Source organism: Pholcus phalangioides, unplaced genomic scaffold (assembly GCF_987345545.1).
Source record: "Pholcus phalangioides strain wild (caught in Gottingen) unplaced genomic scaffold, Ppha-v1.0 ptg000019l_1, whole genome shotgun sequence".
Lineage (NCBI taxonomy): Eukaryota > Metazoa > Arthropoda > Arachnida > Araneae > Pholcidae > Pholcus > Pholcus phalangioides.
The window spans coordinates 4,235,442-4,337,354 of record NW_028301612.1 but is presented as its reverse complement, the minus strand read 5'-3'; the positions used below and the strand labels follow the sequence as shown (position 1 = coordinate 4,337,354).

At 38.9% G+C, this 101,913-nt stretch overlaps 1 protein-coding gene across 1 annotated transcript; it reads left to right on the top strand.

Annotated features, from left to right (window-relative positions):
- Positions 1 to 17,596: 17,596 nt before the first annotated feature.
- Positions 17,597 to 99,665, top strand: LOC149071131 (uncharacterized). The gene is made up of 6 exons (XM_089248188.1): positions 17,597 to 18,096; positions 43,963 to 44,211; positions 75,875 to 75,969; positions 79,647 to 80,257; positions 90,244 to 91,086; positions 94,066 to 99,665. The coding sequence occupies exons 1-6, from the start codon at positions 18,049 to 18,051 to the stop codon at positions 94,212 to 94,214; spliced, it is 1,995 nt and encodes a 664-aa protein (XP_089104314.1). The 5' UTR covers positions 17,597 to 18,048; the 3' UTR covers positions 94,215 to 99,665.
- Positions 99,666 to 101,913: the final 2,248 nt, after the last annotated feature.

Genomic DNA, 101,913 nt, shown 5'->3' with positions numbered 1-101,913 from the left:
GAAGCAGACGGGTCCGTTGCCCGGACGCTGGACTAGAGGAGGGCGAAATTTTAAAATTTAACCCTTTAACCCCTCCTTCAAAACAATATGAGGGGACACCAAAATGCGTACTTTCCCCGACTGACCAACAAGCATCTAGTTGAGGCCGTAACTATTACACTATTCCGAGAAAGGCTATGGATAAGTTCTGTCAGCGCCATCTTTTGCTAGATGCCATCTCTAGCTAGAGATACCGTTGGTTATGTTCATTTTCAGAAACGCACGAATGAAAAAGGGGATCGGCATGATCTGTTTCGTTATTTCAGCGTTTTCTTTTTGTGAATCTCGACTCCAGAACCCCACAACAGTCTCAGAATCACTTCACATCACTGAGCTCATCAATATCAACTGCTTGCCTCTGACAAAGACCCCAGGAGCAGCGGCACAAACTTTAGGAACTACTGACTCACAGTATATGGATCTAACATTTTATTCAAACCGAATATCGTTTCGAATATCGTTAACATTTGTGACGTACGTGAATAATTTTCATTTTAATCATAATTCCTTTTTCAAGTCCGTCTGAGGACCCCCCCCCCCCCCCGCGTCCTATCTCTATGAATTACCTCTGGTCCACGGACCATAGGTAAAAGAGTGAGCTTTAAATGAATTCCACTCATTAAACTTGAGTATTTATCGCATATCGCTTTTAACGAATGTCGGATATTGCGAATGTTTTCACGTTCCCGTGAGACTTCTTTATATCCAGGTTCGACTTTATATAAATTGGTAGCCAGATACTTCCAACCAGGTAGAGGGAGCCTAGAGCATCAATTTACCTGGAGGGGGCAATGATGCTGTAGATGATGCCCTGGGCAGTAGACTAGGCCGTAAGCAATACAACACCATAGATCTCTTGCACGGTGTCGGTTACATCAGCCAACGGGTGCATGCAATTTTTTAAGAGGGTAATGAGCACAAATTTCCAGATTCATTGCCAGCAACGGCCGCTTCATTAAACTGTAGCATTGTAATTTGTAGGTCGTTTTCGAGTTGAAAAGTGCACGTTCTCCCCCAAAAGCTTAGGAACCATTGTCCTAAAGACATCTTTCCCCTTCCGTTTTTTTGTAAAAATTAATTTTCCTCGTATATATATACATTACATATTCGAGACAGTGTTAATAAATTCGCGAAAAACTCTACGACTGCCGAAAGTAAGTTCTTTTTCCATCATTCAAAAGCATTTATGGAAATCACAGGTGATGAAGACAAAAAAAGACGAGACAAGGGTCCTCGATCTTCCAGAGATCTACATCTACTCTTCCCTTTTCTTCTAATTCTACCTCCCTTGGCTTCTTTCAACTGAAACCATCATCTCCTCTTTCGAAGAATTCGTGGCACAATCAGTACATACCTATAATATTTTTGGGATGCCCTGATGGAGTAGGAAAGAAAGACAAGGTCTCCAACAGCGTAGGTTCGCCCTCCCAGCGAAACCTCCTGCTGGACGCCGGCGACTGCTTGGCGTCGCTCCGATTCCTCGCATTCCCATGTAATACATCGAGGAATGAATGCCCTCGCAACATACCACCCGGAATTTCTTTTTTACTTTTCGGAGTAAAACAAACCTAAAACCTATTTCCTACACATCCACATTTACTACCACACAGCAGTCTTTGGAAAGTTGTTTTTTTTTTTGTACCGTAGGCGCCATTCACAACAGCGTTTCATCATGAGATCTTGTTACCGAAGAGGGTCCTTGGCTTTTACACTACTTTTCTTTTTGCCATATTTTTCTCGTATTTGTGGGTAGGGGCATGTGGCACTTGTCGGACGCAACATCTTGCTCCCGTGACAGTGACCTAAGATGAGACCTATGTAAGTGCGACGGAAAAAGTCCCGGATGAAGTTTCTTCATCCTCCGGAAGCTTTCACACTCCGACACCTCTGTGCTTCCCACTCCTATTATCCAGATAAAGAAGATCTTTGTGGAACGAACTGAGTAACGCTAATCAGAGTTCTGTCCATTTTGCTACAAATAAAGCACGAGCAACCTCTATTCACCGTTTTTCTCCATTTTCGTATGTTTTGGAGACGTTTATGTCCAATTGAAATAAAAAGTGGGAAAATATATTGTCCCCATGCGAGAAGCATGAATATGCAAATTTCCATAACGTAGAAAATGACGTTTACTGAATGTGTTATTAATGAATAGTGAATGCTTATTCTGCCCCGTCACCATGCTGCTCTAGAATAGGTACCGTTTTAGCCGTTCCCGATTCATCCTGAAGTCAACATAGTGTATCGTTTTATCTCCAGGTTGATAAAAAATGTCTTGTCCTGATCCTCTCTTTTCTTCAACGTCTTTTCTTTCTGTTCTACCCCGTTTAAGTCAAAGAGTATAGGATAATATATATATAGGAGTAATATATACAAATTTAGATATTTCTGAGGCAGAGTCAGGTCCGAAATTGCGTGCCGATATGATAATATTTCACGTACTAAGATTACTAAGAGTGTGTGTGTGTTTTCAATATGCCTGGCTCTATACTTGCGAGATCGATACCCGTTTTAAATATTCTTCATTTATGTTGGTCATAGTTTAATATCAATACGTAGGTCACATCGTGCTCAACCCATGGCCCGCGAAGTCATCTGATGTAGCCGCTGTCTCTGGAACCGCGGCACAGTTCGAGAGAACTAAAGTGGCCCGCGACACGTTCACAAACTGATGAAGTGACCCACGCTCTCATACTGGTTCAGCACCCTTGACATAGGTGCTCCTCTTCTAATGACGGGCAAGCACAAGTGCTCTTGATTCAAAAACTATCGAAGTCCACTTAGTAACCCGTTTTTAACATGTCAACATACGAACGAGAAGAGAATGGAGTGGATGAAACTGAGCGGCACTATCTCAGTAAGAGGATGGATGAATCGGGACATCACCTTACTCTTATCAGTACCATTTCCTTAAAAATACTTTGTAACATGCATTTAAATAGGGGGGTCAAACATTCACATTTCTGGCAAAACTTGGATAGCAAAATAAGGGATTTAACCACCCTGATAAACCCAAAAGAGTGAAAATTTTCATATTCATGCTTCTGACACGAGGGGACGATATATTCATCAAATACAAACACGAAAACTAAAAATACTACACGTAAATCTCCCAACAAGTTGGTTGAGGAGGGAAAGAAAAATGAAAATTTTTGAAAAATATACAGGGCGCCGCGTAGCAGGACCGTAACTAGGACTTTTGCAGCCCTTGTCAAATATGATTTTGCCATCCCTACATTTTTAAAATTCTATAATTTTAGAACAGTGCTCTTTGTTTCCAGCTAAAACTGCCGCCCGGGAACCACCATACCCTCCCTCCAATTCCGGCACTGGGTGCATAGCTAAGTTCACTTGATGCAAATTTCCAAATGCAATATTCGTTGAGATATTTGAATTCAAAAACCGGAGAAAAGTATTGGGAAGGAACAGCAAATGGCTTCCAGGTGGGAGAAACTGTAGAGAGAGATAGACAGATATATATAGGGTCCCCCATTTTTTTTCTAAAGTTAACAGAGGCTACTACTGACTTTACTTGAGCGCCTCATGCCACAAAATAAGCATGAAATAAGGAAGGTTGGTTCGTGTCTCCAGTGGTGTCTCGACGGAGACCGGATAACTTTTTTCCCCGAGTTCCCCTCGGCATAATATTTCCTTGATCCCAGTTACGGGTTTCACACACACACACACACACACACACACACACACACACACACACACACACACACACACACACACACACACACACACACACCAGAAATTCCAGGCACCGCAGAACATTCCTATTAGTACATTTAATATAATGAAATTGCATTACATTGATTACATTTTTCAGCTTCGTGCAATACAACGTTTTAAAACCATCAGTTTCTGGTGCCACGTAAAAAGAAGCGAAGGTTTTTTAACAACTGGCTGTTGCGAAGATATATCTTGGAAAGAAAGAAAATTCAACTACCCCTGTGGGGAATCGAACCCACGTCCTTTCACTTTCCGGGTGAACGCACTATACCAACAGCCAGTTGTTAAAAAAACCTTCGTATGGTAGCGGAGAGTGACGTCATCCTTGTGTAAAAAGAAGCGTTTTATGCCAGTGTTCTTAAACCTTTTTACTGCTGCGGATCGTTGAAAGTAGTTCAAGAATTTCGCAATTTGGTAGAAATTTCAGGAATAATTTGCGGATCTACAAAAAAATGAATAAATATGAGAAGTAATTTGCAAACCAGCAGAAAATGAATGCAATTTTCACAGCTGACGGCCAGTGGCGTATTAAAGTCGGTTGATGCCCAAAAGAATGAGCTCAAAAGAAAATATTGAGCCCCTTAAATATTAGAAAAAAGCGTAAAGTTTGGTTTTTTTCGGGTCCTTCAGAAGTCGGAGGCCTCAGGCGAGCTTTTGGTGCGCCCGTCGTTAAATCCGCTTCTGCTGACAGCAAGCTAAGACAGAAATAAAAACCAATATATATACAGGGTGAGCAAAAAGTCCGTAGAAACTTTAAAAATGAATAAAAACCGGAAAAATAACCGAAATAAAAAATGGTTTGCAGAGTTAGAATCTCTAGGTCAGGGGATTTTTTTTAAGACAGTAAAAAACAAAAAGCTAAAAATCAGCCGATAGGTGGCACTGGTACGAGCGACTTCGGTGGAGATATGGAAATGCGACGGTTATAAGAACTTGCGCTCCTAATCCACAAGCAGTAAACCATGTATGTGGACCTGCTGCCTTTCGCTGGATTTCTGACTCGCCTGCAATGTGTTATCCCGTGGTGGTGGTCATGTGGAACATTTACTGCTGTAATAAACGATTCGGAGGCATTCTGTTCGTTATTTCCGTATCTTTTCTTTGACTTGTGTACATCAGTGCAACCCTATCGGCTGTTTTTTAAGTTATTTTTTTTCCTTGTTTTAAAAGAATTCCCGTGACCTACTGATGCTAACCATGCGAACAGTTTTTTATTTCTGTTATTTGCCCGCTATATGCACATAAGCCATTTCGTATTGGTCGACATGATAATTTGGTACAATTTTGCAATAGTAAGATTTATTATTTAGATGACGTATTTGGGAGTTAGAGTCTGAACCGGAAATGAATTCTGATTTCACGAATTTTTCCGAACATCCCCAGAATAACTCTTATTTGACGAATTCTGAAAATAACGAGCTCCTATTTAGCAAGTTTTTTACGACCATACTCCGATATAACAAACCCTCATTTAACAAATTTTATCATCGCACTTTTTTTTTGATATATTCATCCCCTCATTCAACAAATTTTACGATGGGTACCCCGATATAACGAACTCCTATCCAATTTTTTTATTTAAGGAATTCGTGCAAACTTTAGCCTGTATTCAGTCAGACCCATATACAACGAACCCTTATGTAACGAATTCTACAACCGGACCTCGATATAACGAACTTCTATTTATTAAATTTTGGGCCTAATTGAAGGTAAAAATTACCATTTTTTTATACAGTCGGATCCCGTTTTAACGGATACCGTTATAGCGAAAATCTCGTTTTAACGAACAATTTTCTAATCCCCCAGATAAGTTTACGTAAGAACAACGTAAAATCTTGGAATTCCTTTATGACGAAATTTCGTTATAACGAAGTGATTTCACCGGTCTCTTGGAGTTCGTTATAACGGGATTCGGCTGTATGTAACAAATTTACCAACGTTACCACGACGCTTGGATGTTATGCATGATCACAGGTGAAAGTGATAGATTTATCAAACTTACCAAGATGATTGACGACCATGCATAATAATAGGCTATTATGCATAATAACCGATTCATCACATTTACCGTAACAGTTATATGAATTGTGCAAAAGGTTTCGCGGACTAATGGCTGAAGAACACTGTGTTAGAGGAAATTCAGACACATTTTGTTCGAAGATATCTCAATATTATGGGAACTATTTTTAATCGCCGCAGCACAATATCATCGTCATAGCGGGATAGAATATTATACATCAAGTGACGATGATTCATGGCAAAGGGTTAATAAATAATAAACGCAGTTACTATAACAAGAATCCATGAGACACTGACCATGATTTACATGAATCGTTGAAAATGAATCAAAATTAGTTACTCGGGTGCTCAGTTAAGGTATTTTTTTCGACTTTTTAGCTCTAGGGATTAGAATTTTACGTATGAGCATGGACCGTTTTCCCCCCATCGAGGAGGGATCACGTGCCATTCTATTGCTCGTTTCACTGCGCTTTCCCCTCGTTTTAACCCTGCAAGCGTTTAGGGTGTTCTCCTCTCTTTTACCGACCCGTAACCTTTTTAATTCCTGTCAAAATAGCGTTGATCTTTCCCAGTTCATCCTTTTCGTATCAATCTATTAGTGACGGTGGAATGAATAAGTTGCGCGAGGGATGCCGGCATCAAATCATTATCCGATTTACTAGCAGTCTCTTCACCCGGCACGGAACTGTCTCTCTATCTGTGGCATCAAAGTTGATGAAGATCCAGCCTAACCGAGCACCCTTCTGACGAGCCATCACGATAGAATTATCTAGTTTTAATTTACTTTTTTGCCAGGGGTCTTTAGTCTCTCAGACGTTGTGGGTCGAATCAAAATTTTCCATGGAGCCAGTAGACCACCAAGTTATACTTGCGGTATCTAGAACTACTATTTCGTCACATACCAACTCCGGCCATATCGCTATACCGCAATTTACTGCCATTAACAGAATTGGGTGGAAATGAAAGCGCCATCTATCGGTGGTCGTCTCAAGCTCGTTAAGGAAAAAATATCTTGTTTTCTGTATTCTTTCCCCCGGTTCGAAGCTGGGACTTGACGGCCACCTTCACGGGGGTAAACGAGCATCTTACCACCACGACAATCGGGCTAATATCTAGAGTTGTAATATGGTACCCAGGTTTACAATGACTCGATGCACAATAATACAATCAATGTACAATGACGTCTAGATGGGTGGACCAGTATATCAATGGGCAGAGGTGTACACAAGGACCCATGGAGGCACAGGAGACCCATGACCCCTCAAGACGAGAAAAAATTAAAAGAAAATTTAAATAATTTTTTAAAAGAATATATCGGAAGAAAACACCTTTATATGCTACCTTATGAACCTTTATTACACCTTTATATGTACCTTAATGAATTTCTATTAGTTCAAAATGCTTTTTGAAGGTTAAAAACTCAAAAAAAAATCTCTGCGATAAATTCCCTATGGGCCTCCCCCCCCCGCCCGTAAAGGTCAATCTTGTGTAAGCCCCTGCCAATGGGGCCCAGGTTGCAGAAGAATTTTATTCATTCATAAATTTCTTTAATTAAATATGGGCTCTCTTTCTTCAATTCTGAAACCATATTTTTCATTAAATAGTTATTTCCCTTTACTCTGAAATAGTTTCTTTCGTTAAATGCAATTTTTCATACATTCTGAAAAAAATTTATTCTGGAATTGTTTCTTTTCCGTTGTAGGTGTAGCTTCAGGATTTATCAATTTTGCCCACCGTTTAATCGTCTTTCAGCGTTAAGCAGCTATTTTCCGCGGACTACAACATAAAGCACCAAGGGCCCATATGTACTCCGCGGGTCACGCGTTGAAGACTCCCCTGCTTTATGCACCCTCAAACTTTTGCTATCGAGTTTTATTCTTAGGGATAAAACTTAGTATCAAAATTATTGAAATAACATAATAATCGATGTACAAAATCGTTTCGTTGTGATCTAAATTCTGAATATTCTCTTTATAGTGTTTACCTCTAATATCTAGCAATGAAGGTTTATCAAGCCGTTTTAACCCTTTAACCGGCATAACATAAATCACTAAACCGTCGGTATAAAACTGAGAACTTGACCCTTTTGCAAGTTGCGAGCACACCATGTAGACTCATAATCTGGAATTACATGGCAACATAGACGTATCATCAAACTCAGTCAAATTTGGGATGAAACTTTAATGGTGCATTGAATGTAAGAGTCCATCTTGAATTTTCTCACGAGGACGAATTCAAGCATACTTGAGTATTTCAATGAGCACTACAGTGTTCCCGACAACCGACAAAAGGGTAGAGGATGCCTGCTATAAAGGGTGGATTTACCATAGGTAAGATTTATTTATTATTATTAGACAGCGATAAATTTTTTTCCCATGTTCTCGTTTCAGGACGAGCCTTTTAATGCAGGACTACTTCTGGTCTTGGTAACCCACCCTTAGGAGTGCGCGACCGGTGCACTCATACCGGACCCAGCCGTTTGGAGGGCTCGCAATTACGGTAGTAAATGTAAAAAAAATGTACACAGAACACACGTACAGTCGAATCCCGTTATAATGAATTCCAAAAGACCAGAGAAATCACTTAGTTATAACGAAATTTCGTTATAAAAGAATTCCAGATTTTTACATTGTTCCTGTGTAAACTGTTTTGGGGGATTAAAAAAGTTTTCGTTAAAACGAGATTTTCGCTATAGCGGGATTCGACTGTATATCACATATATTTGCAACTCTGGGAATTTTGTCTCTCATTAATCTCGAATTTTCATCAATTTTGGGATATTTTCTATCATTAGTTCTGAATTTCATCAATTCTTTGATTCTTCTCTCCTTTATTTTGAACTTTCAAGAATTAGGAGTTTTTTTTTTGTCTTATCAGTTCTGAATTTTCAGCAATTCTGGGATTTGTCCTCTCAATAATTCTGAATTTTCATTGGTGAGTGGATATTTTTCATCATTTCTGTGTATTCTGTTATAATATACAAGGTGATTATAATTAAAATTCCCTTGTATACTCTGAGTATTTCTTCTCAAAAACTGCTTATCCGAATAAAGCGCAATTTTTAGGATATCTTAATCAGACCATGCAGTAAAAAATATTAAATTTTCGACCACCAGGTGGAAAAGTAGCGATTTTTTTATTTCATTTTACGTTTTCCCCATGGACCATGTAGCGTATATACGAACTACTTTCAATGGAATACGTCCACCAGAACGGGTGCTGCATAAGTCGGAGTAGTGTCAGTATACTGAAAAAACTACTCGGGTCATATTATAATCACCTTGTACATGAATCGTTGAATGCCCGATTCCCCTCCCCATAAAATATATAAAATGGACTAAGGAGCCCCGAAATTATTTTCGGGCCGGACCCCGCGCTTGATAAGTGCGGTCCTGGGTCTTGGACTCGATGTATGATCGAATGCACAGTGAAAGCTATAACACATGTTGTGTAAGAGATGGCTAGTATTTCAGCAACTACTGTACTAGCAACAAATACTTGGTATTACCAGGATTTGCTTCATACTTAGAGCATTGAAAAGCAGCATCAAAGAAGTAGCAAATCGTAAAAATTTCTACACGGTGTTGAAAAAAATGCATTGTGTCAAAAAATCGTGGTCATTCTCCAAGTAGTTCTAATTGTTGTAGCTTAGAAACACAGTTGCCGTGAACGCCATTTCTCCTCATCACAATATTTAAACTTCTGAAATTGCATAGACAAGAATTATTCTCATTGTAACCACATATAAAGAAAACTTTCTTCGCTTTTAGTCAACTCATTCTTACCACTTTTTTTCACGTACATGATTGAACTTCGTGCTCCACGACTTAGTTTATACTGAATGTCACCCAGACAGCAAAACATAGATGTAAATATCATTCCCACGCCTCAATTATCCAATGAAACTAGAACTTTTTTTCTTTTTGTAATGTAGAAGTATTTGTTAGTTACTCCCACTTTCTTTGTACTGCGTGTAGGGTTCGCGTATTAAATATTTGTTTCCCTGAGGGTGCACAATTCTTGATCAGGAGACCCCCTCTTAAAATATATAGAAAATGCAGTAAAGTATTCAGTATCTGTTGGCCACTTTTGTCCGCAAGGAGTATGATAATGACCAGCCTTTCGAAAGTCCATTTATTTTTATGTGCGTGGAATTTGGAAAATATATGCTTTAGTTATTTTGTGAACCATGTTATTAATTAATTGAATTTAAATACGTCTATATTTTTTTTCGAAATCGCAATTGAACATTTGTTTAAAATGTTTGAATAATTATCTTGTACATTTTTGAAATGCTAAGAATTTAAATTAGAACCTATACTGCGATACACAACGTTAATGTTCCTGTGTATTTTCAATGCGTTATTTGGTTTCATTTAATTTAGAAATATGTCGCTATTCAGCTCGCGACACAATTGCTGGTAGAGTTCTTTTTATTTTATTTAAATTTGTTGGGCTCTTATAAAGGGTCTAAAGTAGTCTGTCGTTGAAATCTGATACTCTTTGGTATATATACAAAACTGGGAGGAGATAGTGAAGATTTGCATTTAAAATATAGATTTTGATTTGTATTGAAAGCAAAATGTTGTTGTCCTTTTTTTTAATTACCATTGTTGTTTTCTGCAGTGTTGTGGTGATGCTCATGTAATATTTCGTTACTCCAAAAATAAGGGGAATGAGTGCTCTTTTGAGCGCGGTGCTCTGTATTACGTTCAATGGTCACATAATTTGTATTGAAAATCTTGATGGCTTTGTAATTAAAAAAAATAATGATTATCTGTACTGAAAATAAGGATTTTATACATAAGTAAAGAAAAATTTTGATTATTTGTATTTGGAAATATTTTGGCTTATTAAAGTTACAAATATTGATTGATATGTGTTGAAAATATTTCTTGATTAGAGTTTAAAGTATTGTTTAATTAGTATTGAATATATTCACTGAATTTAACTGAAAATTTTGATTATTGAAAATAAAAATTATAATTGGCATTGAAAGCATTGACTGATTTGTATTATGCTTACTTAGAAATATTCATTACGAGAGAGACTGAAGAATCTCTGTTTGATGATTGTGCCCCATGTTTTACTCATGATTTTCTTGAAAAATCAAACATGTCATTCAAGAATTAGCATTAATTCCGGCATTACACTATAAAAGTTTTAGAAATGTTATTTTCTGTAAAACTTGGAAAATTCAACCAATAAGCGCATTGATTACATTGGAGCGAATGTAGCCGATGCTCTTATTGATTGTTTTTATCAAGTTTTATAAAAGGTATTTTATCAAACTTTTATACATTAATCCCGGTCTAAATCTGGTTCGATTTGATGACATGTCAGATTCATCCTGTGGGTGTTTTTCTTATGGTGACGAGGCATAAACAGTGGTGATGATTAAAAAAAACGATTGAAGACCTACGCAGTACGAAGATACATCGCTTTATTAAAAAAAAGGAGTATATTTCTTTTTGGTAAACGTCAATTTAACTGTAACTCATCGTTTCTCAAAATGTGCGTATCGACGAGTTGAAGGTATTGATTTGTGTGATTTTATGTACGCTTTGAAGCGATTCTTTTATTGGGTAAAACATCTAATAAACTATATTGGGGACCTGCATATGAGTGATAAATCGGGCAAGAACGCCGCGGGTGACGAAAGTTTGAGAACCACTGCTGTAACTCATCTCCACCAAACATGCATATCGGGCAAGCGCAAGAGGTCCTGGGTTCGATTCTCGGTGGAGAGAAACAAAACTCTTTTTTTCCAGTTCACCTCGGCATAATATCCAGAAAGCCTATTGCTTTCATGTATTTTAGCCGAGCAGAAAAATCTTCATCCATTTCCAATTAGAAAGTTGTTGACCTGTCTTTTCTGAGCCCAACAAAAAAATACCAAGTTTCTAAGTGCAATATTCACTGAGATATTTTAATTCAAATAGTTGGAGAAAAGTGGTGGGAAATAACAGCAAAAACTCACGGAAAACGCTCCTTTCCCTCATTTATGCTCTCCTTTCAAAACTTTCCAACTCTCCTCCAATTTTTGAATTCGAATATCTCAGTGAATATTGCAGTTAAAATATAGGATCACTTTTATTGGACAAAAAAGACAGGGCAACTACTTTTTAATTGAAAGTTAGAGGCCAGGGGGACTGTATGAAAATTGAATTTTTTTTTATTTTGTGACACACTGTATTTTCATTCTCAAAACTGGTGCAATGTAATTTCTGAATACATTTTGAATATTTTTTAAATTGAAACTTTTCTTTGTTTGAAATCGAGCACAACTCTGGTCTATCGCCAAGGGCGATTTACTGCCAAGTGAGTTGTGCCGGAAGTGTGAGTGTGTGTGTGTGTGTGCTAAACAGTTCAAACAGTTGAGTACTTATATAGTGTTGTGTCTCATTTTTCAGTGCTGCCACCTATATTTCAGAAGTGAAGTGTGTAGTGATTGATTATTTGTACCATTGTAGGTAAATTGAAATCATACCTCTACGACATACGGTTTATGAGATAAAGGCTTCATTAGTACTTACCGGACACCCTGTGTATCACGGTTGGCCAATAGCTTGCCCTTGGGTAACATGCGGCCCGCAAGGTGATTTTGTACTGCGCCCGACAAGGAAAAAAATAAATTATCGAATTATAATGAATAATTTAAGAGGTGTTAAATTCAGCAATTTTGTGGTCAATATCTGAGCTATTCTCGTTCCCAGCGGAGAATTACTTACATTCACTACTAGTTCACTTTATTGTTTCATTTTGTTACTTAAAATACAAGATGAGACAAAAAAATCAGTCAAGGGGTCTAGAGACCCATACTAAGTTTATACATTGTAAGTTTATAATGAATACCATATAATGAATACCACATAATGAATACCACATAATGAATACCATATAATGAATTCTACATAATGAATTCTACATAATGAATACCATATAATGAATTCTACATAATGAATACCATATAATGAATACCACATAATGAATACCACATAATGAATACCACATAATGAATACCATATAATGAACACTTACTTACTAGTGAATAATATCAACAAACTAAAATGGAAAAAATAAAATAAAAACGTAAAGGGGGGGGGGGGTTTGAAAATTAAAATTTCCTTTTTTTTGTAGTGGTTAATAGGAGGGAAAAAAAATCAAATATCAAAACAATCTTTCGCATGATTTTTGTAGTATTTTTGGCAACAGCAAGAAGCGCACGGTTTTCAGATAAGTACAAATAACAAGAATCATGTAATGTTGCATGTGTAAGATCGAATACATTCGTAATTTAACTGAGTAAGGAGGAGCATATGACAGTTCAAAAGAAATTCTCAATGTCACTGATTGAAAAAAGATATTGCTTCATGTGTCTTTTGAAAGGTAATAAATTAGAAGGATATCAGGTGGCAAAGAGTTGCAAAATTTTGGGGATGAGGTAAGTAAAATTCTTCTTAGAAAAGTTTTGTGAATAAGGGGCCATTCAAGTATTATGTAAGCAGATTTTCAGCCACTTTTGACCCCCCCACCCCTTGTCAGCAAAATTTCGTCAGCAGCTTAGAATATTTCATATCTTCAAAAAGGGTGGTTGATGACGTAAACAATCTTCAACCTCCCCCCCCACCCTTGTCATCAAAAGTCAACAAATCCGAAACCCCCCCCCCCCTCGATGCTGACGTAATACTTGAATGACCCCTAAGTGGTAGCGAGTATATATATTGTTCAATGTATTTGAGAAACGAGAACTGTTTAAAAGCAAAGCAAATTGTCGTTAAAAATAATTATAGTCGATTTGTAGAAGTAAAGCTGACGCAAGGGAAGGATTCCAAGACTGTGAAAAAGTTGTTTTGAAGGGGTTAAAAGGCACTTGTGTGATGAGTCTTATTGCTCTTTATTTGGAGTTTCATTATAGGAGTAAGATTCGAAACGAAGTCGCCACTCCAGATAGCCAAACCATATAATAGTAAGGAATGAAATAATGAGTAATAAAGCGTTAACATGAACGAGTGATCTATATATGGTTTAAGGTAATATAGTTTGTAAATTACATAACGAAGTTTATTTTGCAAATATTTTACGTTAGTTTTCCATCTAAGGTTATAACGATATGAATACCTAGGTATTTAATCGTGGAAATCTGTTCGAGACCCTGGTAGTTATAAGTAGAAATATATTGGCAATTATTATTGTGGATATCAGATTATGGCTGAAGTTTATATTAGCTATAGAAGAGAAGTACATAAACTTAGTTTTTGTTACATTTATTTGTAAGTCATTACTGATAAACGAATTATCAATAAATCAGTGTTTATCAGACTTGTTAGGGCAAGGATTCATCAGACTTGTTAGGGCAAGGATTGCCCAGTTACAGAGATGGACAAGAGTAGAGAAATACAAAAACACAAATACAAAAGGTGAATACAACAAAGTACAAAAAAAAAAGACAAAAACGAGTGGAACAATGTTTAGAAATACATACGGAAAAACATAATAACATGAAGATTCAATACTCACATATAACTTTTAAGAAATTCTCTTATAATGAATTGAACATATCGGGTTTCACATAGCACTGATTATATATATATATATATATATATATATCACATCTCAAAAATAGGGGACCGTCGTAAAATATTTGTTCGGGGTTTAGGGAGGCGAAAAGTCCACCGAACAATTGGCACAGAAAAATCAACAAGTTGAAGAAGATAGCAATCATCAATTATATTCTTGGCAATTTTACACAAAAAGCGAAGGTAACTTCTTCTCCTTCCGCATTCCAACGGTTGGAAATGAAAAGAAACGTCGCAATTCAGTTGTACTTACGTCATTGATGTAGACGTGAAATTGTCTGCAAATGTGATGATTTTACCAGTTAATTCAATATTAAGCAATTTACTATATGTTAACACTTCTCAAATATACAAACTGCTAATAAAGCTTCTTATGTGGGCAATTTTTTCCCCTATTTTTTCTGCCGCCTCGTTTGCAAATTGCCTATTTTGCAAAATAATAATTGAAGAAAAATTGGAACAAGTGTTTCATTTGTAAAGTTCAAACTATGAATCGATTAGATCATAGTTTCCCAAACTTTTTGTTCCATCGCTCCCTTCATTGGAAGTTTCTTCTCTCATTGCCCCAAAACTCAAATGAATCCATAGGATCCTATGTTAAATCAGTAGCTTCTATCGCCCACCGGGGGTGATATTGCCCGCTTTGGGAAACACTGGATTAGATGGAATAGTTTGCAGAGGAATCTATAATTTTTATTGTATTACATCTGGCTGGAAAAGCAACCAGATAAATAAACAATGAATATATGTTTATGTTTATGAAGATGAAAAGTAATACTTAAAGCCCAGGGTAAAAGTTTAGCGACTAAATTGCCCGTGTATTTAATTGTCCATATTACTTGTGGCATATACAAATGTAAGAGTTTTCCTGGTAATTTTAATTGTGCGGCTTATACACCCGTGATGCTTCCCGTGACGCTGAACTTGACTGTTATGCTGGCCCGTGAACAGAAAGAAGTTGGCCGTTCCTAATATACAGGGTCCCTCCCTGTCTTACAGCAGTTAAACTCAGTTATAGAGAAATTTCATGCAGTCAAAAAAATATCGATAAATATAATTTTTATATTTTATTTTGGTCAGTGCACAAATTATGTTTCATTTCGGGTCAGTTCAAGTTTCGATTTTGTGCCCGCCTGAATTAGTTTTGTTTTTTAGCGTCATCTGTCTTTGACTCTGAATATTACTTTCTAGTTTAACGAATATAAATTTGGTCCTATTTTTTCGGATTCATCGTTTTTAATTTTTTTTCATCCGAGAAATCAATTTCCCAATAGTTTCCAAAATAATGGATTATCTAGAAAAATGTGCCCACTCTTATAACCGAATTCATTAGGCCTATTTGTATTGAAAATATTGATTAGAAAATCATGATTGAGTTTTATCGAAAATATTGATTGTGATTTGTATTTAAAAGTGGGGGGGGGGGGGGAGTAAAACAGTGGGGGAAAGCAATTGACTGGGATTTTGTTCCTGTTGCTCATTGAAGCACTAATTCCCGTTTCACGCTTGCTCCTTTTATGCTTTTATGACTTTTTACTCACGATTATTATTACACTAATCAAACATGTCATTCAAGAATTAGCATTATGTTGATTACAGTTAGTTGAGCATATAATCAGACTTGACCTGTGGGTGCTTTTCTCCTGATGATGAGACATAGACGGTAGTGACGTCCCAAAAAAGGTTTAATATGCCTATACACAGTAGAAGGATAAATAATCGCTTCATTGAAAAAAGGATAGGCTACATTTCTTTGGGCCATGCGTCGATTTAACCTGTAACTCATCTCTACCAACCATTGACCACCTCCTTCTTCGTGTGTTTAGTTATGTCTCACGTGTATTGAAAATCTTGATTGCTTTGTATTGAGAATCTTGATAGATTTGTATTGAGAATTTTGATTATGATTTGTATTTAAAAGGAAGAAAACGGTGTGTAAAACGTATTGCCTACAATGGTAATTGACAGGGATTGTACTCGGGTTAAAGGAAGTAGCCTGCTACTCACTAAAACACTAATCTTTGATGCTAGTGCCCAGTTTTTTACCGAAGTCTGGCACACCAATCAAACATATCCAGGCCAGACCTGAATTAAGACGACTAATTACGTTCAAGTGACGAATTTTTTGTGTATATAATTTTTTGAGAATATACTGTGTACCTTAGAATATTCCGCTCATTGCACAGATAACAGTCCCAACTCTAATTTTCATTAATAATTCCCGTTTAAAGCATTTTCACCGTTTACAACGTTTTTTCACGGCGGTTTCTCGCAAATGTTACAAACGGGATCCACTGTATATGCTGTTATTGTCAGTGTGCAATGCGTGTCTGGTACAAGTGCTGAAAATGAGGTAATTTTGAAAATATAATATAAAGTATCTCAGAAAGTTACAGACATATTGCAGAAATTTAACTGGATTTCCTGGTTCAAACTTTTATAGTATAATCCCGGCCTAAGGCCGGTATTACACTATAAAAGTTTTCCAAAAGTCCCTTTATAAAACTTGAAAAATTCAACCAATAAGATTATCGGTTGCATTTGCTCGAATGTAACTTATGAGCTTCATTGGTTGGATTTTTCAAGTTTTATAAAAGGGATTTTACCCAACTTTTATAGTGTAATACCGGCCAAAGAATTGGTAAAAGACAATCAAACATGCGTTTCAGATGATATTCAAGGATTAGGCTGAATCGATTTGATAACATGTCAGAGTTGGGTGCTCTTTGAGCCATAGACGGTAGTGGTGACTCAAAGAAAGGTTGAAGACCTACGCAGTAGAAGGATACATCGCTTCATTGAAAAAAAAAGGATACATTTCTTTTTGGGCTAAACGTCAATTTAACCTGTAACTCATCTCCACCAACCATTGACGGCCTCCTTCGCGCGTGTTTACTCGTGTGTTGTGTGTGTGTATATTTCGCGTCTTCTTTCCCGTTGTTTTCGTCGCATCATCATCATCTTCTTTCCCCACTCCAAAGAAAAACTTGTCTTTTGTTTTAGTTGCACAGCTGAGCAGCGGCTCTCGATCCCGAAGGGAGGAGGGAGGAAGAGCTCGGGGCGAGAGTCACTCAAACGTATCCCCGGGACGCGATTGGTCGGCGCGCGATGCCAATCAAGACCTTAGCCCCGCCTCCCGTGTCTCGTAGGCGTGTACCTGAATTGGATGTTCGCGTGGCCCCTTGTGTTGTTGGAGTATTTTGTTAAGCCGAGTTGGACGCGGGGGAAACCCTCGAACCTGTGGCGGGTTTTAAGCGTGTTGTCATTTTATATATCGTTAAGCCGATTTTTACGATACCCCCCCCTGCACCCTCCTCCAGAATTTTTCCCCCTCTACTTGCTACCCCTTTATGTACCTTTCCTCACCCCTCCCCCCTCTCCTCGTCCTTGGAAGAACCGAAGAAGCAACTTGAAGAAGAATATCATTTGCTGTTCGGGATCTTTATCAGTACTTACTTTTAGTGTGGTCGAATGTTAGACATGTAGGAAACTTTCTTTCGGTGGGAGGGGGAAAGAGACGGTCGAACTCACACCTGTCGGAGAAAAAAGAAGCTCAGCTATGATTGTACATCGGACAATTGTCAACAAAATGAAATATTCGCCGTAATTAGGACTTGTAGTCTGTGTCTACGAATGCAGACTTGAAGAAGAGGAAGCTGGACATTCTTCGTGAAGCATGTCATATCCGCAATTTGGATACTCACCCTTTCCACCTACTACTCAGGTAACAAAAAATCTCTCTCTCTCTCTATATACATATATATACTTTTATCATGTCGTCCCCTCTACGCCAGAAACATAAATGAGTAAATTTCAATACATGGGAAATGTTTGAGTATTTACTCTACCCATGTGTAGAGTAAATACAGGTGTATTACACATTATTGTGGCATGTATATTTTAATCTACCAATGGATGTCATTTTCCTAAAATGTTTTGCAACATGTTTTTCAAGAAGGCGGATACGTATTCGCGTTCCTGAAAACACACAGCAAAAAATAAGGTATCCAATCAGCTGATAAATCCAAAAAAATGTGGAAATTTGTGCATTGGCATAAAGGGGATGATTTGTGGTTCATAAAATTGCGTGATAAAATTAATCTAATTAGTTATTAAGAAAAAAAGTCGCATAGGAGCCTATCCGATTCTAAAATCTACATAACGTTCTATAAATCTATAACGTTCCCACATAGAACGTTTTCCCGCTTTATAGTGCGACTCATTTTCCTGGTATGAACTCTTATTTGTCGTTAAGATTTCTTGTTGGAAGCGTTTTCCCGCTTACAACTTTTTTCATGGTTTTTTTCCCTGAGAAACGTTATAAGCGGGATCCACTGTCTATAAAACTGATTTTCTGTGTGTATGTTTTCTACACAAATCTAAAATTTTGGACCGATCGCCACCAAATTTTGTATTCGGTGTATTTGGTACCAAAAACCAAACGGGACCCGGCCAGAGTTCGTCAGAGCTGGGCCACAGCCCGAAATGGGCGAAAAAACTACCGGGTGACAATGGTTCATTGGCCTCAACAATGACTTTGGTAATGCTTACTTTGGCTACCCTGGTTCTCTAACAATGTGTTTCAGACGTATTTATTATCCCTTTACAATGGTTTGTCACATCTTTAATGCTGCCAGTATATGGAGGAAAACCAGGATAGCGCCAGGTATTTTTGCTAGTTTGTTATAAAAGAAGAAAAGATACACGTCAAACATATTATGAACATACATATCAAATTCAAAATGGTAAATATTTGATTAATTTGCAAGCCGATTAACAGTGAGGAGCAGGGACCATTCCGTGTCAAACCAATGGGTGTCCATGCATATCGCGTCTAATAAACTTTCTGTCGCGTAACTTACTTGGTGATCATGTTCAGCTGCGCTCAGTACTATTTCTATATCAAACTCATAGAACTCTTATTTAAAAAAAGACAAATATATAGATTATTGATCAATGAAATTAGACAGGTTTTCAGAGTCTAGCAATTGAATCACAACTGCCTCTGAAGTGACGAAAAATTAATACAACGCGATGAAATTCTTAAATTATGTAGTTGATTGGAGTGCTCATATTTTTGATTCATAGCAGGCATCTTCACCCCGTTGCTTGAGAGCACCGCTGCATTATCACTCAATGGCACAAGAGTGCTCGAAGATTGTGTCTGAATCCGTTCCCGCGCGATTTTGATTGACGACATTCCAATTGAACCATCCTATTCAAGTTGCGTTCAGAAATTTAGATTATGCTTGCATTTTCTGGGTTTAGAAAGGGTTTTCCGACCAGGTGTCCACGGTCCTGTTGGGGGGTCCTTGGGAATTTACATAAGAAAACTGATAAAAAAATTAACTGATTATTTTTATGAATAATTCTTTGGAAAAGGGGGATCCGAGGACTTCATTTTAATGGTAATAGGCAGTGGTTTTAAAAGTGTGCATCGCGTCAAGGTGAGCCGTTGATACTGTTATTGATGTGTGTCTGTTAAATGTTTTGAAGTAGTTCTTTGTGGAAAGTATTCTGAGGAGTAGGCAGATGAACGTTGACTGAGGCAAGGGAGTCGAAGGTGGCAATAGTTTGAGAACCACTGCTTATAAGGGATTTTGGTCTTTATTCTATTGGCACAAGGGGTTCGTGAAACGCAAAAGGTTCCACTAACCTTTGCGCTCGTGGGGCTAAATGATGGTTCGTGGAACCAGCATTTAGCCTGTTGTGGCCTTGTATTTGCAATAGTATCGAGGACGAACACAGAGAAAATCCATTCAGAGAAACCAGGATTCTTAACCTTTCGTGTCTCACGGATCATTTTGTGCTAATGAGATGAAGCCCACGGACAATAAAATCCACGAACCCCTAATGAAGGCCACGAACCTCCCTCTATAAAACAATATTCAGTATATAGCATTATAAAAACAATGAGCCATTTTTTTTTCTTATCAAAGCTCACTGACCCCTGAAATCTCTCCTAGAGAGCCTTCGCTAAGAGCCCTTGATTTATACCAGTTTTTTCCGAAGTGAGCAATATCCCCCCCTCCCTCCTAGGGGGAGGGCAATGCAATGACCCAGGAAGGCGGTGGAAGCTATGCATTTGTCATAGGATCCTATTGGTTGGCTTGAGTTGAGGGGCGATGAGGGGGAAAAAAATTGAAGAGGAGGACGATGGAACAAAAATTTTGGGAAACTATTAAGCGTTTCTTAATTTGGTCATAGGCTAAAAAGCCTATGGCCCTATAATTTAGCCTCCCCCTAGATATGCGGCACCGGCCCATGCCCATGTGGGCCCGTGGGTTAAGATGGCTCTGTTTCTTGGGAAAGCTCTGCTTCATTCTGAAAGTAGTCACAGTCACATTTAATCCCATCATGTTTTACTTGAAAGATTTATTTTTATCGACTCTCATTCCCCCTTCACCCCTTGTCGTGGCACTTTAACCTGATTATCACCCACGGTCCCATTAAAACATCCCAAGACCACAAGGAAGGGGGGAGGGGCATATGGCTCTAGGTTGAGAACCACTGATTTAGACAACCAACTTATAGCCATTAACGCATATGTATACTCCGGTTCACGTGTTAATGCGGTCAATCAGAGATTTACATCCTGCTTGCAAAGCAGGGTAAGTATTTGAAAAAAATAATGTCAGGAAAAATACTTACGCTTTCTTAGGGAACCACGGTAACCAAAGTAAATATTCAAAAAGTCATTGTTGAGACTGAGAAACCATTGTGTTGCCTGACAGTTTTTTTTTTTTTGCTCACTTCGGGCATTTGCCCAACGAACTTTTAAAGTAGCCTATCGTTCAAGTCGGGTCCAGTTTGGTATTTATGCCAAATTTGTGGCTACGATCAGTCTAAAATTGTAAATTTGTATAGACAACACACACAGGGAGAGAGAAAATCAATTTTATATACAAATAAATTCTCTACTTTGTTCCGAGAATCACGAATCCCTTCAAGATCTTAGAGAATACTGGCTCTTTTAGCAGCTCTCCAGCAATTTTAATTAAAAACTTGAAAACGGGAAATGATCCAGAGTGCCGTTTAGAGCATTTTTTTCCAATTGCCTCTTGGCTTCACAAATATTCTCTACGATTCTGAAGAAAGAGTAGTTCCTTGAATTTTCCACGTGTGTAATAGCCGCAACACACACATGGTTTTCTGAAAATATTCTGAAATTATAATGTCATTCGATAAATGCTTGCTAACGGATACCGATACCATCCATGACAAGTGTTTTTTCTTGTAGTTTCCCAGTGTTGCTGACACCACCCTAAATTTATTTTTTACGATGCATTAATATTCCCTACATATATTTTCTTTTAATTGCAAATTGACAAAGCAGTTTTAAGCATTGGGAATTCGCAAGCGATTCTTTAAAAAACGAGGAAATTGATTACCTTTAATGAAGTCATGCGTAGAAATTTGCATCGAGGGCCCCCAAGGCAACCAACCAACTGTAAAGAATATTTTTCTAATATTTTTGTAAACAAACATAAAATATCGAAATTACCATTATATGCTTGCTATCATAGTTAATTTCGAAAGTCGGATGAGTCGGAACTTCTCTAGAAAGAGATTCCTTATACAGTCTGTATTAACAAATGATTCCTTACCATTGTCCAATTGATAACGTTGGTACCCCCCGCGCACTCGGTGTGCCCTTGAAAGGTCAAGCCTACGTAAGCCCCTAGCAATTATGGAAAAACTGTGCATTTAAATCGGAAAAATGTGCAGATTCACATAAATTAGAGGAAGTACGAAATGGTCTTATTCCAAGGGTTTACCAGACATAGGGGGAAAAAATTGCGTCAATTCATGTTGACAGAAAATAACATTTTTTGAGCCACACTTGGAATACAAACTTCAAAGTCTTCCATAACAAGCCAATCAAAGCGACCGGGGTCTTTATCCTTATATTTGGTTACAAAGCAATTGAAATTTACTGGAAACAGTGATAAATGAGCAATTTGGGCAACAGGTGATCTGAATAAGACGGGGGCGGGGGAGGCACAAATCATCAATAATTTCCATTCATTCTAAATTATGATTTTTCCTTTTATTCAGCGTATTTTGAAGGACATTCTAATTGAATAAGGAGTTTATTTTCAAAAAGATAGCATTTCCACTTTTTTTTTGGAAATTCGCTTTTTAACGGTTTTTGAATCTTTGGGATGAGCTCTGTCGACGGGGTTTATTCAAATTACAATGTAAATTGGATCGTTTCTACCAAAAGGGAACATATCCACCATGTTCATTCACTTCGTAATTTTTCATTCAAAAGGTAGCATAACAAAGCGGTTATTCTGTTAGTGTTGAAGAAATTTTTTTCAAAACTGCACATTTTTCACATCGCAAGGACTTCGCATTCCACGGTAGAACTTTTCGATAACAGACACGCATGGAACCGAAAATTTTGTCCGCTATTGAGGAGTCTCCGTTGCTGCATATTAAAATACAGATTTCCGTCGACGTATTTCAATAAAAGTGCCCGTCGGTGGAGGTGTCCGCTACCGGGAGGTTCCACTGCAGACTGTTCGTGCTTATTATGTTATTCACGACAGAGAAGTAAGGGTACCTTACTTGGCTAGGTGAAGCCTTCTAGAATCAACGGATGGCGTAGAAATTTCCAATTTTTCAGAGTTAACCAGCTCCAAAAAGGTAACATTTCTATTAATTTCCTTGCAAAACGGAACAGTTCCAAAATTTGAATGTACATAAATGTTCCCTTGAATGTTCATCAAGCAACATAATGTTTAAATATTTCGATACCGCTCTCTTATGCTACCTGTTGGGCTATTTTCTACTTTTGTAAATTCCGGAGATAAAGGTTTTTTACACATATATTGCAAATTTAACGAAAGTATAAATGTTCCCTTTTTGATAATAAGCTTCTCAAATATAATCCTACTCAAATTGCATTCAAGAAATTCCCGTTATGCTTGTCTTGTCTGGGTCAAACTAAGCATATCACTGACTTGCTCTACGTGGGTGTTCCTTTTCATCTCATGATGCTGGGAATAGACAGTGCACGAGGCTCAGAAAAAGTTTGAAAACTGGTATGTGACAATTCTGTAGTGTTTGGTCAGAACATGATAATTCCAGAATCACATTTTTGAGATACAAGCATTTTCATTGCCATTTAAAAATCAAAAATAAAGCATACACACTAATACATAATAATATGAAAATATCATACATCAGCTTGTCGTTCAGCCGTGCGCACGTATTTGTGCATTTATCTCCCTTCTAATTACTTATAATTAGCAAGACTTACTTTTAAATCAAAAAATCATTTTTTGGTGATATCATGTTCTGACCAAACACCACGGAATTATTCCTCATCGAAAACGATTAGATGAAAGCTCGCTTAGTTTTCATCGATATGGATTTAGAATAAGGTGCCGTGCGAATGTAGAATATCGGCAAAAGTCACCTTGGATACAGATATGGAATAAGATGCAATACCTTTCAAGTCACCTAAACAAGCGCATTTGAATAACGAATGAAAAATTGAAAAATGTTCCCGTTGATAAACGCATTTTTAGGACCCATGGTAGATGGTACCAAATTGAAACCATTCTGAAAGCCACCGTTGAAGCCAAGAAACCATTGTTGGACCGTTTTTTTTTTTTTGGACATCGCTCACAATGTTTTTTTATCGCTAAAATCGGGTCTAGAAAATTCGGTGAAGTTTTTTCAGACTAACAAAATTCGATTTCGATTTTTTTTCAAACACTAAATACATTTTGCAAAAGCTGAAAAGGGCTTTTAAAAATGTTTTATGGTCCAGGTGCGTAAACTGTGCAAAAAAAAAAAAAAAATTTGATAAAAATATCTTGTCTTTATATGTAAAGTGAAACCTCGATATGAGGATACTTTGCAGACCAAGGAAAAATTATCGCCACTGAGGGATTATCGTTATAGCGAGAGGCAAGATTATCATCACGTGCCACCAAATTTACGATGCTGTTGACATCTTTTCTAAATCTGCGTTGTTAGTACAAAGATTGGTGCAAAACACTGATGTTATTTAGACGCTTTCATCGAAAGAAACGATAGAACGAAATCAAGTTACAAAGTTAAAATTAAATTCTAGACAATTTTGAGTGAAATATAAAAAAAATACTGTTGTAAAAAATGACAGGGCCTGCACTGGGGGGGGGGGGGGGAGAGGCTAGCCGGAAAGAGGGGTAACTGCCCCAGGAGGAAAATTTTAGGTGGAAACAAAAAAAAAACCGTTATAAAATTACCGAATTTTAAATTGGTTGGAGGGTGGCAAAAATCATGACAACGGCCCTGTGTAGCGGCAAAGAAGTATCAAAATCTCTTTAAAATATCGTAGTAGAGGATATCGTTATCTCGAGAGGAGATTAACATTAGGTCGGTAATACACTATAAAAGTTTTGTAAAAGTCCTTTTATAAAACTTGAAAAATGCTGCCAACAAGGTCACCGGTTGCATTTTCTAGAATGTAACCAATGATGGGAAGCGGGGTGTGTCCGGTCTTAAAAGGTCACAGAATGTAACCAATAACCTTATTGGTTAGATTTTGCAAGTTGTATAAAAGGAATTTTATCAAACTTTTACAGTGTAATACCGGCCTTAGACAAAACTCCATATATATATATATATATATATGTAACGGTAAATGGGATAAAATGGTTATTATACATAATAACCGGCTATTATGCATACGTACCAATTGACAAGTACTATTCGTTTTACTTTTTATTAAACTAGTATTTCGTTCCAATTGGTAAGTAATACTTAAGTTTTATAAATTTATCGCTTATACACCGGCGAGTATGCATAATACCCAAACGTCGCTGGTAAATATGATAAATATTGAAAATATTATCAAATATATTTTACCGGCGGTTATGCATAATAACCAAGTATCGTTGGCAAATTTGATAAATGATTACAATTTATCGCCTTTAACTGTGAATTATTAACATAATACCTTAGTGTAATTGGTGAATTTCATAAGTATGAGGAAAAGCTCCAAATGAGTCTATTATGTGTGATGAATATAATCGGACTCCGATATAATGATAACAAATTATACGATCGTACCCCGATATAATGATAATAAGTTATACGATCGTACCCCGATATAATGATAATAAGTTATACGATCGTACCCCGATATAATGATACAATACATGTATGAATTATTATGTACAGTAGGCCCATATCATATAAGTACGATATGTTTACCAACGACGCGACGCTTGGGTATCATGCATAATTGCCATTTTAGTACCCGCTTACTAAACTTACCAACGACACTTGAGTACTTATGCATAATCAAAGGTGAAAGTGATTTAATTTAGGGAAATTTGTCAAACTCGCCGAAACGCTCGGCGATTAAGCATACTAATCGGTTTAATAACCGGATTTATCACATTTGCCGTAACATATAGACAGTTCCACACATGATTTGATAAAATATCGTTGTAGAGGAATTTATCGTTGTAGCGTAACTTCACTACGATACGTTAGCAATCGTTCAGAGACACGGACATTTTGTTCCGTTTGACACACCGCCACGACGGAAAGCAATCGCGCACGGGTCAGAGGATCGCAAACGATGTCCGACATACCTTTCTCATTGTACCAAAAAGAGATTTAGTAGATGAGGGACACACACACATCGGAGAGAGCGCAAAAGCACAATCCTCACCGATCCAGATCCTGACAAATGGAAGAAAACAAAGAGAGAAATCAAAATCAATTAATTCTTTGTGTTCAGTGTGTGGGGGGTGGAGAGTGTTTCGTTCTATTTTTTTTTGTTTCTTCTCTCCTTCACTTGAACAACAACAAATCGACAAATTTCTACGACGAGCACCTCCTCCTCCCGGATGAATTACTCTCGGGGATGAGGAAACTGGAGCGGAGAGGAGGGTATTGTTCAATGATACGGTGCCGATGTCGAACCATGGAAAGTCGGTTCCGTGGTGGGGAGGGTTGGGGAATTTTCGGGCAAAAGGAGCGACCCATATTATCGCCACTCAGAGCGTTGACGTTGGTTGACTGTGTGTGTGTGGACTCAAACACTCTCTACCAACCCTCCATCTCTCTCTCTCTCTCTCCAAGGGTTTCCAATCTTTTCTATTCTTCTAAAATTTACCACCACCTTCTCCTCCCGATTCAATGATCGCAAGGGTCCGCTACGATATGGAGAGCTGCTGCTGCTGCTGCTGTAAAATAGTTTTCAAAAACTGCGAAAAGTGGAAGATAGACCACCACTGGAGGAGGGGGGAAAGTGTACAGCTTTTGTGACAGGATGGAGAGAGACCGTACCTTCAAAATGAATTACCCCTCAGACCCAGGCATTGAAACCGAGAAGGGGAGGGGTCGCCCCTATTATTACATCATAGGTGCCTGCTAGTGAATGGCTTCTTCCTCTCTCTCTATCTATCTCTTTTCTACGGCCCGAATTTAGTGTGTATTTTATTTTTTTACTCAGGTGGGGAATACCCAGCGGGATATTTTGCCACCTCGACGGGGTGGTTGGTAGTCACTATTCATTCATCTATCCATCTATTGAGCAAGGCAAAAATGGCCCCCGTATTGAATTCGCAGTTTTATAAAAGACACTGTGGAGAGATGGCGGGGGTGGGAATCTGTTGTTTCGGTGAATTACCGGGTATAAATATATTGATGTAGATTTTTGAGAGAATAATCTTCTCGGAGAAAGGCTTGATTTTTCTCTCTCTATTAGACTCTTTTATCTGCTGTCCGTGTCCGTCGGGTTCCCTCATACAATGCCGTGATTAATTGAACGATTAATTTTTGGTTCTATTGTCACGTGACCTCCTTTGGTTTTTGGTTCTTGTTTCGAACCGGGTTTGTTTGTAGAAGGGAGATATGAGTCCGAACTTATTTATATATGAAGCTGATATTATGTCGTGATCACCGTAATTTCATGGGTATAATCCGCGGAGAGGCGAGAATTTCTCTCTTTACTTTTTAAGAAGAAATATCTTATATCATCCACAAATATATATACTACGGTGAATGTGATAAATACGGTTGTTATGCAAACTTTTATCGAGCATTTTAGTAAGTTTGATAAATTTCCCTAAATTGATCACTTTTACCGGCGATTATGCATAATTACCCAGGTGTAGTGATTATGCATAATTACCCAGGTGTAGTGATTATGCATAACACCCAAGCATGTGGTTTGCGCCTGAAATACAAAAAGCAACTAATTTTGGGTCCCTGGGCACATGATCAGTTTGCCCAGCAACTGATATGAAGTAGCAACAGGTACTGTTCGCTACCTGTTTGCTACTTCATATACAAGTGGGTTTCCAAATAGCCATCCGGAAACGGAATGGCAAGTTTGAATCTTTCGACTCGATCAGCAGCTGAACATTTCCCCGGCTTCATTTGAATAATGGGGATCCCCGATATTCTTGATTTTGTAAATCAAATCAAAGCTTTCAACTTTCTTCCGAGCCGCGAGCACTGCTCAGGATCAGAAGAACACCCATATGGCAACACCGGTACAAAGCTAAGACCAAGACCATTGTATTGAATTATTGAATGAAGCTTAAATACGTGTTTGTAATTAGGGTGCGATCGAGATCTGTCGTCTAAAAAACAAAAAACAAACATCTAGCATTCTTAAATGTTCAAACATGGACCAGTAGAAGATGGCTGTTAAAATGATCATGTCTTGAAATCAAGTGACTCCCATATTTATAAGCCCTGGATCTTTCGCGGTCCTTCAGTTCAGATTTGTCTGCCCTCTAGTGTAGAATTTTAACCTCTATGCAGTGTTTACAGTGTAGAAAAACAAAGGAAATGATAAGATTCGTCCTAGGTCCCCCGCAGGGGCGTTGGAAGTGTTTCAGGGTTAGGCCTGTGGGTGCTTGACTTGAGCATTATGCATGAGATTGGGATTTCTGACTTTGTTATGACACTCGGCTAAAATGTAGGTGGGGATCCCCCAAAAATCAGAAATACAATGGGAAATGATGGTTCGTCCTGTATTTCACGGTTTTTTTTTCAATTTATTTAAAATTCACGTTTGTAATCTTGGGGGGTTTAGCGTCTGTAGATGGGAATCCACCCTTATTCACTCAAGAGCTCCTCGTCCTCAGGCTTCTCGACATATGAAACAACCGACCTGGAATTGGGAGGGGTGGGGGGGGGGGGACTTTCTTTCTTTCGAACTGAGAACAAATCCAGTCCATCGCCACGGGCAAATTTATTACTGAGTGAGTTGTGCTGGACGTGTGAGTGTGTGCACCTAACGATCTGAATGCGTATATAGGTAATGTTGTGCCTGGTTTTTCAGTGCTGCACTGTATATTTCAGAAGTGAAGTGTAATTGGTTAATGATTGAATATTTGCACCATTGTATGACTGTTGCTCTCAGTGGCGCAGTGGCGAGAATTTTTAACGGGGAGATCGGCTCGCGTTCGCTCCTCGAAGTTGGAAACGGCAAGAAAAACAATTTCAGCCGACCACCAGTGTGGTGACAGGGGGGTTTGTACCCGGGTTCTCGCGATGCGAGTCCGTGACTATGACCACTCGACCACCACAGCGGCAATCGGGGGGGGGGGGTATCCCAGGAAATGTGAGGAAAAATGACTGGAAAAAAGAGAAAAAGATGGCCAAATCTACTGTTCTATTACTTTGCCCCCCTCCCACCCCCGAATGAAATTTGTGGCTACGGGCCTGGTGGCTGTACAAGACGTGCCAATAAAGACAAACGAATAAATAAGATGATGCCATAGTACGGGATTTAGGTATGTTCAGTACAAGAAAATACAAAAATAAACTCGCAGTGTTGTTTCAATGTATTTATTGACAGTGGATGAAATAGAATGGACGAGGGAGGCCCCCTCGGAATCGGGTCGACAACACCAGCATGAGAGACGAGAGAAACAAGAACTGCCACTGGGCAACACCAAGCAGAAATACATACAGGGAGGGCCCTCTTCGAATATCTACCTCCATTTCTCAGTGTGGAAAGAGAAGAGAGATATTCGAGGCCTCCTCCTGGGATTAGTTCGGATTGATGTGTCTTCCCCCCTCGTGACTTTATCAGGCGGGGGTTCCCGTTTTCTATTTTCTACAGTTTTTTTTTTAGTATTCAGTGAAAAGCGCAATAAACAACCCCCGGTGGAAAAGGCTCTACTCCCATTTTTGTTGAATTTCTATTTATTGGTATAATTAAATTTTCGCTTCACGTAGATGTATGGGGGCAAACGAATCAATTCGGAATAAGTATGAATGATTACGTGAGAAATTCCGATTTTAGAGATTCTTCATTGGTTAAACCAGGGGGTCTTAGACCTTCAACACAAAAAAGAATTCGTATAATATCAAAATATCCGACATATTTTGATTAAATTCAAATGATAAGAATATAGTAGTGGTCCTTGAACTAGAAGTTTTTTCGCATGTCGATAAGAAGTTTTATTCACATGCTTTTATTCGTCCACACCAGAATAATAACCGTATAATAATTTCAGCAAATTTTGATTAAATTCAAATGATCAGAGTGATAGTCTTTTAATTGCAAGTTTTATTCTCATGTCGATGAGAATTTTCTTTCTAATGTCGATGAGACGTTTTATTCTGATGTCGATGAGAAGTTTTATTCTGATGTCGATGAGAAGTTTTATTCTGATGTCGATGAGAAGTTTTATTCTGATGTCGATGAGAAGTTTTATTGTGATGTCGATGAGAAGTTTTATTATAACGTCGATGAGAAGTTTTATTATAACGTCAATGAGAAGTTTTATTCTCATAAGGATGAGCAATTTTATTCGCATGTCGATGAGAATTTTCTTTCTAATGTCGATGAGACGTTTTATTCCGATGTCGATGAGAAGTTTTATTCTGATGTCGATGAGAAGTTTTATTCTGATGTCGATGAGAAGTTTTATTCTGATGTCGATGAGAAGTTTTATTCTGATGTCGATGAGAAGTTTTATTCTGATGTCGATGAGAAGTTTTATTATAACGTCGATGAGAAGTTTTATTATAACGTCGATGAGAAATTTTATTATAACGTCGATGAGAAATTTTATTATAACGTCGATGAGAAGTTTTATTATAACGTCGATGAGAAGTTTTATTATAACGTCGATGAGAAGTTTTATTCTCATAAGGATGAGCAATTTTATTCGCATGTCGATGAGAATTTTCTTTCTAATGTCGATGAGACGTTTTATTCCGATGTCGATGAGAAGTTTTATTCTAATGTCGATGAGACGTTTTATTCCGATGTCGATGAGCAATTTTATTCTCATCAGGATGAGCAATTTTATTCGCATGTCGATGAGAATTTTTATTATGATGTCGTGCATTCTGTAATAATGTTGTGCTCTTTTTTTAGATGCTGACACACCCCAAAAATGCATAAAATCAGGCTACAGTCGGGGGCTCAAAAAAACTTTCAGGGGTCGCAGCCTAGGACAACGGAATCGTTAGTTGAAACCACTATAGCAAAAGTGGATTTACTACCGAAATTCTGAGTGGAGTTTTACGACCCATTTCAGGAGCCCCCGCGACTTTACGAAAACCTCGTATGTACGAAATCTGCCATATGTTTTATGGAGCAGCATCTCGGTGCTCGCAAACAACAGGTCGAAGATGCTTTGGCTCAATTATGAAGTGAAAATGTTTTGCACTTTTCAATTAACAACGCTCGAATTGAGGAATGGGTAAATTTCGTTGCCTAATAATTAAGGCTGGTTCGATTAATCACAAATTTTAGTGGAGTTAATCAACTTGATCAATCCGATTAAACTTCTTCAAAATTTGATAAAAAAATTTTCTTGGTCGTTTGTAAATTAACACTTGATTTACCTGAAAAACCGATTAGTAGATCTTTTACATTGTTTTTACTCGAAACAATTTAGTTTAATTACCGTATTTATAAAAAAACGGGACATTTTTCTAATATCCGACTAGCGTTAAAAAAACGAAATCTCGATTTAAAAATACGATCGGGCCCGCTAAAAAAGAAGTCGGAAAAACAGAGAATAATATTCGTTATACGCAAACTGCGTTACATCCGTAGTTACGTTTGTGAAAATTCGTGTGAGTGCGACTGCATTCTAGTTGGTTTTTATTCTTTTCAGAAAAATTGACCCCCCATAAAACATGGGAAATATGGTCAACGCGATTTTTAGCAAAAAGTCTTGTTTTAAAAAATAAATTCATGATATATGAAATGATGAATACTTACGATTATATATTGAAATCTTTGACAAAAAACTGCTACGATTCAACCAAAAACGGCCAAGTTTTGTTATAAATAATTGCTATTAAAAAATAAGCGATTAAAATTCAATTAATCAATTGAAATTCAATCATTCGAATGACATTCACTTGAATGATTGAAGATGATTATAGTTTAACCAAAATTCAATTAATTGATTCATTAATTGAATCACTACCCCATCACTCAAAAATTTCTGAATCGCAACTTCCGTTGTTGTCATTATTTATTTTAATACTAATACTAATTATTTGCTTCATTTATAATTTATTTTATTTATATTAATAAAACAAATCACTAATCTTAATTTAAATCAATGTAATATTTTGTGTCTGCGTAAATGTGGATGTATGTACGTCATATTCATTAGATGATTTCTCTGTCTTGCGTTTTTTCATTGTTTTGTTTGTTACTTATTTATTTATTTTATTTTATTTTTTTTAATTATGATTAGTTTATTATTAATATTTACTATTCGTGTTTGAAAATTAACTCAATAATAATCGTGTCCACCAGTATGGATCGACAACGATCCCTTGGATGTATTTTCTTTCTTTTGCCAATGTAAGTTTTATGATGTGATGAATAAAATTGAATTGAATTGAATTAATCGATTGAAATTCAATTAAATTATTCATTAATCGATTGGAATCCAATCAATTGATTCATTAATCGATTGAAATTCAATTAATTGATCCAGTAATCGATTGAAACTCAAGCAATTGATTTAATTCATTAATCGATTAGAATTCATTAATCGGTTGAAATTCATTAATCGATTGAAATTCATCAATCAATTAATTGTAATTCATCAATCAATTGATTTCAATTCATTTACTAAATTACAATTCAATCACTTGATTAAAATTTAATTAATAGATTGAAATTCAATTAATGTATTAGAATGCATTAAAATTCTATTAGATTGATAGATTAAAATTCTATTTCAATTAATCGAATTGAAATTCAATTAATTACTAGAAATGCAATCAATCGATTGAAATTCAATTAATCGAATAAAATTTTTCGATAAACCAATTGAATTTCAATAATAAAACTAAAAATATATAATTTGCATAACTACGTTGCGAGACAATCGGATTTTTATGATAAAATTTCAGCCTATCAATTTCTTTGATGGAGAATAAAATGGCTTTGGTCAATGAATTTCACTTATCCGCAAACAATAACCGCGACAAACTCTAATTTGCGACGCGGTCTATTTCGTTTCCGATCGATTCCGAAATGCCAAAATCGCGTGTGTGTTTCATTATTTCAATTTCGAATGAATGCGTAGAAAAGGAACATTAATGGTTATTACGTAGATCAATCGCAAACACATGTCCTTTGTTACATTCTCAGGATTTTATTGTGTGTGTGGAATATATATCGTAGGGTTCTTTTATTTCATTTTTTTCTGGATTCTTACCAGCGTAACATCGATATCAATGTCAAGTGACGCGATTTCTGTTGGTCTACACACATATACATGAAAGCGAGCATGAACACATGATCTCTAACTTGGTTGGAGCCGCAGAAAAAAATACACTACGTTTTTTATGTTCTAATGACAAAGGGATATTAATGTGTATTATGTTTCGAATTCAAGCGTTTTGCGGTTAATGGTATCTTCTCGTTTCCTTTCTGTTATGATCGTTTCACCCCGATAAACCATAAAAGCTCTAGATATTTACATGATTGTCTTTTCTCTCGCTTTGTGTCTTCATGCTTTTGTTCAACGCAACTACAGAAATGGAGCTCCTTTTGTTCCTTTTTTCCTCCCATAAAGAATGAAAAAAGTAACAGAGATTGTATTGTATATTGTATATTATGATCATATCTCCATTAACGTAACGTTCACATTCGATCTCAAATATAAAGTTCTATTTTGTTCGATTTCTTCCCGAATTTATGAACTTATAAAGATATGAGGACTGTCCGCGAGGAACAGATTTTAATGATAAAGCAGGCAGAGAGAATCGGCTTGTGCACCTGGGCGGCGGAAGATTAGGGTATGAACATAGTGGGGTCGCTGGTTTCTGATTCTGCGAGTCGCACCACTGCGGATTGTTTAAGAAACTTTAAATTTCGCAGAATCGGAAACCAGCGTGCACTATGTGTTCGTGTACCCTAAGGCTTTAGTTACAAATCAATATTTTTGAAGTTTAAAACAGTAAAATTCACACACATGACAAAATGCTTTTGATGACGGGGATGGTGAAGGAACTACAGGGTGAAAGACAGGGCCTCAAACCGTAACACCAGACCAGAAATAAGAATTCACTCTGCCATAAAGGGCAAGTGTGCATTTTGGTGCTACCCCCCCCCCCCCGCACTCAGGCCGGTAACTAGGCTGGGGCAACCGGAACACTGGCCAAATGGAGCCCTACAAAAAAATATCCACTTATTTTGCGTTATAACCATGGAAGCACCTAAGAAATAGACTGCCCCGGGATCTCGAGAAGGCACACTAAGGCCCTGTCCCTACTTCCCCAGTAACATACCCGGAACGGTCAAATAAAGCCCCTGAATCACAAATTCGGTTTCTCACTTGTCCGGTCTCTGGAGTACCAGAAGTGCATTTGAAATAAATTTCTTGATAAAAATCGTTTCGTTCTACTATCTTGCACAGGATAAGTATAAGTAACGATGGCTCATCAATAAAGAGCTGTAATGTCGATTGAGTTATCTAGCATAACTGAGAGCGATAAAATAATCTTAGATCAAAGAGAGAGAGAGAGACAGGTTCATCTCAGGATCCCCTACGCTAGTGTCTTGTCAGCCTCCCGCACGAGTCGTCTTCAGGGGCGGCACATGATGTTTTGCACCCGGTCGGCAGGGAAGATCGAGCTGCCCCGAAGCAGGCATTGGGGGATGGAGTGATTACATTCTAGAATGTTCTGGTGATCAACGGTTAAGCTTTCTAAATTAGGAGCTTAAAATTGTGTTCTGCCGTCTTGCTTATGCATAAAATCAGATCCAGCCTGTCTATGACATTGTGCAGGTCGACTTTTCCATGGATTAAATCATAGTTTCCCAAACTTCATGTTCCATCGCCCTCTTCATCAGAATTATTTTTCCTCTCATCACCCCCAAACTCAAGTGAACCTATAGGATCCTGTGTTAAATCCGTAGCTTTCATCGCCCCCCTGGACCATTCCGTCGCCCACCAGGGGGCGATATTGCCCACTTTGGAAAACACTGGATTAAATGTTGAATGTCAAGAATTCATATTTAGCTCAGCAGTCAACTCCTGCAGCAATGTAACCCAGCCCAAAACATAAAAAAATCTGAATTCATTAATGTGTGGAATATGCGGCGAAAAATTGGGATAGAATTAATTTCTAATAAATATTTTTTTAAAGTTCTAACGTGAGGAGAACAGTCAACATTTTTCTTAAAAAACGTGTGACAACAACTCCTTCTATTCTTAGTACATTAAACGTATTTACAAAAAATGGTAAGAGTCCTTGGAAGATATTTTAACCTCTTCACGATCAAGGACGTAATATTGCGTCCAAATGCCCAGTGGAATAAACTCAGACAAGTTCTTTCTGTGTTTTCTTTCCTCTCTCCTCATCATCGTGAAGCTTTGTCGTAGCCCTATGAAAACCTTTCAAGTTCTTTTCACCTCCGTTTATTTCTATACTCCTATAAGTGGAGGAGGGTGTGAAAAAAAATGTGACTTTACTGTGTCCATCCTTTTTCTGCAGTAAGCTACTTTTAGTAAAGTTTAGGATTAGCGTATGCGAAATTACATAGAACAACAAATTTTGACAAATTTTATGTGTCCGAAACGAGAATAGCGACCTCGTATGTAATTCGGTGTGCCTAACACGAATTTTATCATAGAACAGCTGGATTGGCTAAGGTTTTATCCGATATTGCGCATTTAATTCACATATAAACACACACAATACAATTCATTGAAGCACAGCATAAGTATACAGAAAACAAAATAAATATACCGAAAACAACACAAACATGTAGAAACTTCAACATATAGAAGACACAACATTTATATTATGTACCCATACTGAGTTGGCCTCTGACCTTGCGACATTTTTACCGAAAGAAGATAAACATGAAACGTCACGATGGAATCGCCCATCGTGACGTTTCACGACATGGTCAGAGGCTAACTCAGCGTGGGTGTACAATATATATATATGTTATTGCCAAAGCTCGAAATTGGCCAATTCGCGACGGGGCCGGCTACTTCGCGAATCGGTCAGTTTCGTTGAATAAGACTAGTTCGCGAAGCGGCCGGTGATCCCTGGCCAATAACAAAAGACATGATCCGGGATTATCGTCAAGTTGGCGTATTTTTTAGTGATAATTATGTCTACGTTAGTCATGGCAACCTATCAAACCGCAGTCACGATTCGGTAATCATTTTCCTCCAAAAACTTGGTAGAAAAACTAGTCGAATCCCGTTTTAACGAATATCGTTATAGCGAAAATCTCGTTTTAACGAACATTTTTATAATCTCCCAGAAAAGTTTACATAGGGACATTTTTAAATAACCTGGAATTCCTTTATAACGAAATTTCGTTATAACGAAGTGATTTCTATGGTTTCTTGGAGTTCGTTATAACCCTGGTAATTATATAAACATATTCGACTGTATATGTTTATATAATTACTTTTATAGTTTTTTTTTCTGTTTAATTACACTTTTTTTCCTCTCGTCACTTGGAGCAATCCAATACAGCTGCTATATATAGACATGTATCACACGTTGGGACTAACAAAAAAATGGATTTGGCTCCTACCGGGCCGTCTTACATCAGCACACTGAGCTTTCGCCGGCTCTGTAGCGAATTAGCCTCACTTCGAGCTTTAGCAGTAACATATACATAAAAACACACAGAAATGCAAATGTATTACAGCACCAAGAAAAAACATTTTGATGGTGATATTCATGTTCAACAGGTCACACACACACAAAACTATTCGGAATCGTTATATTTTCATGTTGGACATTATCAACCAATGACACCGCTCTTGTAAAGCATTTTTTTAACATTTAAAATCTCCAAAACGAGGAGAACTAGAAAAACTTTTTCGTAGTAATATTCGTGTTCAATAGGTCAAAACCATTCCGAATTGTTTATAGATTTTCATGTCGGACGCGATTTCATTGTTGTTCAGTGTAATAAGTGATAGTAATCCACACTTTTAGTCAAATTCCTGAAAGGAAGAAAGACAAAAACTGGCCCGTATTGAGAATTCGCTTGACGTGTTATCGGGAAAGCTTCATTATTATCAACTCCTGTAACCGAATACTTTTTCCGTATCTTACTTTATAGCAGGGTGATTCAAAACTCAACGTGCAAACTTTTAGAAAACACAAAAACAAAACAGAATCACATAGGAATGTATATCCGGAAACCCCAACCTGATCAGTTGGAGGATAAACGGAGATGCAGAAGTGACAAGCCAATAATAGGTGGGAAAAACCCTTAATTTAGTGCTACTTTACTGTACGTGTACTGTTTTTGTGTTTTATACGTCCCCTAAAAGTTTGTCCGTTGAGTATTGAATCACCCTGTATATGCGAATTATACACCGCAGCAGATAATATTCGCTAGCACCTCATTGCTCCTCGAAGCATCCAAGAGTACTTGGCTATTGTGCATGATTTCATGCTTCCAGGGATCTTGCCCGTCATCCTATTCGAGTTCGTTTTGCCTTAGCATTAGGCAGAGTCTGAGGCGGCTCAATCTGACCAGCTGCCCGGGTGCAAAGCCTGATGTATTTGTATTTGATAGTATTTGTATAGAGAGCTATTTCACTGTTCTCAATTATTCCAGACAACTTTTTCCATATTACAGCTCTTATTGATTGAGCCAGTATTATTCACACCTATCCCGTCAAGAGCAAGTATAACGAGGAGATTTTTATAATTAAATTATTTTGTTTTATTAATCCTCTCTCTCTCTCTCTCTCTCCGCGGTCAATGCGAATATAGCGTTTCACGTATTCTATAAAATTTCGCGGGTTACGTTGTTGTTGCATTCTATATATACACAGCGGACAAAATACCCCGCGAGTTTGTACAGAAAAATTCAAAAACCACCCGCGTTTAGGGGTTTAGAGATAAGACATGCGTGAAGCCGAATTTTTCCTGTCTTTTTTGACGATTTTGGAAAAATTAATGGGTTGTAGCAACAAAATTCACACTTACTCCGTATAATATACTAGTACGTTTCCGTTTCTAGTATTACGGCTCCAGGCCTTGTCTGTTCCCTCGAGTTTTCTCAGCATCTCCGTTGCTCAAAAAAGAGCACCAGCTTGTGGTGCCTTGTGAATTTTTATTAGTCCAAAATTTTAAAAATTATGTATGTATTTATATAGGCTGCCATCCCTTTCAACCAGCCACCCGGGTGCACCCTCGCCTAAGTTGCCCCTAGTCATACTTACCATATAGGTGCTCTTTTTCGTGACGCCGGACTTACGCATATAAACTTTGCTCTCGACTCGATATCATGTCTCACCACTATGCCTTGATTTGATCTTTCCTTTCATATAATCCTTTCACAGACTGTCTGTTTGTCATGTAAGTTTCATTGGATTACAAAAATCTTGAACATGTTGGAGATCAAAAACATTGGTGAGAATCAAGTCAGTACATGATAATAATCGAATCATCGTCGAGATTATAAACCACGATAGTTTACTCTTATAGTTAAAAAAAAACATATTTTTTCGCACATGTTTTTCCACTTCCATATCAAATTTCTCGTCGGTGCTCAGGTCGGACCTTAAACAACTCACCAAAAAGAAAGAAAGATTAAAAATATAAAAAGGCGACATCCCATGTATGTCTTCATTCGTATGTGTGTCTCGTCGAACAAATCAAGGGACGTGATTCCTCCTCCCGTGCAGCGCAGTCAAGATGGGAATCGTTTCCAAGCGCGGACGTCGTAAAATAGTGGACTGAGCAAACGTGACATCTCCGAGAGGAAATGGACAAAAATAATAATGATAATACCAATAAAGAAAGAGAAAAACAGAGAGGAAAGAATGTGTTATCTCTTTTTCTTTCTTTCTCTTATTCCAGTCGAGCAACTGGCTGGATTTTTAAAAGCCACTAACTAATGATCTCTGCCAAGAGATACAGACACAAACTACATTATATACCGTATACAAAAAAAAAAGAAAAAAGTAGAGAGAGACACTCTGGAGTTAACGAATCCAGATGCGACGAACAAGCACGATAAAGAGCATCTGCTCTCTTATTCTTTATTGGAGAAGTCAAAAGTGGTGTGAACACGAATCCCTAAAGGAACCACGTCCAAGTAGATGATGTGGACAGCCAAAGTGGAGAAGAGACGACAACGGCAGACACTAAGGATGATGTATAAAAACACGCGGAAATATTTCAGTTTTGTAGCTGATAAAGTAATCGCATCTCTCTTTTTTTTCTTATTTCATTTTCGAAACACGGAGACTGAAATCCAAGATGGACATCGTATTGGTATGCTGTATAGCCCCGAGTGAAGAACAATTCATCGTCAGTGAGCGAGCGACGAGAGCATTTAGCGCAACCAGTGACAAGTTGGCGAGTGAAATAATGCTTGGGCCTTGTATCGTGGTCTCTCTGCTTTTGGAAAAAAAAAAAAAAAAAAATTTTCTTGCATTTGATAGTTTTTATTTTGTCGAGCTTGTTTGTCGGATCATCTACAAGATTTCTAACGAAGATATTGTTTTTCTTGTTTTCCAAAAATGATGTACTTTAGATCTCGCTTATTAACGCTTTTCAAAAAACCATCACGAGAAATCGTGGTAAGCGGGAAAACGCTTTAAGGCAACTGACTACGTGAGGGGCACTTCTTTTTAAAACGGTGTGGTTTTCTTCAAAACATGTCAGTTTAATCATTATACCGTATAAAACAAGGTAATCCAGTGAGATTGCTGAAATGTTTCTGCAACTTTTTGAGATATTTTATGTTCTCAAGAATAGTTTATTTCAGCACTTACACCAGATATTACGCACTGAAAACTACAGCATATATTAGAAAAGTTTTGATATTGAATGTTGCTATGACTGTGCAATGGACTAAATATTTTAAGGCACACTAAATATTCTTTGATGTGTGCCAGTTTTTGTGAAACAATATGTGAATTTCGACAAAAAAAAAAAACAATGTTTTTCAAACAATCTGTAAAACATAAAATTCTAATGATATAGCCAAGATCCTAGCTCATTCATTGCACAGCTAATGTTATCCGGAACTTTGTTGAAAAATTTCATGAGAGAATATCTTGCATAGTTTTTCAGAAATTTATTTTCGCGTGGAATAAAGTAACGGGAAAAAGAAACGAATCTTCGCAAAACGCATTTGAAAATTGTTTGTTGCTTTTGAAACCATTGTTACGGATGATTTTAGTCAGCCATAACATTGTTCTGTATGTACAGGGTGGGCAAAAAGTCCGTAGAAAGTTTAAAAACTCATAAAAACCGGAAAAATAACCGACGTAAAAAACGGTTTGCAGGGTTAGAATCGCTAGATCACGGGAATTTTTTTTCACAGGAAAAAAAAAAAACACAAGAAAACAGCCGATAGGTGGCGCTGGTATGAGCGACTTCGATGGGAATATTCAAATGAGACGGTTATAAGGACTTGCGCTCCTAATTCACAACCAGTTCACCGTTGTAAACAGTGTATGTGAACCCGCTGCACTCTGCCGTTGCTGGATTTGTGACTCGGTGCAATGGTGGTGGTGGTCATGTGGAATATATACTGCTGTAAAAAACGATTTGGAGGCATTCTGTTCGTTATTTGTGTATCTTTTCTCTGACTTGTGTACGTCAGCGCCATCTATAAGCTATTTTTCGAGATTTTCTCCCGTCCTTAAAAAATTATTGAATATATACGATAACATATTGAATCGATATATATTGAATAGAATACGATATGAAATACAAATCGATCAGAAAAAATAATTTTACAATAGTCAGTTTTGGCTCAGGTTTGAACAGTTTATCACGTTTCCTTGATTCGACTAGACCAGTGTTTCCCAAAGTGGGAAATATTGCCCATATTGGGGGTGATGGAAAGGTCTATGAGGGTGTAGAAGCTTAGGGTTTAGAATGGGATACTATAGTTTGGAGGCGATGAGAGGAAAAAAAATCATAGAAGGGGGCGATGGAACAAAAAGTTTATAGGAAACTATGGTCTAGACTCTAGTCCATAGTTTCCCAAACTTTTTATTCCATCGCCCTTTCTTCAGAATTTTTTGTCTCTCATCGTTTCCTAACTCAAGTGAACCCATAGGATCCTATGTTGTAGTAGTAGCTTCTATCGCCCTTCCCTGGACCATTCCATTGCCCACAAGGGGGCGGTATTGCCCATTTTGGGAAACACTGGACTAGACCAATGATGCACAATCATTTTCGTCCGCTGGCCAGATATGCGGTATTTCTGCCGTTCGAAGGGGGGAACCTGTATACTGTATAGAGGAACCATATGACCCGTATTTTACGGGACATTCCCGTATAATTTTGACAATCATTTTTTTTAAATAAAAATGTTCCCTTTTTTCACTCGTTTTCAACGAAGCATATTGGGATTGACTTTGTATTCTTTTCTGAATTCAAGATTTTGAGATTATTTTCATGATTTATACAAACTATATTATGATAATTATGACTATCATAATTAATTATAATAATAATTAATACAAATGCATACATTTTGCATATTTTCTCAAACACATTCGGTTTTTTTTTGGTGGATGAACATTTTTACCCATTCGGCCAGCAGCAGCTATTGGTGATTTCTTCGCATGAATTTCAGAGGCATTTTATAATTGGCAACTTTATTCTCAGTTTTGAAATATTTTATTTGGCTGTAATTGGCAACTTCACTTGCCTTCGTGGTATCATGGAAAAATTTTTCTTGCATTTGGTATGTTTTACTTTGTCAAGCTTGTTTGTCGGATCATTTACAGCAGTGGGTCTCAAAGTATGCGTCGCATCTCTTAGGGGAGTCGCCAACCATCATCATGGCGCCACTGTAAGCTGTCAATACTGATATATGTGCCGGCTCGGTGCCTTGAAGACTACTGTTCTCTTTCTTTGTTCGACTATTGTGGGAAGCCGCCGGCGGACGTTGACCAGACCAAGGGAGCCACGGGTAACAAAAGTTTCAGAGCCACTGATCTAAAAAGTTGCCAACGAACATATTGTTTTCTAAGAGAGTTGTTTTCTGTTTTCTTGATGTTTTTCTTAAAAAAAAGTATTTATTTTCTCAATCTGGGGGGGGGGGGTCGATCGAACGATTTCAAAATAAAGTAAAAGTTCGTTTTAACGATAGCTCACAATCACGGGAAAAATTGTCGTTATAACGGACTTCTCGTTATAACCGTATTTCAATTTTTTGCTTTGTTCGGCCTCTTTCATTGCCAATGCCTAAAGGGGTCCGTGGGCTTGGATGAGAAAGTCATTGACTTACAGTTTTTATCTTGTTAAATACGGTAAATATTATTTTGTAAAGAGGGCTTTCATTTCATATGCACGGGGAGTGGGGGGGGGGGGGACGTAAAATAGGAAAGTCTTCAAGGACCCTTGATATAGGTTTGTCTCACAGCACCTACCTAGCAGGAATCGTTTCTCAGCTCTCCCATTTTTAAGAGAACCGCAAGGGATCGTATGCCGTAAGCATCACTCTTATAGTGAGAACACGGAGATGCTCGCTGGAGCCTATCCAAAAGTACTAATGTTAACTTTTGTAGGCGCAATGTTGCATTTAAGGATTACGCATATAATCAGTGTTGTTATATGACAGTGGTTCTTAAAATTTTGTCACCCGGGGCTCCTATGAAAACCCTAGTCAATGAGCGCCCGAGTGGCGTATTGGTAAGATGCTCATCTACCACATGAAGGTTGTCGTAGCGGTTCCCTGACTCGAACCCGAGGAAGAATGTAGATTAGATATCTACCTAACGACCTACCTAACCTTAAGGCGACCACCGATAGATGGTGGATTGATTTCCAACCCGACTCATTAACGGCAGTAAATTGCAACATAGCGATATGACTAGAGTTGTTGTTTGGTGAAGCAGTCGTATCCCCCACAATATTCTAACACAGAATCACTTCAGAGACCGAACAGGCGCACATCGCCAGCTTGCCGCAACGCCCTTGACACTCCTAAATGTATAAGCCGCGATTCACGCTTTAAGAACCGCTATATGGGGAATCTTCTTCCTGATCACTGCAACGGTGCTCGCGATGCGAAAAAGGTTGATTGCCCTTGTTGTAGACCTGATAATAGATAGATAGAACAACTCACAACCTCGGAATGATGCAAAGCACCTTACTTCCGTTACCTTAAAAGAGGCAGAGTTGTGTCGGAAAAGTTAGCAAAGATTTACAGTGGTAGCTCCTCTTGCCCCGTGCTCGCAAGTTTTGAATCAACGCACAAGCCATTTGACTGAAATGAATAGCTGAACCCAATGACTAGGGAGAAACATTGCACGTGCGCCCAGTGGCACATAAGAGCCGGAGACCGCAGCCTAGGATTTCAAAAGAAGTGTGGGAAAAGACTTGTGGGCAAGTAAGAAGTTGGCATGTTGAAGTGGGAGAGATTTAAGAATGGGGTCTAAATACACAATGAAGATATATACAAAATGTATACAATGTATACAAAATATATATACAGTGCCTCCACTGTGACGGGAAACGAAGAAACAAAGCCTCCGTCCACAGTGCTGGGCAGTTTTGTTTCCTTTTCCTTTTACGGAATATGCAATATACATACACAGAAGACACATAGACCCTACACTGTGACGGGAATAATCTAACAGACAGACCTGATAATAACTACATTCAGGTTTCAGTGCTCCTAGGGAAGGGGGGTCTGATATCGCTCCTTTACGGCAAACCCTGATTCAATCAACAGGAAAAAGCAGAAGGCATTTTGCTTTTGAAGAAAACTTTCTAGGAATTAATATCGGAGAATCGATGAATTTCAGCGGAATTGATGATGCGTTGGACCGAAACTTTAAGGGTCGCGTCCATCACCGAGCACCGTCTTTAGCGAACGAGGACCGCGGGAGGCGAGGGTTGCTACGACATCCAAGATATTTGATAAATAGAACGGTAATCAAACAAATACCTGGGGATGGGTAGGGTGGGATTTTTCCCTTTATATTTGCATAATTATGCGTCCGTCTCCTGTGGAAAACGCTCGTCACGTAATTCATATTTTGATGATTATGAAATATATATATATATATACGTTACACGGGTCGTAATTACCATGATATTATTCACCTCGATTATTTGATTATTTATTTGTACGTGATATTTTTGTTTTTCTTTTTTGCAGCTGATGGTCGGAACAAGTGTAAATACGAGTGTCAGTTCGGTTTCGTCACCTTGCTGCGGGGATTCCGGGCGGGGATCCAGCGGCGTATCGTCGGAGGCACAGGCCACAGTCTTACCTGCTACTTACGATTCAAGGTTGCTGTCGCCTTACCCGAGGCTGGCACCGTCGGGGTTCTACACCGGGCCCTCTCCTTACGGTGATCACCACCCTTATCCGAACTTCGAGTCATCCGCTTTCTATCCGTCACTGGTGAGTACGGTCGATTCGTTAATCCTAACGATTTTACTATCACGCGTGTTCTTAGTTTTTTTGTAAAAACATCAATGTTTCAGAACTTCATGCACCCCGCCCCCCCTTTTAGGCTGAGATCTTTGGTGGGACTCGCCAGACCAGGATTTTTTTCTGGGCCCGCAGGCTAGAGCCCTATCACTCCTACCCTTGGGGGTGCATGGAGTATGTAATTAAGTGTGTTGCTTGATTAAAGTCTGGTGCGTTGAGGTTGGATGAGGTTTTCGAAGTCGAAGTAACACAGCAATCGACAACACTGGAAAATTTTGTGGGGTCTGGAATCAAAAACGCATCGGAGGAAGCCCATGCATCACTATCCAAACTCACGAACCTCTGTGAAACTTCTCCAAGGACTTGTTAAGAACCAGTGCAGTATAGTTATCTTCAGGACTTCCACAAAAGAGAGAGAGGCTGACGGGGGGGGGGGGTGTCTAGCCTGGGTTATGAAAATCCAAAAAAAATTACTCACGCTATAAATTTACTCCGAAATCAATTTAATGAGAAGTATGGGGGTCACACTTCTGGAAGTTGATGGCCCTGGTTCGGACTGGGAGTTCCACAAGAGATAAGTATGGTCTAAAGCAGTGTTTTTTAACCTTTTTCAGCTCATGGCCCCCTATGGATCCCATTTTTTTCTCGTGGCCCCCCCGTCCTATCCAGGGCCCCCCCTGCCCTCATCCAAGAGTGAGATACTTTCTATTTTTTTTATTATGAATGGAATTTTAATAAATCAGATCAATCTCTGGAATCCTGGGTAGGCACGGATTCAAATGGTTGATTATCATCTCAGTAAAAAACGGTCTATGTAAAATACGGGGCGATCCAGCGAACCTACACGATAAATCGACTCTCCTAACACAACCGTTGCTCTGGCGGCCCTCCATATATAGCTGGAAGTAACAGCTTACGTATGAAAATGATAGTACCAGATCCCATATAGTGCAGTCCCCCTCCCTTCATTATAAACATGAAGACCCCGGTCATGCCCACATAGACCCAAGGGTTAGGATGTCCCTGGTTCTATGGACGGATCTGATGGATTCTGAAAGTAGTAATATTTTTCAACCATGTTTCACTTTTGAAGCTGTGAGCTCTCTCTATGACTCCCTTCAGCCCCTTGTCGTGGATCACCTTTCTTCTGATTTTCCCCCGTGACTCCCCTAGAATATCCCAAGACCGCAAGGGGGCCATATGGCCCAGGTTGAGAACCACTGGTCTAAAGGAGACCATAGGCAGAAAAAACAAAAAAAACCAGGGTTAGAAATGCTGAAATACACGATTGGTGTAGGCCTACTGTATAAAAACGCAGATCCAGAGAGGACCCATATCCCAAGAGCCTAATGAGAAAATAATGAGAAATGAGGAAATGGGTCTGTGTGTGTGTCCCGTAAAATAAGGGATAGCGCAGTGGTCCAGTGCCGTCTTAACGCATGGGCCCACCCGGGCACGGCACGGGGATCTCAGAAAAAAAGGGAACAGACAAAAATGAGATCCGGTTGAAATTTTCTAGAATTTATAATGTAGGGCCTCAGAAAAAAAACTTCTGGGGCTCATTAATGCTCTTAAGACGGCCTTTCCGTTGCCATTAATACACAATAAGACAATGGTTCTCAAACTGCGGCCATATAGCCTCCTTGTGGTCCTGGAATATGCTAAGGAGGCTACCGATAGAAATCAAATAGACGAAAGGAAAGCCATGTGATTGCCAGTTGTGATGGAGTACAGGGGCGACGCTTGGCCATGCGACCCATTGAGAACGCACGGGACGCCACTCAAGAGGGGCGCCAAATCCGAGATGAAAGGGCGAAATTTTTTTTTAGGAATTGTTTGAATAAGCTGTGAGGGGAGAGGCATGACCCCCAAGGATAGGGCTGACAGGGCTCCATCTTGGAGGCCCGGGACCAAATCCTTATAATTTTTCTCTTTTTCACACTATAAATTAACTGTAGAATGAACTCTATGAAAAATATGGATTGTGTCACACGAAAGATTCCAGCCCTGGGGCCCTGACGCAGGATATGGGGCTATGGGAGAAGGGAGATAGGCAGGAGGCTCAAAAAATAAGTCCCGCACGGTACAGATTTTGTCTGAATCTGCCTCGATAGCTTGCATTCTTGTTTCTGGTATTACGGTCAAAGATCCTGTCTATTTTCTCGAAGTTTCTGTTGTCGAGGTATGACTCAAAAGCGTGATGTCATGTGAATTGATACTGAGTTTAATTTTGGGGTTTTAACTAAAGTCTACGCTGTCGCCCCTTACAACCTGCCGCCCGGGTGCGCCGCCCCTCTTGCACCCTCGCTTATAAGCCACCCCTGTATTTCATATACAGATGACAGCAGGGATTCCACTATAACGATATTATTTATTACTTGCGTACTCAATATGCGAGTGAAAGCGTTGAAGTACGCTTACCAGAAATTACTGGTAAGCGTAATTTTAGAAAAATAAATTGAAGGAGGTGGGGGGAGGAATGTTGTTCACGCTGGCCAATAAAATCTGAATAAATTCTGGGTGTCTTTGTGTCTCTCTTTATCAAAATTCACTTAAAACCCCCACGAGCATTAATATAATGGCGACGGGCTGTTCATCATTGCTTTGACGCCCGAATCCAGAGAGAGAGAGAGAGAGAGAGAGAGAGAGAGAGAGAGAGAAAGAACGAAAGCAATTGTGAAATGAAGATGCGTCTTCTTAACAGATTAGTTGGACGTGTTTCACAAATCACGTTAACAGCGGCAATTCCTCAGGACAGCCAAAAAAACGGACCACACATCTGGTGCCACATTCACCTTGTTCTAAGGGAAAGTGGGGGGGGGGGGTGCAGTAAAAGATGGAAAGTAACACACCTTAAAATTTATGGCTCTTCTGGGGGGGAAGAGAAAGAAGTGGAGTTTCGTAAAATTATGGTTTTGAATTTTCGCGGAGAGAATAAGATCATTTGAGTTAGGCTGCATAGGATTCCGGGTGTCAACCGCAGGAAGAGGCGCCCGTTAATTCTCATCAAGGTAGGCGTCTATATAAACCACAACTGTTAGCATGTATAAGCCACTGTTGTTATATTAGATGTTTTAGTGAGTAGAGATAGTTTTTTCCTCTACGTAGTGGAGAATTGATGGATTTCTTCAGATTCCTGAAGTTACTTCCCCTTAAAACGGGACGCGCTCATCGCAATGCGTGGCAGCACAATATTTCTCTCTCTTCCTTGGTCCCCCTTTGGATCATATTTATTTCCTTGCGACCCTTTCCGCGCATCCAGGAGAGTAACCCTTACTACTTATTAAATGTATTCATCTGTAAATGAATAGTATACAAAAATTAAAAAAGTGCTAATGCGGCCTTTATCTCATCAACCGTCCGTCGCAGAGGTATGATTCCAATTTAAGAAATGCTCGTAAGGTGTTCAGAAATCACCCTGTACCAGTTTTGAGAGTGAAAATAAAGCATGTAACAAAATAGAAAATTCTAAATTTTTATACAATCCCCTTGTCCTCCAACTTCGAATTAGAAAGTTGTTGCCTTGTATCTTCTGAGGAAAAAAGAAAAAAATCTCATGTTTCTAAGTGCGATATTCGTTAAGATATTTGAATTAAAAAATCGGAGAACAGCAAAAACGCTAACAGACAACGCTTATTTCCCAACTTTTTTCCGATTTTTGAGTTCGAATATCTCAGTGAACATCGTGCTTGCAAACTTGTAATTTTTTTGTTGGCCTCAGGGGAGAGACAGGGCAATAAATTTCTAATTGGAAGTAAGAGGACAAGGGGACCGTATAAAAATTTAGATTTTTTTTCCCCTTCGTTACACGCTGTATTTTCACTCTCAAAACTGGTGCAGGGTAATTTTTGAACGTCTTTTGATCATTTTATAAACTGGAATCATACCTTTACGACGGACGGTTGATGAGATAAAAGCCTCAAAACTTAGAATAATGGTTTGGAATAGAATGGAATAGAGAAAAAGAATTGAATTGAAAAAAGAAAAAAGCTAAAAAATGAATAAAATTGAATCTTAAAAAACCAGAATTTTTCTAAGATTCGTAATGATCTAAATTTGAGCAATGGAATTGAAGCAAAACGTTTGACTTCAATCACAATAGTAGGTCCACCACCCCACACACACACGCATCATCTGATAATGAAGGAAACATCTGTCCCAGAAGAAATTTCAACATTACCAAATACAGCAGAACGTCAAAAAAAAAAAAATTTTACGCTGAAGTCCCCAAATAAAATTCCAATTGTCATAATTGAGTTATTAGGAATTTAAGAAAACGGACCAGAGAAAATGACGAGAAAATTATCTGAAAGAAAAAGAGAGAAGAATTTGAATTATCCTCACCCTGAAAATGTCCACTGTTTTGACGGTACGAAAGTAGATCGAGTTACATCCAAAGTGATCCCAAGGCCTGAAAATGGAAGAGAATGAATTGATCCCATGAGTTTTTCTCAACCTTTCTGAACCCAAGGACCTGTAAAATGTAAAATATCTGAGATGATGACGATGGACCTCTTACTTACAGCCCGAATTGCGTGACTACGTGTCCCGTATTTCACGGATCATTTCTGTATTTTGTCAACAAAATACAGAAATGTCCGACAATTGCCCTGTTTTTTAAAGAAGCTCATTCGAATTCGTAATCTTTACTTAAAATGGGGAATGAAGATGACTTTCGCAACTTATAAATTATACCATGATATAATTATGACTATTTATCATAAATATTTATCTCACACATTTGTCATGACCAACGTTTTTTTCCCGCGAACTACATTTCAATTCACTGCGAGTTCCACGAGTCCTTAATTTCCCGCTCATTCATGATTTCCAGCCATTTCAGCTACAATCGGTGATTTTTTTCCCAACTTGTGGCAATGTTTAAGGAAACAATTGGCAACATCCCGTATTTTGCTATACTCTAGAGCAAAATCTCCCGTATTGTTCTGAATGGAAATTATCCCCAGCCATGATAAATGATTTTTCATGAAATACGTTTTACTTTACTGGGATTTACTGCAGTCCTTTATTTCCCCCGTTGTTCAGCAATTTTAGCAATAACCAGCAAAAATTCGTCGTGAATTGCATTTTTCGGCAACAGTTTACTCCATATTTTGCATTGCGATTTGCAGTATTTTCCTCGATTAGATATGTTTACCCCAAGTATGTAAGCGTAATTTTTATTTGAACCCATAAGAGAATACAACTAATATCAATAAAAACATTTCTCATTAATTAGAATTAAAATGATCAAATCTGTGCCTGCGGACCACCTGCACTATTGCCACGGACCACAGTTTGAGCAACACCGAATTAATCCATTTCAAACAAACACAGATTAGCTGCTGCTGCGGCTACATCACCGAAGAAAAAGATAGGTGAGGAAAAGAATGGCGTATTTATCGCGGTATAGACGCAACACAAATTCCAGGCGATGCATCAACGTGTAATATTGTTCTTTCCGCAGAAGAAGAAGCCGATGTATGTACCGTGTATGTTCATAAATATAGATACATATTTCTGCCGAAGGATCTGGAATACCTCATCCTCGAGATGGAAAGCGTATATATAAATAAATACACGTTGTAGCTGGTGAGAGAAACATGAAGTGCAAAGACTTGCTTACAAGAGTAGCCTGTCACGAGGTACAAACTTATAGATACAAAACACTCTGCCCATAACTCAATATGATGAATAACCTCATCTTCTTCTCCCGTGTACACTCGCATGTACAGTGGGAAAAAGAAGAGGAATCTTCTCGAAGAATTTCAAATGAGAGGTGGGTAGGCACGGAGAGAGAAATCCATATTTCGTGTTTATTCGGAATGAAAAACTCATGCGAATGTCTATATTTTTTGCTTCAATTTCCCCAGGATCTCTTGAAACAAGAAACGAAAGGAAAAAGAAAGGACACAAAAATAAACAAATACATGGACACGTATTCAATTGGCGGGTTTTTTTTTTTCTGTAAAAAACCAGTCTTTTTGTATATTCCAGACACGTTTTTTTTTTTTTTTAAGCTTTTCTTTTGGAAACGATTTATATTCGAGGGTAAACTCATAACTCGAGTTCTCTGCAGGTTAAAGGCGATATTCCGTCTTATTCTTATTTATTTTTTTTCCTGTAGATTTTTATCTGCGGAAAGAAAAGAAAAATCTTTGCGATTTTTTTCTTATTTTTCGTATTATTATTGTTTTTTAAGTTGAAAATTTTTTTTGTGTAAGTTTTGAGGTTGAGCTGTGGGAATGATTGTGCTTTTTTTTTGTTTTATTTGGCCCTCTCGTTGTTTGTGTCGTAGACATTTTCCTCTTAGGTGCTTTGTTCTAAATTATAAATTGGAATTGATCGACAGTCCTTGGAATTATTTTCTTTTCCTTTTTCTAATCAGTCCAAGAATAACAAGAAAAGTAGACAACTTTGGTTGAGGTTTTAAAAAAATGAATAGAGGAATGACGTGTATTTGGCGATTTATCTGATCGGAGATCGAAGCTGATTCCAAGAATTTCTATGAAATAGCAAATTCAAGTGCCACGAAAGGGCAACGAGGTGGCCGTTGAAAACAAAAATTCGAATAATGTCCATAAAAAAATATGGATGCCAAATGTATCTGAAATTCTAGGACTAGATATTTTAAAGATTCGCTTTTAACGAAAATATGTCATTTTTGATTTGCATCCGGTGTTGAAGATCGAAAATGCGATCGGCTCTCTTTCCTGATACTGAGGCTATATTGGTATTTGTGGCATGAATAAATGGACGCCGGAACTCTGCCACCGAACTTATCCCGTTGCCAAGATCTCTTCCAGCCCAGCTTCGTGGCGTAGTGTTTTGTTTTATTCAATAATAAACAAGCATTAAAGTGAAAACAAACAAATTGGATTATATTGTCTCGAACATTACAACTGTGGGCATAGTTTGGAACACTTTATTATTAACCCCCACTGTACTGTTCACATTTATCTCCAAAGTTGTAATGTTCGTGACATTATGATCCAACTTGTTTGCTTTCACTTTAATGCTTGTTTATTATTGAAAAAACAAAACAAAACCCAAACACTTTTCAATCCCCTTGGGAAACAATAAGTACACTTATATCAAAGCAAAATTCCATCAAGACTAAGATGCAATCAATAAGCATTGTAAATGATGTTTTGCAATGTTCCTTGAAACACTGGTTATGATAAAAGTAGAGACGATATAATTATTTAGATCCCTTATTTTCAATCGTGCAGGAGGCTCACTCTGGCGGTTAGACTTGGAATCACCTCCCTATTTCATTTACAGTGCTTATGGTGTCATCTAAAATAAAAAATTCGAGTGTGTACCCAAGTCACCCCGGCAAGTTTTCTGTTAATGCTACCTTGTACCCGTTGCATTTAAGTATTGGGAATATGCCTTTATTAGTTTGAGCATATGTCAGAATTTCTATACGTACAGGTGCTTCTCTTTTGATTACGGGTGTAGGCGGCGATTGCGACTCGAAAATGTTGAAGGAAACCCCCCTTCCCTCCTGTGTTTACCTGGATGTCCTTTCGATCTTTGTTGGTGCACGATCTTGGCATCTCATGCTTTTCTATGCGAAAAAAATCTTCCTTTAAGGATCATTTAGAAATTTTCTATTCACTCTTTAGGTACTCAATTTTGTTTTCTTCTAAATACTATGGATATTTTTATACAATTTAATTCGAGCATTTACGATTTTAATTGTTGGTTATTTTTTTCTTGAATTCTAACTTCAGCGACATGCATCTTTTTCAAAAATCACCAAAATTTACAATTATTTTGTGCCATTAAAAAGTTTTTTAAATAATTCTAATAAAATATCCTCCTGTTAAAGTATATAACACCAAAATGTCGAGAGACAAAGTTTCAAGACATTTGAATAAGTGATGATCGAAAAAAATGGTCCTTATCTAACAAGAAAACTTAGTTTTGAAAAAAGAGCACTTTTCAGTGGGAAACATTAGCATGTGTTAATGACTGCCAGCAGTTCATATTAAAATATTTTAAAAATATTTCTAGTACAGGGTAGAACCAAAACTTGAACGCAGTTAGACGCAAGAAATTTCATAGTAGGTATTTGAAAATTGAAAAATTCAAAAACGTGTGTTTTGGAAAATTTGGTGCAGCCAATTCAGTTAAACCAAGTATAAAAGTAAAGTATTTGGATCTCGATAACACCGTATATCTTCGGAGACACCATATTAACGAGGAATGTCCTGCTAAAGAGGGTTCCACAATTCGAAGCACGCTGTAAAGATTTTCAGAAGAAAAATAAAGTTACATTATATGGATCGAAAAAGAATCCACGCGGCTTCTCTTTTTGAGATAAATATGTATGAAAAAAAAAGATTAATATGCGCACACGCAATTTACGTTAGGGGGTGTAAGGAATCGGAACTCTGGAACACAGCTCCTGTTTAACATAACTCGAGCTTTAATGTGTCTCGATTAATGCCTCTCCGACCAACACAAATCGGTTAATGCTCCAAAAGAATCGCCCAACATGGAGGTGTAGTAATTTTTTCCCCTCTCTGTGGGATTGTTCATTGGGCGAAAAATTGCTTTTCGGTCGAAAGTTGGTTCTCGCTCGAGTTTTGTAATTTCGCTATTCACTCGAACTGTTGCCATCCGATTGTTTCGCCTCCAGGCAAAAATACACAAAAATAAAGGGAGCGTATCGAAAATCATAATAATGGCGACAGAAAAACAAAAAAAAAGAATACCATGGAGGACCTATTCTTCTCTATATAAGGGTGTTTGACGTTCCAACGTTAACGTTCCAAAAGTCAAGCTATTAAATCCTCCAATCCTTTGTGTTGGTATTAGCACCTTAGTCTCTCGAGCACATTCGCAGATTAAATTCCTCTCTCTAACGATGACGGAATTACGCCGGTGAAACAATTTGTAAATGACCCTCCGTTGCTTTGTTATAATCGCCAATCATTTATGCCAACATCAAGGATTCCATTATAATGTAACAGAGGAGAAACAGTGTATTTCCCTTCGCACATACACACGCCTATGTGTATTCATATTCATAGACTTCTCAGCTATGCAATATCCAAATACTAGGTGGAGGGATTGTTGCCTTTAAAATCAAGAATGTGTGATTTGGGAGCATTTAAAAGTCATGATTGTAACACTATTTCTCGTTCAAACTGTTATTTGACACACACACACATTTCAAGAAGATCGTCAACAGATTATTCATTAATAAAAGAAATTTGGGTGAATATTGTTCTCTGTGCCTACCTTTTCGTGGTAGGTACAGACATAATGGAATTGGTATCATAGGATTTGTCCTTGAAATAGCGGCTTGAATAGCGGCTACTAATGTTGTAGGCTATATTTGCGTTGCGAACTTTTCGAGATATAGTGGAAACAATTTCATTACGAAAGCGGGCCGCGAGCCTGGTACCCAGACCCGAAGAGGTATTAAAACCATAGTGATATTATTGAATTTGCCTTAACGAGATCTACCCGCAGGCATCAAAACACTTACGTATTCCGAATACTTCTTGAGATATGAACGTTTAAATTAGTAGTGCCAGAAACTTTTTGCGAATTCATCCAGTATCGTCAGATGATTTAAAAGACGAATTCACGTCGAAAACAACATCTTCCTAATTTCCTCAATAAATCATTTTAGATGTATACTTTTTTTTATTTATTCAATACTAACTTTACCTGCGGCTTCGCTCGCGTAGATTTGACTATCTAAAAAGTAATCGGTGATGATTCCCCCGATACAACATTTAACGCTATCGTGATCCCCTTGCGGGGTTGAATTTTCAGAAATCCTGTCTTAGTTAGTCATTATAAAATATAATACTGACAAAATTCCATATTTATAGTTTCAACAGTTTCAGCTCGGCACCATGATTGTCCCCACATAACCTTTGAACCGCTTTATGTCCCTCTTAGAGGTTGAAATTAGAAAAGTACCTCCTTAGTGAGTCTCCACATCATAAAATAAAACAACTGACTAAATTTTATATTTATAGCTTCAGCGATTATTGCTCCATATAAACTGCGAACCCCCCCCCCCCCTTGGGGGGTTGAATTTTGAAAAATCCCTTTTTAGTGTGAGTCTCTACAAATTTCATATCTTTCACTTCAGTGGTTTCGGCTTGAGTGATTTCTCTATATAACCTTTGACACCCCTTATGACCCTCTAATTACTACTCTAAGGGTTAAAAAGACCATAGAGGATTTTGAAAAGGAAGGTTAGCCCCTAGGCTGCCGTAAAAGCGGCTCTCAAAACGGCTAAGTAAAAAAGTTCCCTTTTTTTCAGTTGTCTTTGGGAAACATAGATGGTACTCAAACTGATAAGTTGCGAATATAGTGATAACTCGTCTAACGAAGATAATTCGTTCCTGAAACACGTTCGTCAGCCGAAAATTTCGTAATCCGATTACTGTGCAGTGAAACCTATCTAAGGCCGGGATTACACTATAAAAGTCTTGTAAACGTGCTTTTGTAAAACTTGAAGAATTCAACCAATAAACTGATCGGTTGCATTTGCTCGAATGTAACCGATCAGCTTATTGGTGGTATTTTGTATTGTGGCGAGACTTTTTTTAACCTGGAGATCAGCTTGCATCAACGGATTTACTGCGACATGTGCTATCAACCATGCAGGGGTTCATGGGGTTGTGATTTGGTAAGGGTCTCGTCGTTACAATGTATACGGAAAATAGGCTGCGTGAAGAAATAATGATGTTTATAGGAAAGGAAAATTCATTTCTGCCCTCAGAACTCAAACGGCGGTGGTCTCTCGCTTGCCGGACGAGTGTTCTACCTCATGGCTATGAAAGCAGATAGAACATTTCTTCCTTGGAGAGCATATATATGTGCTGAATGGCTCAGTACGATAGACGGTAGCACCATTCCGCTAACATCTTGCAGATGGCATCAAGGTCACAAGATAGCGACGTATATGTAGACAAAGACGTCCTCTCATTTTTGTCAATACAATGTGTAAACGGAAAACAGGCCGTGTGAAGAGATGTTGATATTTAGGGAAGAAAAATTCATCATCTGCCCCCGTGATAGCATGAACCAGCTTCTGATTCAAAAATTCGGATTTCAGAAACAAGTTTTTTTTGACGATTTTCAAATTGTCTGACGAGATTGGGTGCATTCGCAAAAAAGTTGCTTAACGAAATAATATTTAAATGGTCACATTCCTCGAAGTACCCATAATATATTAGTGTTTTTGATGTCTGCAGGTAGACTTCGTTAACACAAATCCAATGATGCTACTATTGTTTTAACATCTCTTCCAGAAACGAAGCTTGTGATCTGTTTTTATAACCAAGCTCTTTTAGGCAATGTCTGAAAAGGTTTTAAACGCATATAAAAGCCAATGATGTCATTTGCTTGGCATTTCTAAGACAAATCACGATGCTATTCTGGTTTTAATACCTCTCCTAGTCTGGTCACCAGGCTCGAAGATCGATTTTGTAACACAATTATTTTGCGCTTCATCTCGAGAGGCTCGCAACGCAGATATAATACACTGGTATCGTCTTTTAGCTATTCCAAAGAACAATCCGATGATACCAGTTTCATTACGTTAGTACCATCACGCGATTCAAGTCACAGAGAACGCCTTCACGGCAAAACTTGCAGCCGTTAAAACCCCAATTTTTTCTTTACCTCACCTATCAAACGGCCCACGTAAATCACGATACAGCTCACTCAAACACCTATCAATCCAATACGAAAACGTGAGAAATAAAGAAAAATCGAGTGTATAGCGACGCTCTCCTCTTACTCCGACTATGTCCATTCGGTTCCGAGCAAGACGATGGTCAAGCGATCGCGTTGAATATATAGAGAGAGAATTCGATCGATCCGTCGGAGAAGGGGGAGGGAGCTTTGATTTGTGGAACTCCCCCTCCCACATTGCACACAAGCAACCTAACATACTTCCGACAGCCGCATTAGCCCTCCGAACTCCAATTAGAGACCTACTAATCGGCAATCGCAGCGCTTTCTCCTGGAGAGAGAGAGCGAAAGGTTGGTTTTGGGAATCGAACACAGCTGCACTCAATGTCCGTCAATTAAACACTCACTCCCGGAAAACGCAGGAGCCGAGAGAGAGAGAGAGAGAGAGAGAGAGTGAGCGTGTGTGGAATGAAATAACCGTCTGTTTTATAGATCTGACCCGAGTTCGCTGTTATAATAATAATACGGCATCTCACTTCTGAGTATAAAGTGAGAGTGAGAGAGAGTCACCGAAACCAGGTGCCGCTAATAGTTTCCATCCAAAATCTAAAGCAGTCGTCGTTGCTGCTCCGCAAAGTACCCGCTATTAAAATCAGGCAAAGTAATTAAGAGTTGGCGACAAACTTCACCGATTATTATTACCATTATTATATTTAATAATACAATTTTTTTTTTGGCTCTTTGGAAAATTATAATCGACGAAAGTGTGTTAACGTGACGTCCGATCATCAGATTTAGTTGCGGAGTCGTTTCCTGACCGAAATATTCGATACGAGTTATTTATTAACTTTTTTGTTAATTAATCAGTTTTTTGAAGTGTCGAAGGGAATCTCGACATTTATCAGAAACAATGATTACACCGAACAACGAATGTTGACAAAGTTTCTGCGCCTGAAACAAGCATGTTCATTTTTTTCGAAATGCAATTGTGTGTGCCGAACACGAATTCAAGACCATGAGAAATCATGTTCAAGGGCGAAGTCAGGCGATGAAACAATAAACCTGCCTCCGGAGGGAGACTTGGGTTAAGCCCTGAACTATATGCAATATTCGTAAATATATTTGAATTCAAAAATTGGAGGAAAGTTGGATAAAAACCGCATGAACACACACTAACTCTTCGCTCATTTTTATGCTGTTCTTCCCCAACTTTCCTGTTATTTTAAAATTCAAATGTGTCTACGAATATTGTACTTGGAAACATGGATTTTCTTTTGTTTTGCCTCAGATGAGACAGGGCAAAAACTTTCTAACTATAGGTTTTTTAGGACAAGGTGCCCGTATAAAAAGTTTTTTTTAATAATTGTATGACCCAGCGTTTCTCAAAGTGTCGTCGCGTCTCCTAGGGGCGTCGACAACCTTTGTCCGGCGTGTCACGGCGAGCTGGAGGTATTGATTTGTGTGGCTATTTACGATTTGAAGTGGTTCTTTTACAAGTGAAAATATCTACTAAACTATACTGGGGAGCCGGTAATAAGCCATGAATCGGGTAAGGGAGCGGCGGCGGCTGACAAAAATTTGAGAACCACTCATGTAACCCCTTACAACATGAATGACGTATCTGAGTTCTAAACGTTATTTGGATACTTTTTCTAATTGCAAGTTTGCCTCTAGGATCAACGGTTTGCCAGTAAAGTGCAGCAAAGGGGAATTAAGTAATCATACTAAACAAGAAACGCCGTTATAACAGAAACTATTGCTGCCATCTATCAAATACAAAACACAACAGTATATTTCTTGGATTGAAATTGGTGATCGGATCTTGATTAATGTGCCGCATATAAAGTAAATTTTAGTAAGATATTACTAAAGGATATCACAATCCTTGGCATCAGGAAAGCGTCATTGAAAAGCTCATTGATGAGAAGCTCATGATTAAACTGTAAATTTTTATTTATGTTATCTTACATTATCTAAAAAGCAACTGTTAAAATTTCGAGATAAAACTTCATGATTCCACTATTATTATTGCTTTTAAATTATTTAGTAATATCATACTAAAGAAACTGTATTTTTTAATGTGACATATTGATCAAGAATCAGTCACCAATTTCAATCCAAGAATTATAACATTTTTTTATTTGATAGGTGGTAGCAAAGGTTTCAGTTTAAATGATGTGCTTCCTATATACAGGGTGGGCACAAAAAGTCCGTAGAAACTTTAAAAATTCACAAAAACTGGAAAAATAATCGAAATAAAAAACGGTTTGCAGGGTTAGTATCACTAGGTCACGGGATTTTTTTTAAAGACAGGAAAAAACAAAAAAAAAAACTAAAAAAAAACAACAAAAAAACAAGCTAATAGGTGGCGCGGGTATGAGCGACTTCGGTGGAAATATGCAAATGAGACGGTTATAAGAACTTGCACTCCTAATCCACAATCAGTTCGCCGTTGTAAACCGTGTATGTGGACCTGCTGCACTCTGCCGTTGCTGGATTTGTGACTCGCCTGCAGTGTGTTATCCCCTGTGGTAAAGTCATGTGGAACATACACTGCTGTAATAAACGATTCGGAGGCATTCTGTTCGTTATTTGCGTATCTTTTCTTTGACTTGTGTACGTCAGCACCACCTATCGGCTGTTTTTTGATGTTTTTTCCCCGTCTTAAAAAATTCCCCGTGACCTAGCGATGCTAACCATGCAAACTGTTTTTTATTTCGGTTATTTTTCCGGTTTTTGTGAATTTTTAAAGTTTAACGGGCTTTTTGTGCCCACCCTGTATATATACAGTATATAAACAGCGCGCATAGCAAAGAGGGGACATGACATTTTCCCGGTGAACCGTTGATCCTAGAGGCATACTTCGAATTAGGAAAAGTTCTTGAATAACGTGTAGTACTCAGATGTGTAATTCATGTTTCAAGGGGTTGTTAGCTATTACAATAAAAAAAAGTAACTTTTAATACAGTCCTCGCGTGGTCAGAAACATAATTAGAAAGTTATTGCCCTGCCTTTCTTGATGCCAAAAAAAGTCCACGTTTTTTTAAGTGCATTATCCATTCGAATTCGAAAAATGGAGGGAATTCGGGCAGAAAAACCAGCGTTAAATGTGAGCAAAACGGTTATTCGGCATCTTTAGAGCAGTTTTTTTCCCAACTTCAGTCCATTTTTCGAATTCGAATATGTCAGTGAATATTGCACTAGTAAACGTGGAATTTCTTTGTGTTCGCATTAGGAGAAACAGGGCAACAACTTTCGTAATTGGGTTTCGGGGCGCACGAGGACTGTATAAAAAGTTTTTTTTTTAATCTCAATAAAACCGCACAACCGGTGTTTCCCCTTGAAACATGAATGACGTATCTGAGTTCTATATACACGCTATTTGGAAACCTTTTTCTAAATGGATGTATAACTGTAGGATCAACGGTTCCCCAGTAAAATGTCATGGCATGTAAAATGTATAGTAAATTGAACTTTTTAGTTTGCGTCTGATGATAAATTTTAGTTTTACCTGTTTAATGATTATGGACAAAAGTAACTAAGAGAGGCACTATTTTTTCATGGTGAATAAAGTTTACAAAATATGGACGTTTAGAGTCTAAGAATGGCTGAATGCTTCCGTGTACACAGAGTTTCTGTTGCAGGGAAAAAAAGCCTATATTGTCTCTGGTAGCATGTTGAAAAAAAAATATTTATAATTAATTAATAAAAAGTAATTATTATGCAATTATTTATTAATTTGACCAACACAGAGCCGCCTCACTCATAGAGATTCGTTCAATCGTGAGTCAGTTTGATGTAAAATAAACACCGCCTATTCGTAACTTGAAAAACAGTAAAATTCCACAACAAATTTGACTCTTCAACCGATATTGATGTAGAAAATTCCCGATGAGCTTTTAGTAAATCAATTACTTATTGATTTAAAGTGGTAATTGGATAATAAGAATTCTTGGTCAGGATTTGATTTTTCTACAGATTTGGCAATTCTTCGGATAATCGAAGAAATGTTGCTTGGTAGGGTCATTAGAATATCGTCGGCGGACGATATAAAACGACGCGAGTTAAGTAACGTTTTGTACAGAACCACCCTTAGGGAGCGTGTGACAGGTGCGGTCGCACCGGACCCCCTGACATTTGAGGGGGGCGCACTCACGTAGAAGTAAAAAATATATAAATATATCACAAAATACATTTTTTTTGTAGAAAATAATTTTTCTGAGCTTCAGCTGATTTCATTTTGGAATTTTCATTAATTTCTGAAATTACTTCTTTCATCAATTCTTCATTTCCATTCATTCCGGAATTATTTCTCTCATTAATTATGAATTTTTATCAATTTTGGAATTGTTTCTGAATGTTTAACGATTCTAGAATTTTTTTCTCTGATTAATTCTGAATTTTCATTACTATTAATTCTGCATCTCATTTATTCTGAGATTTTTTCCCTCATTAATTCTGAACTTTCATCTCCTTTCTGAGATTTTTTTTCTTTCTGGTTCTGAATTTTGATTAGTTGTCAATTTTTTTCTCCTCTTTCCTGAATTTCGAGAAAATTCTGAGATTTTGTTCTTCGATTTATTCTGAATTTTCTCTCTCTCTCATTGGTGCTAGAATTATTTCTCACTTTTAATTCATCAAATTTAAGATGTCATTAGGTCCTAAGTTTTTCATCAGGTTTGAAATAATTTCTTTTATCAGTTTAAAATTTTCTTTTGTTCTGAATTTTCGTCGATTCAAAAACTTCATTAATTTTTGAGTTGATTTACATTTAGTTGTGTCTATATTTTTTGAGTCGATGTTTTTAAGCATTTCTGAATATTCTGTGATAACACATGAATTTATGTATTCCGATTCCCCCCCCCCCCACCCCCCCAACAAAATATATGAAATTTGGGCAAATCCCCCAAATTATTTTCGCACCGGGTGCATCTGATAAGGGCGGCCCTGATTTTGAACGCGTGAGGAAGCCACACGCTAGACAAAATCCACAATTTCTCTAGCAATAGACAGTCGCTCGGGTTTGTCTACGTGTGTGGGCGTAGCTTTCGAGTTGTTTACTTTTTTTGGGCCTGTGTTTCGAATTTTAAGCATGGAATTTGGGATCAGTTGGCAGGCACTTCTTTCGAAGTAATTACGTCGAATGTGTTTATATACAGGGTGCTCCAAACAGGACTCCGTGATTCTAAAATGAAATTACTCGGGAACGATGATCGACAGAATAAAACAAACGTTATGTTTATTCTGAATACCATAAAAATGTTTGAAAATTAGTTACATATACTGCCGACAGGGGGCACTGTACGCTGTAATCACAGCTTGGAGTACGAGAAATAGGCTATAAACTGTCTTTTGCAAGCAGGCGTTGTATAATCACATCGCAAAACGTACATTCAAAAATGTTCGCCTTTCGTAGCATAGAGATGGCGCAAACGATCACTACTGAACGGCATGTTGCAGTTTTGGGGAGGTTTGTCGCCTGAGTTGGAGGATGGACGAGGCACTAAGTGGTTTATATAAGCAATATGGGGCCCCAACCACAACGGTTTTGACTTTTCGTGAGTAACACTTCGAGTCATTGCATTGAACTATTGGACATTTGCTGGAACAGACATAGATTGGTCTCCATGCTCACTCGATCTTATCCCCCTGTACTACATACTGTGAAACAAATTGAAGAAAACACAGAACATTCCTGTAACACTGGGTGAGCTCCAAGATTTGATCTGTGAGTCATGTGCGTTAATTTCTGCTGAGCACAACAGAAGAGTGACTGAAAATTTCATACTTCGTTTGCGCCCTCTCTCGGCTGCGAAAGGTGCACATTTTTGAATCTATAGTGATACGACTGCTTGCAGAGGACGGTTTATAGCCCATTTCTCTCGGACTCCAAACTGCGATTACAGCATACCGCACCCCTGTCGGCAATATTTGTAACTAATTTTAAAACCTCATCACCAGATTTTTTACCGCTTGTTTTATTCATCTTTCTTTCTTCTACCGATCTTCGTTCCCGAGTTATTTCATTTTAAAATGAGGGAGTCATTCCATTCTAACTCTCAATGCTTTTATGCATTGAGTAAATGCTGACTAATGTTTTGTTTGATATCATCCAGTCCAGATGCATCCATTCAGACGTTGATGCACAGGGTGTCCCATAAATTCATAAATAGTTAAAAAAATTCATAAAAGTTGAAAGAATTTGTATACTTGAATGCGGTTTGCGAAAAAGTTATTCTCGAAAAAAGGGGGTACAGAAGGTACAGAAAAAATAAATTAGTTCAAATTTTTGTTGGATAGAGGATGTTGCGTGTAAGCAAATCACTGGAAATATGCGAATCAGAGTCATATAAAGTTCAGGGTGTATCATTTTTATGTATTGATTTGCAGTTAAAAATATGATTATAGTTGAAAAAATTTGAATAAGTCGAATTCAGTTGGGGTTGTTTCACCCTGTGAAGTTATTTCCTGCGCAACATTTTCGTGTACTACACAGAAAGTAGCTTCCAGAAAATTTCATTAACACTTTCAGACGGCAGACAGCGCAAAATACCGATGTTATTAAACACCCTCGAAAGAACAAACACTGGTGAGGAATTTAAAAATGTATATTGAAAGTGATTTTAGTGAAATATAGAAAATGATCGTTGTAGCAGTTTTACAATCTGCTAAAAAACATCGTTATTGAGGGATTTATCGTAGTAAAGGATATCGTTGTATCGCGAGGAGTTCAACATAACACTATAGGCAGTTCCAAACAAGATCCGAAGAAGTATCGTCGCAGAGGGATTTATCGTTGTATCGAAGTTCAACTGCATTTACAAATTCAAGAAAATAGACTTTTTCTGGATCCAGAAAATGTCTATTTCCTAGATGTATTTAGACTGAGAAAAACCCTTGTCACTCTTTATTTACGAATTTATGGGACGCCCTCTATATTCTCCTTCTCCCGTAAATTTCTCATCTGAAGACATTCGAAGCGAATGGACGCTCCAAATCGGAGAATGGATGAACTCACTCTTCTCTCCTCTATCTGGTGCTCGGAAATATTTAAGGCGATGACTTTTGTTTTTATAATTTTCCTTTTCTCTGCCAGGAGGTCATCTAATTAGATGGTCGACTACTGGGCAAACACGTTTTTCGTGTTAAACCAACCGAATACTGTAGAGCTGGGTGATATGTTACTCCATTGAAAGGAACAACCCACTCCTATATCGTATTTCTTTCTAAATTATCATTATTACTTTTACTTATACACGCACACGACATCATAATTTTTGTCTGTATACTTTATTCACACTGAAAATAGACACATGGACAAAAGTGCATGAATAAAGAAGCTAAATTAGTTTTTTTTTAGAGTTTCTTAACCTTTTTCTGCCCGTGGTCCCCTTTGAACCATATTTTTTTTTCTCGTGGCTCCCCTGTCTTACCCAGAGTCTTCGACCCTCATCTAGAAGCAAGATCCTTTATACGTATTGAATTGATTTTTTTCAGTGAATTTATACTGAATGGAAATTTTGCAAATAAGATTGGCCTCCAGACCACTAGCCTAGAATTTATTGATCTCCCCGCTAGTCCGAGTTCTATTCAGGACCGTCTCAACATCATGGGGCCCCCTAGGCAAAGTGATGCTATGGTAGTCACATACTTAACCAGAAATAAACAGCCTACATATTTCCTACTTATTTTCAAACGTTATTGTACTGTACAAAATATTGTACTATACGAAAAGGGGTTATTTTTTTTGGTGCAGAAAAAATTAATTAGTTAAAATTTTTGTTCGATAGAGGATGTTGCAAGCGAATCACTGGAAATATGCGATTTAGTAAATGCTCATTGTGGATAATACGAGACCACGAACACTAACAGATGCGCTTCATGCCTACTTAATCGAAAAAATAGACCGGACTCTATTCTACTTAACCACTAAATCACTTACCGACTAAACCCGTGTAAACGACCCTTATCACCTTCGTGCATTTTGAAGTGCTAGACGTCTTAAAATTTAGTTAACTACTTAATCACTCAACGCGTGTAAACGGACCTGAATCAACACCATCTATAGCGGAGGTCTTCCGCTTCCGTGTGAAGCTCGTGACGTCACTGAAAAAAATTATCTCACCTGCAGCCATTGAATGTACTACAAACGGCCGTATTCACCGACACAGTTTAAACTACAATCGTAAGTGGAAGGAGATGAGATCGAAACTGATTGGTTAAATTCAGGATTTTAACCAATCCGTGTCCATCTCTGATCTTTTAACATGTCATTGTAGTTTAAACTGTGTCGGTGAATACTTCCGAAAAAAGGGTAAAGATGGCTCATCCGTCGTCCAATGCTATATCCAATGGCTATAGGTGAAATGACCTTCTTCAGTGACGTCACGAGTTTCACGCGGAGGCTTTCTGCTAGGGCCGTAACTAGGATTTTTACCACCCGGGACAAATATAATTTTCTCGCCTCACAACTTTAAAATTCGATAATTTTGTGACGGTGTTCTTTGTTCCCACCTAAAACTGTCGCCCCCTAAAATTTTGCCGACCGGGGAAATTGCCCCCTTCCCTAGTTCTGACCCTGTCTTTTACTATAGATGGTGTTGCTGCCTGAATGAGAATAAAATTCGAAATACTGTATATCAATTTTCCAGGGTAATGCTTTCGAAAGTGAGAAGAGAAACTATATAAAACCTAGCTCTCGCGGTTACGGTCACAGCAATAAAATTCCTAATGGTCAAGTAGCAACCCCTTTCAGAGCAGCAGGAAATCAGTGAGTGGCAGTTAAAGAGACTTAGAGAACATGCAAGCACCTGAGTGAGAAAAGACTGACTTTGAGCGTGAGCAAGCATGCGAATGACCAAAAGAATGGACTACAGAAAGAGGGACTAGGCCAGTGAGTGACCGAGAGAATGTGGAAGAATGTGAATGACCAAAAGAGTGATCTAAAGCAGTGGTTCTCAACCGGGGGCCATATGGCCCCCTTGTGATACTGGGATACTTCAAAGGGGCCACGGAAGAAAATGGAGAAAGGGGCCATGACAGGTGGTTTGGAGAGCTGAGAAGAAAAATTAAGGTGTGAAGAAATAAAGATTTTATATTAGTGACTAACACTTACAGTGAGAGAGAGAATCCAACAAAACGACCCATAAAACCAGCGTCTTCTTTAGGGCATGGACCCACCCAGGCCTCACCGCCTACATTTTGCAACAAGTTCCCTAAGATGGGGTTTTTCTCAAGTCCCCGGCTAAATTTTTCAGAACACCCCTTCCCTATTTGAAATTTATTGTACGAAAAACAAAAAAAAAAAAATGATGAAAACCATATTAGGCCCCGGGCTGTAGCTCTGTGAGTCCCACTCTTGTGAGGGGCCTCATGCCCATAAGTGACCCCCACCTTATGATATTTTGTATAATACAATTAATTTTGAAAATAAATAGGAAATATGTAGGCTGTTTATTTCCAGCTAGAGTATGGGACTACCATAGCATCACTTTGCCCATGATATTGAGACGGTCCTGATAGAACTCGGACTAGCGGGAAGATCAAGAAATTCTATGCTACTGGTCTGGAGGCCAATTTTCTTTGCAAAAGTTTCGTTCAGTATAAATTCACTGAAAAAAATCCTTTCAATACGTATAAAGTGTCTTGCTTCTAGATGAGAGTTGAAAACTCTGGGTAAGACAGGGGAGCCACGAGAAAAAAATATGGTTCAAAGGGGGCCACGGGCAAAAAAAGGTTAAGAAACACTTATCTAAAGCATGTGCAATCATGTGAGTGACAAAAACAGTGCGCAAGCATGTGGGTGACCTAAAAAGTGTGCAATCATGTGAGTGACCGAAACAATGTGAGTGAGCAAAACAAAGCGCAAGCATGTGATTGACTAAAAGAGCGTCTTAGAGAGTGTGAGCATTGGAGTGACCAAAATAGTGACTTAGAGACACTGGTGTACGTGTGGGGGGGGGGGGGGAGAAAGAGCGGGTAAATTCACAGGGTGGGGAATTTGAGGAAAGAGTGCCAAGAAAATTATAAAATTATATTAGAATGGGCGAAGGGGACGACGAAACCATAAATACGCCTCTCTGTCTTCATTCAGGGTCTTCGAATGTCGAGGAAGTCACACATCGATGGTACACGGCACTAACTTCATATGCACCGATCACTAATAAATGTTATTTACAGTGAGGGAAGTCTCGTTGTGACAGGTTTTACAAAATGAGTATCCACCAGTGTGTGTACGTAATAAACTTCGTTTAGATGGAGCGTGAGATGACTAGGGAAAAATGTCTGTGGGTGAAAAAAATTTATTTAAACGCTTGCATATAGAAACCAGCAGCGGGGGGTGCCTGCCTTAACACAATAATGGGGATCCTAGAAGGATAAAAGCATCAGCAGCAGCAGCAGAAATAAGTTAATGACCTTCGAATGCCATTTTTTTCCACTCGTAAAAATCGGTGACCTGTCGCCAAAGCCACTCACGATCCGGGCGGGAATCGGCGGCAGGCAGGCAGGTAAGCAAAATTAGGCACGCAAACCAACCAAGACTTATCTCTTTGTTTCGTGGATGGCTGCGAGGTCATCAAAATACAAAAGAGGAGGAAGCAAGCTGATAAATCTGACCAATCACGTACGAGGCTCAAATTTCGATCTTGGCAACTGCGATTTCGCAATTTTTCCGGGAGAAAACGAATTTATTACAGAAGAATTGCTAGTTATTGTTTTCGAATGCAGCAGGGGGTGAACAACCTCCTGCCCGTGGGCTAAATACGGCCCGCAAAGAGATTCCATCCGGCCCGCTGAAGGTGTGTTCCGGTAGAAAAGTATCTATACACATAACACGATAAATGTGCCACATGATTACATTTCCATCATTATCCTACGGGAAATCGGGCTCCGTATGGGGGAATCGCCATTTATGGCAAAAAAATTGTCAAAGGCAAGTAAAGTTGACAATTTCAGCCTGGAAATTTGTGAAAGGCAAGTAAAGTTGCCATTTGCAGCAATAAAAATTGCAGAGGGCAAGTTAATGTGACAATTTAAGCTAAAAAAATTTAAAATGGAATTAGAGGTGCCAATCTAAGCCTAAAATTTGTCAAAGGAAAGTTCCCAATCGCAGCCAAAAAAATTTTTCAAAGGCAAGTAAAGTTGTCAATTTTAGCTAAAAAAATCGCAAGAGGCAATTAAAGTTCCCAATAAAAGTCAAAAAATTTGTCAAAGGCAAGTGAGAAAGCTAATTTAAGCTAAAATAAATTATAAAAGCCAATGAGAGAGGTGAGAATTATAACAGGATAATTTATTTCTAAAAAGCAAATGAAGTTGCCAGTTACAGCAAAAAAAATTGTTGAATTAAAGTAAAGTTGTCAAACACTGCCAAAAGTTGTCGAAGACGAGTTAAGTTGCCTCTGACAACTTTTATAGCAGCATTTGGTCAAGAAAATTTCGAATTTAAGTAAACGTGAAAAAATTTCAATGGCAAGTGAAGTTGCCAATTATACTGCTGCCTTAATAGGTCACTCTTTTGGCCATTCAGATGCTTACGCACCTTCTAGGTCACTCTTTTGGTCGCTCACTGACCTGGTCTCCCGATGTGTAAGTCAATGCTTTGGTCATTCACATGCTTGCGTACTGTTTTGGCTATTCACATTCTTGCACACGCTCCAGGTAACTCCCATGCTCACACACACTCTCTAGTTCACTCACTCTTTTGTGTTATAATTTAGAATAAGAATACAGAATCTTCATAATTTCAGGATTTTCGCGTTAATCAAACAAACAAACTTTCTTGCCATCGTTTCAGAAATCATTTTACGATCAAAATGATGTGAAATTGAGGAATAAATATTGCAATATTAATATTATATAATATTTGCCTAATATTAATATTGCAATATAGGTGCAACGTACGTGCTGTATGAAGTATACTGATTGATATAATATTAAAATTGATATTTAATAGGGTTTGCTAACGATGGGCGCTTTGGGAATAGTATGATGTGATATAGGAAAAATTCTTTGATTTTCCAAAATTTTACCGTATAAATTGGGGTCCCCCCCCCCTTCCCGAAACATGGGGCTCTGAGCAAATGCCCATGCGGAAATCGGGCCCCTGATTATTTTATTACTTTGTACTTCCGTTGTTCCGATTCACGTGCGTGAGCTTGTAGGTCACTCAGACACATATTATGGATATCAATCAATCGTGATATCATCAATCACATTTAATCGGATGTCTTTTTGTGGTTTCGCCGCCGAATCAACAAGAGACCACCTTCTCATATATATACTTGTATGTATCATTTATCCGTCTCAGGAACACGACCAAACAACGAAACGTAAGTAATAGCAAACACTTCGCATATCCAGGGAAAGGAAACTCCGATTACTTTCAATTTTTGTACTTTGGCCGTCCGCCGCTGCTTACGTACGAAGGTCCTTTTATCCGACATTTCTTGTTGTGACGGACGGGACACGTATTGTGTAAAGTAGCAGCGGAGAGACAAATTCAACAAACACGCGCGCGTCAGAGCTTTCGAAAACTAACCCCCCGAAGTCAAACAAAGACCCGCGACCTTCCGTTTCGCTCCCACACCCTATATCTTTTCTTGTTATTTTGAGGAAATTGTTTGTTTTTAGTATTGTGTGCGGTGATGCAACACAAACACGGATATTTCAAAAGCCGCCGCCGCCCTTAACTGCGATATCGCTACGAAAACTTTGTTATCACTAAAAATAACTAACGTGATTTCGTTCTGTCGGATATTTAATGATTCTTCCATAAGATTTTTACGCCAATTTCATCGAAATAAAATGTGATCTACGTGTGATGTCTTCGAAAAACAGGAGTTTTCTAACCTATTTTCGAGTCACGAGCACTGTCTATACCAGAGGGGTGCACAGCCTTTTCATCCGCGGGCCGATATTTCTGCTTCTCGTGGACCAGAAACGCTCAGTTAGTGTGCATAATTTTTTGAGAACTGTTGAAATGGGTTCGGAGGTTTATAAATTCGCTCCAGATTGAGGGGGATCGGGAATGTGTAGTTTAAGGTAAAACCGTTCAACTTTGATAAGCAGGATTTATCTGTTTATGGATGACATTCTAACCAAGGCAAACTGTATATTAATGGTCGGAGATACGGCGGGGAGGGGGGGGGGGCATAAGGGGGCATTCCCCCCCCCCCTTCAAGTGTCAAAGACGGAGCTGCCGATCTAATGTATATGCACGTGCATGAATTCGCATAATCATCATCATACCCGCCCCCAGCCTTTTTCATGTCTATTTCCACCTATGTGTATATTTTGCTCAAATTAAGCATTTCAGCTAATTGAAAAAAATCCAGTCTAATCACTAATATTGCTGCATTGATGTATTATTTTGATTGGAAATATGCTAAAAAATTCCTTTTTTCAAAGCCTCTCTTTTCTTTCTTTTTCCTTATGGAATTCGAGTATTTTCTGTGTTAAAGGGGTCTTAACAGGAACTGAAGGGGGGGGGGGTCTGGATGCCTAGACTGGGGGTTTTTGTTGACCTTCCAGGTTAGACGTTTTCGCAGGCTCCTGTATAGTAAATTTATAGTTTACGAAAATAATAGCAACATTCATATTGGCCATTCAGGGCCGCGAGCCACTGTCAGTCTCACTTATAAATGGGTCCCTGCAGTTGTGTAATGAATTGAAGACGAAACAGGAAAGAGCAGGCACCTCCCCCCACCTTGAAAAGTTATTATATATCACTCTTCGGATAATCCGAGATGGTTGCGATTTACCTCGGATTGTCGAGACTATACCGTATTCCGAGCCTCAGAGAAAACAGCAGCGCCCTGCTTCTGTCCTACGAAAGCGAATCGAAATGTGTCATTTCACTCTATTACGTAGCGTTAGAATTTAAAAATAAAATGAAAACCCAAATCATCGCATTTTCTACCAGATGCGATGATGACGGAGGACGCACGCGTCCATAAATAGTCGCCTCTCTTCCCAATTAAATGTCGGTAAACATGAAGGGAGAAAATGGCGTTCAAATAGTTTCCAAAGAGCGCGAAAGGTATTCAAGAGTCGACTTGAAACCGAAAAATCCTCTCACGTCTCTCCTCGTTCTCTTTTACTGAACGTCACCCATCGTTAGGAATTTATTTCGAGTCTTCTGTCAACGGCAATAACACCTTGTCTTTCAGGGAGAGGTTTTTAAGAAATCACCAGATTGCTCGAGAGAGAGAGAGTCTCCTTCACTCCTCAAAAACAAGAGAGGCACACGCGAGACATTCTGGAGTGGATAGTTAAGACACCATAGGGGTGAAAGAATTCTTTCTACCTATAGTCTTGTCTTTAGTGGGGGGAAAATAAAAACACAATAATAATAGTTAGAGAAAGGGCTAATGAAGACGATTCGTCGAAACAGTGATTAACTGTCGAGATCTTTCAGCTTCGGCGAAACAAACGCCAGGCGAATGTCTGTGACAGCCCCAGAAAAGAAACAGGCGCCGAAGGTAGACCTATTCGTGTAGCACAGGGGTGGCCAACCCGCGGCACGCGCGCCACTATTGGCAGGCCATGGTATCAGGCGTGGCACGCGACGCGAACCTTTTTTTAGAACAGTAAATAAAGTCTACTCCATTTATCAATCAAAGAAATTGATTCGAATTTTTAAACAATCCTTTTCTCAGGTGGGGTTAGGCCGGTATTGCACTATAAAAGTTTGATAAAAGTCCTTTTATAAAACTTGAAAAATGCAGCCAATAAGGTCACAGGTTGCATTTTCTAGAATGTAGCCAATAACCTTATATTGGTTAGATTTTTCAAGTTTTATAGACTTGTGAAAGACTAATACAGAAAAGTGTTAAACTATGGAGTTTTAACTAACGCTTAACAAATTTATTACGTCACTTTCGAATCCTGCCAAATTCACCGAACGTACACCAAACATATATCATAGCGTTTTGAAGCTGGCAACAACACTATTAGCACTGAGAGAAATCAAGAAAGCTAAAGCTGTGCAAAACCAGTTTTTTACTTGCACTTTCCCCTCAAAGACCAAGCAGTGAAAGAAAACAATTTGACAAAAAGAAGTGTTCATTTTAGAATTTTTTTTTTTTAAATCGATCTCATTTGGCTTTATCTCGTGATAAAATTGCCAATATAGTGGGCGAAGGTAACACGTAATAACAAGGTTATAACATCATTCTACATTGGGGAAAGCGCCGATCGTGAAAAAAAGAAGACCGAACTTGGCTTATAACGGGAATGAAAATTTCAGTTTATTTTCAAAAAAATCCTGTAACCCTCTCTACTAAAAAATTTTACTTTCGTTGGTTGTTTGGCGCGTAACCGATCGTTACAAAACTGACACGTTACAAAAATCCAAAACGTTATAACTCATCAAATATTTGTCAGATCCTAAAACGAGAAACACTTTCCCATATTAGTTTTTCACAAGGAATCACGTGTGTATACGATCACGTGTGTAAATACGATAAACATGTTGGGCAAATACGATAAACATGTTGGGGTAAATCGAGAAGCTATCCATTCTTAGAATAAGACAACCATAAGTATTCTTTATGGGCATTGTATAATATTTTATCATGTGTATATATTGTTTGTAATTTGTGTTAATTGCATTTTTAATTGGGTTGCTGTATTTTTGAAACATATGACAACCATATTTTTATGGGCATCTTTTTATCAGCCACCTCGTTGGGCATTTTGCCTGTTGTGGCGTTGTATTTGTATTTGTATTTGTATTTGTAAATATTGGGCATTCGATAGTATCCTCCTGTGTATGCTGGTCGGAGTTTAAGTACTGGTTATTACCGTACCATTTATTTATTTATTTATTTATTTATTATATACAAACCTGTGCAAGGCCAGTAGGCTCTAACTCCACAGGTGCACTATTCAAACAATCAATAAAATTGGAAAGAGACGGCAGGGAACATCAGTACACATTCATACACACGAATATATACAAAGAGAAAAATGCATAAAAGATGACGCCAATAAAAAAAAAAAAATAAATAAAAAAAAATAAAAAATCCCCGAACACAAAACAACAATAAAATAAACATGTTTACACAATAAAATTCAATATATAAATCAGAATAAAATACATGTATATATATATATATTTAAAAAAAACAAAGAAAAGTAAATAAAAAATCATCACATGTAATTCCAAAGTGAAATAATCAATAGAACTGATGGAAAAAAAAAGTTATATAAATAAAACAAGCATATATGCACCAATAAAACCCGACATGAACTAAAATGCATAGCACATTAAAAATGTTGAAAGATCAGAAGCGTTGAGAGAGTGACAGAATCTATGATATGTAGATGAACATACGAGATCTGGTGGTAATTTGTTCCATACTCTTCCAACTCGGCATCGGAAGTTATAAAATTTAGCATTGTTCCTGGCAGTTGGAATTTTTATTTGTAATGAATGTCTTCTCAGTGATGGTCTGGGATTGATTTCAAAAAATGGAGTTGACTGACCCGTATATACTAAGTTGTGTACAAGTTTGAAGCACAGCTTTAAGTCGGCTTCAAGGCGACGCCATTCTAAAGAGTGGACGCCGAGACATCTCAGCCTTTCCTCGTATGGGCGATGACGCAGACTGCAAAACTGTTTGGTAAATGACTTCTGGACCTTTTCGATGAATTTTATATCCTTCACTTTGTACGGAGACCATATTTGCGAACAATACTCCAGGATTGGGCGTATAAAAACGGTAAATGCGTGCATGAGTGTAGCGGCATCACATTTTCCATACGCCTTCCGTAGGACATAAGAAGCGCGTCTCGCTTTACACACTATATTCGAATAATGTAAGTCGAAATTTCTGGTATTGCAAATGGTGATCCCCAAGTCAGTGTAGGAAGTGAACCTCTGGAGCTCTTCGCCACCCATCGAGTAGCTTGGACTCATTCTGTATCCCCCTATGTGCATGACACCACTTTTGTTAACGGAAATTGGAAGACGATTGACCACAGTCCAGTTGTGGAGACGTTGGCAGGCAGAATTAAGCTCTGTGTGTTCAGACGTGGGAAAAAACAGTTTAACATCATCAGCAAATTGTACTAGTGGAATTGGATGAGTGTAAAAAGCAATGTCATACGTGAATAGTACAAACAACAGTGGACCCAACACAGAGCCCTGAACTACACCGCTAGATACGCATTTTTTCCCAGAGAGGCAATCTTCAACACGAACCTGAAAAGTTCTAGAGCCCAGATATGACTGCAGTATTCGGCACATCTTTTCTGGCACACCCAAGTTCAATAGCTTTGTGATTAGAAGAAAGCGGTCTATTTTATCGAATGCTTTGTGAAAATCAATAAACAATATATCAATTTCGGTTTTTTCTTCAACGGCATTTGTCCAATAGTCGTGGCAAATTAGTTGTTGGATTAATAGTGATCGACCAGGAACAAAACCAAATTGATTAGATGGTATAAACCCTGAATTGATAGCAAATGTAAGAAGTTTTTGGACCAGACATCTTTCGAATATTTTAGAAGAAATATCAGTCAATGATACCGGGCGATAGTTTTGAGGATCAGAACATTTGCCTTTATTTTTGAAAATAGGACGAACTATGGCATTCCTCCAGGAATTGGGTATCATACCAAAGTCATAAAAATACTGGAACACTGCACTCAAGAATTAAGATGCCTCGTCTCGTAAGGCCCTGTAGAAGCTACCGGGGATACCATCAGGCCCAGTAGAAGAGCGAGAAGGCAGTGCATCTATTAAAGAAGCGATACCTCTAGCATCAAACATATCGATGAATTGGGAATGGTCTTGCATAAGGCCGCCATCAAAATGAACTTCTGTCGCGAACGGTAACAAGTAAGCGTCTGAAAATATGTCCGCAAATATATCAGCCTTAGATTGACTGTCAGTAATTATAGCTCCATCTACAACAAGGGATGATATAGATGCAGCCGAACGTAGTTTCCGTCGAGCGTCTTTGTAGAAGGCAGTACGATTATTATTGCCACAAATCGAACGGAGGTGTGCACTCTCGCTTGATGCAACGTACGCATTGTATTCCTGAGCCATGGCACAATATATTCGTTTGTTTAGAACACTCGGATACCTCCTCAAATTACGCCAAGCAATCAGTTTCCTCTTACCGATTAGTCGCAGTCTTTTATTTGCCACGTTGCTAAGTTTTAATGACATACGAGGAATATACCTCCAACAATTCAAAAAGAAAGTTTGAAATGCATCGAGGGGAGACATGCGCTTTTCCCGGATAGAACCAAAGAGATCATGTAGTAATAGAGAAAGAGCGTCATAATCCGCACTCCTAAAGTCATGTTTAGCCAAGCCTGAATAATTATTGGCTATTAAATTAGGCAGTCGAAAGAGAAATGGTATATGCGGTGGGTTGTCACTATTGCAGAAGGGTGGCAATGATCGTATGTCGATTATAAATTCGGGAACAGTGCACAAAAGAAGATCCAAGAAATTCTCTCCCTTAGTGGGAAAGTCAACAAGTTGATTGAATCCCAAGTCTGCAATAGAGGCAAGAAAGAATCTGTCAGTTGCATGTGTAGATATGAGGTGGTATGAATCCCATTTTATGTTTCTCATATTCAGGTCGCCGGCCAATACGATGGGATATCTAACTGTACAATATAGTCTGAGAGCATCGAAAAAACAATGTAAATGTCCGGCATCGGAAGATTTGTCCGGAGGAATATAAGCACAGATCACGCGCACACACTGAATACCGACTTTAATGTCCACAGCTATTATTTCGATTTCAGCATTATTTGTATCAGTTCTCGCCATAACAGCAGACGGGTTCAAATTATTTTTTGCGAATATGCAGACACCACCTCCAGGAGCAAACAATCTATCAGATCTAAACACGTCGTATCCCCGCGGGCATAGCAGGGAATGGTCATAGTGACGGACTCGCATCCTGGTTCGAACCCCAACTTCGATACAGGGAGAAGACTATTAGGTACACGCATTCACACTTTCGACGCAATCCACTCGGTAGTAAACTGCCTATGGCGATAGATCGGAGTTGCGCTCTGTTTTGAAGAAAGAAATCATTTACGTCGTCTATGAAATTACATTTTTTGTTATTTTCACATTAGTTAATAAATTTCCGGATACACCCATCCTCCGGGAACGCTTCGATATCTCTCTAAGAGCGGTGTGTCCGGGCCTTCAATGCTCAATAATACTAAACATGATTTTTTTACAATCAGACGCACTGCTAGCAAATCTTGAAGAGCATATCACCCGACGTTCTTTGTAGGGAAAGGTTACCTCGACTTACGTCGTCAGTATCACTTACGTCGGGGTATCACTGCTTTTGCCATTAATTTGACAAAAACAGTTACAACCATATATATGGACTATACGGGTGCTCTTCTTATTCCGTTGATGGGCATAAAGTGATGCTGTTTGACTTTAAAAACAACAACAACAACAAAAAATCACGTACACCTCTTTTTTAGAACGTGATGTATATGTTATGTCACCACCAAAGCCCAAGTTGGTCCCTTCGCGAAGTTTCCAGTCCAGTTGACTCGGCCAATGTCCGGAGTTCGTGCTCTCGTCGGGCATTAGTCGGTCCCTATATATCGATCCTTATACATCCCTATATCGATTCCTATGATTCGGGGTCATCGTCACGTTGGCGTATTTTTTTTCGTGATAATTATATCCATTTTATAATTAGGTTAACTACGGCAACCATAACGATCAAAGGAATCTGAATATCGAATATCTTACTGACAACATATCTAGGAATGTATAGGGATCGACGTATGGGGCCGGTGAAAGCCTGAATTTTGGGCATTGGCCGGGTCAACTGGGCTGGCCACTTCAGCATTTGGAAACAATGTATATACGTGTAGTATTAAATGAATGTGCACGCAAACACTGTGTGAACTGGTTTTAATTTGCCGGAATGGTTCTATTTTTCATATTCACCAGAGCAATCCTTATGGAATGAAAGACGGATCCGATCCCTGGCGTGGAATCGCTCCCTCTGCCTCTTACTACTACGATCCTAGTCTAGCAGCTTACGGGTGAGTACTTCATTATTCTTACAATCAAGTCAAACTCGGTTATAAGAACTTCGGTTGCAACGAAACCTCGGATACGACGTCAATATTCGGCTTTCCTGTATGAATGGTCTATAATTGAGGGGGGGGGGGTCTTAACACATTTGGCCGTAGAAGCTTTGCGCAGTTGCCCACCGACGAAAAGGCTTACATAGTTACAGAATTTACAGAAATGTGTTGGCAAAATACCCTCATTAAAAAAAAATTAATTCCGCAATTGGTGAAAGAAGGTAATTTCAAAATTATTCTTAGCAATCGTTACAGAACTAATGAGAGGAATAATTTCAGAATTATTCAAAGAAACAATTTCGAAATAAATTTAAAGAAATTGTTTCTGAGAATTATTTGAAAAAAATAATTTTATAATAAATGAAAACTCATAATTGATGCAAAGCATTTCTGGGATGAATTAATAAAAAATATTTTCAGAATTAATGAAGATTTTCATATTTAATGGAAAAATAATACAGAATTGATTGATGAAAAATATTTCTTGAATTATTTTGAAAGGAATTACTATAGTACAATATGATTTGTGGGTCTTTGGACTTCGTCCACGTCTTTCTGTCTTTCAAACCGAACATGGCCGAGACTCTATCGGCTTCAACCATTGTCAGAAATGTCTGAAAAGACTCACAATGTCTGAACTGAACTGAACAAACCGGTCACGACCAGGCTCTGTCACCTTAGCGATGTAAACTCAGTTCCCCAGAGGGCGTGGTCGGGCAGGAGAAAAAATCCAGTCGGTAGTCCAATATCACTTTTTTCCGGAGCCCTCTTCGAGGGGATCACATGTCAAGGGTTCAGCATGAATTGTGCACTGGAATCCAGAAATATCGGCATTGGCGTACGCGAGGGGGGAAGAGGTCTCAATCCGAGATTATAGTGTTATTTTGCAGGGAAAAACGTACCCCCCCCCCCGGAGAAGAAAAAAAATTAAACCCCCCCCCCCCCCCCCGAGAAAATTCTGCGTACGCCTATGCATATCGTCTCCTCGAGTGTTCAGAGTACGTTGCTCATGAGAGGTCGCAAGTTATCGGCCGGCATCCAGCGTCGGCCCACGTACAGGGCTACCTGGCCTGGCTGGTTTTGTCCCCATTCAGCCTGGTTACATCCTGGCTCGTCTTGGGCCCACAATGTCTGAAAAGTTGACGGCCCTGCCAAAGGGAATAACGTTAATGAATCTTTACGTCGACGAGAACGCAACGGCTTCGGATATAATGGCTCATTTTTTCGTCGTAAATATTTCATTATTTATTTATCATAAATAGGATGACCATATGACCCACAGACGGGACAAACGTTTCCGTAAATTTTTTCCAACTCAATTTTTTTTTATAAAATATCCTGTTTTTACAACGAAGCTTAGTTCTGCCAAGGGTTTATTTATAAGCAATTACCAACAATTTCGCCGAAAATTGGCAGTATTTCTGCTTAAAATTGACGTCCCGTATTTATGTTCCCATTGCATGTCATGGAATTTAGCAGAATTTTTGATGTCGTTATAACCGAGTTTGACTCTAATTTACTTACAAGCCACGGATGGGTCAGAGGCCAAAGCTTTTAAGATAGCATGATATTGATCTTTGTTTTGGCTTCTGGGGGAAATCCAGTTGTTAATGGAACGCTGTTAATACATTATTGTATGACATACAGTTTTTATGTGTATGTTTTGCATTGCGAGGAGAGTGAATGGGCGTTGCCAAAATCCGGTGTAGAAATGGTGATTATGTGGTTCGTGTGTGTGTATTAGAAGAAAAAATCTTTTCCCCCACCCCGTATTCTACGTGATTCGCTTTTAATGAACAAGCGCAGGGCGGATCCGTTGCAGGGATTTCATTATGAAGCGATTATATAACGCGATATCGACACTCACTCTGCCTTTGCTGTGACGTCAGTCATGAATTAAAACATTAAAAGAAGCTCTCGTTATTTGGCCTGTCTCAAGATTAGTGAAGTCTTCGATTCGTGGCCCGAGAGTCATATGTGGCCCTCAAAGCTTTTCCCGTTGGCCCGCTGACGAAAAAGCCTTAGTTACACAATTGAAAGAAATGCTGGAAATGAAACAAACTTCAATGAAAAACAAATCTAGAATTGGTGAAAGAAATACTTTATGGCAAATAATTTTCAAATTAATGAGAGATAATGAGAAATAATTTTGAAATAATTTTGAGAAATATATAATGAAGAGAGAAATAATTTTGAAATTAATGAGAAGAAATAATTTTGAAATTAATGAGAAGAAATAATTTTGAAATTAATGAGAAGAAATAATTTTGAAATTAATGAGAAGAAATAATTTTGAAATTAATGAGAAGAAATAATTTTGAAATTAATGAGAAGAAATAATTTTGAAATTAATGAGAAACAATTTATGAATTACATGAGAAATTATTTCATGATAACAAAAAATATCAGGATTGGAGAAAAAAATTATTTCACAAATGATTATATAAAAATCCAGAATTAATGAAAATATTTCCAGAGTTATTGAAAGAAATAATGTTACCTTAAGTTTTGTATTTAATGGGAAAAAAATTCAGATTCAATCGAAAAATTTGTATATAATAAAAAATATTTTTCAGATTGGATGAACAAATAGTGTCGGATTACTTGAAAATTGCGTCCTAAGGCCGGAGTTATACGCTGTAAAAGATTTGCAAAATTTCTTTCATAAAACTTGAAAAATTTAACCAACAAGTTTATCGGTTACATTCGAGTGAAAGTAACCGATAAGATTATTGGTTGCATTCATTGGTAAAATTTTGTAACAGAACTTTTTTAAAACTTCATTAGTGTAAAGTCAAGATTACACTATAAAGGTTTGGTATAGAATATCTTTTGCAAAACTTGAAAAAAAAAAAAAAAAAAAAAAAAACAGCCAATAAGCCTATTGGTTAGAATATAATCGATATGTTTATTAGTTGTTTATTTCAAGTTTTCTAAAAGATCTTTTATCAAACTTTTATAGTTTTGCAACTATTGGGCGGGACAACTACAAAATTGAACACTGTAAAAGTTTAAAAAAAGTTCTTTCGTAAAATTTGAAAAATGCAACCAATCAGTGTATCGGTTACATTAGAGCGAATTTAACCAATAGTCCTGTTCGTGGTTTTTCCCAGTTTTGTAAAAGATCTTTTATCAAAGTTTTATAGTGTAATGCCGACTTAAGAGTCCTTTTTCTTTCTTCAGGATTTTTCCATCACAGAAATCTTTGAGTTTCGGCCAGGAAAATTATCAAGGACATCTTTCTGGGAATATTTTTATATTCAAGAAAATCCAAAATCATTTGATGATCATTACTAATGTATTGGTTAAAACGGGTATTTGTAAATTTCTGGTGCGCTAAGCATTGAATGCATGTAGAGTAGACTACCTGCTTCGTGCTACCGACGACTGCCAAAATGCCAATAAAAGGGCATGCTATCGTGTCATAGTCAAAAGTACCAAAGTAAGGAGCCTACCCAAAAACGTATTTTGCAATTTGTAAAAATGTTCAGGTTGCCTATCTATCTGTATGAACCTAAAAAATCACCAGCATGTTTTTTGAGTCCCTTGAACGAGAAAAAGATAAGAATTTGTCCCACCATAACTTAGGTTATTTATTGTTTTTGTTTGTTTCATTTTTTTTTTTTGCTCAGTTACGGTGGTCTGGATTTCAACGGAGCCAGGAGGAAGAATGTCACAAGGGATTCGACGAGCACCCTGAAGGCGTGGCTGAACGAGCACAGGAAGAACCCTTACCCAACGAAAGGTGAAAAGATCATGCTGGCCATCATCACCAAGATGACCTTGACCCAGGTCTCGACGTGGTTCGCCAACGCTCGCAGGAGACTCAAGAAGGAGAACAAGATGACGTGGGAACCCCGGAATAAGATGGACTCGGAGGACGTCAAAAATGACTTCGACGAAGACGACGGCGATGATGACGGCAGCGATAAGCAGCAGGTCCCGGCCGACGACTGCTGCCGCAACAAGTCGGACGCTCGCTCATCCGACGACATCGTCGGTGGTGGCATCTACGGAACTACGACTACTACTGCTGCTACCACAAACAACCATCACCACCACCACCACCAACCTCATGAGGGACATGTCACAAACATGAGGGGGCAGCAACCCCACCATCATCACCACCACCAACATAATTCTGGTCGAGATGCGTCTTCGTCGTCGGAGCTGAGGCCGAGATGCCACGACAGCGATGACAGCGACGACTGTGGACAACAACTCACGTCTGGCGACAACTCTGGTAAGACCATCCATTCCTCCAATAAGGTGAACGGTGGGAAATGGGGGGGGGGGTGTACTCTGGATTGTTATCCAGAAAGAAAATTTTCTCAGAAATATTTGAAGTTAAAAGCTTGAAACTGTGGTTCTCAACCAGGGGTCCACGCAAGATCGTGGCGGGAGACCAGAGGCTAGGATCACCCCCCCCTCCCCACAATGTTAGAAAATCAACGATTCCCCCCCTCCCACATCCCGCTGCAGGGCCCCCAGGCTAGAACTTCACCACATACGAACTCCGATCATATCACTATCCAGCAATTTACTACAGATCGATTTTGGTGCGAAATGAAGGTGCCATCTATCGGTGGTCACCTCAGGATCGATAGGGAAAAGAACTTGTTTTTATATTCTTCCCCCCGGGATTCAGCCCGTGGATCTGAATGCAACCTGCAATCTTCATAGTGGTAGACGAGCATCATTGCACCACTCGGATAAGGTCCCAAATGTTTTCATATAACGACTATCCTTTATGTTTTCGTTTATAACGACCGTTTTTCTTGGAACGATTAGGGGGTCACCATAACGAGTGTCGACTGTTTTAGGAATAACAGGATTTTATCCATTCGTTTCATTACTTTGGTTCTTCCCCTCCCTCCCCCGTAACACTAGTTTTTCCCTCTCCGAAAGGATTTCTCGCAACGGCCCTGGGTCCTCGAACTCTTTAGGGATCGTTGGAGAGGTTTCAAGGTGTCAGTGAGCTTGGATGAGAAAACAATCACGGTTCTGCTAAACACGCTGTGAAGTTATCTGTGGTCCTCTTATTGGCAAATGTTGGGGGGGGGGGTCCCTGGCCTTTGCCGTTCGTCTTATTGGAAGGGGAGGGGGGATTCCTGGCCTTTGGAGTACGTCTTTTTTTTGGAGGGTGGGGAAGTCCCTGTATTTTTTCGTATTGGAAGATGAGGTCCTTGGACTTTGTCTTATTAGAAAACGGAGTCCCTTTCCGTGCTTTTATTTGAGGGGGGGGGCGTCCTCGGCCTTCATCTTATCGGTCGGAGGACGTCTCCGGGTTTCATTATCTTAATGGGGGGGGGATTCTTCACCAGGGCCGGAACTAGAAGGGAGCAGCATCCCCGGACGGCGAAATTTATTGGGGGGGGGGGAAGGGCTACAGTTTTAGATGGGAACAAAGAACGCCGTTATACAATTATCGAATTTTAAAGTTGTGTTGGCGGCATGATCATTTTTTCCCCGGATGGCAAAAATCCTAGTTACGGCCCTCGTCCTGGCCCTCGTCTTATTGGAAAAGGGAGTTCCTGGCTTTTGTGTTATTGGAAGAGGAAGGAGTTTCCGGCTTTCGGTCTTATTGGCATGATAGGTCCATGGAACACAAGTGGTTAAAAACCCCTAGGCTTAAAGGGAACACGATTAGGAAATAGTATGAGCTCAACAGTAGGAATAAAATAAAGTATTTTTGTTATGAGAAAAGCGTTTCCAACCATTTTTCGAGTCGCGAGCGACTTTTACGTCCAGAATGACAAAAAGAGCTCTGATTTAGAGGGGGTGGAGGACAAAACTCAAATATAAAGTGTGAAAAGTGGAGTTTATAGGAGGGGGAGGGTGTTGAGGGGCCCCTGCTCAAATAGCAATTTTAGCATATTATGCTGAAACTTAGAGCAGCATAATTTAAATTCTTAAATGCAACTTGGGAGGATGGTTTAATCGAGGTGCCGATCGATGTCTCGAGAGCACGGGATCGGTGACATGCACCGAATATTTTTAGGTGACTTACTGAGCACCAAATTTAAGTTCCTTGGTGTAATGCTTGTACGCACAAAGCTCCACAACTCGGGCACGGATCCAAGGTGAGAGCAGCTTCGTTGGATCGTCCCGTATTTTACAGGACAGACAAATTCAACCATATTATTCGGCTCTTGGGAAGGGGAGTATCATTCCGTTCTCCCCCGTCCTGGATCCGTGTCTGAGCGGAAAGAGGCAGGCAGAGGCGTACACAGGGAGCAAAAGACAATAAAAAATAAAAAATGTTTTTAAATACAAAATGAAGTAATTAAAATATCGAAAGAGAATAAAATAGGGCTCACACAAACCCGGTGTGCCAACCCCCCAACAAAAAGTCTATCTTGCGTACACTCCTGGTCACGAGCGGTGACTTATTATGTAGGTCTGTTGGATCATATCCCGTATATTACGGGGACAAATAAATTTTCCCATATTATTCAGTTCTTGGGAGGAACGATCGTCCCCCGAATCCGCGCCTGCCACAACCCTTTATGTATCAATACGGTTCACTGAAGAGAACACAGCTCAAACATTGGTTAGAGAGAGCGAGCGCGAGCGGGAATCTCCCGTGGGAGGATGCGTGATGAACCTGTAATGAAAGCAATAATTATAGATCTTCACTGCGAAGATTCAGTTTCATTTTCCGGGAAATTCCGGAAGTAATTAGGAAATTCGAGAGCCGGAATGCTCCTCTCCCTCTCTCCGTCGAGCTCTGAAAGAAGCGATTCACGTACGAATTGCATGTATATTTGCATACAAAAGTTTGTCTCGTCGAAATATACGGAGGAGGGAATGAATCGAAACATTTGTGGGGGGGCCTCCGTTCATCCATTCGTTCATCCATTGATCCTCCTCGGCGATGGTGATGGTGATGATGATTGAGTGATCCCGAGGACACAAATGAACAACGCGAACAGCAATAACGACTCGTGTCCAGATGCGAGCGAACAGACTAACGTGGGGACGGTTGTCAAAACTCCTTTACGTCCGCATACCCTCGCGATAACATATTATCTATACGCCTGGGTTTTTCAACGTTTTTCGAGTCAAGAGCACCCAGAATCACAATTAGAGCACCCGTATGGCCACTTCCACACATGCATAAACTCAAACAAATGTAATATGTTTTTTTTTAAGGCAGCTTTAATGGGATGGTTCAAAAGAAAAAGACGATCAAAGCTCATGTATACGGCAACGTGTCTTTGTCATGTCTTTTTTTTACGATATTTTTCGAGTCACGAACACCCAAAATCACATTAAGAGCACCCATATAGTCTAAGTCACTCTTTTGGTTGGTCACATACATGCTTACTCTCTAGGTCACTCTTTTTGTCGCTCATTGACATGATTCCCCCGTTTTACAAGTCACTCCCCATTCTTGCACACTCTCTAGGTCACACATTTTATCGCTCACTGACCTGGCTCAGTGCTAAGTCACTCTTTCATTCACATGCTTGCACACTGTTTAGGTTGCCCTCTGACCTGATCCCTTACTATATGTCACTCTTTCGTTGTTCACATGCTCGCACCTTTTCTAGATCAATCTTTTTCTCACAAGCTTGATGGTTCACTTTTCTGTTCACCCCATGCTTACTGTCTAGGTCACTCTTTTAGTCACTCACTGACACTGATATGCTTCTTGTTTTCCAGGTCACTTCCATGCTTGCACAAACACTGTAGGTCACACTTTTTGTCTCTAACTGACCTGGCTCCTCGCCCAGGCCACTCTTTTGGTTAATCCCAACACATGCGCGCGCACGCACACACAACCACACACACAACGCAACGCGCACTCTTTTGGTTACTCCTATGCTTGCGTTTCGGTTGCTCACTGACCACCAGATCCGTCTCTATACGCCACTCTTTTGGTCACTCGCTGATTCCTTGATCTCGTCAGAAGCGGATTTATGTTTTGCCACCCATCTTCCATTCTGCACTAATTGTCTTAATCACTCATTTCTCAAATTTGTCACCACGGGCTATAGTTTGCTTAGGCCCCTGTAAACACGCCACTGAGAGCACCCATAAGTGAATATGGGCTCTTCGAACGGAATTGGGAACAACCATGCTGCACTTCTTGGGAGCTTTAGTGCTCGTGAGAAACTGGTTGGCAGATTGACCGTCGGGATTGTGATATGGGGGATGGTTAAGTTGTTGACGAATTGAGGGGATTTTGTTGAATTTTATGTGAAACACTGGATTCGCGGAATAAAAGATGGATAGTATGAACAGAATCGGCTTCAGACATAAGCCTTAACTTGTATCCGACCAATGGGTAAGAACCCCCCCCCCCCCGCACCCCACAATATTTGCCATCACCTCCATAACACTTCTAGAAATATTTGATTTGAGTCCTACTAATATTTCTAACAACTTTTACGCCTATGGCTTCAGGAGGTCACTACGATGTTTTTCAACGGAATAATGACCACATTGAAGTGTGTCCTGTCCTTCCTCATATTAAAATAGGGAGGGGTTTCTGGATTTCGTCTAGGGCACTCTAGGCTAATAATTTCATTCAAGAAATTCCCATATTACTTATTTCAAGCAATAATAAGCGTTGAAGTTGCCAACTTTAGTTTTAATTCTGGGATCAATGGGCTATACTTTTTCATACTTTGATCAGTTCAAGGCTTCGTAGGCCGCCTGTTTCCAGCTCTACACTCGATATGGATTTTCAAAGGCCAAATCTGTTCAGGTCATCTAATGTCTTTTTAAAGTAAAACAATATTTTCCAGCAGATAAATTTAAAATAGTTCTGAGTAATTGGGCTAGAGTGCTCATAATAATAAGCTCATAATAAATAAAGCTATCCGCAGAACCGAGAACGAACCCCTAGCTCGCGAGCACCGTGATGTCCACTGAAGAAAGCACCTGAGAGTGTTCGATGTTTGTGTTTGATTTCATTGATTTCTGCTCTTGACTCTTGATTGACACCCTAGTTTAATGATAAATTTGTTGCACTCAATAACAATCCACTTCATGCTGGTTCAAGTATATGATGTCGAAGTTGCCCGTATGGGTGCTTTCTTTCTGATTCTGGGTTCAACGGGCTCCCGCACGCAAAGATCACTATACAATATCACTATACCACTTTTTCAATCCTAACAATTGCGCGTAAATTAATCTATTAATATGCAGATATGTAATATAAGCACCTAACTATTATATTGGGTTGGGAAACATTAAACTAAATATTCTAGGGAACCACAGATGTGTGAACCCTCAATTGGGCAAGGGAGCCGCGGGTGACAAAAGTTTTTGAGAACCAATAGCATAACTGGACATAAGCTCCTCGAACGGGAGAGAGGGTGCAAATGTCTACCTCTTCTCTCTCGCCTATGCAATAATAATTTTTTTTAACTGAACGGGAGGGGAGAATATAATCGCCCTCATTTCCTCTCCCCCATTGGCTCCACAGGCGGTTTTACACCTGTGGAGCCTCTGCCTATAAAAAGAGGGCCTAGGTAAGTGGATGAATAAATGGGTAACCTGGAGTGTTTGAAAGCATGCGAGTGACCTGGAGAGCAAGAGACAAGATCAGTGGGCGGACGAATAAGTGAGGGATCAGGTGAGTGTCAGTGACCTAAAGAGTGACCCAGAGGTTTGAGTGGCCAAAACAGCGTGTCTTTAAGTCACGGTCACTGTCACTGAGTATTCCCTCACTCTTTCGTTCACTCACTGATCTTGTCTCTTGCTCTCCAGGTCACTCACATGCTTTCAAATTCTCTGTTACCTGTTTGTTCATTCACTGAATCAGGCTCTCGCTTTCTAAGCGGAGGCGGAATTATGCCGCCTGTGGAGCCAATGGAGAGGGAAATGAGTGTGATTGCTCTCCCCTCCCATTCAGCAAAAGAAAATATGTATTATATTGAATAGGAGGAAGGGCGGACATTCACTCTCTCTCCCCCTTAAAAGAGCCTCTATCCACTTATGCCAGTGGTTCTCAAAACCTTTGTCACCCGCAGCTCCCTTGCCCAATTAAGGATTCATATGTGGTTCCCTAAACTATTTTAGTACAGTGTTTCCCTACCTTTTCCCCCTCCCTGAAGCTCAATACTCTGAGGAACCTCTGTAACGTCAGAAAGTTAATTTCGAAGCCCCCTCAAATGAAATCTAAAATGTACTGCTTTTTTAAATAATTTATGTATCTTAAAAATTTGAATGAATTATAATTTCTCAGCACAAAATGTATCATTAATTCAATGATATAAATGAAAGAATGATCCCGCGGATTCCTTCACAAAGTACTCGCTGATGATAATGACCACTCATGAAATAATGACCCACTGGGGTCCGCGCACCACAGGACGAAAAACACTGGTTTAATAGATATCTTCTACCACCCAGAACCCCTTCAAAGCATTTTAATAGGCACACAAAAATAAATGTCTCCAGCACACCGCGACGCACACTTTGAGAAACTCTGACTTATGACATAGTGCCGACAGAAATATTGGCTTCAGACTCCCCCCCCCCCCCCCCCGCTCCGCCAATATTAATTGTGAACCCTTCCAATATTTCCAATAACTTTACGCCTAGGAATAATATCCCGACATTTTCCTTCGAAGGGCCGTCGTTCAACATGGACGACATAGTATACGAAGCCAACGTGAATCAATATGAGAAGACTCCATGTGTGCGTTAATTCATTATGCACGATATCGGCAACAAAAACCACAGACGAAAAAAGATGCAAAATGCCGCACAAGTACGGTACATATCGCGCAATATCCACCTACATTTCTCGACTTTCCTCACACCTTCGACAATGTTCGGCATAAAATTTTAGTAAGATAAATTTTTTTTTCTTCAAAAAATGACGAAATTAGTGAAGGAAACAAGGAAAAGAGGGAAGAAGACACTAGAGAGGAGAGGCAAAAATATTTTTGCTTTAATATTTTCCCTCTGTGTGCCACCTGTTCCTTTCAGAAACGCAACAGCTTTCAATGCATATAATATGCGAGAATAATATTGCATGTAAGATAATTTTCATCAGCTTTTTCCCCCTTTCTTGGAGGGTGGAGGAGAGAGAGAACTATGCTCAAACCAAGTTCGTTTTTTGAACCGATCCCCGAGAACAAATAAATTTTACCTTCGAAAGAGCCTCTGACCGCGCGCTTCATTTGCATGCAAATGAAATCGACCAATGTCTGCTAATCTCGTTCGCTCGCTCCCAGTCTTAGAACTTTACTCGACGACACCATCTCGGTCCACCCTCTCTTCCATCCTCACGCAAGAGGGTTCCGGTAATTCTTCCCGATCTCCGTCAAGACCTTACTTACCTTCCACCGTCGCGTGCCCAGCACACGCACACACACCGGATCTCTCTCCTGGAACAACTCTGGAAACACATCGTCGTCTCAATCCCGAACCTAACTCAATACATATAGCCCCCAATCCCTTCTCTTCATCGCGTGTATATACGTATGTATGTATGTATGCGCCGGAACGATACCTACTTATTAAAACCGGCTGAGACAACATAATCTTTCAGGAACGAAAAGGCTCTTGTCAACGTTATCCACCCCCTTTTAAAAGGTCATTCAAGAGAAGATGTTGAGCCTTTTATACGGAAACGGAAGCGGATGCGAAGAAAACACCGGTGACGAGAGAAAAAGAAGAATCAGATGTTGATTTTGTTTGTCACCATTTTGCTTTCTTTTTTTTTATCTACATAAAAATTGTCTAGACCAGTGTTTCTCGACCGGGTATTCGCGGAACCTACAGGGCTCTCCGAGAAGTCGCTAGGAGTCTCGCGAGCACACACACTAAGGTTAAATATCAAGGATTGTTGACCTAAAGAATCCTAATAAATGACTATTAAAAGTGCTCTAAAATGACAAAGAATGCCCTAAAATGACAAATAAATGCTCTTGAAATAACAAATTGAATTTATTTAAAAGCCGAATATGTTGGAAATGAAATTTAAAAAAGAAATTTATAGTATTTAAAATTATCTGTAAATTTATTATAAACACTAGTCAAAAATTGCTAATAGAGTTTCTCAAATAAACAATTAATGATTTATGAATATATTAGGAAACTTAAAAGGCTAAATATAAATTTCTGCATGTAATGTTTTATACCAAGATAAACTTCTCCCAACATCAACAGATGTTATTGATGGATTTAAGATATTTGAACAAAAAACTCCACTCCTAGTTAATTCCTCTTAAATTTCTAAATTTTTTGGATGCTTCCAAGACACGAGGGTGTCAAGTACAAATCATTCTTTTCTCATTTCGTAAAAGTAAATCGGTCTCCTCTTTAATATACCTGAAGAAAATTACTGATTTTTATCAATAGCATCAATAAGATCAACGCGTTTTTTCTATAAAGATGGAAATCAGAATGCGCTTAAGTTTGATCTTATGTACGTCTCTCATTTGCCCTTCAACATTCTCCTGGCAAAACAGAGTTTGCGAAGTATTAATACGCGCAGCATCTTACGGATCAAAATCATTTATACTAGGAATTTATAAATTTGAAAACTCCCACTATAGTTCATTCAGGGCCATCTTAAGGGCATCACGGGCCCCCGGGCCAAGTAATTTTTCTGAGACCCAATTTTCGAAAATTTCAACGGGTTCTCGTCTTTGTGAGGCTCCCCCGGACCGTAACCGGTTGGGCCCATGCGTTTTTGCATTCGTGCAAGTATTTTTCCATGTTCTTAATCTCACACAAGCTATATATAAATAACAGGAAATAAAGTCTCTCTCAACCTCTCATGGGATCAGAATTCTTCAAATCCACTTATTGTTTATTGTAGTGGTCAGGAAATTTTACTAAATACTAAATTTACTTGTGGAATTGGTACTTAACTTTGCATGTTATCTAAAAAGAGAGAAATGTAGTGATAAAAGCATGAATTTTTCTGTTTAAAAAATGCTCCAGTCTTGTTTTTCATAACTACCTAATGTTATTAGTAGAGTTCGAAAGTTCAGGCAAAATGCCATAAATGCCTATTTTTGCCAATTTTCCAACCTTTAGTTCAAAAACGCTTTTTTGAAGTATCCCTGCCGTAAATGGCTATTTTATCATTGTTTCAACTTTGTTCGAGGCCATATTCGGTAGTACTTGTATATTTTGAGCATGGAGAAGTTCAAAAAAGACGATATTTTTAAAATCTCTTACTCTTAGTATTATCCTGATTTTCTCATCCGTTGTCCTCTTATATATATACCAAGACCAGAGTCACCCTCGGGGTGGGCGACCTCGTCTCCCGCGATTTGTGGGGTCTGGTCTCGCACTCACGCAAATTATTGGACGATTTCCTCAATTCTTGAATTATTTCTTGCATTAATTCTGGAATTTTTTCCCACCGTTAATTATGAATTTCCAATCGATTCTGGAATTCTTTTTTCCTTTAACTGTTAATTTTCATCAAATCTGGAAAATTGTTAGCTTCTCATTAATTCTTAATTTTCCTCAATTTTAAAATCATTGCTTTCTTCGGTTCTGAAATTATTTCTTTTAGGATATGATATAATAATCATAATATTATTGATAGGGGTGGGTTTTTGAGAGACAGTTTTTTCAGAAACTGAAATTTTAAATTTTCGGAAGGCAATTCTAAAATTTTCATTTTAGTTCCGGGAAAATTTTTTCTCCCATTAGTATAAAATTACCTTCAGTGATGAATTTACAAAAATTTTTGTGTTAATTTACATTAATTTTGTGATAATTTAAATTAATTTTGTGATAATTTAAATTAATTTTGTGATAATTTACATTAATTTTGTGATAATTTAAATTAATTTTGTGATAATTTACATTAATTTTGTGATAATTTACATTAATTTTGTGATAATTTACATTAATTTTTGTGTTAATTTACATTCAACATTACATTATGTGCTTAAAAATTTTGTGTGGATATTTCTCAGCATTCCTGTATATTCTGAAATAATAGATGCTGATCCCCTCTTTCCCACAAATATATAATATCGGGGCAAAAAGGGTTCCAAATATTTTTGGTGCCCCGAAATGTTTGGGACGTACTCTGCTCCGCTATTATATTCGCACCGTGCCCCGCGTCTGGTTAGGCCGATCCTGCCCAGGACAAAAATGAAGCATATGGCTTGAGGTTGATAACCACTGAATTAGATCATGTTCATCATATTGTTATTGTGGAACACAAAAAACGTTGATTCAAATTCTTCTTCCACAAAGGGTATGTATTTAATCGTGATTCATTTTCATTTGCAGTGGACGGTGTTCTGCAGTTCCGTTCCGAAGACGTGTTCCTGAACCGGGGTGGCTACGGATCGTTCCTGCGTCATACCCACATGGGTCCGAACGGACTTAGGTCTGTTTCGAATCCCGAACATCACCATCACCTCCATCACCAGCAGCAACCACAGCAACAGCTTGTCGTGCCGACTGCAGACTTTACTCCGGGAGACAGTTCGTCCCCGACGATGAGGAATCTCATCCGCGCTTCTTCCGAAGACAACGGCGATATCAAACACGGGGTGTCTTCGACCAGCGGCGGTAACAGTTCCGGTGGCAGTGATTTGAGTGAGTCTACCAACAGCAGCAGCATCAAACCAAAGATATGGTCGTTGGCAGACACGGCGACCAGCAAGACACCGCCGGCCGCCGGCGTGAATCTGGTCAGGAACGAACCGGACGTTGCTGGCAGCACAGTCACGGACATGATAGGACATTGCGGATGGTTCTCCGTGAATCCGTATCATCACCAGGTGAACGGGCCGTCGACCTACGGAGGTTTTCACGCTCACGGGACTGCTTTCGCAGCGAACGGCGGTGGTAATGGTGCCGGCGGTGCAATTTTCTCGAACATTTCCGGACCGTCTGCTGTCCACGGCTTCAGCCCAGTTCCCCCACAGACTGACACCCCGCCACAGACCCCACCGAACATGAAACTGGCAGCGAACAGTGGCGTAACGTCGGGATCGTGCAATTACACAACTGCTCAGAATACCGCTGCTGCTGCTGCTCCTCCTCCCTCTACCGCTCACCTATACGCCGGACAGAGCTCGACGGCTGGGTCTATGGTCAACGGATCATTACCTTCGGCAGTTCAAGGTAAGGCAGTTTTCATACAAATACAGAATGATTTAGAACTCATAGGCTGAACTTAAAGGAGAGATAGAACACATCTCACACAGTAAGGAATATTCGTGGTACATTGCATGCTCGCAACGGGAGTGGTTAAACACTAGACGGCGCTGTCACTGAACACATAAAACGCTGGTTTTGCCACTTCTCGGCATTTCTCTCCTGTGTTACGGAAAGGATGGAGAGGAGGACACGCATTTTAGGTATGATTCTGTGGACGTGAATTCTCTGGAAGTCCATAGACAGTAGGCTACAGCAAGGGTGATCAATCTTTAGGAGAGTGCGAGCCACTTCATTGGTTTGAAAACGTGTCGCGAGTCACATGTGGAGTGATCTGGAACAGCGCCGTGGGTCACTAAAGTGATCTGGAAATCTGCTGCAGACCGCTTTAGTGATTAGGAACTGTGACGTGGATACTTTTATGGAATGTGACATGGAATTGCACTGTGGGCGGCTCAAGTGCTCTAGATCTATAATTAATACCATAAAAAAAATTATCTTTCCTTAGTGCTGTGGGACTGTGCCGCAGATCACTTAAGTGATTTGTACAAAGTCCGTAATTGTGCAGCCGGGAACGTGAGTGATCTGGGACTGTCCCAGATCAGGGGTTACTCAAGTGATCTGTTAATGTGCCGCGAGTCACTTCAGTGATTTGGGAATGTGCTACCAGATACTAAAGTGATGTGAAATTGCACCCGGGGTCACTTAGGTCATCTTTAAATATGCTGCTGGTCCCTAAAGTGACCTGAAAATGCGCCACTTGGTGCATGTTTACAAAATTAGGGGCGGGAGACAACATCAGATGACTCTGAAGGCTACAATTGGCCCGCGGGCCATGGGTTGAGCATGTATATTGCACAGAGGGAGTTTTCCAACACGATACCTTCAGATTAAAAAACCCCTAAAAACGATTTCATCGGTCAAATTACGAAATGAAGCTTCTTGTGGTGTCCTCAGAATCCTGGCACGCCCTGCATCCTGCATATCTTTGGCAATAGAACCCTTTTTTTCCTCACAAGTACCAGGGATATTCCTCAAATATTTTCAGTTTAGCACGCATCTCTTGTCGGAATCACTTCCCGCAAAGTATTCTACGGACTTCAGAAAATTCGCGTTTGAAGCAACATGTATGAAATGCACGTTCATAGTTTCTTCATTCGCGAAACCAGCCATCTCTTCCGCAATACACGATACAAATACACGAGTGGCAAGACCAGCGCTTTCAGCGACAGCGTTACCTAGCGGTACACAGCTTGCGTTGCGACTATGCATTTTTTTTTCAATGCTGTGTCACAAAGACATCTCCCTATGCACCACACAGTATAGCATAGGGCCATATATAATGGTTCAATCAGCATATTTACCGTGGGAAACAAAACAAAAAATTATAATACTTTATACAAAAGAGAAAAATAGTTTCCAAAGAAAATAAAACAATAATAATGATGATAAAAAAAACTTCACGTCAGGTTTCACTACACGTACATGCACATTCCCGCATGTACCGATTCGTTGGGGGTTCCACGGCGGGGGGGAGGAGGTGGGGGCGGGGTGCATGTGTGGTGTAGCAGTAGTAGGTAGGGCCTTCAAAAAATGGCTCGGGGATCCATGATGTTCTTAAGCCAGCCACCTCATTGGGCAATTTGCCTGTTGTGGCGTTGTATTTGTATTTGTATTTGTATAAAAAATGAATAAAAAGAATAAAAGAATAATAATAGAAAATAATAGAAAAATAATAATATAAAAAAGAATAGAAAAATAATAATATAAAAAAGAATAGAAAAAATAAAAATAAAAACAAACAAACAAAAATACAAATACAAATACAAGGCCACAACAGGCAAAACGCCCAACGAGGTGGCTGAGGAAAAGATGCCCATAAAAATATGGATGTCATATATTTCAAAAATACAGCAACCCAATTAAAAATGCAATTAACAAAAATTGTAAACATATATACACATCCGAAGGTTTTTAACAACTGGCTGTTGCGAAGATATATTTCGGAAAGAGAGAAAATTCAACTGCCCCTGCGGGGAATCGAACCCACGTCCTTTCACTTTCCGGATGAACGCCCCAGACCACTAGACTACAGAGCCACAGAATCTCTCAACCTTTCCTTGGAGCTCGTGTACACTGAAAGGGACCGTACATGGACGGTCAGGCCAAGCTCACAGCTGCTGACGTTGTTAAAAACCTTCGTATGGTAGCGGAGAGTGACGTCATCCTTGTATATATACACATGAGAAAATATTATACAATGCCCATAAAGAATACTTATGTATAATTTTATGTATATATATTTAATATTATGAATAATAGAAATGTGAAAATAAATAAATATATATATATAAATTGAAGAAGGTAATAAAAAAGGAGAAAAAGAAAATAGAAAAGAAAGAAAAATGCGTAATCATGCAAATACTTGAAAATATAATAAAAATACGTAAAAGAAGAAAACGAAAAGAAAATATACACATATAATACAAACAACACGAAAGAAAGAAAACAGAAGCATCAGTTCTTAATGCTATGTACAAATCTTCGAAGGGTACACAGAGTCTCTTTTGAGTTCACCAATTTCGATGGTATTGGTGGCCATTGGATTGATAGCTTCCTTCCGTAGATCACGTTCAGATACAGTTCTCTCTGAATTGTCACCTTTGAACACTCAAGATCAGATGTTCGGGATCCTCTTTTCCCTTTCCGCAACTGCATATGTCACTCTCTGCTAAGTTGAATCTTTTGAGATAAGATTTTTGAAATTTCCGTGTCCAGCGACTATACATTTTGTGTGACGAAAATTGCATGTTTTGATGCGCTCTATCTCTCACTTCTTAAAGTTTTTTACCATGAGTTCTGAATGAACCTATGCAAATTCAGACGAAATCGAAATCACCAACAGGAAGAATTCACGTGTTATTTTTTTTTTCCCCTTCGGAATAGGAGGAAAATCAGGAAGCAGTTATCCGGTGGGATGCCAAAGAGCGTCTTCAGCTCCAACGCGGACATCACGGACGGAATCCTTGAACGAAGGCTACTCCACTGCAGAACAGCAGCAGCAGCAGCAATACAGAGCTCATCCTATTCAATAGCGAATATCAGTTTTCGTCGTATTGTTCATTCTCACCGAGTGCTCATAAATACTATACGTTATGGACTATTGAATTACGTCGATGCACCATCAAAACGGGGGATTGTCTTTTTTGTCTTTCAAAACACGTGCTGTTTATCATCTTTCACTCGAATGCAGTTGTTTGCGTCGTAGATGAATTGTTATTATTACCTATAGGTGCTGGAGAGGTACATACTATATTCCTGTTCAGATGAGTCTTACTCGCTGTGAGCTGTTAAAATCCACGAGATGAATTTCAAACGCATATAGAAAATTCAGTCAAAATCCTACATAAAGATTCTCTTGTAACGGCAATCGCCTATACCGGGGGTGGCCAACTTCTTTCTGTTCGCGGGCCAACATAATGGCCAGCTATAGCGTCGCGGGTCGCATCAGTGGGGCAACTTCGGTGTATAAGCCGCTCCATTATTTGTTAGTTATTAAATTAATTTCGTCTCTATAAAAACAAGAAGTTTGTAAGCAGTTTGTTAATCAAGCTGTTGGAACCGATAGTTCAAATAATGATCACGAATTTAATTTTTTCACGGTACTTTTAACTTGTCGTGGGCAGCACAAAATCACTTCACGGGCTAGCTGTTGGCCACCCCTGGCCTATATAACCGCAGTAAAACCTGTCATTTTGGACATCCACTTTCATTAGACTATTTTGAATGAAACTGGCCATAACACATCTTATAATACAGAATATCCACAACACTGTACCATCTAAATCGTAGATACCTTTCTAACTTGGAAAGATTTTAATGGAACCATAGATGTCCAACTTAGACAGGTTTCACTGCATCTAGTGACGGTACACTTTTCATAGTGGTGTTAATATATTCCATCTATACAAAGCACGATAGACTAGATATGAAGCGGAGATGAACTTGAATTTCGGAAAAAAAAATTGCACATTCCTCTGCTGGAAATCGACCCTCTGACCTTGACAGTCCGGGCACTGCCCATGCGCGGTCCCACCCAGCGCATAAATACGCTTTAAGGCAAGATTTCTCAAAGTGTGGGTCGCCGGGCGTGAGGATGAGCTGGCAACATTAATGTGAGACTGTTTAGTGCATTGAAGTGGTAATTTTCTATACCGTTCTGGAGAGCCGGGGATAATCGATTGCTGAGCTAGAGAGCCGGGGTTTAAAAAAAAACTTGGGGAACCACTGCTCTAAGGAAAGAAACTGTCAGTCCTCTGTAGCTTAAAGGCAGAGCAGTCACCCGGACCACGAGCGGGGCGGAAGTTTGATTCCCCGTAAAGGTTTTTGAATTTTCTTTCCGAAACTCATCTTCATCTCCACTTTGGTATCGAGTCTATCGTACTTTATACGAACAGCGGAAAGTGGCATCGTTTCTCTGTATCCCATTTATATCGCTATATCTAAATCCTTTATAACGATACGTTTCTCTGGCCCATTGAGTATCGGTAATACGGGCGTTCCAGAGGTGGCCAACTTCTCTCTATACGACGGCCAACATAATGGGCAGCTACAGTGTCCAGTGTCAGGGGGGGGGGGCAGCACCAGAGGCTAAACTCCGGTCTATGAGGCCGCACCAGTAAAATCATCAAGTTCCCAACTTCGAGGCACAAATGCGAGCCGATCTCCCCATTAAAAAGTCTCGCCACAGAGAGCAACAGGCCTACAATGATTAATTATTCAATCATTACACTTCACTCATAGTTAGAAAAACTGGTGGCAGATGGCAGCACTACACATAACAAGCATTACACAGAAGCAAACTTCACGTCAGGTTTCACTACACGTATACACACACATTCCCGCATGTACCAATTCGTTAGAATTTCCGCAGAGGAATATGGACGAGGTACATGTGTGGTTTAGTAGTAGTAGTAAAATCAACAAGAAAACTCACGCATTTGTCTCTGTTATAATATAAGAAAACACGGGTAATTTTGCCGTTCTTGTCATTTTTGTTATTTACCCGGGGCTTTTCGTTCCTTGTTTTCTTCTTCATAAGACATACAACGTCCAGTTCTCCCACGTGGTAAGGCATGGATCCAGAAGGGTGGGGGAATAAGGGTAACACCCCCCCCCCCCATCAACTGATACATATTCTTTGCTTATCTCGTTGTGTTCTTAGCTAGATGCATTTTGCGTCAAAAAATATAGTTTCTTCTACATCCAATCATATCTTAGAGTATGAATTTTACTGAGAAAATATTTTTTCATATTTTTTCAGCAATATTCTTATGTTCCTCTCACCTCTGATTTAGCAATTCGTGGGGCCGCAAGGGTCGAATAAACGCTTGTGGGATTGATTCACGTTCACGCACCGATAGATTTCGTGAAGAGTTTTAATATTGGGATGGAAATCTCGCCAAGTGCCGGCAGTCGCGTGAATAGCATTGGCCATCTGGAATGGGTGAACAAGTGATGGTACTGTTGGGCCAGCTTCGCATGGATCAGGAAGACCATTTGTAGATGTGGAAAGATACGTACCCCATTATATACTGGTATATACACAAAGTAAAAACGTTTGACTACATAGCGTGGATTCAAACGCTTATAAAGAATATTCGGACTCAAATAACTTATTTTGACCGCACAATCTGACTTCTACTGTTTGGTTGGTATTCTTCTTTATAAAACACACACGTCCAGTTCCCCCCCCCCCCCCCCCGACGAGGTCGGGCATGGATCTTGAATTCTTGAAGGGTAAGGGGAATTACACCACTCCCTCAAAGAGTCAGAAATACTGTACTCTCAATAATTCGATCTCTTCGCAACTTTTAACCCTACATCTGTGCCGGTCACGTGGCATTCTAATTATTAATTAGCATTTCACTGGAGACTATGGATCATGGAGAGACACGTGATTCTTTGAGCATTTTTTACAAACCTCGAGTGAGGATTCTTTTCTCACATAGTTTACGGGGTCTTTACGGTTTTCAATCTAGAAAAAATCCGATTAATGTTGGATTATTCGAAGATAAGGCGTCTTTTGAATAGCGCGGACTCATCGTCTTCCATCTTTGAACAAGAAATAAACTGGTTTTCCGCTCCAAGTAACGAATAATCGTTAACCCTTGCAGCGGCAATCCCGAGATATCTCGTCTGACTTGATTCGATTTATTTTGGGAATCCCGAAAGGGGCCATTCAAGTATCACGTAAGCAGATTTTCAGCCATTTTTGACCTCATTCCCCCCCCCCGTCAACAAAAGTTAGCAAAACACTGACCCCATCCCCCCTTGTCAGCAAAATTTCGTCAGCAGCTCGGAATATTTCATATCTTCACAAAGGGGTGGTTGCAGCAACCTTCAAACCCCCCTCCCCCCCTTGTCATCAAAAGTCAGCAAATCCGAAACCCCCTCCCACTCGATGCTGCCGTAATACTTGAATGATCCCAAATATCTCGTATTCTTAAAACTTTTTTCATTCCAGAAAACCCCGAGCCCAGATACCGTTGCATGCTTTCTTCTCCTGATAACATGTTTTCCTCCCATCCCCCGTCCTGCTAATCAACTGCCGGTGGGTGGGGCCAGCTTTTGTCCAAAGTCTGATAACAAAAAAGGGAGAGAGTGAGACACGATATTTTTATTTTCCTTTCGAGGTAGTATAGGATTGTTGGGTGCAGCATACATAACAGAAACGATAGTTTTTTTTTCCTCTCTCTTCCTTGTTTGGTTTTGTTATTATTATTTCATGCTGGATAGTATCAACCAGCTTACGCGTTAGTGGCAATTATTCTAGAACAGCGTTCCTCAACCTATAGTCCGCGAACCAGAGGTGATCCGCGTTGATGTCATAGATGGTCCGCACGCTGACTTGATAAAGTCATTCACCCGTTGTAATTAATAATAGTAGCATCCATATAAGTTCAAATAAAATAAAATTTTCATACTTAGGTTCACCATTTATCATGGAGAAGAATGCAGGAAACCGCAATCCTAAATACAGGATATTATTAAATTTTGCACAAAAAATGTAATTTATTGCAATTTATATGCAACTTGCTAATTACTGCTAAAATTGCAGAAAGGTATGGGAAATAGAGGAATGCTAGAAAAATCGCAGTAAACAAAAATGTATTTCACGAAAAAAAACATTGAAATACTGATGACCATATTTCATTGAGAAAAATGCGGTAAACTGGAATCTTAAATAGTTATTTGTAAAATACGGGACATCCGAATTGCCATCGGAAACATTTCCAGAAGTAGCAATGATCATCGCTGATGCTGATGATCAGCAATGATGACCACAATCATCAATCGTAATTAAAGTTCCAAAAAGAAAAAAAAAATTGCGGACAAAACGCTAAACGTGACAAATAAAACGAAACAAAGGCGTGGGATCTAATAAATATGAGACGAATATTTATAATTTTCGCTATAATTATCATAGTATAATTTATATTATGATAACGCTGCCTATTCACTAATTCAGTAAATATTACAAAATTCAAATACGTATCGCTGAAAAAAAACGGGACAAATGTATAAAAAATATCGGGACACAACGAAAATCACTTTAATGTCCCGTAATACGGGACACAAGTGATCGTCCTTCCTATAGTTTCAGACATTTTGCTGGTCCTTGTTTTTAGAAAGGTTGAGGAAACACTGTTCTATAGAGGATTTAATGATTTCCTCTGTGGCAGTTGTAATGCGGATTAGGAAAATTTGAAAAACCGCTTAGAGGGTTACAAAAAAAAAAAGAAGGAGGATAGGGAACAGTAATTGGTTATAGCGTGTTTTATGATGCCACGCTTGCCCTCAAAGATGGCGGATGAGTAGCCCTGACCAAGGCCATCATCGATTGTTCCGACGCTCACAGCGAATGTTTGTAGATTCTAATGGACAGCTGAATATGTTGACGCATCTGCACAGACATTGCTAGAATTTGATTTACCCGACGTATAATAATTATTTTATTGACGTTCGTTGTTATATCACACTTCGAAATGCACCTCGATGTTGTTTCGAAAAGATGTTATTGCTCCTCACAACTATACATATATATATATACTTATATTGTTCACGTGATAATTAATGCATGTTCATAAAAAGAATGAATAGTTCACACGATTTATTCCGAATTTTTCGCGATTGTAAAAAATACTGTAATAGTTGATGCATTTTCAATTAACTGTGATCGCACATCTGTTTCTCTCTCTCTCTCCATAATATATATGTATGTATATGCGTTTGTCTCTTGTTTGTATACGTAGTTGCACCGAGTTCGACACGTGATCGGGGTCACGTGATTTGTAAATTATGTAAAAAAAAGTAAGGAAGGAGAAGAATGTGAACTTCTCTCAGTTTGGAGGACAAAATTACACTGGTGAACTTTCTATATGATTCATCTTTTAATCTTTGTACAGAAATGATGATACTATTATTATCGAGATGACGCGATGAGAGATACTGGAGAATTCAATAAATTTTTTTTTTGTCTCGTCTCACTCATGTTTTGTCTCATTAGATGGTAATTTAAAATATTGAAAAACATCTTGATATCTTGACTCTTGTGTTTTGTAAATACGTGTTTATCTGATCTAATGTTTTGGATGGAATGTCCTAAAGCGGCAACGGGTGGAAATTGAGTGTGAGCTTAGCCCCGACAGGAGGCTACAAAGAACAATAAAAATAATTTAGATGTGAAGAAATGAAGTTTCCAAGTGAAATATAGCGGGGGAAAAAATTTGGCCACTTTCAGAATACAGCAGAGCTGCTCATATAACCCCTGGGCCATCTTTTTTAATGCATAAATAAGTCCATGCGGGCATGAATCAGGAGGCCTTATGCCAAAGCCTCCTAGAAATTACTGGGAGGCTTTGCTCGCGTCCATAAGAGACCGACGTGATGAAATATGGTGCTATAATTTTCGCGAGTAAGTATGTAAATGTGTAAGTTGTTATATATTTTGAGCTAAGTAAGAGGATGAAGAGGCCCTCAGAACATCACTTTGCCCCCGGCACCCTTAATGTTCGGACTGCCCTGTTTGAAACCCCCCACTAGAAGGAAGCTCACTGAACTCTAGCCCAGAATAGGCACTGATCCAGGGTGATGGATCCAGGGAGTAGCGATTAATCGTGCAAGTTATGTATGAAAAAAGAAAAAAAAAACCATTATGCCTCTAAAAAGAAAAGTTTTTAACCAGTTTGTGCTACCAGCACTGACTTACGGAGCTAAAATATGAACACCACAAGCAAGAATACAAAGGCTACAGATTCAGATACAAAGGCCATAACAGGGAAAATGTCCAACGAGGTGGCTGAAAAAATATGGATACCAAACATAAAACTAAAACATAGCAACGTAAAATACGATCAATTGTCAGGAAAAATCGAATATCACTAGAATAAAACTAAAAACTCACGAGTGTGATAAAATAAAATACACTGCCCATAAAAATTATTATTGTATTACGTAAAAATGGATGGCTCCTCGACTTATCCCAATATGCTTATCGTACTTCTCTTTCTTAAACGTGTCAATCGTGTTAGAATTTCACGATCTCCGGTGAAAGCTATTCCACTTATTAACAACCCTATTAGAGTCCTCACTACACCACAACCTAGAGTTGCTCCTTAATGTCCCCTTGTTGAAGCAGTCGATCGACGGTGTATTAATAGATAACCATCCACCCCATTAAAAATTTTAGAAACATCAACCGTATCACCCCGACATCTGCGCTCTTCCAGTGTAAACATTTTCAGAAAATCCAATCTATCTTCGCGTGGCTCTTCTCTGCAGTCCCTGAACAAAGTGCATGTTCCTGTGTAAGTATGGTCTCCATATCCTTACGGCATACTCCAGTCGAGAACGAACTAAGTCACTGAAAAGTGGAAGGATCACTTTAAAGCATAGTTTCCCAAACTTTTTGTTTCATCACCCCCTTCTACAGAAATTGTTTTTTTCTCATCGCCCCAACTCAAGCGTATCTATAAGATCCTATGTTGTACCCGTAGTTTCTATCGCCCTCCTGGACAATTCCATCGTCCACCATTTCCATTTCCACCAGTGGGGTGGGCGATATTACCCACTTTGGGAAACACTGCTTTAGGAGAACGCGAAGAGATCTTTTTAAGAACGAAACCAAGCATTCTATTCGATTGTTTGACCACGGCTAAATAATAAAACCTAAGCCGCTCTTCAATGAGAATTTCCATTTCGGTGATTCTATTTACATCCGGAATAATATTACCATTTCAACTTGTAAGTAAAACGTGTGCTGTTCGAACCAAAATGAGCAACCACGCGCTTATCAACGCTAAAAGTAATACTCACTTTATCAGCCCATGTTGTTACTATACCAAGTTCAACCAAGAACTACCAAGTTCATCTGGAGCAGCGGTTCTCAACCGGTGCTCCGTTTGCACTTCCCAGAGGCTCCGCGGAGACTTAAGAAAAATAAAATAAGTAAGTAAATTTGATAGATGAATGAGAAAAAAAGAGGCCTACAGGGCTCCACCATAAAAATTATATACAGAAAGGGCTCCTCGAGTCAAACAGGGCTCCGATATAAAAATTATGTACTGAAAAGGGCTCCGCGAGTCAAAAAAAGGTTGAGAACCGCTGATATAGAGCAGTGTTTCTCAACCACCGGCACGCGACCCAGTATTGGGCCCTGACATCAGTCATACTGGGCCGCGAATGAGAGAGATTGGACACTTCATTATTTCCCATTCATTTTTCGTTAGACGT

Bases quoted from the DNA above. Each gene is read 5' to 3' on its own strand.
- LOC149071131 (XM_089248188.1), top strand. From the start codon at position 18,049: ATGTCATATCCGCAATTTGGATACTCACCCTTTCCACCTACTACTCAG. The intron at 18,097-43,962 runs GTAACAAAAAAT...TCTTTTTTGCAG, and splicing joins CCTTTCCACCTACTACTCAG to CTGATGGTCGGAACAAGTGT. The intron at 44,212-75,874 runs GTGAGTACGGTC...CATATTCACCAG, and splicing joins CCGCTTTCTATCCGTCACTG to AGCAATCCTTATGGAATGAA.